Source organism: Rhinolophus ferrumequinum, chromosome 8 (assembly GCF_004115265.2).
Source record: "Rhinolophus ferrumequinum isolate MPI-CBG mRhiFer1 chromosome 8, mRhiFer1_v1.p, whole genome shotgun sequence".
Lineage (NCBI taxonomy): Eukaryota > Metazoa > Chordata > Mammalia > Chiroptera > Rhinolophidae > Rhinolophus > Rhinolophus ferrumequinum.
The window spans coordinates 64,214,454-64,323,523 of record NC_046291.1 but is presented as its reverse complement, the minus strand read 5'-3'; the positions used below and the strand labels follow the sequence as shown (position 1 = coordinate 64,323,523).

Below are 109,070 nucleotides of genomic sequence, written 5' to 3'. Positions count from 1 at the left end.
TTAAGGTCAGATGACATCTTCTGGTTATTTCTTTCCCAATTCCCACACTACTATCTTACCACCTACTTATTTATATAGGTATCTATAAATACATAAATAAAAGCCTGAATATGTCATGTAAAAGATCATATCTTATTCCTTTGTATCTTTGGCAATTAGTTTTCAATCTTTGTTGAAGATGAGTTTTCTACAAAACATCAATATAGCACTTACTGAGGTTGGCACGGTGATTGATTACACTTGGGTTTACTCTGCAGCTGAGAGCATAAATGGGATGTTTAAAACCTTTTATTAAGCAGAGCTGCTAATGAAGAGAATAAAATCAATTAAATTATTAAGTTAAAAACATCTATTTTTTTTTATTAAAGAGCTACTACATTGATATCAATACCATTGTCATTCAACTTTTCACCCCTTAGATGGCTAGTGACTCGAGAGCTGGGACCACATTCTACTCCAATTATATAATGATAACAGCAGTGAAAACAGTAGACTTACTGAATTGCTAAAGGAGGTAAGAAACAGCTAACCATTGATAGCAATGACAATGCTAATTGAAACTACTTATTTCTGGGTTCAAATCAAACAGGAGGCGAACAGAAGAGAGGGACAGAGAATAACCCAGAACAAAAGAGGAAAAGAGGAAAGGGAAGGATTGGATTGCTGTAAAAAATTATTCTTAGAATTCGTTTTTGCCATTTTTATCTTTTTGAAAGTGAAAAACATAGATGCTCTTATAGGTTGTACAGAACATAATGGACAGCTGAAGATAAATACTACTCAGTAAAAGAGTTGTTCTGTCTCGAGAGCATCTCACGAAAATCATTTTAAAGGCATCCTGCTTTCTTTCAATATGTTCAGAAAGTTTCCTTTCATTCTCTAAATTTGAAATGTTGATAGCTATTTCCTAGATTTACCCAAAGTAAATTTCAGGAAGTCAATAATTGAACAATGTTTCTCTATACTTTTGTGTGAACTTCTTGCGTGTACTCTGTGTGTGTGTGTGTGTGTGTGTGTGTGTGTATACTCTTGTGTGAACCTGTGTAAAATTTCACACTTTTAATGGGCTTTCATGTATATTATTAGCTCATTTCATCCTCACAGCAACCTTTTAGTGTGGGTATGACACTGTATAGATGAAGAAACTGAGTCTCAGGCAGATTTACTATCTTGCAGAATTAATATATAAACACAAGCAGTCTGACGGTCCCCAAGAGGTTCTTTCTATCATATCATACTATGTGAACATTTAAAAAATTATCAGAGAGGCAGTTTTGATTCTTACATGTCTTTAAAAATGCTGGCACTGTATATTTTGCACCCCTGTTTACTGAACAAGAAGTATACATGAGAAACAAAAATATTTTTTCCTGGATTCTGGAAATCCCTTAAGAATCCACATGTCATTTAGGGGATACATTCCCTGATTAATTAGACCTGATCAACATGCAGGCAAATACTTATGTTCAGATAAAACCCCAAACTTTCAACCTTTCAATTAATTCTTTAGCAAGCAATGCAAATTCATATTTTCTGCCAAATCCAGCAGAGGGCAGGATGCTCCCACCAACAGCCAGCTGGCGAGACCCGCCCACCAAACCAGCGCAACTCTCTGGTGGAGAGTGTTCTGACATAAAAGCAATCATCATTTTCTCACCTGGATCTGAAAAGAGGTGTGGGCTTGAGCTGAGGATAAGGTCTATGTGATGTGGCCTGGGAAATGTCAGGAAAAGTTTTGCTTTTGAGGTTACCTACATTTTGTTTGGAATTGATCTTGAAGATATCTGGAAACTAGCCAATTCCAATTATCTTTCTGGAATATCTTGCTGAGGAAGCTACACTGGGGAATGAATTTAAATATAGCATGATGATTTCTGTTTCTGGTTTTAGGCTGTCTCAGGTCACAGCTGGGCTATTACACTCTCATGCCCTCTCCCCGGGTCCCTTCCTATGCCCATCCTGCACCTACTATGTCTCCTTCAAAACTCGTAACAGCTCCCCATTCACCGCCTCTTTGGTCTATAATCACTGCACAGCCCTCACTGATGAGGGTTAACGACCTCCTGCCCACTTATTCAAATCCTCTTCCCTCCCCAAGGCCCATTCAGGGGCCACATCCTCCAGGAAGTTTCTGAAGATTCCAGCCTCGGTGATCATCATTAAGAAACTTTCACCAAGTGAAAGTTTCAACAAGTGAACTACTAGTTGAGGGTTTTGTATCAAGTCTTGGACCTAAAAAGTTGTTATGGCCCATTCCTTCTAGTTCAGGTTGCAGCATGGTAAATGCAAAATGAAAGGGAGAAAGGATAAATGCCACAGTTCACAGTTCACAGAAGAGACTGACCAGTGCTTCTGAAGATGGCAGAAAAATTGTCGCAATCTTTTAGAGTTTTGAAATTATGGACTAGTTTTTCATCGGTACCTCAAAAGCATCCAGAACGGGCTGGCGTCTGGGGCAGGAACGGCTGGTTGATCAGGCTCTGCATCACTTCCTAAACCACTCCCCTCCCCTCAGTTCCCCACAATCAGGTGAGAGCAATTCCATCTTTACCTGTATTACTTATATACACCTCTGGGTACTACGTACAGATTTCCTTTAAAGAAAAGTCGCTTACCAAAATAGGCAAACAATCTACTCATCAATAATCACAACAAAATAAATTTTAAAAACAATTTGAAAATCATTACTCAAAAATCCAAAGGCCTTTCTTTACTGTTGAAGTAATCAAGCCTGGAGAGGAAGAAAGATGTGAGGTAGGTTGCAGGCTAGAAGGTGAGAGAAATGGGACCTGAATCCTTATAGCTAATCTCTAAAGCCCAAGATGCTTTCTACTAAATGATGGGGCTTCCAGTGAGCCTGAAGGAGGAGGATACCATACTATAGATATATTTGGCACTTTGGCTTTTTCACATCAAAGTATATCCTGGATACCTCCACATGTTGGTTTGGAATGGTCTTCCTCATTCTTTTATACAGCTGCATCATGCTCTTTACTGTGTGGGTGTACCATAGATTATTTAACCATTCGCTTGTATATAGACATTTAGGTAGTTTTCCATATTTTGCATTTACAAACAATTATCCAATGACAAACATTGTGTATCCAAGTATTTGTATTACTGGAGGTGTGTCTTCAGAATAACTTCCTAGAAATAGGATTACTGAGTCATAAAGTAAGTGTGTATATATCTTTGTTAGATATTGCTAAATTTTCCTGGGCAGCTTTTAATCCCTATCAATGTCTAAGCCCTACTCCCAGAGGTTCTGAAATAATAGGCTGAAGAGGGAGGACATGCATTGGTATCATTTTTTATACTTCCCATTTCTTTACTGAGGTATAAATTCACACACTCTGAGGGTACAATTCAATAATTTTTTAAAGTAAATTTATAGAGTTGTGCAAACATCACCAGAATTGGTATCTTTTCAAAGTTCCCTAAGTGATTCTAGTAACAATCAAGAGTTTAAGACCACTAACCCGGTCCACTATTGTTGGTCCTTTTTGCTATCACGTGGTGTTGCCACTAAAGGCCCATCTGCCACCTGGAGACACTGGGCTTTTCCTACACTGCAGCGCCCCTGCTGGTTTAGATCCAGTTGAATAAAAGCATGCAGTTCAAAAATCCAGCCCTGATTTTTCAAAGTGGAATCAGAATCACTGGGTTATAAAGGGTGCATCTGAGGGAGTTCCAGCAAAATTACATACTTGTCCAAATCAGTTCTTCTCCGCTAGACCCTTGTGATGAAACCACGTCATTAAACCCGACTTCTTTTGTGACTTCTTTAAGGGTACTCGCTTATTCATGTGAATTAGTCCCTTCTATCCCAGCAACCAGCTGAGCATAACCCCAGACAAAGGAGAAGCCAACATAAATTTTAAATATCCCGCATATGAGATAGTCCTTTGAATGTCTCCCTTAAGAAGCACTCATACTGTTCCATTTATAAGGGGTCTAACTAGCATAGACTCAGTCTGGGAAATGTTGAGAATATCTTCCTTACGCAGGTGATATTTAAACTGAGCTTTAAGTGATACCTACTAATTAACCTGGTGAAACACAGGGAGCTAAAAGAGGGCACAAGGGTAGGACAGGAAGGTGTGCGTGACTGATACATAGAGAGGTGATGGGGGAATATATTGCTAGATAAGACTAGATAAGCAGACCTAAGGACAGATCATCCATGTCCTTTTAGGACTGAAGGGTTTTGCTCCTGATCTTAAAAGCAGTGGAGACACATTGAAAAAAATGTAAGTGCTGAATTAGAGGAAAATAAGGGAGATTGCATAACATGATCATATTTACTGAGAAAAGTTCACTGGTACTGCAGCAAAGAAAACAAACTGGCAAGAGTAGCTACTGGAAAACCAATTAGAAAACTAATGCTTTGAAACAAGGAGAAATGATTTTTGAAAAATCTGGCTGGTGACTGGAGTGGTACTAATACTGAGAAAAGCAATAAATTGACAGGACTTAATGATTGGTTGACTCAGGGGGGCTGAGAGACAGAAAGCTAGCAAGGATGACTCAAATAACAGGCTATACCACCCACTTCTCTTCCTTCTCTGGCCCTCCTCTTATTATTTCTCATCATTGTTTTGGCACTTTTAACTCCTAACTCTCTGTCATTCTCTGTATTCTGCAATAATTTTTGATGATCTCAATATATAAGCAGATCAATCCTTCCATTATCCTGGTTGCTTGGTTGCTTGATTTCCTCTCCTTCAATCATTTTGTATTCTATGTTACCTTTTCCCGTGGACATATACTTGACCTTTCATTACTATTAACTGAAATCCTTCCATAGGGGATTTCTTCTAGGGGATTTTGATCCCCTGATCTTAACCTAATAATCCTTTGACTCTACTAGGCCCTGTATCCCATTGATTCTACCATGATTGCACTGCCCCCCGCCCCCGCCATATGCTCACATTCATTACTAAATAGTTTCAATTCTTTTTCATATACCCTCAACTTGCTTAGGCCCCTCTCAATCTGTAGAATCTCTTGGCCAAGGCACCATTATATAATTAAGTGATGCCCTTTCACGTTGTTTAAAAATAAAGTGTATGCCAAATATCATCTGTTTTCACTTTAAGATACAATTCCTTCCTTCTCCCCACTTTATGCCATGGCAAGTTGACCTCTAAGAACTACATTGACAGAGCTTCCGTGTCCTCTGGTTTTCAGTAGTTCAACAAATGGAGAGCCCTGACACGACACAGAAGGAACCAAGGATCATTGAATTCCAATTATTTATTTCATTGGTTCCATCCCTGAAAATTCATCAAAGCTTGTCTGTGTCCCTTACTGAAGTCAGCTCACTAGCCTGCTGTAGAGGAATCACTCTCCTAAATTTTGGGAATCTCTTTTCACACCCAGGCCTTCCCATCTAGTGATGTTAGTAGCTCCACTTCTAGTAGACCTGGGCTCCTGCGTATCCCTGTAGTCTGACAACACCCATCCACAACTTTTGTTTGACATTTATTATTAAGATATAATTGATGCAGTGAAATGCACATAAGCCAAGCAACTTTGTGAATCTCACATTCCAATTGAGATATAGCACATTTCCATCACATCAGAACGTTTACTCATGACCGTTTCCAGTCAGTATGTTCTCTGTCAAGGCAAGTACTCTGCTATCTATCACCATAGATTACTTTTGTCTCTTTTGAATTTCTATAAATAGAATCATATAGTTTTTATTCTTCTGTGCCTTGCTCTTTGCTCTCAACATCACATCTATAAGATTCATCACGTAATTGTGTCTGTAGTATGTCTCCTTTTATTGTAGATGTCATTCCATTGCAAAAATATACTACAGTTGATCTCTTCTCCTAGTCATGGACATTTGGGTGGTTTCTAGTTATTGGCTTTTATACATAAATATGTTATGAGTATTCTCGTACCTTCTTTTTGTGGGCATATATTTTCATCTTTCTGAGATAATTAAAGTGGAGTAGAATTGATGACTCCTAGGGAAAATCTATGTTTATCTTTGTAAGAAATTTCCAGTTTTTCAAAGTGATTGCATGATTTTCTATTCCATAAACAAGATAACTCCAGTTACTCCATATTTTTGCAACATCTGGAATTGTTACATTGTCTTTGTGTTTTTAGGCATTTCACTGAGTGTATAGTAGTATCTCACTGTGGTTTTAACTTGCACTTTTAATATTGAGTACCTTCTTATGTGCTTATTGACCATTTGTCAGTCTTCTTTTGTGAGGTGTTCCAGCCTTTGCCTAAGTGGGGAGGGAAATATTTATCTTTTTATAATTAAATTATAAAAGTTATTTTTATTTTCTAAATGCAAGGCTTTTGCAGATATATATATATATATTTTTCTTCCATTTAGTGCCTTGCCTTTTCATTTTCTGTGGATTATAGTGTTGTATATGTTCATTTCTTATTTGAAACATTATACAGTGATTATCTAAGAGAATATCCTTGTGTTTAGAGATATATACTGAAGTAGGTAGCGGTAAAGAAGCATCATGTCTCTCTCTCTCTCTCTCTCTCTCTCTCACACACACACACACACGAAAGAGAGAGAAAATGATATAATAAATGTGGTAAAACATTAACATAGGGAATCTGAGTGAAGGATAATTAGGAATTCTTTATACTAGCAACTTTTCTTTAAATCTGAAATTATTTCAACATAAAGTTTTCTAAAAAGAATTTATAGTTTCAAAGAAATCATAGGAAGAGTTTCTTTTAATAATAAGATGGTGTTATAGACCAAATGTTTGTGTCTCCCCAAAAGTCATATGTTGCAGCCCTAACATCCAATGTGATTGTGTTAGGACATAGGGCCTTTGGGAGATAATTGGGGCTAGATGAGGTCATGAGAGTGGAGCCCCCATGATAGGATTAGTGCCCTTATAAGAAGAGGAAGGGAAACCAGAGCTTCCTCACTTCACCATGCGAAGATACAGCAAGAAGGTGGAATGTGCAAAATAGAAAGACGACCTCGCCAGACACTACATTAGCCAGTACCTTTGTCTTGGACTTCCCAGCACCCAGAGCTGTGAAAATACATGTTTATTTTTTAAGCCACTCAGCCTATGGTATTTTGTTATAGCAACAACAAACTAAAACAGAGTCATTTGCAAGTAAGAAGTCAAGTCAAACAAGGACTGAAGTATGTTGAACAGGTATGTAGAAAATAAAATTGTAGATGCCTGAAATATCAGACTAAAGATGATTGATTATTTTCCTGAGGTCAATAAGCATCCATTAACAGTTATTGAACAGTGAAACAACTTGTGCTCTATACTAGTTTAGGAAGATGAAAGATATTTTGGGGGAGACAAGAAACTAGTTAGAGACACCAATTGATAGATCATTGCGACAACTCAGCAAATAAACATTTGAACATCAGTGGTAGTAATGAGCATGAAAAGGAAGAGAAAGAGATGAAAAGCAGTTTGAAAGATATGAAAAGTTATGATGCAGTTTCTCTGGATGGGCTTTAGAAATCTATAATTTTTCAAAAGCTCCCCAGAAAATTCTGATACATAGACAGACATGGAAACTTTGAGACTAGAAGAGGTTACGGGCACCATACAGTGACATTAATAGAGACATGAGCTCTGGACATAGGAATTGATGGTCAAAGGAAACCAGATTGAGGCTAAAGAAAACGGAAGGCTACCATGACAAAAGTATAGGTTAAGTGTTAAAAGACAGAGCACTTAAGCAAAACGAAAATTCAAAATTAGAAACCCAAAGGGAATATAATACAATGGACAACTCTATATTGACTAGAAATGGAGGCAGAGAGTTGAACGGGGGCTGTTCAATATTGTTCAGTACAGAATATTTTATACTTTATTAAATTATAATGCATTTTAAGTTTTATTTTATGTGTTTTGGGGACAGTATGAGTAGATAAAAATATATGTGCTACAAGTTCTATCTATTCCCTTTCTTCATCTCCCTCATCATCCTGAGCTGTAAAAATCGCCCTTGCATATTTCCTAAAGAGTGAATCAAATGCCTGTTCAAAATACCTTCCAGCTACACACTTTATGCTCCTTTGTAATTTCTACCTCTTGAGTTTCCACAGTACAGCATAGAGAAATCCTTCAGTGTCAAACAAAATGGAGTGAAGTCACACTGCTGTAGTCAAAAGAAGAACATAATTACCCTTTTCTCTTTCTCTCGCTCCCTCTCTTTCATTATCTCTCTCTCTCTCTTTCATATTCTCTCTCTCTCACTCTCTCCCTCCCTCCCCCTTTTGATTGGATTTAAACAGTCACTACTAGTGAACATATTTTTAAGAAAACGAAGTTTGGCTAATCCAGAAAGTAAATACACAAGCAGGGGATGGCAGTGAATGAGAGCTACATTAAGCACTTGCTATGTCAAGATGGTTACTAGATGGTAACCTCCCCCACTCAACTCTACTTGAGGAGGGTGAGAGGTAGAAAAAAATTGTCACAATTTTAAAATAAAGTTCATTTGTGTTTTGCTGTTAACCTTAGTTCTCTCCCCAGGCAAGAAATTCATTTCTATTGGTCCCTGTTGGGATATACGGTGTTTTCCAAAAGGGGTGCAGAGAGGTTACAAAGTATTTCGGGAACATTTTTTGCTTATTTTGGGAGGAAAGAAAGAGTAGGCAAAGAACTCTGTGAACAAAATTTTCTCTCCCACTAATTCTATCAATTAGAGATTTCATAGTAGTTAATAAGCTGTTATTTTAAAGTCAAAGGTCTCATAGGGTAAAGTTTAATTTGCATCTGAACATTGTTAAACAAATAATCAATTTTAGCTAAAATTCAAGGCAGAAAAGTTTGTGGTAGGAGAAGGAGATGTAAAGAGCCTTCTTGAGGAGTAAGGGAACAAACGATCAAGGCCTCCTGATAGCTAGAGGTCTTGAGGGCAGGGAGTATCTGAAACTAGGGGAAAAGATGACAGGTAGCAACAGGATTTCAAAAGAGGAAGGGCCAATGGCCAAGTTCAGTGTTGACATTTTGATCAGAGGTCAGAGAGCAATGGATGTGTGCCACTCATATTTTAGCAGGACTTTTCAGATGGCTATATTAAGAAATTCAGGCTAGTAATATGTTCTCTTATTTCCATATAAAAATTATATTCCTTACAACAATTTTGCAACACAGATATTATATCATCATTTCCCAATTAAGGAAACTGGCACACAGATAAATTATATAGCTTGCTCAGGGTCACACCAAAGCTCATAACTATAAGGGCAGAATTTGACCATAATTTTTTTTTTTTTTTTTTACTGCAAAGTCTAAGTCTGCCTGGTTTTTAAGAAAGGCCTCCTACATTTGGCAGGCTACAAAATCTTCCTTTTTCTGGGCTCAGTCCTCTCAGGCTAGGGGTTAATAGGCTTTCTAGCTCAACTATGCCATCTTATAGGAGTGGGGCAAGGACTGGGAAGAACTCAAACTGTGGATTCAGACACTCTGAGATCCACACCTCAGCTCTGCCACTTACATACTATTTGGCTCAGCAGATTTCCTTGTTTGTACAATAGATGAGCATACCTAGCTTACAGTATTTTTGGTGGTTGTTTGAGTTATCTATTGCTGCAGAACAAACCACCTCATAATCTAGTGGCTTAAAAATGTGATATTTATTTTGCTCTTAATTCTGTAATCTGATCAAAGTCTGGTAGGGAAAGCTCATCTTTGCTCCACTCAGTCTCAGCTTGAAGGCTGGGGGCAGAATCACGTCAAGTCTTAGTTACTCAGAAGCCTGACAGTTATTCTGGGTATTGTCTGATACCTTAGCTGGTGCTGTCAGCCAGAATCTACACATAGCCTCTCCCTGTAGCTTGGGCTTCCCCACAACATGGGATTCCAAAGGAAAGCATTCTAACTGAAAGCTGTTAGGCAGAAGCTCTATTTCTTTTTATGTGTTAGCTCAGGAGCCACACAGTATCAATTCTGCAGCATTATATTCTTTCAGGTAGTTACTATGGTCTATCCATGTTTTAGGGGATGAGACATATATTCCGTTAATAGGGGAGTGGCAGCATAAGAGCATTTGAACCAAACGTATTATGGCGGCTGTTCTTGGAACTAAAATCTGCCTTGATCCACTTTCAGACCACACCAACTCATATCTCTTCTACACGCAAAGTATACTAATTTCTTCTCTATTACTCCTCTCCCAGGTTCATCAGGCTTAGGCTTGAGGTCCATGAAATTGTCATCTAAATCAGATAAATTTCTTTGTGTGCAGTTTCTTAGGTTTAACATTTTGAGTGCCACTCTGCTTGATCTGCAGATCTGTTAACGAAAGAAATTTTTCAAATACTCCACACACACCTGAGATAAAAAGATGTGAAAGATGGAGGAAAACCATTAAATGTATTCACATCCAAAAGGGAAAACCAGATAAAACTTAGCAATCACTAATTCATAACAATTCCAAAACACAGCCAGGTACGTATTACCAATTCCTGCATTAAGGCTCAGTCCTACTAGCTAGGAATTCTGTATGGTTCTTTGCTCTTCTTTTGGCCTCTTTCAACTCATTAACTTATCTTTTCTATTCCATAAAATGAAGATCATCTTTGCAATTGAGTGGTTTTCTTAGCCTGCTTCCTACCCATAGACTTTTGGGACTACAGAGAGGCTTCTTTAAATTTTGTACTGTCTCCATCCTTTTCAATATAAAGTGACAAAATTCCTTTAAACACTTTGTGGGTTTCTTATGAATCAATTTATAATCCACCACATTAGACAAATGCAGTATGTCCAAATATCATTGAGATAAGCCTCTTTCTAACTGGAGCCCCCTTTAAGGACACTTACCTTAAGATTCCTAGAAACCTTATTGTTTTATGGAAGGAAACAATCCATAAAGTGAAGCACCGCTTAAGATCATTGGAGGGCCTTTTATCTGTTTGAAATGGTCTGTAAGGCACCATCTTAAGACTTTATCAGGCCTTAACAAAAGGTTTTATATTTAGACCATGTTTTCCTGACAGCACCCTGGATTTGATCTCTGCTCAGAAGCCACATCTTAATTTTAGCATCATTTGCCATCTGGAAAGGCTGGGAATGAGAAACAGTTTTCTTTTCCAACCCAGCAAGTCCTGGAGACTTTATATATAACAGTTCTTTCTTTAGCTCATATCCCTTCTTTACATTTTTACTACAAGCAACTAGAAGCAGACATGAGGCAAAGCCATTTCAATCTTCTTTCTGAAAATCTTCTTCGCTCAGAAGTAGGTATATTTCTTATTTTCCACCTTAGTGCAGGAGACATTGTTGCTAAACTTTCCATCACTGTATAACAAGAGTCCCCTTTCCTCTAGGTTCCAATACCATTTTTGTCTTTCTTTTAAGCCCTCACCAACAGCCTTTTTAAGGGCCATCAGGTTTCTTCTAATAGTCTCCTTGACCCCTTTAAGATTTCACTAATAAAGGTGCTTTTTCCATTTCCACCTGCCTTCTGCTCCTAAAGCTGCTACCACATATATTGAATTTTAGCTGCACTTTACTACCTAAAATCAAAATGTGTTCCAGGTATCTATGGCTGCCTATAAAATCACCCCAAAACTTAATTGCCTAAAAAGATATTTATTTTGCTCAGAAATCTGCAATTTGAGGAAGACTCTATGGGGTTGCTCATCTCTACTCAACTCGGTCTTATCAGGGGCAGCTCAAAGTCTGAAGACTGAATTCACACCACAACATGACGTGTTTTGGACCTCAGCTGGTAGATATAAAGCCTATGGATAACTCTCAGGCTGGAGCCTGGAGTCATCTGAGGGCTTATTAACTCACATGGTTGACACTGGCTGTTGGCTGAGATCGTTACTGGGGCTGTTGGCTGGAACACCTACACGTGATTTCTTCAATTGTCAAGAGATTCCACCATGTGACTGAATTCCGAAAGTGAACATTTTGAGAGAAATAGTGAGCCAGGAAGATATATTGCCTTTCATGACTTAGCCTCAGAAGTCACGTATGTCACTTCTGCTACATTCTTTTCATTGAGACAGTCACACAGGGCCCATAAGCTCAAATGGAGTAGAAATCAGTTTCACAGATGGCAAGTTTTTGAGAGAGCACGTGAGATCAAAAATATATTTTGCCACCATTTTTGGAAAATAAAGTCTACCTCAAAAGAGTAAAACAAAATAATTTACATTTAGAAAAATAAATGCTCAACACATGTCAGTTTCCTGTCTCAAGCAAAATACACATTTCTGTTCTATCCTCATCCAAAATATTGCCTTAACATGAGGAATATTCATGGCCTTTAAAGATACCTTGGATTGAATGTAAAAATCTCATAAGTGTATATGTGTGTGTGTGTGTGTGTATATATATATATTTAATGTGATGAGAACCCATCAAATTCTTAAAGTATCAGTGACCAAGAAAAATGTGATTAAGAACTATTGCTATGGTCTGTATCATAGAGCAGACTATTTTTAAAAAATATTTTTAGAAAAGCGACCTATTTCCTATAACGGTGCAATTTTACAAATGTTTCCTTCAGAGAAATTAGCAGAAGGAAAAAAGAGTATCAATACAAAAAAGTTAAAATTTATGTCTTTTTATAATTCAATCGATATGCATTATATATTCTTAAGCAAACACATATTGTCTCTTTGCTCCATATTGCCATTTAAATAAACTCTCTCAACTGAAACCCAAATCAATTTGCAGTAATTCAGTATTCTTATTTTACTAGAATGGATATCAAAGAAGGTACATTATGATAGTACTGAAAGCATCTGGGGACTATGTCAACCTGCCCTTAGAGTTGTTCTTTTTCAAATTTCAAAAACAGGCTCTGGTTCCATGAATCTATCTTCAAAAGACTTCAAAATAGGTTTTTGTGAGTCATGATTCAGAGGTGACCAAGCAATGAAGCAAACACTTTTCCCCTTCTAAACCAATCTTAACCACTGTAATGCCTGTTATCTACTGTTTCTGTAGTAATAAAGGGTGGGAAATGGAAGAATGTACACAATCAGAAATGCGAAGAATAAAAAGTGATAGTAAAAAAGTGGAGCATTAGTGCCATATTAGGAAGCATGTCAGTCACATGCCACTCCAACCTCCACCATTCCAGAAGAGAAAAAATTGTTAACTGTCACAAATAAGATAGAAGTGTCAAAAGTATATACAATTACCTACATCAATTTAGAATAATAATCAATGGTTTTGTTCTACAGTTCTGTAAAAATTGCAAATTTCATAGAGAACACTAAAGATTGAAGTAATTTAGGTGCCATACAAAATATTATGTTCAAGCTATGCCTACAATGAAACTGAACATTGCAGGGACAATTTTGGAGATGTTTGCACTGCTTACAAGTATTCCATCCCACAAAAGTTTTTATCATTCACCATCTGCCACCATCTGTCTATACCAACCCCTCAATATGAACAAATGATTGTGAAGCTCTTCTGATCTTTTACTCATTCCCTGTTTCCCAGTCATTCTTAATGTTATTAACACATTTCAATGAATTGAACATGTCCAGAATTTTATTTTAGGTACTTATTCTGTTGCACTAGACTTGATTGAGTCTCAAAACACCTGGTCCATAGAATAAGCCAGCTTTTTGATAAATAATTGGGAAAACAAATATAATACATTAAAAAATTTTAAAATAAAAATTGAGACTACTGTTTCCATCCATGACAGACTATCAGTACTATAATTTCCCTATTGCCATAAATAGCTAAAATTCTGAAATAAATGACAGATGTGCAATATAAGAAGTGTGAAATATATATGTGAAATATACATGGAACATTATACATTTGACATTATATATATATCAGACATACAACCATAGGAAGCACAGGATTATAATTCCTAAAACAAGGGAAATACATGAATCAAGCCCACCATTGCTTAGAATATTCCCCTGGAGGTACCTCCTAGAGGATTGTGAGGTGAAAGGTGGAACCAAGTTAAGCATGGAAGTCTTACTGAGTTGAGGAGACAGAGACTGGAGAAGAGACTTGAGAAGGCTAAGATAACTCATATTTACAGAACAGGAGGGAGTTTTGCAATGATATAGCTTCAAAAATCTACATTGAGGTACCCTTGAGTATTTTTCTAAATGCTAAGTAGTGCTACTTAGGTGAATCTTCATGAAACAAGGCAAAGAACAATTATTGAGAAGTGGCAAACTGGACAAATCTCAGAACTTGCACAGGACTGGGGGATGTTTGAATACTGAACGGCAGAGTATAGAAAACTTATTGAAATGTGGGATATTTAGTAGAAGTCCCAGGAAGGTCACACCTTTGTAATATGGTTAAATTAGCCCTAGAGTTAGGGTACTCTAGACCTACCCTAATCAAAGTTAAAAAAACAAGACTTGAGATGATAAAACTATTCTTCAAGCCCCTTAACTACCTTCTAAATGAAACTTCAACTCTCCAGAAAGGATGACAATAAAATCCAGACACTCAATGAGGTAAACTTACAATGTCTAGCATCTAATAAAAAATTTCTAGACTTGTGAAGAAGAATGAAAATATGATCTGTAAATAAAAGGAAAGCAATTAAAAGAAACTGACCCAGAGGAACACACAAGACTTTAAAACAGCTACCATAAATATGCTCAAGGACTAAAAGCACACATGAAAATAATGAGAAAAGAAGTGGTATAAAAAATCCAAATGACACTTCTAGAGAAAAAAAAAGTGGAATAAAAACAAAGAAAACCACACCTAGGCCCATCATAATCAGATTGCTGAAAACCTTTGAAAAGGGAAAATATTAGGAGAGCAAAGAAAGGGTACAATGCAAGCAAAGCCAGATAAAATTACCACTGACCTTAACAGAAACAGTTGAAGCTAGAAGAATATAAAACAACACCTTTAAAGTGTTGACCAAGAAAAACAACAAAACCAGGAGGGGAAAAAACCAAAAACCCATCCAGTGAAAATATTCTTCAAAAAAGAAAGGTATTTTCAGATTAACAAAAGCTGAGAAAAATTCAGTGCTACATAAGACATTAAAAAAAAAAATCTTCTGACTGAAGAAAATAATATCAAATTAAATAAATAAATAAATAACTCAAAAATACACAAAGAAATGAAGAGCACTGTTTATAGTAAAGGTAATGGTAAAACAGTCCTCATTTAAAATGTTTAAATTAATTACTTAAAACATAATTGACAGTCTAAGGCAAAAAATTAAATCAACATATTGTGAAATTATATGCAAAAGTAAATTGTATGACAACAAAAGCACAAAGGACAGGAAAAAGAAATTAAAAATATATTTTGTCAAATTCTTACATCGTATGTAAACTGATGTGACAGTATTTGAAGGTAGATTATTATTATTTAAAGATGCATATTGTAAACCCTAGAACAATCCCTAAAAAAAAGAGATACAGCTAAAATGTTATAGAGAAAATAAATTAGAATACTAAAAATACTATACTAATCCAAAATAAGATTAAGAAGAAAAAAAGCAAAAAGAAAAAAACAGATGAAATAAATAGAAAAAAACAGCAAGGTAATAAATTAAAATCACACCTATCAATGATTACATTAAATATAAATGGTCTCCACACTTTAATTTTTAAAAGTTAGAGGTACTCAAACTGGATAAAAATATAAGACCCAACTATATGTAAATATGCATTCTACAAGAAATCCACTTTAAATACAAAGACTCATATGTTCAAATAAAAGGATGCAAATATATATATATATAACAAGAAATATATATTACAAGAAATATAAATTACAAGAAAACTGCAGTGCCTATATTATATTATACAAAATAGATTTCAGAATAAGATTATCAGACATAAAAAGAGACATCTCATAATAATAAAGGTATCCATTACAAAAAAGATATAAAATCTAAATATGCATGCACCCAAAAGCAGTGTTAAAATACATAAACAAAAACTGACTGAGTGAAAGAAGAAACCAACAAATCCATAATTACCTTCGTCTCAGTAATGATAGAACAGAGAAATAAAATAAAAAGAAAGGACACTATACACAAAAACTGCAGAATACATATTCTTTTTAAGTGAACATAGAATACTCACTCACCAAAATAAACCATATTCTGTGCCATAAAACAAATTTCAATAAATTGAAGATAGAAACCATTTGGAGTATGGACAATTAAGGACAAAACTCAGTTTTTATTGAAAACTAGATTTGGGCTCAGAAGATGATTCCAGTAGCCAGGACAACATGTTATCTGCAAAGAGGAAATACTGCCAACTTCTGGGAAAATGTTCTTTTTTCTGTGGAATTTATTGGTCAAAGTATATAGAATTTGCTCATCCCTATTTGATAAGCAGACAGGAGAATGAGATTTGCTCCCATACCCACACTATTCTTTTATGATTTCAAGCCATTGTACTTGTTATTAAGTACAATTGTTAGTGTTATCTGAAAGGGAGGAAACGAGGAAACATAACAGGAGTGGAACTGAATTAAAGCAGTAGTGGCATACGCAGAGAGGAGAGATAAATATACTGAGGAAGTAGAAACAATACAAGTTGGTTGTTGAGTGGACCAAGAGGGATCATAGGCAAGAGTATAGGTTTATCATGAAGAAAATGAGTTCATTTTGACAAAATCTTTGTATCTAGAATATATAAAGAACTCTCACAATTCAATAATAAGAAAGTAAACAACCAATAGAGAACAGGCAAAATATTTTAACATATCTCTCAGTATATGAGTTGATATTCACAGGGAAAAAAGCTAAATATCATTAGTCATCACAAAAGTGCAATGTTAAAATAACAATGAGATATTACTGCATTCCCACTAGAAAGGCTAAAATGAAAAAGTCTGGAATAACTATTACTCTCATACATTGATAGTGAGAGTGTAGAATGGAACAAATACTTTGGACAATAGTTTCCACTTACCATTTGATGCAGAGATTATACTCCTAAATTATTTACTCAAGAGAAATGAAAACATATATCCACAGACTTATATATGAATATTCATAGCAGATTTATTCATGATAGCTCCAAACCGGAAAAATTTAAATGTTTAACAGGTGAATAGAAAAACAAATTGTGATATGTTAATACAATAGAATTGTACTCAGCAATACAAAAGAACAAACTGCAGACACATCTAACAACATGAATGAATCTCAAAAACATTAGCTAAGCAAAAGAAATCAGACATAAAAAAGCGCATTTTGACATTTGAGTCTGAAGTAACTATGGCATATCCAACTGGATACATCAGAAAGCAACTGGAAATGAGGACTGGATCTTAGAAAATAAATCTCGAACAAATACGTAGATTTGTTAAACACAAAAGAGTAGATGAAATCACTAAGAAGGAAGGTTTAGGATGAAGAGAGTCAAAGCCAGAATACTGAGTAAATATCAGCATTTTAGGGACACACAAATAGAAAGGAAAATAGGTGAAGGACACAGAAAAAGAGAAGAGGGAGGAAGAGGAGTACCAGAAGAAAGTGATAGTTTAGAAAATAAGAACAATAATTCTGGGAGAGGATATTCTATGTCAAAAATCCTAGAGGGACAAGGAAAGAAAAGGGCAAAGTGTTCTTTGCACTAGGCTGTATCATCCGTGAGCGTAGAGAAGGCAGTTTTAGAGGAGCAATGAGAGCAAAAGTCTATTGCAGTGGATCGAGGAACAAATGGGTAGAGAGTAGATGAGGACAGAGAAATGTACCCTAATTCTACAAAAGTTGGTTTCAGAAAGAAAAGAAGAAATAAAGAGCCAACTCTATGTAGGTCTGAAATTCATCTTCCTATCTGCTTATAAATTTGGATGAGGACAGAGAAGTGTACCCTAATTCTATAAAAGTTTGTTTCAGAAAGGAAGGAAGAACTAAAGAGCCAAGTCTGTGTACTTCTGAAATTCATCTTCCTACCTGCTTATAAATTTGGAGTATTTAATAAGTACTTTGCAGCAAATGGATTCTCAGTAAGAAGTTCATGATATCCCCATGTATTTCTGGTAAAGGAAAGGCTGACTTAGAGAAAAGTGAATTTCATGAACGAGTTCATGTATTATGTAAAAGCAAAGATCCAGATTACTGTATATTTGCAGAATTGAAATGTGTTTTGCAAAGTCTTGCTTTTGCTTTGTGCAGAAAACTAAGCTATATTTCTCTGTTCTTGTGCACTTGTATCTCATGCGATTGTGTCACCTTGTGTTTCTCCATTTAAAAAGAAAAGGCAAACTCAGCAGTTCCTTTTTCTTAAAATGCTTCAGTAACCAGCAGTTGCCACATTAAAAGCTTTAGCTGGAAGATTGTAAAAATAATCTAATGCTTCTTAGCAAGTAACTACTTTTGAACCAATTCTCCTTTCAGAAATGCAGTGAGGTCAAATCAAATGGCCAACGAAGGACAGGCCGAGAGAAAAGTAAAAGCCAGTTGACATTCAAAGGGCAAAAGTACATTGTGTTTGGAATGTTTTGTGTAAATGTTAAACAGCGCCCACATTTAACCACCTGCTTCTTGTTTAGAAGAGTTCAAATGAACAATTTCAAGCACAACTGAGTAACACTCAAAAGAAAATCAAGTGTAATTTCCTAAGTTGCTGAAGCAAGAGTTCTTTTATGAAATCACCATTAGTATTTCTAAACTGAATTTGATTATATTTGAAATTTATTGGACACAGTTGAGTGTCACCTGGAAATTTCTTCATGTGGAGATGAAATTACAAGGTAGACCTTTATTAAATGATTTTTTTCTCTGTGCATGTGTGTGTTTTAAAAATCCCTGGGTCATATCTTTAATAATCTTTGACTTATTTTTTTCTCTTTCTTGTGAATATATTTTGCTTTGCTTTTGAGAAGCATGAAAAAGGGAGAAAAGCACCATATAAAGACACCGAATCACGCCAATTGTATAGCTCATCCTGAAATTCTTCACCTGTCTGCTATCTCTAAATGTTCACCAATTAGGGAAGAAAGGGAATGGTGGAATCTTCAGGTGTCTTTGATAAATCGCCTAAGAAAGTTACTCTTTTACTGCCTTTATTAAATACCAAATTCACATTATCATTGCTGCTTTAAAATCTTCAGTCTCCCTCAAAGGCAGATTAAAATTACATGTTGTAATCTGGATCTCATAAAAAAAAAACCCTTCCATTCTAGCTCTGTAGGTTACTCACTGCCAAGAGCATTCCTGCTTTGTTACAGACCTTTTTCCTACCATGGGCTGCGTCTCTGTCTATAACATTTATACAAATCTTTCCCCTTCTACAGCATCAACTCATTGATTTTCTTGAATTTTCCAACAACTCATACCCCATTTCTATGTCTTTGTTATCACTTAATATCTATACTCCTACTCAGCCTTAATAATTTTTCCTTACGACATGTCTTGCTTCTAAGTTTAGACAGCTATTCCTGTGCATGTTGTCTTCCTACACAGATTATCCTCTTAAATAAATGCAGGAGGCTACTGTTTTCTTAGCACTTGCAATGACTGCTACACAATGCACTCAGCAACAATGTTTGATAAAGATTTGTTGGCTAATATTTAAGGGGAAAGATTTTTTTAAACCTATTTTAATTATAGAAGTGATTGTAATTACATTTTTGGTAAATATAGCATTAACCGAGAAAAAAACCAAAAACCTCTCTATAGAAAATGTTTCTCATTAAATAGATTTAAGAAAGCATTCAATGTTTTAATAACTATCCTTAACCATACATGTGTATATTTCCTCTAAAGGTCAATCAACATTTCTCAAAATTTTCACTTTAGAACATTCCATAAAGCAGCCTGAATTTTGTAATTTCCCCCAATCTCTAGGAGTCTATCCTAAGGGGGGAAAAAGCGATTATTCAATTTCAAGTTCACTCATTAGATAAATTGTGTGATAAATGGGGATGTTCACTAACTTTTGCACACATTAGTGTTAAAAAATCAAAATGCTGAAAAGTTATTACAAAATTACAACTGGAAAAAAAACAACACTACTACTAGTGTTGCCGAAACTACAGCATTTATTTCATGCATAGTTTTTACAATCTAGATTGACATGAAATAAGTATTTTGCCTTTTTCTATAACTCCAAGAAGCAGCTGTCGTGTGTGGTGGGGAGTCATGCAGGAGACCCTGCTCGCTGCGCCATTTGTCATGCAGGGTGTCAGGCGGGGTCTCAGCTCCCACTCCCCACACAAGAACGCAGGACATGGTGAGGCCAAAAAGGAACACCCACGGAGCCATAGGTAGGGGAGTCACACCACTATACTCTCTCGCTGGCGGCTGGGCTGGAGAAACAGGAAACAGGAGCCACACTGTTCGCAACCCTCACTGCGCCACTTGCAGGCTCAGCCACCATCTTCTTGCTAGCCCCCATTTTGCTGCTAGCCTAGCCACGGCAATTATATTAGTGGCCAATGGCTCACTGGTTACAGCTGACGGCCAACTAGCCACAGCTGATGGCCATCCAGTCATACTTGATGGCCATTTACTACCTGAGCCAGCACCTTTCTATGTGAGGCCGAGAGCCTGGAAACTGCACTCCTGGCTCTGTCCCCACAAAGCTAATGACGAAGCCAGATGAGAACCTGACTTCATGATTGTTGGGCAAGAATACTTGGCTTGTGAACCTGATTAGTACCCACTTGATGCAAGGTAATGAGAACACACTAACAAAACTGTCCCCCAAATCGAAAAAAAAAAAAAAGAAAAAGCGAAAGATATTAACCCATACCAAAAGTACAACTCACACAGTGTTCAGCTTTGTTATGCTAAGTCCTAGAAAAAAAACCATCATTGTAGGGTTTGAAATATAAGTGACACAACCTATTTTTCTCCTAATGTCATTGTGGAACAGCCACTATGAATTTGGCTAAACTAGTCTTGATTGGCTTTACAACTATACCTTAAGGTTTACTACCTTTTAGAGCGGAGGGTGGAGGGTATGAGTTCCACAGAGTATTTTTCATTGTGTCACTCCTAATGTTTTAAAAGAATGTGTCACTCCTAATGTTTTAAAACTATATCTTCAAATTTAAGTAAAATTATCACTAACTCTAGTGCTCAAGGATTTGGTCACTGTGATACTGTGTACTATACGATATATGACATAATGCCAGTTAATCAGAATTCTATAAAGAAAAATAAAACAGGCTAAATGGATAGTACATGACAAAGGGTGCTGCTCTAGAAAGGGTGGCAAGAAGGTCCATTTGGCGTTATGGTATTCTATCAAAGACCTAAACCATATAAATACCCAAAGGAAGAACATTCCAGGAATAGAGCAAATGTTTGGCAAAGTCAATGCCAGCAAGAAGCAGGAGTCTGAAGAACAATTGGAGCTGGAGGTGGGGGATAACGGAAATGAAGGCAGAGAGGTCATCAGGTTCCATATGCCAAGGGTGCTTGTAGACCACATTAGTGGTTAGGAATTTAAGTGTGAAAGAAGCTAGTTTAGGCTTGAGAGCAAGCCAACCTGGTGGTCTTTTTGAATAAATGCTTAAATAAGTGCAAAGGACGGTTACTCTGCAGGAAAAAAAATCAAAGACTCCTGTCCTACGTGTTGTGTAGGGAAATGGCTGAAGAAACAAATGTCTCTTTCAGGAAGGAGAGAAGCAAAATTCCAGTACCCAGTGAAGCCAGCACTTAAATTTCCAAAACCCCTTCCATATAGTGCATACAAATATAAATTTTAAAATAACAGAATATAATTGTATAGAAACCAAAATATAACACATTTTCTTTTTATTTAAAATAGAACTCTATATGCATCACAGAAACGAGTGCAAGGAGTGCTTAATTTATTATCTTTGCCACTTTACAAAACAATACATTTTCAGAAAATGCATACATAAAAATATAACATTTAGGCAGATAAGTATTTACATCTGGAGGCAGCTGAAAGTTATCCTATATTATAAAAGCTTTAAAATAAATACTTTTATAACTTGCTCTTGGTAAAGTTAAACATTTTGGTATGAAGGCTATCACTGAGTTCTTACTAACTTTAAAATACTATCATTTCTAAACAAAATATATATATATATACATATATATATATAATTCATATTTCCACAGACTAGAAATTAATGAAATATCTGAATCTGAATATCATTCATTTCTTTTTGGAATTCGGAATCCTCTTCAGCTTCAACAATTAAATTGCAACTACTAAAATTGCCATCTTCATATTTTTTATACAATTTATTGCCCGATTCTCATTTTAAAACATAATTTATTTCTTTATATTCCTTATATACATTCATTTGGGCCTGTCTGTTGAAATGTAACTCCTTTTTATATACTTAAGAATATCAGCTAGCTTACAATAAGTCTTTACTATAGTGATTCTTTCACAGTAGTTCAAGAGTTCAAGGCATGTTTTGCAATGTCAAAATGCAATGGTTTTGACATTTGTAATATGTTCTTAGGTATAAGAAAAGTAACACTACCAAAAGAAAAGTATAATTAGTATTAGTACTTTGAAAGTCAATCCAAAATTCCTTTTTTGAGATCTGAATCTAATTTCTGTTTTTAGGACATTTTAAAATCTGAAACACAGATTAAATTTGAATAATTTGCTCCAGTCTAGGATCAGAAGAATATAAGAGCTTGACACTAGTCATTGTGGAAATGAACTAGACTTTAATATTTTGGCTCAATACCCTTACTTAAAGAGAGAAAAAGAGTTGGATTTTTAAAAATAGTTAATTACTTGCATTTAGCCAATTTGAGGAAATGGAGACATTGGAAATCTTCTTCTATATGTGCATTAGTTAGAACTTAAGTATGTACTTGCCTCTTTATAGGCAAAGTCAACGAATATGTTTGCACATGGAATGAAACCTCAATGGAGATATCAAAATTAGGGTCCATGTATCTTGGCTAAGATGAAAAGCTAATGTATTTGTTTTTCTAAGTTGTCTATTCAATTTACAGATGTCAAGAAACATTTTGAAATTTTAATTCTCATTTTTTGAAGACATACAGGCAGGGCCCTTTTCTGAAGATATGTAAGCACATAAGGTGCTTTTCTGTAAAATATAAAAGTATTTCTGAGTTGAGAAGCCAATTGCAGGTTGGATTTCAGCCCCCACCGGCCCCTCAGCCGAGAGTATTTGTGCAGAACACACATGCCCAGCTGGATCTGATGACACTCAGTTTAAGACTAATTTCGTAACACATTCAGACTCTTAATGGCTATGTTAACATCCAGGTTCATGTAGCCCAGGGTAAATATCTCACAGTTAAATTTGTTAGATCTGAAGAGAAAAACTTCTTGTAGTATAACATTTACCAATAATAAGGAAATGTAGTCATATCTGAAAATATTAAAATCTAGGATAAGATAGAGCCCATAGTCTCCTACATTTACTAAATCTGCAACTGAATTAAGAAGGATCCTGGCAGTTTTTAATAGAGGGGTATTAAAATGTGGATTATTACCGAATTTCAACATAATATTATATTCAAAGCATATGGCAAAATGGCTTAATTTTAAAAGATGGCCACAGAAAAACAAAGCAATAGTATGAAACATAGAAGAAATAAATGTAGTAATCACATTATGGGACATATGCTTCACATTCTTTGTACAAGTCACCATCTCTTAAGCAGAATTTGGCATTAAGGTAAACGTACACATTCCTCATGTTAGCTAGAAGCTAGAATACTATAACTAGACTGTTAGTCTTTTTAAAATTTAAAAGAAAGTCTTCTTTGCTATTAACAAATACCCTCATCATTGTGTCAAATGAAAAATTACTGGAAAGGGCATAAGATGAAACCTCTCATATACGGGCCTGGCAAATTAAAATCTTATTAAGTTCAGTGTGTGGCAATCTGACAGGGGCCAGAACACAAGAAGAAGAGGAATTACAAGTGATTACAATTGATGAAATCCAGAAAAGATTTATTTTAGTGTACTAAAAAAAAATGAATGCCAAAGATAAACTAAAAAGAAGCTAAGAAAAGAAAGAAGTAAGACACCAGGTATGGTCCCAGAGTCAACTACCATTTCATCTTTCACTCCCATTCCAATGCATAAAAAGAAAAAACAATCCTTACACAAAGGAAGGAAAAAGAGTTATGAAGCATCTCTTAGCATTATTTGCACTAAGAAATTCAATGTTCTCACAATTTCTAGTTTTATTCAGCACTCCAGTGGTTGCCCATCTAGCTATTTAAAGCTCTTCCTTAGCCTATTTTAGTTTTTTTCTCACTGACCTCACCATGAGTGAGCAAATGACTATAGCAGAAATAAAAAGAGTGGGATTTGAACATCATCATTAAATGGCACATTATGTAGTGTACATTCAAGGTAGGTTTAGATGCATGCTAATTGTTTTTTAATTAGTAAATGTTGGATATGGTAGGGCACCATGGTGGGTGTCCCCATTGGGTTCTCATATCCGTTCTGGTAATAACTACCTAACATTTAATCTCTGATCCTTGGTTTCTTTATCTATAAAGTATGAGAATTGAATTACAAAATCTCTTACATCCTTTACAATTCCCAAATTCTGGTTTTGGTTTTTGTTTGTGACACATCTGAAATAATTTAGACTACCAAGGGATGCCCTTTCATTAGAAGGCTAGGTACTAGAATAGTTAAGTTAAACAATTGCGAGTTGTTGTTTTTTGGGTTTCGGTTTTTTATAATTAGGGACAAAAGATAATTTTGGAAGACAGTGAGGGAAAAGGAAGTGAGAAAAATAATGAAAACTAAAAGAAAAGTTAGAGGGAAAAAGAATGTCAAATATCTGCAAATTTGTATTGAAATGTTTTAAAAAACTGCCTGTATTATAGAAATTCTACTTAATATTAACACTTTTAAAAAATTTTTTATAATCCAACTAACATTTTTTTCTATTTAGAGGAAACCCTCAGGAGCCAAAGAATTACTGTCTTCATTAAATGGTGTATAAAGTCTATGTAGATATTAGTTTATGGAGGGAGCTAATTAATACAAAGCATTGTCAAACATAGAAGTAATATGTTTCACAAAAGAAAAGATATTTAGAATATCTTTAGAAAACACCAATGACACCATTTTAACATACTAGATCTCAAACATTTCCAAGTAACTTAAAATGCTGTATTTGTAAATTTATTTAAAGGAAAGATTATTGAAGACATCAACTGCCATCAGCTGCACTGATTTGCTACTGCTACTTTCTTAATTTCTTAATGGGAAATAAAATGTCCATATTTTAAATAAATGTATTTAAACTAAATACATTTCCATATTTATTTTAAATAATTAATCAAAAACTATTCCCTGCCACACAATTTTGCTTTGAACTTTGTAAAATGGCAAACCTGGGCTCCCTGCGTTCAGATGATCTGCTAGTAGGCGCCCTGGTCCTTTTGCGTAAACTCTAAGATAGCCCCGAGATTTCTCTGCCCAATAAGTCACATGGTGGCAACATTCCAGCATAGTAGAAGTAGTTCACTTTTGTTTTGTTTAATAATTCTACTAAAGTAGAAGTATTAAAAATAATAAATTATTATGGAACTTGTAACCTAATGAATCTATTGTAGATTTTCATTTTCAAATAAAAGCTGATTTTGACATCTTCAGCCAATGCAGTCAAGTTACTATTTTCATACAATCATGGAAATTTAAAATGCAAAGTTAATTGAAAGTGTAAAGATGAAAGCAAGTGCTACGCCTAAAATAGTGCACAACACAGTCATGTTTCACTTAACTTTCAAGTCAGAACATAAATTAAGAACTCTAGATGTAACATGGCAAATATTTTAGGCACAGGAGAAAGCACACAACAGAATCTACCAATTACACATTTAAACACATAGCTTACAAGGCAACAGTTCATGCTGAAATATTGACAACAGATAATGTTTCCCTTATTTTAAGGAAGTAAGCTGAATATACGTGTTCCATCACTACTTTATACAGTACTGATATTTCTTAAATAGCATTTTCCCAAGCTTTATATTATATCCAAAGCCAAAGTATTTGAGAGAAGCAAAGAACACTGACACTTTGAGCCTAAGAAGAGTATTTCTTGTTTTCAACACAATTCAAAAGAAATATTACACAAGACTCCATCAAAAACAAATAATCTGAAGTTTAACAGCATAGGTATATACAGTAAATTTGCCTTAATGCTCTAAACATTATCCTATTTTTGTAAGTGAGCATTTACTTTTTATGATCATGTTGATTGTTAAGGAAAAATTAGATCTTTTAACTTTTTGTAATCGTTTTTGTTAATCTACTCTCTTTCTTAAAAAATGTACTTGGTAATTGAAATATAAGACTATTCAGTTAGGAATTATAGTTAACCAACACAAAACAAGAAAAATATCTCCAAATGTACAGATTTCTCTAGAGTGAAAATTGAACCAATAAAAGTATAAAATTATATTTGGTCATGTTCTAAATTATAAAACATAATGACAAGAAAAATGATGTTAAAACATTCGCTCTTAAAAATTAAATAAATATATTCACCCACAATAAGTGAATAAAACAGGAAATATTATTCTTGTTTATTTGAAACTATATATAGTACAACCATAGTAAATAAATAATTTCATTCTCATAAATACAGAAACAATCTTTGAGAAATCAAGGTAATAAGCACAAGCAAGATTAGCTCCTTCATAAACTCTTTTTAAAATCCTTCCCATACGCATTTTTTTAAAACTGACTATATAATTTAATTATCTGGAATAGCCAAATAAAAATACTTTCTAAATGTGTTGCAAATTGAAAGTAAATTTTGAAACTCACTGTCATATAGACCGCAAAAATCCTACTTTGCATTATTTGTCAATTTACTCTTTTCCCCCACACACCCACATCCCTGTTCTTATTCCCAAATTAGACCTTAAAATCCCTGAGGACAGAGCCTATCCATCTTTTAATTTCCCTATTGGGCCCAATATTGTGGCAAGGAATATATGGGATGACCCATATTATTTAATGAATGGATAACTTCATGAATGAGACTAAAATTTATATACAAACCACAGTTGTCATACTTTTGCCTTTGATATCTCATTCTAGTCAAAGGAAAATGGGTTCAGTAACATAATTTCACAGCAAAAATGAAGGATAAGCACTAATTGAGCTCTACATGAAAATATATAGGTATACACTTCAGAACACTGTTACCTAAGTTTCATATTGCAGAACCTAAAATGTGGGATAGTAAAAGGTTTCCCCTCTTCTTAATAAAAGGGTTTCATGGTCAAATAATTTGGGAAATTCAACCTAAAGAAATTCATGTAACATTTTTTGGGGGACGGGGGAAGAAATTTATTTAAAACTTCAATGCATATGCCAAGTTGTGCTGTAATGCACTAAAATTGCTTCAGTATAATGTTTGTGGTCCATCCATATCTAATCTATACATATGAAATGTGACATTATTATAAAGTTCATGTAACATTTCTTTACTGCTAGACTCCTCAAAGAACATGACACATTAATGTGCAGTATCACCTTCTCAGAATCTATCAAAGAACACTATGGGTCTTGGACCATCTCAGAAGAGTGGTCTAAGGGACAGAGTTTAGGAAACAGTATTTTAGAGCAATAAAAGACACCATGTTAAACTCCTTCATCAAAGCAGAATTATAGATTTGAAGGAAATATTTTATGTTCCATGTATTATTCAGAATTCATCATTTCTGTCTCCACGGGAAGTAGAATAAAGACAAAATTATCATGAGCCTTCTTCTTCCGCGCCCACTTGCTCGTTTTGGAAGGGTAGGGAAATATCTGATTACAATTACTAATACCCTGTGTAGAATTTGGTTGTTATACTTCATTTAAGTGTTTTCTTAATTTTTTAAAAACGTATCTCCTAATTTCCTCTTCCTTTTCTGTTCTTTTCTTTCTAAAAGTGTATATAGAAAAGTAGCAGGGACCTCTAAAATGCATCTTTAAGACTACTTCTTACAAGAGATCTTTATGCTTGATTAATCTCTGAAAGTAGTCAGAAATCATTAGTACATATCTAAATAAGGTAAATATGAAGGTTCTGTAAGAAAAACATCAATGAATATTGTCCTAAGCTTTCATGCAGATCCATTATGATTCTGCAGAAATAACTCAATTTGTCTTCTGTTTTACTAAACCACAAATATCATCATAAGAGATATTATTTCTACACAGGGAGAAAAGTACTATAGAAATTAAATGGCAGTAGGAAGCCTGCTAACCCCACAGTATGGATCGTCACAAGACGTGGACACAGAGGCAGCTCTACCACTAGCAGTGTGACTTTGGGACACTTCTCAGTGACTCAAGATATCAAGTATCCCATTTGTAAATGAGAGGAAGTAATAATTTTAGTGGCTTTCAAATTGTTGGCCTCATATGCTGCAATGGTGATGGATTATGAAGAGCAGGGGAGAGTGGCGGGGGACCAAGTAAGTGGGACTCTCACTTCAATCTTTCAACAGAGCAGCTCTACTTTCACCTGTCTTATATACTAAAGTTTGGAGCAATATTTAATTTTTTAAAAGGTCCTGTCTAATTAAAAAATAGAGCATACCATAGAGTGCATCATCTAAAGGTGTGTTTAGCTATAACACACTCTAGTTCACATTTTTTAATGAATATGTTTTCATCTCACCTTTCAACACACTTTTCCCCATTCATTCATGTGCTCTTGATTCAAGTAAAATAAAACTTTAATGACTCTTTAAATTTTTATATAGCTTATTTTACACTTTTGCAACATCTTTTTTATTAAATAGATGAGTTGATGTGTTGCCTTTCAAAATAAAATCAAAGACAGCATGAAAATTGGATGAAGCCAACTCCCGCCGATGCTTAATTTTAGAGTTATTTTTTCATGCTGCCTTTGGGCACTTAAATACTGTACTGCATTATTTTTGAGGTAGAACAACAACAACAAAAAAAGGCAAAAACATTCACATAAAGAGGGAAAATGAGAAACAAAGCTGTGAGAGATTTCTTTTTAACATGATTATCATCATCAGGCTTTGCAGTCTTCTTTGACACAAAGTTGAGAAATAGTCTTCTTAATACGAAGGGCGGTTAGGCGGGCAGCCCCATTTGCATACCAACACTCCCGCATTATTCTCCCCATGACCCGGAGTGCCTTTAAGAGAGAAGAATATCAAAGTCTTTACTCACACAAAACACAGTACAAGAGAAGCAAAACCACAAAGCAGGGAATTGATGGTAAGTTCTGATGAAGAAATAGTGAATTTACAACAATATGAGAAAGAGATTAGCGCCAAATCCCTTCAAAAATCCTGGCAAAATACACACATCTACCTACAGAGTCTAACTTTTAATTGAAAGTTCAATCCATTGATTTCTGGGAACATGGTAGAATGGCTATCATTTGAAATATTCTAAGAAGGGACATGAAAGACAAAAAGGGAAATGGGATGGGTTGGAATTTCACCATATGTTGATCTGGATGCTAAGTACATATATGTATACATTTTTTTTTAATTCATCAAATTGTATATACCAAGATTTGTGCATTTTACCATATATAAGTTACGTCACAATAAAATAATGATGTAAATATAAATATCAAAAATTCTGAATTAAAAAATAAGTATAAAGTAAATATTCAAAGGGGAAGACAATGAGAATGCATGAATCCAGAAAGACATAAGAAATCACTAAAGCAAGTGGCTGCTCTGGTGGCATCTGCTGATCTCACAATCCAGAATATCAGAAGTGATGGACCACATGTGAAAGACAGGAAGCACAGCCTGAAGCACACAAAAGGTGTCAGATCAAGATGTTTGCAAAGTTCTAAGTGTAAGGATGAATCAGCCTTAGAAGAAATTTTGCAAAGAATATTGTCTCAATCTTAGCTCTTGATAAAAAGAGAGAGAGAGGGAGAGAGAGAGAGAGAGAGAGAGAGAGAGAGAGAGAGAGAGAGAGAGAGAGAGAATCAAGCCCAAGTCTTAAAAGCCTGAGCTCATAATGAAAATTCACAAGCACATAAGGATATTGAGTCAATTGAAACAACAAACAGTAAAATCAGACCCTTCAAAACATGAGACGCTAAAACTAAATGATATAAAATAGAAAATAAATATATAAAGTACATTTTTAAAAAGCAAAGAGGAAATTCAAACTATAAGTAAAAAACAAAAGTATATTTTGAAAAAGTATCAATAAAACTTCTTGACATAAAAAATACGATCATTAAAATAAAAAACTAAATGGATAAGTTAAATGGCAGATTTGCTACATCTGAAGACATAATTAATCAACTGGAAGATAAGTGTGAAAGATGCCACATAAAAACACAAATATGGAAAATAGGGGAGAATAAGAAACAAGCAAAGTAAAATGAAAGGTCTAACAGGCAGCCAATTAGTTCTCTAAAAATGGGCAATAGGAAAAATGAGAGGATAAGTTATTTGAAGAGATATGGTCAGAATTTTCCAGAATTGAGAAAATTCACAAATCCTTAGAATTGGAGAGTCCAAAAATTCCAAGCAAGATTAATCAAGAGACATGTATATCAAATGCATCACAGAGAAACTACAGAATACTAAAGATAGAGAAGTTTTTAAAATAGGAAGAAAATATAAATAAAATTTTTAGTAGTTACAAAAAGATCAATTAACTTTTTAGTAGAAACAAAAATAAGTTGACTTCTCAATAGCAATGATAGAAGCCAGAAGACAGTGGAATAATGCCTTTAATAACTGTGAACCTCAATTTCTATGCCTAGATAAGCTGTTTGTTCAAGATCAAGGGCAAAATAAAGACATTTTCAGACACCCAAACACTGAAAGGACTTACAAGCACTAAATGCTCACTAAAAAAAACTATTTAAGTAAAATACAGTTAAAGGATGCACATCATGAAGTCAGAAAATGATCTTAGAAGGAAGCTCTGAGAGCTAAGAATGACGGTTGAACAAAGAAAATATCAATATATTCATACGAAGTGTGATCAACAATACAGTGAATGTTTAAGTAAAAAAAATATTACAGTAAAAGACACATTGCCATTATCCCCCTCAAAATTCTCTCCCTCGCTTCGAACATATTTCTCTCAACATTCTTGCCACTTTCTGAAGCAGTGCTTGAAGTCCTCTTTCGTGAGTGTCTACTTGTACTGTCGTGACTGCCTCGATGTCCTGAATCATTTTGACTTTGGGGAAGAGCCAGAAGTCGCATGGTGCAGATCCGGTGAAAAAGGTGGATAAGGACACACCATAATGTTTTTATTTGACAGAAATTGCCGTATACCAGAAGTGATGTGTGACACAGAGCATTGTCATAATGGGGGATAATTTATGGCATACTTTAAAACACAGCTTCTCTCAACTGTAGTTCACACCCAGCTAACTGCACCGAACAAGTTGAAACTTGTCACACACTGTTACTAAGGTTCCATGTACCATTTCCCGTATTGAAGATCCCTGCATTTCCATTGGATGGCACTTGGCAGCAACATTTACCATATTTTGTAATCACAATGGAAAGGTTCCATGTCATACATCGCTTCTGGTATGACAATTTCTGTCAAATAAAAACATTACGGTGTGTCCTCATCCACTTTATTCACTGGATCTAACACCATGCAACTTCTGGCTCTTATCCAGGGTCAAAATGACCATGAAAGGTAAACGTTTTGAGTCCTTTCAGGACATGGAAGCAGCCACAACAGAGCAACTAAAGACACTCATGAGAGAGGACTTCCAGGACTGCTTCAGAAAGTGGCAAGAATGATCGGATAAGTGTGTTCAAAGCAAGGGGGAGTATTTTGAGGGGGATTAATGGAAATATGTCTTTTACTATAATAAATGTTTTAAATTTAAACATTCATCATATTTTGTATATATATATATGTATATATATATATACACATAGCAGCATTATTTTAAAAAATTAAAAATAACAGATATGACAATAAACAGTACAGTGGAAATAGAAAGTGTGCTATGTCCATACAATGGAATACTACACAGGTATGAAAATGAACAGATTATAGGTATACACATATAAGACAAAATAAAAAAAATTAAGAATGTCTACAGTGAGTGTCGATGTAAGTTTTACAAATACACAAAAGTAAGCAATATATATTTCAATATGTATGGAAAAATTCTAAAGAAAAGCATGACAATAATAAATAATTGTAACAGTAACATCTGAGAGGGGAAAGGAATATTCAAAGCACTGGAAATGTTTCATTTTTTAAACTTGGTAGTGAATTCACTGTTTTTCATTTTATTATTGCACTTTAAACTTTTCATATGTCATTTATTCCTTCGCATGCATGAAATTATTAATATCAGAAAAAAATAATTTAATTTCAATTTGGTTGTAAATGCCTCAAACTCTGCTTTTAAATTAAGTACAGGAAACCCCCATATAACATGGCATCCTAGAACATGGTTTCACTCTAACACAGTTTGAGAATTAGAGAAATCCCCAAACAACATGAAGTGTAACAAGAGCATTTAATAACAAAAGATATATCTCATTTGAAATTAGGAAAATCCCCGAATAACACGGAACGTAATAAAAGCTTTTAAGAGCAAAAGATATGTCATTTGAAATTTTTCATTCGAGCATGGATGTCATATCAGATTTGACTGCAGAATTTTAAAATTTATTAGACTTTTAAATTCATTTTGTTCATGGAGTATTAAGTTCAGAGGATAAAGATATCTTGTCAAAAAGAAAACGCCCTCTGTTAATGGTGCTTAGTAGTGATGAGGAAGAAAACATTATTTAATACATATTAATATGTTATAGTTTTGGTGAAAATTGCTTCAATAAAGATGTTTCTCTTAATTATAAAAATATAATAGTATGTTTTTTTAATTTTTGGAAACTACCCCTTTTTTGGTACTAGTTCTTTGTTTTGTATAACACAGATTCATATAACACGGCATTTTTTAGGAACCTAATTTCTGTGTTATATGGGGGTTACCTGTATTTAGATACACAAAATAGAAATACTAAGATATAAATCTTGTCTTAAATAGGAAAAGAGTTGAGTGAAACATGAAGGAGGAGAAAAGGTGAGAGGGAAAAAAAGCAACTGTATAAAATAATCTCTAGGACAAACACAAAACTTAAAAAACACTGCAAGAATTACATTCAAATATGGCAGAAGATACACAGTAATAACTAGGATGGTGGAGATTAAAGCGTTAAAATAGTTCTGTAATTCGTTAGATGGTTTACAGTCTTCCCTCCACCTTGTCTCCTTTCTTCCTGTGGGTGCTAAAAAGTCTCCATCTTCATGTAAGGCAGAACAAGCATTGCTAACCATCTATTGTGTGTCTAGTATATGATGGTTATTACATGTGTTGTTGGGGTGAGGACATAAACAACAAAGGTCCCTGCCAGAAAAGGAAGCTTTTCTGATGAGAGAGAATAAGCTCAAACTTTAGCAGTTTGGGATTAGGAATAATTTATAGAATAGAAGGATGGCTGAAATTGTAATACTCTGTGTGGCATAGATATTGAATACGCTCCGATATGCCTCTTCTCCCCACAGTTCCCAGCCCTGGAGTTAGATGAGACCACGTGACTTGTTCTGGTCTATGAACGACGAGTGAAAACAATATGATTCATTTCAAGCCAAAGCATTAAAGAGCCAAAGCATTAAAGAGCCTACAGTTCCTCTCTTCTCCTCACATAGACACCTAAAAACTATGTGTTGAGATAGCAGCACATAGTCCCCACCTTTAGGGGGCTTTGTATTGCAAGAAATAAAATCGTACTGTGTAAAGTCACTGGGATGTTAGGGTTTGTTACTGCCACATAACTCAGCATTATGTATACATACAGCTAAAGGGAATAAAATCAAAGACATACACCTACGTATATGGAATGAATTGGATGCCTAGATTAAAAGAGAAGAATGATACGGTCTCTGAAAATCCTCCCTGACAGGAAAATACACATAAGAACATAGGCTTACTTCACAGCTTTGCCACTGGTTTGGGATACTTGGTCGAAACTTCTGGTCACAAACAACTTTTCTCATTTCCTCTATCGAGGGATCTGAAGGCACCATGTCATAATAAGGCAACTGATACTCCTCAACAATTCCTATAAGAAATTTGCATTATAAATTTCCCAATGCAAATAATGAAGATGCATATTTCAAAATAACACCAATTAGGCACAAGTGGAACCATGGAAAACTGTAAAGTCACATTTATTAAAATTATGTATCACTATAAAACCAAGGATATACATCTAAAGCATTCAGTTGAATAGTTATAAGTTTATAAAATTTTATATTACGAAAGCTTATATAATATTGATAATTACATAAATGTTACATAAAACAAAATTATATCTAATTATTTTATATAACATATTATATGATTATGTATTACATATAATTTACATATAAATAATTACATAAACTATAACTTATATTATGAAAATTATATAAATTTTGATTTACATAAAATGCCATTGTGAAATTCAAAAGTAAGGCCGAACTGCAAAATTTACTGCTCTGTGAATGAAGTACATTTCTCCATTAAATAACCTTTAAAAACAAAATTGCTTTCTCTTTTTGCAAATTGTTAGCTAATCTTTCAAAAGCTGAGATTCTTATGTTTGTATTTTATACCTACTGTACCTGAAAATGTTCCGAAGAAGCCGCCAAAGTATTTGAAAATGGATGGTTCAACATGAAGATTAATATTTTAAAGAGTCTCAAATACATAGACAAAGAATTGACCTTATTTATCAGAATATTACTTAAATTCAATAATTTTCTGATAAAATCATTTGAATTAACTACAGTCCTTTTAATTCACAATATTTAAGATGTTCCATAATATTAGAAAATTAACTTTCAATCATGTTAACTAAATTACTATTTCAACATTTGCAGAAAATTTGACAAAATCCCAAAAGCAAATCTAGACAAATATCTATATAAAAATTTAAAGATAATAAAAATATGTTTGAATCTTACTATTTACCAAGAACTGTCCTAGGCCCTTTACATGTTTTCGCTAATCATTCCTCAAAACCACTGACTAAAAAAGGTAGCATATTACCCTTATTTTACAAAATGAGGAAACTGAGACACAAAAAAATTGTTGTGAATTTGCTCACGGTCACACAGCTAGTAGGGGTCAGATCTGGAACTCAATCCCAGGCTCAGGGATTCCAGTGCCCATGTTCCATACCACTATAATTCTACTGCTTTTATGAAGAGTTTTATCTTCCAGAATGCTTTGTTATCTCATCTATGACTAAAAGGGGAAAAGTCTGTTTTCTCATTCAAATGTAAGTTTAACCTTGTAAGTTTTTCATTTAAACAAATGAGATTGATGTAAGCAAAACGACATCAACACAAAACATAAAAACTGACAGTGGTTTAATAATGACAGCTCTCTCACTGAATATTTACCATGAGCATGCTGCACTAAAAACTTCACATGAATTCATTGAGTTAATCCATTAACACCTCAAAAACAAAGGGGTCAGTTTTATTATTTCTTCATTTTACAGATGAGGAAAGTGAGACCAAGTAACTTGCCTCAACAGAGTTTCAGGAAGTCGCTATACCAAGGCTTAGCACTAGGTCCGTCTCACTTGAAAGAGAAAACTTTAAAGCATTTTCCCCCAGTGTTTAACTTTTCTCCACTGATGCAACAGTTCCACCAGACTGTTATGTGTAGGGTTTCATCCTCTCAAAATCTTCCTGTCACTTAATCTCTAAACTGCTGTGAGCAGTAGAGGCAGGAACTTAAGTCTTTGCTCAATGTCCGCTGCCCACTTTGTCCCCCACTCATTCCTCACCACAGGAAAGAAAACACGAAAAGCCTGAGAACCAGAAAATTTCAGTTCCAGTCCTGTGGCCTTGGCAAATCATTTAAATTCTTTGGGTTTCATTTCTGGTATAAAGTTGAGATACGGTTAACTGCATACAAACTCAAATAAAATTTTCAAGTGCTTTGCAAAGTATCATTATGGAAATCAGAATTACCAGGAGAACTGTCACTCCCACCTAAGCAGTAATCTTAATATAAAATCTCCATTATATGCAGGACGCTCCATTTTTGCCATTGAAAAGATATGACCAAAAGGTATTCTTTTAAATATTAAGAAATGATTCAATATAATGCTTGGGGAAAAAAGATAGAATATCATATCTTATATTTAGAGCATCAAGGAAAGGCAGGCACAAAAAATATGTCAAAAATCTTACCTCCAACTGAACACCTTCGGGCTATTTCCCAGTACACCAGACCAACAGAATAGATGTCAGCGCGTTTGAAGGACTCAAAAATATTCACATTCATTGTATCATCAAGCATTTCAGGGGCCATGTACCTTCAAAAACATGCACATTTCAGATTCTGCGTTATAACTTTATAGTACTCCAGTAAAACACAATCTTAATAAATCCTGATATAAAATATAAGTAAAGATAGCTTACATCAACTTTACAGGTACATCTAAGCCACTGGAATAGAATCAAATTAAATAATACAGTTATGACTCCTCCATAATTTTAAAAACATTTTAAATAGAACTAGAGGTCATCCTCCTCGGTGTTAAAGCTTGTGTGCCAGGAGCCCAATACTTGAAAAGTACAGCCGGAGGGGATTCAGGAAGCAAAACACTCGATAGGAGAGCTGGAACTCAATTTCCACCAGTAGTTCATTGCCAAGGAAAGCTCTTTGAGGGCAAAGAGTATGTTTTATTCATCAAGGTGGGCCCAGTCCTCCAGCACATTACTCAGTAGCATTCCACAAATACCTGCTCTGAATGAACAACTTTATTATGCCTTGGTTCCAAGAAAATCACAGCTTTGTTTGAAGAGGACTAAATCAAAGAATTCTACAGTCCATGGGCCCTAACTGAGCCTAGTTGGCATAGGGAGATTTTGAGGATTTCCTCAGAATACTGAGGTGAGGATGCAGCACGCTACCAAACTCTTTTAAAAGTTTTAGATCCTCTAAAGGAATCTGGCATCCAAGGCTTCCCTGACGGTCCTAAGGTGGGGATAGTCAGACGGGCAAGTTAAAGCTTGCTTTTTATAGGGAAAAGAAAAGAGGTCCCTTAGGGCTGCCCAGTCTGAATAAACTGTCCTGGGTATTTCTCGGGCCTCATTAAAGTCTCCCAGGGAACCAAGTGAAGGACTCGGAGGGACTGGCCTGGACTCTCAAATATGGCTTGGAGGCCAACTATCCCAACTTAGAAATTCTTTACTCTCAAGGATCTTTAACAACTCCAGGAAATGACTTGGTTGGTTCTCATTTTAAAGTCAAAAAATGTGGAATGATGCCAAAGTGGCACAGAGCCTGAAATCAGATAAAAGGAAACGGAAATATGCTGCTCCTATGGCCACGGACTGGCCACAACAGGAAAACACCAGAAACCCCATTAGTAATGGGCCTGTCCTGACACATGTGTGGTATGCTCTGTTTATATCATGCTTCTTCTTAACTTTCAGAGATTCTGTTCCTTAAAAGTGGGAATTATGTCCAAACTCAGTGTCTTAATTCACATCAATTTGGGAGACTTAAGGATACAAAGCTAAAGGTAAAAACATAGATTGTTGCATAATATTCTTAAATATTAAGAGAATGCAATACACATATATGTATGTATTATCTAGAGTCCCTCACCTATCTCGTCCACTGTCTTGATTCTGTATCTGTTGTTTAGAAGCTGAACATACAGAACTAGTCCTGAGTTTCAGTTTATTTACAAGGTATAAAGGCTTTGAGGAGCGACATACTTCTGACATCCCCCCCTACCCACACCCTGTAGCAAAATGTATTCTCAGAATGTGGCGCACTAAAAAGAATATATCACCGTCTCTTCCACCACTACGCTCCACTGGCCTCCCCACCCAAATGGCTATTTCCTATATGACCAAAATGCCAATTCTCCTTGCTCTATAACCATCGTGCCACTGATTTCTCAGTGACCCAGAGAAGACTTTTTGCTTTCTTGGGCCTAATGATTTCCCTTTTGGACCTGCTGCCCGCCGCCCCACACCCACATTGCAGGCATGTTTGTGGGGCAGTTATAAGTCTTAGTATGCTACCAAAGTAAGTCACCTTACCTTTTGGTTCCCACTTTAGGATTCTGAGGTATGTCAATAGTGTTCAGTATTGAATCATGTTTCACAGCTAATCCTAAGTCAGCTATGGCACAAGTTTCACATTTTTTCACTAAGATATTCTTTGATTTTATATCTCGATGAGCAATAGCAGGTTTACCTATGAAGTACAAGAAGAGCATATTCACTTTTGCATTACTGAAGTTTGAATCTCTCTAAAAGGAATCAAATGTCACCCCCTAAGAGAGGTCTTCCCTGACTACCCGTTCCACACCCCAAGTCATTCTCCATTAGAGTGTCCCATGTTGCCTTCTTCATAGGTCTTATCAATATTTAATGTATCTTGTTTATTTCTATGCATGTTTAATTATATCTCTCTCCCCACTAAACTGTGAACTGCATTAGGGCAGAGACTGTGTCTTAGTCATCACCATGCCTCCAATACTTAGATCACTAGGTAACATTTAGTAGTGATTTTGCTGAATGAATAGGGAAAGAATTAGCATTGTTGTGTACACTTAAAAACATAGCAAACATTCTCTTACAAAACAACTTTCAAACTTCTACTACCCTAGACCAGCAGTTCTCAAATATGGCCTAAAGATCCCTGACTCCTTGAGATTGTTTCCCAACTACAAATCTGTGTGATGTCACCTTTTCTTAACATACTTCGACCAAAACAACACATTGGAACAGATTGAATGAAGAGCAGTGTAAAAATCAAGACATTAAGCCAGACATTAAAGAGATTTGCAAAAGTATAAAACAAAACCATTATTTTTACTAGATTGGTTGGTATTATAAAATATTATGTATTTTTTTAAAAGAAAAATGTTATTTATGTTAATATTTAATTAGTTAATTGTTATTTTAAGTAAATTAATAAGTATTTTTAAATTTCTCAATTTTAGTTTCTAACATAGTAAATAGACATAACTCACATACACAAAAACTTTTGGGGGGGTCCTAATAATTTTAAGAGTTTAAAGAAATCATGAATCCCAACTTGAGATCCACTGCCCTGAGTAGACTAATGACTTCCTACAGCAAGTTCTCTATTAACTCAATAAGTAGAAAAGACAGTCAGGTGTCTCTGGGATTGGCCACAGGCAGGGACGAGGTCGCTAAATCAATTTATGGAAAATAATCCCAACATGGGTATGATCAGTGGCCTACCTGGGTCAGAATTCCCCAGAAAGCTTACTAAGATACAAACCCTCGGGCCACGGGAGATCCTGACACGGGAGTGTCAGGGTGGGCCCAGAAATCTGAATTGTTAACATTGCCCCCCACCAAGAAATCCTTCACCCACAGGGAAAAAGACAGGTCCACAAGTTGTTGTAGGAAAGGCGGACCCAGACACCTCACAGCGCATGAGCAGGAAGTGGATCCATGGCTTTCATCAAGTTCTCAAAACCACCGAAAAGATGGCACTACTAGGCACTACTTTAGGGTTTTGGTGAAAAGCAAGGTAAGAAAAGATATTCCGTACCACAGCCTAGCCTGAGCTTCCCAGTAAAGCATAGCGATATGACATGGGTGAAAGGATTGCGGGATTCCAAAGGAATGAAACATTTATTTGACTTCAAGATAGGTTTTGAGATCAGGAGAGAAAATGAAGAAGCTTCTTCAAAGCAGAAGAAAATGACACTTTGCATCCATTCATTGTTCCTTTAGAGGGGAATGCTGTCCATGGTTCTATTTTACAAAAAAGACTAAAAATGTTTAGAAAATCAATGTGGAAATCCCCAGATATAGCAAAGTTTATAGATCATCATAACCACTCTATAGAGATAGAACCCAGAGAACTCCAACCTGGAAGAACCTGTCAACATTAGACTTTCCTGAGCACCAGAAGATTCGTTCAGGAGAGGAAACTCATCCATGCCCTGGCTGTGGGAGAAACTTCCTTTGTTCATGTCTTTATAGACACCAGTGCCTCCACACAGGGGAGAGACCCTGTAAATGCACTACATTTTATGGAAAGCAATTTGACAGTGTGTTTTAAGAATCTTAAAATGTTTCTCCTCTGGGATCAAGCAGTTCCACCTCTGAGACACTATTCTGAGGGGGAAAACCAAAGCAAAACAAAATAGCTACATAATAAAAGTTTTTACACACACACACACACACACACACACACACACAACCAACCTCCAAAGGTTCTCCACTGCCCTGATAATAAAGCACAAATTCCTCAACAAGGCTGTAAAGATCTTCATGATGCAGACCTCGAACTGTGGCAGCAAGGACTGCAATTGACTCCTGCCCCACCCCAGTTGAGAATCACTTTCTCCTGGGCCTCCAGGTGCTTTGTTTAGACCTCATTTTTAGCATTTAACACAGCTCACCTTAGTTAGGAGGGTTAGTTGCAATCATACTACAACATGTACCTTCCTCTGCCCTTCCAATACACATACATCAACATCACACACATGACTGGAGTTTTACAGGGTAGAGAACATCTGTTATTCATATCTTCATCCCTGAAAGTGCCCTGTACATACTAAACGTTAATAAGTGTTTGTAGCATTGAATCAAGAAAGATGTAAAATAGCTCGGAAACTAAGAACATAGAACATTGCAATGGATATGCCCAGTTATACCTCTGAGTATTTTGAAAAGTGCAAAAATCAGTGCCTCCCTCATAAGTATTATCAGGTATAAGTGAAATATATTTTAATGTACGCTCTGTACAATATCAGTTTCAATAAATATATATTTTTTTAAAAGACAGTGAGTATTATTTGGCCTTGAAGTACATGGCGTATAAATACTTTTTCAAGATCACATCACCCTTTCCAATTATTTTAATTATCAAATGTAAATATTTAAATTATTTGTATTCTCTGAATACAGAGCATTTGCCACCAATGCAAGATCTCCCAGGTATATATGCTAAGTGGCCAAGATGGAGCCACCAGGAATAAAAATACTACTATGAATAATATAAACAATGACAAATATGTAGATGAAAGTTGACAGTATGGTGACAAAATCTTCAGCTTTATAAAGTACCTTTAGTGTTTCTTTACATTTGAGAATTGTAATAAACTAGAATACAACTAAATAGTAACATACAACTTAGTTTTCTATCCTCATGTTTAAGTAGGAAAAAATCAAGGAGAAAATACATACCTTGTGTACCCACAATCTCCATATGAAGATGAGCCAGACCACTAGCTATTGAAAGTGCCAATTTGATCATTCCAGCCACTGTCACTATGTTTCTATTCAAATAGTCATATAAGGAGCCCTGCTCATGATATTCCGAGACAAGCCAAAGTTGAGTCCAAGTTCCATTATCTAACAGGAAAAAATGTTATTGCTGTAAATATATGATGGGAAAGAAGCCCAAAGCTTTTAACAAATGTCAGGACTTAAAGTAAATCTGTATTGTTAACAAAGCAAAGTTAATTCCTGCAGTGATCATGCTGACAGTCCAAGTTAGTAAAGTAAAAATTGCCAGTGAATTCCTGAAGATGTTGATATACTACCTAGGACCTGTTATATGTACTCACCATGACTAAAAGAAGCTGTGAGGCAGTGATTCTAACTGAACAACTCCTTTGTTATTCCCTCTATATCGATACCTGCTGGTAATAGCAACCACATTGTAGGAGAAACCACTGAAAGATGCATTTAGGCTCAGTGTTGTGTTATAAACTACTCTTGAGCTTTTAAGAAAGACTGTATCAATAAAAAACAGAAATATAACAAATTTATACAAAGTATTCTTATTATTACAAAAGCCCTAACATTCTAAGAATGTTCATGTTAGTCACTTTTCAAAATATGAAGCTGATGATTCTGCCCAAAAGCTTATATTAAGAGCCAAAGACAATTACTAGATATTTTCAAATAATTTCCCTCATTTAACCAAAAGCTAATCAAGCTGATAAAAGATTTTTAGCAGAAGAGATATTAGCTTAAAACTTCTCTAGGTACGAATCCCTAGAGTTAGCTTTTGTTTTTCGAATAAAGTGTCCATAATAGTTCTGGGCACTCCTGACTAGTTCTGATGCTCAGAGAAAGGGAACTATAATGAACATTTGGTAAGGACTCTTACTACCTAGTATTTTATGTACAAGAGCTCCTTGTTATTCAAATATTTAATTTCCAAATCTGGGTAGTGATAAAAATTTCTTAGAAATGCAAAATTCAACATAACATGATAAAATTCACTAATAAACTGACCAAATATAAAACTAACCCTTATTCACACCTCTCTCCTCGCTTAATACCAGTGGTTATCTTTGGCCTCTCACATCAATGTCTTTGTCAGACAACTAATTAAAAAGTGAAACTGTAAGTGATGCAAAAGTTACAGAAATGTATGACGATGAAAGTGATGTTAGAGACCATTTGGAATCAGGCACAAAGCCACTGATAAGCCATTAACACAGGTAGACCAGTTAACTGAAGAAGAGAAACTCAAGATGCTCTTTCTTGTCAAATTAGCCCCATCGAGATGATCCATGTAACTACAGTCATAACTGCTTTCACAACATTGCTAATGAGTCTAACCAGTAGGTAGTTTAGTTCAACATTAGGAAGGAAAAAAAGTAGTTCTTAACAGCTTAATGAGAAATGTTTCATTTTCAATAGGCTGGATATATTTTCAAAAAATATGTAGTTGAGAATTTGGAAGAATCTTTTTTTTTTTAAGCTCATCTTGGCTATGCTCAGTTTCTCCCTAGCAAATGAGATAAGATAAATCATTAGCAAATGTACTTATGGCCAAAATGTACAATAACACTAAGCTTCTCTTTTGCCATCTAATTAATAATGAATACTTTCTTGATCGAGATTATATTAGATAAACATAATCATAGATTTTTAACTTTCATAGGTAATGGTGGGTGCCTGATATCTACAGGTCATTTGTTTTTTATTAGGTTGATGCAAAAGTAATTGGAGTTTAAAAGGTTAAAAATAATTGCAAAAACTACAATTACTTTTGCACCAACCTAATACCTAGAGGTTACAATCTCTACGATTCCAAATTTCTTCGTGAGTATTACTAATTCAAATTAAAAACAAAAATTGACTGGAGTTTTGCTCACCTTTGTTCCCTGTTTCCCTGTAAGGGAACTAATGCACAGTTAATTGGTAAAAGCCATGCAAAAAGAGAAAAGAGAGCATAGGTAATCCACAAACTTTATATCCAGTCCTTGATTACTCAGGGATATATACAATATTTTATGAATATTAATTTAAATATCAGAAAGTTGATGCTCTCGTGTTCCACAAAACACAAAAAGTAGTGTTCTTTAGGGCTGTTAAACCTCAAGATACAAATCATACTCAAAGTACATTAATAGAAAATGTCACCAAAATTGTCTTACTTGCTGCCATTCCAGTAATGTTTACAGAAAATGTGAGTCCTGGAATCGAAGCTTGTTGTACAGATGAAAAGTATAGTACTACCAAAGGGGAATATTCAGCTAGCATTCATTGGTATGCTTGTACCAGTTATTAAACTATGGAAAGAATTCTTTCTTGATTAGTTCACAGCTGCTATTGAAAACTCGCAGTGACACTACTTTGCCCTACACACCCAAAGCAACACACCCATCAAGATAACCCCAGACCTCTTCATGACCCGGCAACTAAAGAGATAAAACCCAGCCTGCAGGATCCTCCAAGGACTCTGTTCAAGTTGAAGTTTTTGTTCTAATTGGGTGGTTCCTGCGCCATACCAGTCACCAGATATCTTAAATATCTACCTGGCTATAGCGTCATCATGATTTCATATCACTCATTTTCTTTGCTTTATTGTACAGTTATGAATATTTGTCTGTGGAAAAGAGGAAAGCATTTTCTTTCCTCAATAAAGAAATTACACTTTTATGTAGATTTTATTATTAATAAAAGAAAGAGATGATTTATTCTCATCTGATAACAGACATAACATTTTATTTGCTGAAACCAATTAGAATGAAAATACCTTTGTTGTCAGCAGCAATGAAACCAAGGATGTTTTCATGTCTCAGCATAACTGTCTGATAAATTTCTGCCTCACGAAACCAAGATCTTTCATCTCTGGAGGAGAATATTTTCACAGCCACATCTTCCCCACACCATCTTCCATGCCAGACCTCACCAAATCGACCTTTTCCTACTATCTCCTGAAGTACAATCGTCCTGGCAATTGTTCTTTGAACCAATAGAGGTAGACCTAACCAAAGAAAAGATGGAATGGATGATTAAAAAAAAGTAAGTGCCAGAAAAGACCTGTCAGAATGACCATTAATTTAACAATAAAAAGCAAACATTTAAGCACTTTAATAATTTTACTGATTTTAAAGAAATAAGCACTTTTATATCAAAGTTGAATTTAATGTCAAAGCATACTAAAAAAATATTCTAAATTCTTAATATGAATTTCTTTTCTCATATTCACAAATACAACATTCATATGATCAAATTTAGTGAACATAGCCTGATGCTATAGATATTTGATTTTCCAGAACTGCTGCAAATCTTTCTGATTTGTGCAGTAAAGCTAGTCAGGTTACTAAATATAAAAATGTTTATAAAAATATGATGTTAGCCTCTAACATAAAATATGTGGTCCCTAGTACAATTGGGGAAGCAGAAGAATTCTTAAAGAATTTTTAAAAAAAATTAAAATTGGAAAGTGAAGATTCAAATTCAACAATTAAGTGAGGTAAAATTCAACAATTAAGTGAAGTAATCATGTTACACTAAAAGCAAGGTACAGTCATAGATAATATCCAATGGATAATTTCTGTGGAATGCAAAAATCAATGAAAATATATTCTGAGTATATAGAAAATGTTTAGATTCTTTGAACCAATAACTCACCTCTAGGATTCTACACTAAAGATTTAATGTAAAATGCAAAAAAAAGTCAAAATGTTTAAGATATTATCATTATTTATAGGAAAAATAAGGAAAATGATAATAGAAAAATTGTTAAATATAGTGCAGAGATTAAAAGCACAGATAAGAAAGACCTCAGTTCACATTTCAGCTGTGCAACGTGGAAACCATAGGCAAATTAATGAATCTCTCTGAGCTTCGGCTTCCTTGTCTGAAAAACAGTGTGTAATATTACTTATCTCATAGGGATCCTGTGAGAATTAATAAACATGTTAAGAACTTAGCACAGTATCTGCATATTACCTGCTCAATTATGGTTAATCCTTAATATTGTGTCTTAGGACAAATTAGTAAATAATACTGATACTGCTTATGAAGAGATATATATGTCTTAATGACATGAGAAAATACTTTTGCCATAATGTTAAATGGAAATAGCACAATAAATTCTATCCATCTAAATAAGTGTACCTAGTTATTGAAAACATGCACAGGAAAAAGACTGAAAAGGAAACATGCTAAATGCTATGATGGTTATTTCTACTGAGTGGAATCGAAATGACCTGTGATATGCTTCTTTATAACTTCGTACATTTTCTTAATTTCCATGATGAGTATTTATTACTCTTACAATTAGAGGGAAATGGTTAAAAAGATTACAGTATGATTTATGCTGCAAAGTCGTGTTTAGTTGCTGTCATTGTACTCAGATGGCTGAGAAACCCTCATAGCAACAACTATTAGCTCTTGCAGGATTCAGCCTCTGCTCTGAAATGAGCCATGGTTTATTCAGATGTTCTCATCATCATGAGAACCACCCACTATGACTAAATAAGCACAGGCTATAAGTTTGCTATTATGGGTCTCAACAATTAGTCACAAAGCCCCACAGCCAGAAAGTTCTTCTGAGATCATGTGGTTCAACTTTATCATTTTCGGGAAGAGAAAATTGGGGCCCCGCAGTAATCAAAGACTTAACCCGGGAATAGGCTGCTTGTGGGAGGCAGACCTACAACTAAATCACTGGTGTTCAGTCCAAACTCTTGTTCTCTCACCATTTAGTGGCTATGACTGCAGATCTCCCCCACTGGGAAGCTTCCTAGCAGCCAACTACCATGTTTCCCTGAAAATAAGACCTAACTGGAAAATAAGCCCTAACATGATTTTTCAGGATGTCACTCCCTTAACATAAGCCCTAATGCATCTTTTGGAGCAAAAACTAATATAAGACCCAGTCTTATTTTTAGGCTATTTTTATAGGCTACAGTCAATTTTACTAGTTGACCACTCATAATAAAAGTTGTACTAACAATTATTAGTGGGCCAAATCGCAATCTCAATCTGTCTCCTCCCTCTCCGTCTTGCAAGCACACACTCACAAAAACATCACTATCAACAGCTACCACCAACAAAAATGCAACAATATTTAGCTAGGGAACTGGATAAGCCAATGTTTTCAAACTGAAAATTGATCAAGCACACGATCAATGCCACAGACCAGGGCAAAGTAAGACAACATTATCTAAGGTACTCAATACAGCAATTAAGTCGAGACAGTAAAACTCAATAGAAGTTGCTTCAGTATCTTTCAAAGCAACCACCCAAATTAATCTCATTCTTGTGTATACAATTAGAGATTTCATTCGAAGATACACGGACTTTGCTTCTCCCTGTAGGCTCATTGGATTCGTTGTTTACTGGTGTTGTTGAAGCTCTTGCCTGTCTGATGGAAAGGCACCTTTCAGTAATGTCAGAAGTGCCATCTCATGAGAGGAAAGCAGCATGCTACACAGTCTCTAAGAAGCCACCTGAGACATAATCCGCTCTCAAAGACAGCCCAGTAAAATATCTGTCCATTTTCCTCTCTTTCAGGAATTATATCTCTTTGAAATTTGTCCCTGACCAGGTCAAGGATAAGCTTCACAATTTTTGTTTCTCAGCAGCTGACAAAGTTGTCTCTCCTCTAAGGTCACTGGCCAATTAAGAGAAGCAGAGGGGAGGCAGAATGGCCCGATTCCCTCCCCCTGGGTGAGCTTTGCGGCAGCAGCCTTGCTGCAGACAGACCCATCTCTGATTATCAAAGGCAGTGCCGCCGTCACTGACTTGTAGCCAGTGATCCCTGCGGAGCATATGCAGCTGACTTAGGGGAAAAGTGTCTAAAACTCCTTCAACTTGCTCATTAAAAAAAATCACCTGTCCTTGGGCACATTGCAGCTTTCTTTTTAAGAGAAATATTAGCATAATCTAAAGAGAATAGCATCCAGCAGTCAATAAATCCAGATTTGGGTTTAAAGATGCAAAAATACACCAAAACCTTAACATTAACTTTTTTATTTATTTTGTGCCCTGGTTCATGACTACTTTCTTAAACTAAATATACGGTCTCCGGTTATAAAAATCTCTATTATGTTTATTTAAAAGGAAAATCTTTGGTCATATTAAATATATTCAAGGAGTTGCTCCAAAATATACATTGCTACCTAACATCTTCAGGTGAAATGTTTTGGTGGTAATTAAATAGGCATTTAATCACTTGAACCTCATAAAAAGGTTATAAATTTTTCAAGGAAGTCGGCACAAATCAGCACATATTCTGTGCCTAGAATGTTGCCAGTGCTCAAGAAATTAGGGCAGAGTGGGCCCCAAAATGTAATGCTCAGGAAAGGAAAGAGCATTGAATCTGTACACGTTTTACTTCGAAAGAAAGAATACTAGCCTTCTATAGTTTAATTTGGATTTCAGTTTTATAGACTTTGCAGTTTGGAGACATTTTTCCAGTATCCCTCCGTTGAAAACATGGTACCTAATTTGTGCAGTGCTGGTGTAAACATGGAGATTTTGGTCAGTGAGAGAGAGAGAGCAGGTTATCTTGACTCCGGAAGCAGCAAACCATTATATATTATCTGAGCTCTCTGGATGACGTGATTGTGCCTCTCTTTTCTGGATTCTTTGCTGAGTCCACAGCTGCATCGTGTTAAATATGAAAGCTCATATAGATGCGAATGCCCCTTTGTCGTCTGCCCGTTAACTGTGCCTGCCTGGATGCTCCTAACGGCCATGAGCTGGGGAGTTCCTTAAAATCTGTTCGGGGTAACCATCATCCTTAGTGATCCTTATAAAGCAAGAGGGGACATAGGGGCTTCTGAAGTGGCTCACCTCGGTTTGTCCTAGTTCCTATTTCTGCACCACCGCATGTTGACAAGATTTCTGGAAGTAAGCATGACAGCAGGGAGCCTGCTGCCATTTCAGGAAGGTTGCTATTACAGGGGAAACTGCTCTTTCACCAGAAACCCAGAAAGCTCGGATGCTGCGTGCTATGAGAAAGGCTCATTTAGGCTGTAATGCAGCCTGGTATTTTGAGTCGCTTCACCAGGGGTTCTTGAGTTCCAGTAAAAAGGGAGAGTTATCAGACAAGCGTAGCAGCCAAAGCCAGCACAGGAATGCTGGGCTGCTCCCTTTCATTATCTGTTTCTATGCTCTGAGAAAACATAGTCTTGATTTGAATTTCAGGTCAGCTCCCTGGTAACTTCACTCACACATCCTAGGGAGAGTGTACAGATTCTAAGGACCTTCAACAGTCACAAGCAAAGGTGCTCTAAAAACACTATTTTGCATAACTATGTAGTATCCCCAGAACTCAACTCCTTAAATACAGTAAGCCCTTTGTGCCCATGAAGTATTACCAAGAGACCAACAATGATTATTACTAATCATCATGAAAGAGAGGGGAGAGAAGAGAAACTCTTCCTTGCTTCAGAAATAAATTCTGAAGGAATGTCAAAGTGAGAATCAGAATACCTAAAGGCACAAAAGGCAACTGAGAAGACTTTTTCAGCCATGACAGTGTTTTCTCTTCATCAACTCTTAAAACAAGTTTCTATACCAGAACTTACCATGTACCATACAAAGCATTTTAAATAAGGGAATTCATAATATTTGGGGCTCCTTTTTGTTAAAAATTGTTTCTATTTAGTTTTAAATAAGAGTTTTCTTACTGAAAAATGGACCACGGGCTCTTACCAGATCCAGATCCAGAGGCAGTCACATCGTAAATCAGATCTTTTAGAGTTTTTCCAGCATTTACTAGGTTGCATTCAGAGAGAGGCTCCTCCACATTCTGTCTCTTTTTCTTCCTGTATGTGCACTGTCGACCTTGGCATGCCCATACTGTCAGCACTGCAGCTATGGACAGGAGGCAAACTGGCACGGTGATAACAATGATCAGCTCCATGGGTCCGAGTTTGGGGGTATTTGGTGAAGCTTCAGGTTAAAAAAAGAAAGAAAGAAAGAACGTGACCATAAATCAAACCATTTAAAATATTTTAGAAATTGGAAATGCCATCACCCAAATTTCAGATCTAGAATGTGCAGCCACACAGTGTACCCTATGTCAGTTGGCAAAGACTCCCTGTTTAGTAATCAAAGATGGGGAAAGTGACCTGAGGTTAGACAGCAGCCAGGAACAGTTACCCCAGGTGACAATGGAAGACAGGAGTAGGACCATGGAAAGCACTAGCACAGACTAAGCATTTGACATTTTTCTAGTATTTTTTAGCAGTATATACTTAGAGCACATTCATTTATGCATTCATGCCACAAATAATTACTGAGCTCTTGCAATATGTTGCCACCATTCCAGGTGTGGAGATAACAGTGTTGAGTGAAAGAGGCCCAATCCTTGCTCTTGTGGAGCTTATGTTTTCATGCACCTACTAAATAGATGGATATGTAATGCAAAAGCAGAAGGTGGTAAGTGCTATGAAGAACAATGAATTAGAGGAAAGAGACTGGACTGATAGCAGGAAGGTACTTTAGATAGCGTGGTCACTGAAGGCCACTCTGGGAGGTGTCAGGGAGCAACAATGGAAGGTATCTCAGGGAACCATGTGTCTGGCTGAGGGACAGCAAGGGTAAGGGGCCCTGAGATAGAGACCTCCTTGGCATGTTCAGAAACAACTTGTTCCAAGAGTGCAGTAAATGAGGAGACAGATAGAAGGAAATGAGGTCAGGGAGATAAAAAAAAAGAGAAAGATCATATGGGGTCTTGTAAGCTAAAAGAAGGACTGTGAATTTTATTCTAAGTAGAAGCTGCTACAGGGTTTTGAGCAGGCAAAAGATGTAATTTAACTTTTTTTTTTTTTTAATAATTTAATGTCTATTTAGTGTGTGACTGCTGTGTGAAGACACTAGGGGTGCAAGAGTAAAAGCAAAGAGACCAATTAGAAACCAAATGTAATAATCCTGGCAGGAAATGATGTTCTTGGCTGACAATACTATCTAACATAGTCCTTCTTTCTCATTCCCCATTCACTCTCTGTACCCTTTTCCTGTTTTATTTTAATTCCTGGATCTTATCACCACCTGGCACATCATATATTCATTTATCTATTATCTGAGTCCCTCCAAAGAACATACGCTTCATGAGGGGAAGAATTTTACCTGCTTTGTTTCCAACTACATCCTAGTGTTTACAATGGGAGATGGTCAATAAACAGCACGTGAATAGCAGAATTACTAAAAGATTTACTCATTTTGTCCTTAATAAGTAAAGGAGAAGATTTTTAGTTATAGAAAAATATGATAATTGAAACCAAATAACATAAAGCTATAATTAAATTTGTCACTAATTTTAAAACAGATATAGCCCAAAATTTTAAAGTTCATCCTGCATTTAAGAACTCTTTTTAATTTAGGAAAATAAAGACAGTGATGTGTGAAAAATCTATGATAACAGATACTTCCTGTGTACTTCAAAGTAGTTGTTCTGTCACTTGTAATGTTCATTTTCTTTTCATTCACTATAGACAGACTCAGCATCAATTTAACTTTATCCCCAAGTCCTACCATTGGGGATGTTGACTTTTTTGTTTTTAATAAAACTTGGAGTGTATCTGATAGAATATGGGAACAGAATTCTGAAGTCAGGCTCTCAAATATCAATAAGAAGTAGGAAAATGAAGGCTTTGGAGAGAGAAGAGAGTTACAGGTGGCTATTAGGCCTTGGGCAAACTTCACCCTCCCCCACCCCACCCCAGCTGACTGCTTAGGGTTCGAAACAATGCATAGAAAGCAATAGAATAACACCTTCACCTTAGAGTCTAGACAAATTACAGTGATAATGAACCTTGTGAATTACACTATTCCTCAGACTTCCCTCTTTGCAATGACAATCATAATTTATTATATTAAACGTACTTACATTTTACCTACAATGTTTCAACCAAAATATATGAACATAATTTGAAAACAAATATTATTTAATTCTAGTAGAAGAAGGATCAAATTCCTCAAAACTGTGTTCATAGAAGTTTCACAATAATCCTAAAAATAGTAGTCTATCTACAACCAATGAGTAAAAATATTTAAAACTGTTAAGTGAACTCTGGAAACAAACATAATCCATGACCTTCCACCTTGCCTAGTGAGTTTTGGCAGCTCACCAACGTGCCTTCTGAGTGTTGCAGGATTCCTCTGAAGTCATTAGAAGTTGTACAGGTGCGTGAGCAGAGCTTGGCCTTGAGTATTCTTGTAAGGTGCTAACAGAGTTCTCTAACTTGACTTTGCTTTACAATCATTAACCACGGTACTTACAACTTCTAAAGCTTACTTATAAAAGTTTTATTATCCATTTCACAATAACCTTTCAAATCTACAGTTCAAATTATGTATACATTTTTAGGTCTTCACAAATGTATTCCAAGAAAGCCACAGAGTATACTCAATCACTTGCAATTTGTATAAACATTTATTTAGAACATGTTTTAAAAATAAAATTCCACTATTGGATACATTTATATGGCTAAATTTTATTTTGATATATGCTATTAGGAAGTATCAATATAAACATTACACTTAAAAAGCTTATTGATTGTCTTCATTTTAGTAAAGCTCTCATAAGCAGAGCTCAGATCATCACTATGGCAACCAATAAGGAAACAAAAGGTCAGCAACCCTGAAAATAATCTCTATTAAAGTGCACTGCTCTAGTGATGACTACGGCTCTCAGGGATATTTACTACAGATGTGCAATGTTTCTTCTTTTGTGAACAAATTTACTGATACGGATTAGTAAGAAAAAAAGATTACTCAGCTAGAAAAAAGCTAGGAACAGCATCCAGAAAGAGCTCCTTAAACACTGAGCAATTTTTAAAGCAAACATTTATTAAACTATCTTCTAAACCAAATGCTGATTGTAATCTCTACAGGAGATAAATAAAGAAAAACTGTAGACTACACCGCATGAGTCACGGTAAAAGAAGAGAGTAGTGCAGTTAAGAAAACATTTTAATAAGATATCTCTGATGAACACATGAATTTTTCTAAGAGGTGTTTTGTTTTTGATCATAGGAGAACTTTTATTATTTAATAATTTCCAATTTTTGAGATAGCCTGTTTCAACCACAATGTATTCTCCATGGAATAAGTAGGTTCACGGCGGGGAGGATATGTTAATCCCCAAAGTGAGGTCTGGGTAGAGCTGCATTGCTACTTCAAGTTATGTCACTCCCCAGTAAATAGAAGAGAATGGGGTAAAAAAGAGAGAAGCGCTAGCCCAGATGTGTGAAAGCCTAGCTCACAAATATCTCCCCTATGCAAGTTCCACAATACAGAAACCATGACAACACAGGGGAAGGAAGTACTAACAAGGCAGGGCGAACGGAATGTGAATCTGAATGGGGTGGAAGCTTGTGTACAACTGGAGAGAGTCATGTGAAAGGCAAAACAATGCAAGAAGGTAAGATGAGGCATGAGGTGGGGGTCGGGGGGGTGAAGAAAACAGAGAAAAAGAAGGAAGGAGGGAAGAAGGGAAGGAGGAATTTTTTTAAAGTTGTCTTTGTCAATTTTGCAACTTTCCTTAGAGACCTGAGTGGAACTGGTGAGGATGAAAGTCAGTGGTAATTGCCAGTGCCCAAATAAAATCTGGAATGAGTTTAAATGCCTCCCTTCTCCCTGGCTAGTCCATTGCTCCCATTACCGCCTTGCCACGTCTTATTTCTGGCTTTAGGGAGATAAACTCCTCAAGACAAAAAGAGAAAGATGAAAAGTGAACGTGATCTCCAGGTTTCCTTCCCTGCTGACCTCTTTTTCTTTATGAAAAGTATGAAAAATAATTAATATTGATGAAATTTACATGACCTTCTAATTACTTGTTTACAATTCCTTAGTATATGCCATTAGGAGGAGATGCCTTAGTACTAAGTGAAGATATGGACTTGATTAATGACTTCAAATAACTTATATTGACCATAGGCACAAAAACTTCATAGTATAATATCTATATTCAACTTAAGGACACATTTCTTCACTATATTTGAATGGCATTCAACGGACTAGAAACTGAGGACATAACAATGGAGTGAGGAATAGAAACTCATTGAGGACAGAGTACCTGAAGAGACATGTACAGGCTGGACATCTGTTTAAAAACATATTCAGGTAAAGAAAACAGAGGTCTTCATCCAAACAAAGTGCATTTTTGTAAAACATTCCAAGGTTAATGCTTCCTTCCCAAAAGTTGCTGTGGCAAGTAGTTACAGAAATGTTACAGGGTACAAAACACCCCTAAAGAAACCACAGACAAATTTAGCATTAAAAACCACTCCTCTTCCTTTTATTTTTTTTTCTCAAGTAAAAAAACAATGTTTTTCGACGTTGACTCTATGAATGTATAACTATCAAATCTTCAACTGCTTCCCCACACCTCCAAAGAAGGGAAGCATTTCTTTCTCCAACTGTGGCTTTGAAATGTTCTCAGTTAATAAATCAACCAAAAAGACAATGTTGTCTGAGATGTTTTCGGATGGGTCTTTTTCTGTCCTGGCACCTGGAAGACATGCCACCAGGGTCAGCTGAATGACCTAGTAATGTTCTGTCCATCCACCTCTTATAAACCTTCTATGACACAGCCTTGTGGTTTCAATTAAAGAGCATCTGTTTAGTTCACAAGTTTCTGAGGGGAAATGTGGAAATGATATGTGCAGGTAAAACAGAAGAGAAAGAAAATACATTATCTCGAAGACATTCAAAGCTACCTCATTCAGTAGCTCAACAGGAATAATTCCTTTTGTCAAAATCAGAGTGACAAGCTAAGCAAAGAGAAATCTCCCAAATCTTTATGGTGAACTTCCTTTAACCTGCCATTTCGAAGCATCCTTAAATGGGGGTACCGTCATTTCAAACATTAGCTTGGTGGGGATAAAAATACATTTCTAAAGAGTTTCTTGTTGCTTTACTAATTGGTAACAAAGAATGGTCCAGATTGATTGGTTTGTATAATGTTACACTAAGAACAACTCTCTAGGAGGGAGGCCTGAGAAGTGAGGCACGCTCTGCATCTTTGGGGAATTTATAAAATTTACTAAGGACTACACGACCTGTCTAGGGTACAATTCCAAAGCAACTTCGTAAGTAAAAATATGCAGAAAAGTTTTATGTAAGAGCAAGGGGGTGGGAGATAAGAAAAAGGTCATCATGAAGAGTTCCAATCATGATGAATTAGTCCAATATAAAAGAATAAGTAACAATATTTACATGTGTGAAGTACACATACGTAAACCAAAACAAGCCCAAGGAACTAAGTCACAGACAGGTTTTATTTGTCTAACACTCCCATGTAATTCTGTACTCACTGATGGCAGGCAGCTCATCCCCACCCGGAGCTTGTCCCTAGCCTCCTACTACTTCACAGTGACACTTATAAATGTCATCAGGAATAATCCAGTTAGAAGTTAATTCGGTTACATCCCTCCAGCATTCTCCACTGTAGGGAGCAGCAAATGGTCTCCCTTTTTCATAGATCAAGAATAATCATGTTAAACAGGTTTTTTTTTGATCAACATGAACCTCAAGAACTGAACAATGGCAGAATATTTATTCTAATCTAGAGATTCAACTGAGCCGTGAGTGACAGAAATAGCATGTGAATTATTTCTGCCTTTTAAATGAATCAGATGTGCTACCAAGGGGCCACTCCACTGTTCAGTGTTCAATCTATAAATGGTTATTTGCATACACTGTCTTCTTCTGGTCTGATTTCATGAGTGTATAGCAGGCAGGGAGCACCGCACATAAAAAGATTTCCTGAACTGTTCTCTTTGTGTTGCTGGGTTTCTGGGAGGATGTGGGGAACACTGAGAAGCTGCAAATCTTCTTTTGTCCACTAGCATTTGAATTTAAGAATAATAATATTTTTATATCTTAAGGAAATAGAATGTTTGATTGAATAATCTTTGGCATAAGGGGTACGAAGAACTTTGATTCATGCAGCAGTGAGATTAATAAAACGTAGGAAGAAGTTAAATTGGCTCTACCATTTTTCTTAATTTCAGGGCATGCATCCAGAAATCAGCTTCTTAATCTGTCACCAAAACACATATCCTCAAATGATACATATCTGTAAAGAACTGAGATAGTAATTACTCAAGGAATATTTTTTTTCCTTAAGCCAACTTTTATATGAGAAAAATGAAACTTCCTTTGAAGCAGCACCTGTACCTCATATCTCGACTTCCCCAGCTCACAACAGAGAGTCTTGCTCAGAGAAGGCACTAAAAATACTGATGACGAAGGAATAGTTACACTTCTCTGTCCTAATATAATTTCTCCCACAGTTAACACGTTCACACAGAGCAGATTGTCCACTTGGAAGAAATTGATGTGAGATAATCCTAGTTTGACCCAGTTCAATGTCCTGTACATGATAATCATCCCCCAAAATGTTTGAATACACAGGTAATATTATTTACGTGAGTGGATGATTAGAGGCTTACATAATGTAAAATCCACAATTTAGAATCGGTTATAAATTTTACTTTCTATTTCCCATTATGTCCCTGTGAACAAAATTTCATAATTGAAATCACTCTACTTGAGATAAGAAATGCTTCCTATCTTCCTATATTAAACTTTTAAAGCAGAAGTTTGACTTCTTTGTATGCTTATGTTTCATAGCACTCTCCAAAATATAAAAATCTTAGCACCTTTCAATTTATAGGGGGGTAGGGGAAACCCAGCTGGCACACCTGCCAGGAGTGCACTGACTCCTCAGAGAATGAGCTATAAATGGATTTGTTCATGTGATAGCAGAACAATTCCACAAGGGTTCCCATGAGCATTTCTCAGCACGTAGATGTCACCTTACACTGACTAGATCAATGAATGTATGTTTAAAATAGAAAACCATAAAAGTTAAGAAACAACCATATTTTGTTTTAAGAAATAAAAACAACAAGACTTTTAAACTCCCAAAAGAATAATACTATGAGTCTGAAATTTTTATAATTATAGCATGCTATAAAATTATTAATTTTTGATAAATTCAATTCTAAAGTTTTAGCAGTTTATCTTCCATCAGGTGTAATCCTTCAGTTTGGTTTATACTGAAGTCTAATTTAGACATGTGTCTACTCAATATGTATTGTTCACCTACCTTGATACAGATAATCATTTTTCTTTTTCTCTTTCCACAACTGAGAACAGAACAGGAAGGTAGAAATTGTACTGAGGTTAATGAAGCACATTTAAATATTGTACATGTATTTTCTTTATTGAAACTAATTATTTGAATTAGTCAAAAATATAATGGCATTATTAAAATAGCGTTTTGAAATCCGAAAGGAAAAATAAAAAACTCTTACTACATTTACCCTTTCAAGCATTGTATGTTTTGGTAGCAAAATGGGAATAAAGTTGCTTAAACTTGAATGTTTTTGTTGAACAATCTATTTCCATATGAAGGGTGGTAATTAGTGTAAGCATGAACTAAATAAAAATGCCTATCAAAATTAACCCTATGAATAACTGGCTTCACTAGCCCAGGTCTCCAGATCTTACCCTGGATGAATTTTCACAAACAATTTTAGATGCTATTTGACATCACTGCTATTTCCCTGAGCATGTCTCTGATGTCACCTAGAGTCATCAGAAATCCTTTCTGTTACAAACCAAAATGTGATCTAGCCATGAAAGAATCAAACAACAAAATGTGATTCCTTCACATAGGAAAAGGTATATGTTTTAAAAATAAGGAAGAGAAGATATAGAATTGTATTAGACAAAATAACTCAACTATACTTAAATAGAAAATGTACTAAACAATTATAGTGGAAACTCTAGGCCAGTGGATAAAAGCTCAATTCCTATCGAATGAATGAATGAAGAGGGAAAACCTATGCCCGATAAGGAAGAGTCAGTTAATTGATAACAAAAGGGAGACCTCAGGGATGCCTAATTTTCTGGTTTTTCAAGATAAACTAGACATCTGGATTTTCAGATTAAGACTCTTAATTTTTAACATAAATAAATTTACTTTTCTTTGCCAGAAACTATGTAGATCACACAAACCTGTCTGTGGGCCGGCTGAAATAAGCAGGTAGAACTCTGGATGATTTGTTTTGCTGTTTCTATGTTCATTCGAATTGGGTTTAGCTACAAATAACAGGAAACCAATTTTTTTCTCTTTCACATAAAAGGAATGTGAAGATGGGTAGTCCAATGTTAGTAACCTGGCCCCATGAAGTATTCAGTAGAGTTCCTTGCATCTCCCTTGTTGCTACCCTTACGGTGTGACCACTATCCTCATGGTCCAAGACAGCTGCTACAACTCCATCCTTTACTTCCAGGTAATGTGATAAAGGATAGCATAATAATGTGCCAGTGCTATTTTAATGAGTGTTCTCCAAAGTTCACCAAAACATTGCCACTTGATCTCATCAGCCTGAATTCAGTCACATGGCCACACTTATCTGTAAGAGTAGCTGAACATATTGTCTGTTAGGTGAACAGCCATACAAAAACCTGAAAGTCTAGGTTATGCTACTAAATGGGTATTGGAGGAAAGTAGATGTTTTTGAAACACTTATTCATAGTCATCGTAAGCTCTGATCCATTAGATTTTATTATAAAAAGAACTTGTGCAACAAAATAAGTCCGACAGTACAAGAATTTATAAGAAAAGGGTTAAATGTCCTTAGCCTGTTAGCTCTCCAACACCAACTACAGATGTTAATAGAATGTGTAACTTCCATAAATTTAGTAAAAGATTTCTTTGAAACAATGTTTTTTTCTTCTTTTATTGTGAAATACAATGAATATACAGGAAAGTACATACAATATATAGGATGACTATAGAAATAATTACAGACTTCCATGTGTCACCACTCCCCTCACCCCCTTTCTACTTTCCTCCCAATATGAGATACCCTCACATGAGCATAACCTTATCCTGCCCCCCTAGGATAACCATTATCCTGATTTGGAAAATAAGCATTTCCTCACCCTTGTCCTGTGGTTCCCAAAACCCCTTTTCCTACATGGTTCCAGGTTGAAGTTGGGATATTTACATACATATTCATGAATGAGGATGGCCTGTAATTTTTTTTTCATACTATCTTTGTTGGGTTTTGATATCAAAGTTATACATAAAATGAGCTAAGGAATGGTTCCTCTTTGTCTATGTTTTGGAAGTGTTTGTGTAAGAATTATGTGTTCCTGGAAGTTTAGCAGAATTTTCTCATAGAGCCTCTTGGCTTTAATTTTTTCTTTATGGGAATCATTTTTATTACCTTTTTAAAAACTACTGATTCAAGTTCTTTAATGTCATAAGAATATTCAGAGTTGGTAAATTATTATTTTCTAAAAATTAGATTGCTCCTAAATCATATTGTTTCAACCTTAGATACCCTTAGTAATTTTTTAAAAATTTATTTGTATTAATTACCAACACACTGGTATATTAAAATCTGCTTTTGAGATTGTAGACTTCTCTATTTCTCTCTATAGATCTGTAAATATTTTCTTTATTTTTGAGACCATATTCTTAAGCACACAGAAATTCAAATTTGTTAAAGTCCCTGGTAAACTGAAACTTTAATCACTATAAAGTGACTCTTCTTTTATTCTTTTTTTAGCATTAAAGTTAATTTTGTCTATTAATATGGTTAAATCAACATTTTTGTCTGTTTAATATATGCATGGTATATCTTTTATATCACAATTATTTCAACATTTCTATAAACTTGTAGTTTAGATATTTTTTAAAAAAAAACATTAAATTGGATTTTTCTTCCATATAATAATCTTTGTTTTTTTTAACTAGTCTATACATTAAATTATTTACATTTAAGTATTAGTGACATATTTGGATAATTTATTTATATTACATTTGTATGTAATTCCTTTTTCTCTCTCTCGCTCTCTGTCTCTCTGTCTCTCTTTCTCTCTTTCTTTTCAGTTCTTTTGGATGTTTTTTTTTTTTTTTTTCATTTTTACTTACTGTGGATTAGAGGGAACATAGAGTCTTTTCTTTCAGAATTAACTTAGAAATGACAATGGGCATACCAAAAGCATAAAGCTGAACAATATCTTTATCCTCCTCCTAGACAAAACAAGGCAACTAGAAAATTTTAACACATTTGACCCTGTCCTAACATATACAATATGCTATTTTTATATTTAATGATCACTTTATCATTGTTTAAAACCCCACAAGACTGCTGTTTTAACAGATTAATGTTCCTTATAATTATTCACATACTATCATTTTCTTTATTTTTCATTCCTCTGTGCATGCCAGAACTTTGATATTAGTTTCTTTGTTAATAGAATGTTAATAGAATGTACTTCTTCCTGAAGTACATCCTTTAGAATATCCTTTATCGAGGAGTCTGATAATGTCAAACTCACCTATTTCTGTTACTTTGAAATGTCTTTTCTCTTACCTCATTTTTTTATAATAATTTTTTTAATTTTTCAATTACAATTGACACACAATATTGTATTAACTTTAGGTGTACAACATAATGATTAGACATTTATGCAACTTAGGAAGTGATCACCCTAATAAATCTAGTACCCATCTGACACCATACATAGTTATTACAATATTATTGACTATGTTCCTTATGTTATACTTTACACCCCCATGACTATTTTGTAACTACCAACTTCTACTTCTTTATCCCTTCGGCTTTTTCACCCATCCCACAACCCCCCTCCCATCTGGCAACTCTCAAAATGTTCTCTGTATCTATGAGTTTGTTTCTGTTTTGTTGTTTGTTTATTTTGTTCTTTAGATTCCACATATAAGTGAAATCATATGGCATTTGTCATACTCTGCCTGACTTGCTCCACTCAATACAATACCCTCTATTTGCAGATGGCAAAATTTCATTCTTTTTTATGGCTGAGTAAAATTCTATTGTATATATGTACCACCTCTTCTTTGTCCATTCATCTACTGATGGACACCCAGGGTGCATTTATATCTTGGCTATTGTCAATAATGCTGCAATGAACATATGTATGCACATGTCCCTTCAAAATAGTGTTTTCGGTTCCTTTGGATAAATACTCAGAAGTAGGATTACTGAGTCCTTCTTTGTCTCTTCTTATAGGCTTTGCTTTAAAGTCTATTTTGTCTGGTGTAACTATTCCTATCCCAGGTTTTTTGTTTTCGATTTTGTTTTCCATTTTCATAAATTATCTTTTTCCATCCCTTTACTTTCAGTCTGTGTGTATGTGTTTTGATCTGAGGTGAGGCTCTTGAAGGCAGCATATGTAAGGGTCTTGTTTTCTTATCCATTCAGGTACTGATGTCTTTTGATGGGAAAAATTAATCCACTTACATTGAAAGTAATTCTTGATAGATATGTATTTATTGCCATTTTATTATTCACATGTTTGATCCTTTTTTCTTCTTCTTAAAGAAGTACCATTTCTTGTTAATACTGGTTTGGTGATGATGAACTCCTTTAGCTTTTTCTTGTCTGGGAAGTCCTTTATCTGTCCTTTAATTCTAAATGATAGCCTTGCTGGGTAATCTTGGTTTTCATTACTTTGAATATTTCATGCCAATCCCTTCTGGCATGCAAAGTTTCTGTTGAGAAATCAGCTGACAGTCTTATGGGAGCTCCCTTTTAGGTAACAAACCGCTTTTCTCTTGCTGCTTTTAACATTCTCTTTGTCTTTAACCTTTGGCATTTTAATTGTGATGTGTCTTGGTGTGAGCCTCTTTGGGTTCATTTTGCTTGGGACTCTCTGAGCTTCCCAGGTTTCTATATCTATTTCCTTCACCAGGTTAGGGAAGATTTTCATCATTGTTTCTTCCAATAGGTTTTCAATTCCTGCTCTCTCTCTTCTTCTTCTGGTACCCCTGTGATGCAAATGTTGGTATGTGTGATATTGTCCCAAAGACCCCTTAAACTACCCTCATTTTATGGATTTTTTTTTCTTTTTGCTGTTCTGATTGAGTATTTTTTGCTACCTTGTCTTCCAAATCACTGATTCAATCCTCTGCTTCATCTCACCTACCTTTGATTCTCTCTTATATATTCTTCACTTAAGTTATTGCATTATTCATTTCTGACTGGCTCTTTTTTATGTTTTCTATCTCCATTTTTATGTGTCCTATGTATTTGTTGTAGTTCTCCCTGAGATCAATGAGCATCCATTCCCTATAACCAATGTTTAGAACTCTGCAGCTGGTAGATTGCTTGTCTCCATTTTGTTTAGGGTTTTTTTTCCCCCCTGGAGCTTTGTTCTGTTCTTTTATTTGGGACATGTTTCTTTATCTCCTCATTTTAGCTGCCTCCCTGTGTTTGTTTCTATGTATTAGGTAAAGCTGCTATGTCTCTCCGTATTAGTAGAGTGGCTTTATGTAGTAGATGCCCTGTGGGGCCCAATGGCAGTTTCCCTGGTCATCTGAGCCAGGTGCTCCAGGTGTGTCCCTTGTGTGGGTTGTATGTGTCTTTCTGCGGTAGTTGAGCCTTGTTTGCTGTTGGCACACTGTTGGGTGTGACTGACCCTCAGGCTGATTGATTGTGAAGATTGACCATGATTACAGTGGAGGAGTGGTTGTGCAGGGGCTGACCCTACAAAGCAGAATTCACTTTAGCAAGGCTCTGGTGCCTGTGGAATATACCTTTTGGGTGTGTTGTTTGTGGAGGTGGTTGGGGGGTGCTCTGGTGTTGTCTGAAGCTGAGCACTGGATGTGTTGGTTCTTGGGACTCTCAGGAGGGCTCTAATGCAGATCAAGGTCAGCCACTGCCTGTGCCCTGCCCAGGGCCACTTGGTATGAGCTACAATGTGATCTGCAGGTGGTTGCCACTTGAGCTGGGCTTGGAGGTATCTGTGAGGAGCTAGGCTACAAACCGAGGCCAGCTACTGCTAGTTCTGGGCTTGGGCCTGCTTATCAAGTGGTACTGGGCAATCCAAGGCCAGGTGCCATGTGGTTGGAACTTGTGAACCTTTGAGAGATTTTAGGAAAGTCTGCAGCATGAGCCAGTGGAAAAGCCACTGGAAGCTGATTGGGTGGGCCCACAAATTGGGTGGGGAAAAGTCTCAGGGAATCCCCAGCATGGATTGAATGCTATTGGCTAGGTTGGCAAAGACTCAGATATGGCAGGTTGAGTGAGGGAGGGCTCAACAAAGGAACAATGGCTTCTGCCAGCACTTCTGTCTGGGAGAAAACTGCCCCTCCAGTCCTCCTCTGAAGCCAGACAATTCAGTTCCTTCCTGTATGTCCTGGCACCTTTCAAGCTGCTGCCCTAGTGATGGAGCTCAGAGTGAGTGAGACCATCAGTAAGTAAGTCCACAATGGGCCTTTTAAGAGAAAGCCAGGGACTCCAGCAGCCCTCATTCTAACTCAGCAATAATCTCCACTGTTTTTCACAGCCAAAAGTTATGGGAACTTCTCTTCCCAGTACTGGAACCCTGGGCTGAGGAGCCTGGTGTGGGGCTGGGACCCCTCACTCCTCAAGGAGGATGGACCTCTCTGCAGCTGAGATATCCCTCCTGAGTTTTAACCTCCACATGTAGGTCTGGGACCAGCCCATTCTGCATCTCTGCTCCTTCTACCAGTCTTGATGTGACTTCTTCTGTATATCCTTAGTTATAAAACTTCTGTTCAGCAAGTCTTCAGGTGGTTCTCATTGATGACTGTTGCATAGTTTAGTTGTAATTTTTATGTGGTTATGGGAGGTCACAAGCACAACATTTCCCTACTCCACCATCTTCACCAGCTGAGCTCTTTACTTCATTCTTCAAGATATTTTTGTTGGGTACAGAATTCTGGGTGACCAGTTATTTTATTTTATAATATTGAAAATATAATTCCACTTTTTCTCTTTTTACATTTTGCTATTAAAACAATTCTTCTGTAACTCCTTTGAATTTCATTTACCTTTTTGTTCATCAACATTTAGCATTTGCCTCTGTACTTGGTGATTTGTAGTTTTACTATGCTATGTCAAGGTTTTGATTTTTTATTCCTCCTCTTCATATTCACCGAATTTCTTGGATTTGTAGATTTGTATCTTCAATTCTGGAAAATTCTGAGCTTTTTCTCTCGAGATACTACTTTTGCCCAATTCTTCTTTTCCTCTTATGGACCACTATGTAAAAGAACATGTTAAACCTTCTTATGCTTTCCTCTCTTTGTCATCCTCTCTTCCATATTGTCCATTATGTGTTCTCTATGTACTGCACAAAAAACAATTTCTTCTGACCTGTATTTAAGATCCCTAATTCTCTCTTCAGTTATTGTTACATCAGTTGTTGTTAAAACTATCTATTAAGTTTTTAATTTTTCTTATTTTATTTATAATTTTAAATAGTTTTGTTCTGTTAGTCAAATATGCTAGGTTACTTTTTTTACAATTTCTTATTTTCTAAAAATATTTCCCAACTTGCCTTGCGTTTTTTATAATTGGAAGATTAATTGTTCTATAACTATAATCTGATAATTATAACATATGGAAACTTTGTGATCTGTTTCTGCTATGTGATCTTTTCTTCTGGTTAATGTTCATGGTGTCTTGCAACCCTGTGTGCTTGGGGTACTTATTCTTCACTATGTACTGTTCATATCCTGGCAAAAGTGTTTTTTGTGTCTTTTTGAGGCACAATATTAAAGCGCTTTCCTCTAGAGAGTTTGTAATTTCTTCAGGAAATCATCTGAGGGAACTAATAGTCTGCGACTACCTTAAACAATTTTTTTCCTCTGGAGAGTCCCCATATCACTCAGGCAATCAGAATTCAAGCTTAAAATCTGTGTGATGGTCAGGCTATATTTCCAGCTCCTCAGGAACAAGTTTTTTTTGTTGTTGTTTGTTTGTTTGTTGATGGTGTTATTGATTTTCTTTCTTTTTCTCCTGCTCTGCCTAGCAATAAGCCCAAGCTTCCTCCATGGGGTTATAAGGAGAAGAGCTTACATCTGGTTTAAACTTCTAATAAGGAAAGAGACCTCTTATATCTCTACTAAACATGGGGGGTTTTATTGGAGAACCCTACTTGAACAAAGCATATTTGTTAATTTTTTGTCTCCCTTGAACCTTGAGATCCCTAATAACAAAACCCAACATTTTTCTTATTAGAAAAAGAAGACACACATGAAAAAAAAAAAGAATTAAATAAAAGTATCAACAAATTAATACTAATGTCTTAAACAATAAAGAGGTTCACTGATTCACATAACAAGAAAACTGGAAGTAGCCTGCTGACTTTATTGAGTCTCTTTGTTAACAAATCATAGAACCAACCTTATAAATAGTTACCATTTTTTCAGTCATATATGCTACAAATATTTCTGTCTCATATTTAATTAGTATTTAGTTTTATTTGTGTTATATTTTATTATTCATTTTTATTTTAGTTTGCATACAGTCAATTATATTTGTCTTTTCCTTTTGTAGCAGTTGGATTTCCTGTCTTATTTAAGAACAGCTTCCATACTATGAAGTTAAGATTTGTTTTTCTAAATTTTCCTCTGACATTTAAATTGTTTATATTTCACAAATGGATATTTAATCAAGCTGTAATTTATTTTTGTATATGGTATGATGACAGTGCCCTATAGCTCTATTTTCTCTCAGATGGATAGATAATTATGCCAGCATCATTTCAAAAATAAACTGTCCTGGAATTTCCATTTATGCCAAGTTACACTTAGATGTCCACGGACACCCTTCTTGGTATAGCACAAATAAAACTGCCAAACAAAATACAAATAAAAAACTTTCTTTCTATTACATGATTAAGGTGGTGGGAAAACAAAAGAATTATTCAGCAGCCAAAACCAAACTGCAAATCGAGAGAGGAACTTGAGCACTAGGACTGCCATTTATCCTGGAGGCATCGGCCAGTTCTTAGTGGTTAAGTGCTTAGTTTACCACATTGTATTACAAGATCAAGACATAAAAATTGGTTCCAGAAATAGTGAAAGGTTATATTAGAGACTATTGTAAAAATAAGACAACTATGAATGACATTACATTGAAAGTAAAATAAAACAGAAAGTGTTCTGCACAGAGAGACTATGTATATTCATCTATTTGTCTGTCTCAACCTCAATTTGGGGTGGAACAGAAAAAAAATTTCTTCAAGAGTTTCTTAACCACAAGTATATACCTTCACAGGCTGACTTAGCACCACAATTCATACTATATGTTGGGGAAAAAAAATCAAAACATCAACCCCAGGCACCTAAGAGAAGCTAATATAACTTTCTTTGGAGAAACACATTTTAAATACAGGCTTCAAAATTTTCCTGTAGATAGCGTATTTCCCCCAAAATAAGACCTAACTGGAAAATAAGCCCTAGCATGATTTTTCAGGATGCTCATAATATAAACCCTACCCCAAAAATATGCCCCAGTTAAGATATTCAGCCAGACGGATGCATTTAGTATGCCCTTTGCAACACACGACAGACATATTTAATTATAAAATAATATGAATATATAATTAAATATAAATAAATAGTATTATTGACATTAATACTTAAAATAAATGATAATATAAACTATAATTAAGTATTTGTAAATACCCAAGCGGGTGCCTTTGGACAAGAGGTAAATGCCTATGTAAACAGATGAACTCGAGACTTACTGCTGAATGACTAATCGGAGTATAGACGCAGCGCACAAATAACTTGTGCACTTGACAACGAACAGACGTGGTTGTGTCTAATATGAATCTTCATAATTCAATATGTTGTGTGCTGTAACGGACATACTTAATGCACTTGTGTAAAATAAAGAAAAGTTTTCTGAATTTTGGTGCCTACAATTTTTCGTCACTTTTGTGTGGACCATCATTCTTAACTGTCATCATTTTTGTTGCCATCCTGTCTCGTAAGTCTTCAATTAACACTTGATTAAATGGTAGATTTAAAGGGAATAATATTTTGACCCCCAGACAAGATGGGTGCAAAAAGAAAGAGCTATTCCGTCGAGTACAAAAAAGGAATCGTGGAGGACTTCCAGGGCAAGAATCTTATGGCTTTCTGCAAAGAGAAGAAGTTGGATCTCCAAATGGTCCAAAAATGGCAAGCAGAGTACAATAACCTCAGTGGACAAGGGAAATGCTAAGAAGCACAAGTGTGGATCTGGTCAGCAACCATTATTTCCTGAGCTGGAAGACATCATCTGTGAATGGATTGCTGACAGGAGAGCAAAGGCTTTGGTTGTGCACAGGGCTAATATTCAAGCATGTGCCCTTGCAATGGCACCGCAGTGAGAAATAGCTCCAGAAGAATTCAAAGCATCACAACACTGGCTCGATGGCTTCCTTCAGCGATATGAACTATCTCTAAGATCAACAACACTATTCAAGCTGGAAGCTATTGAAGTTATTAAACGTGCACTTGCATTCAAGTCCTTTGTTGATGGCATCAACTTTTCTAAATACCAACTCTCCAACAAGATTGCTATGGATGCAACTGCAGTGTTTATGGGCCAAAGATCTCAAATGACAATTGATCAGAGAGGTGCCTTGTCAATCTACATTCCCTCCACTGGTTACAAAAGTGCACGTGTTACCTGTATTTTGGCAATTCATCTGGATGGAAAGAAAGCCCCACCTGTAATCATCACTAAGGGTAAGAAAGATAAGGTTGAACATATTTCAGGCATCTATGTTCTTGAAAAAGCCTGGTGCACACAAGCAGTTATAAGGAAGTGGGTTGATTTAATGCTGCCACTTGTTTTGCGAGGTGGCCAAAGAGGTCTGCCAGTCAGATTCAGCCAGTACTCACTGCGCTAAAGACATGAAGAACTTCCTTGCAGAGAAAAGAATAGATCAAATAATGATCCCTGCAGGAATGACTGTCTGTCTCCAGACTTTTGATATTGCAATAAATAAGCCATTGAAGGACCATTTACGCATGGAAATCAATGATTACATTGAAAATAGAATGGAGAGAAATCAGCATGGAAACTTTGTAAAGCCTAACCTTCAAAAGGTCGTGACTTGGGTGAAGAATTCATGGGATAAAATGACTGACAGCTGTGTTGCCAGTGTACTACGAGCAGGATACCTGGACAAGAAGTGCTCATTTAAAGAGAGCTCTATTGCTGGACATGAGAGACTGGGGTCAATGGTTCTACAAGAAATGGAGTCACAAGAAATTCAAGCCAGAAATCGGGGCTTGATTTCTGGCTCCAATCCCCTCACCCTCCCCCCCACTCCCCACCCCTCCCGCCCATCTAGCAACCCTCAGTTTTTCCTCTTTGTCTCCAAAACTGTTTCTGATTAGTTCATTTAACTGATTTTAATAGTCTGTATTTAATTTTTAAATATTCAGTACTGCATTTGTTTTGTGAAAATAATAACATTTGCTATTAGTAGAGACATGAACTAAAGCACTAGTCAAATAAATGGCTGTTTTTGGAAATTGTCTTTCAAGTTTTATGTAGAAAAAAAAAAACACCTCTAAATATTTGTGATAATAGTTGATTTTGGAAGGTCACTCCAGTTACATCAAAGATATCTATTTCAATATGTTTCAGGGAAGGGAGCAAGTTTTCTATATATTTCTACCAAACTATAAAATTACCTCTATCAAAAAAATTTAACTCCTGATTAGTCAAGATGGTGGAGTAGGTAAACGCTGTGCTCACCTCCTTTCAGGACCACATCAGTTATAACTAAACTACAGAACAACCATCATTGAGAGTTGCCTGAAGTCTAGCTGAACAAAAGCCCTACAACTACAGACATATAGAAGAAGCCATGCTGAGACTGGTAGGAGGGGCAGAGACATGAAATGAGCTGGTCCCACATCTATATGTGACCATTAAAAATCAGGAGGGCTATCTCAGATGCAGAGATCACCCCCTCCCCGGAGGAGTGAGGGGCCCCAACCCCACACCAGTCTCCACAGACCAAGCTTCCAGTGCCAGAGAGAGAAGTCCCCATAACTTCTGGCTGTGAAAACCAGCAGAGATTGTGGCTGAGTGAGATGGAGGGCAGCTGCAGTCCTATGTACTCCTCTTAAAGTGTCCACACACACTTTTTGCTGATGGACTCACTTGCTCTGAGCACCAGCACTGGAGCAACAGCTTGAAAGACCCCAGGTACATATGGGGAGGAAATTAATTGTCTGGCTTCAGGGTGAGGATTGTAGGGGCAGCTTTCCCCCAGAGGGAGGAGGTGGTGAAAGCCATTGTTTCTTTGTTGAGCCCTCTCCCTTCCTGAGTGCAGAGGAAGGCAGTTGCCATATCAGAGTCTCCATCAAACTGGCTATCACCTTTCATCTGTCCCACCTTAGTGATTCCCTGAAACCCTGTCCCACCCAAATTTCAGGCACACCTAAGCCACCTGCAGTGGCTTTTCCATGCAAACAATCTGTCTTAGCTCATGCTGTGGACTTTAACAAACTCTCTCAACTTTTCACAAAATGGAAAAAACAGCACCTAGCTTCAGCATGTCCCGTATCTCTGGCTAAGCAGCTCTAAGCCCGATACTAGTGACAGCCGGCCTCAGTTTGCAGATTGGCCTCTTGAGGAACTTCCAAGCACAGTGCAGGCAGTGGTCAGCTGCAGATTGCTATGTGGCTCATACCAGGTGGTCCTGGACAGGGCACAGGCTTTGGCTAAACTTGACCTGCAGTGGGTCCCCTCAAAGGAGGCCCTAGGACTGGCACATTGGTGGCCAGCTTCAGATCAAGCCACCTCCAAGGACGACACACCCAAAGAGCACACTGGACAGGCACCAGAGCCCTGCTAAAGTGAACAATGCTCTGTAGGGTCAGCTCTTGCATCATTGCTTCTCCACTGTAGTCACAGCCAGTCTTCATAACCAATTAGCCTGAGGGTCAATCCCTCATATTGATGTGCAAACAACAACCCAGGCTCAACTACAACAGGAGGATACACACAACTCACAAAAGGGATACACCTGGAGCACTAGCCAGGTGACCATGAAGACTGCACCACTGGGTCCCACAGGACACCTATTATAAAAGGCCAATCTACTAAGACCAGAAGGCATAACAGCCCTACCTAATACATAGAAACAAACACAGGGAGACAGCCAAAATGGGAGACTAAGAAATGTCCCAAATGAAAGAACAGAACAGAGCTCCAGAAAAAGAACTAAACATAATGGAGACAAGCAATCTACTAGACACTGAGTTCCAAACACTGGTTATAAGGATGCTCAATGATTTCAGGGAGATTTTCAACAAAGAGATAGGAAACATAAAAATGGAGACCAAATAAAACATAAAAAGGAACCAGTCAGAAATAAAGAATACAATAAATGAAACGAAGAATACATTAGTGGGAATCAACAGATTAGATGAAGCAGAGGACTGACTCAGTGATTTAGAAGACAAGGTAGTAGAAAACACCCAATCAGAACAGCAAAAAGAAACACTCCAAAAAATGAGGATAGTTTACCAATATACACATCATAGGGGTACCAGAAGAAGAAGGGAGAGAGCAAGGAATTGAAAACCTATTGGAAGAAATAATGACAGAAAATTTCCCTAACCTGGTGAAGGAAACAGACATAAAAGCCCAGGAAGTGCAGACAGTCCCAAACAAGATGAAACCAAAGAGGCCCACACCAAGACACATTATAATAAAAACACCAAAATTTAAAGACAGAGAGAATCTTAAAAGCAGCAAGAGAAAAGCAGTTAGTTACCTGCAAGGGAGCTCCCTTAAGACTGTCAGCTGATTTCTCAACAGAAACTTTGCAGGCAAGAAGGGATTGGCACGAAGTATTTAAAGTGATTACAACCAAGATTACGCTACCCAGCGAAGCTATCATTTAGAATCAAAGGACAGATAAAGAGCATCCCAGAAAAGAAAAAGCTAAAGAACTTCATCACCCCCATACACTGTCGGTGGGAATGCAGACTGGTGCAGCTGCTATGGAAGGCACTGTGGAGGTTCCTCAAAAAATGACGAATAGAATTACCATATGACCCAGCAATCCCTCTCCTGGGTATCTATCCAAAAAATCTGAAAACATTTATCCATTAAGGTATATGTGCTCCGATGTTAATTGCAGCTTTATTTATGGTGGCCAAAACATGGAAACAACCAAAGTGTACTTTGATAGATGATTAGATAAAGAAGTTGTGGTATATATACACAATGGAATACTATTCTGCCATAAGAAAAGATGAAATAGTACCATTTGCAACAACATGTATGGATCTTGAGATTATTATGCTAAGCAAAATAAGTCAGACAGAAAAAGTCGAGAACCATACCACATATCAGTGAAATGTGGTATGTAAAACTGAAAACAACAAAAGAACAAGATAAGCAAATAAAGAAACAAAAACTCATAGATACAGACAATAGTTTAGTGGTTACCAGAGGATAAGGGGGGAGGGTGGTGGTAGATGAGGGTAAAGGGGATCAAATATGTGGTGATGGAAAGAGAACTGACTCTGGGTGGTGAACACACAGTGTGATATATAGAGAAGGTATTACAGAATTGTACACCTGAAATCTATATAACTTTACTAACAATTGTCACCCCAATAAACTTTAATTAAAAAAAAAAGAAGAAGTTCATCACCACCAAATCAGTGTTACAAGAAATGTTAGAGGGGCTTCTTTAAAAAGAAGAAAACAAAAAAGATCAAAAATATGAATCATAAAATGGCAATAACTACATATCTATCAAGAATCACTTTCAATGTAAATGGATTAAATGATCCAATGGAAAGATAGGGTGGCTGTATGCATAAGAAAACAAGACACTTACATATGCTGCCTACAGGAGACTCACCTCAAATCGAAAGACAAACAGAGACTAAAAGAAAAAGGATGGGAAAAACATTTACCATGAAAATAGGAACAACAAAAAGCTGAGGTAGCAATAGTTATACCAGACAAAACAGATTTTAAAACAAAGACTATAACAAGAGACAAAGAAGGACCCAGTGATCCTAATTCTGGATATTTATCCAAATAAACCCAAAATGCTACTTTGAGGGGACATGTGCACCCGTGTGTTCGTTGCAGCATTGTTTGCAATGGTCAAGATGTGGAGGCAGCCTAGGTGTCCGATGACGGATGAATGGACAAGGAGTAGGCGGTTCATACATACAATGTAATATTGCTCGGCCATGAATGGGAATGAGTTCTTGCCATCTGAGGTAGCATGGATGGACCTGGAGGGTATTGTGCTGAGTGGAGTATGTCAGACAGAGAAAGACAGATGCAATGTGATTTCGCTTATATGTGGCATCTAAAGAACAAAATAAACAAACACAACAGAAACAAACTCATAGATGCAGAGAACATTTTGATGGTTGCCAGATGGGAAGGGGATTAGGGTGAGTGAAAAAGGGGAAGGGATTAAGAAGTACAAACTGGTTGTTACACAGTAGTCATAGGGACTTAGGGTATAGCATAAGGAATATACGTAGTCAATAATATTGTAATGACTATGTATGGTGTCAGATGGGTAGTAGATGTATTGGAATGATAGATGGGAGGGGGTTGAGCAGGGTGGAAAAAGTAAAGGAATTAAAAAGTACAAATTAGTAGTTACAAAAGAGTCATGGGGATGTGAAGTACAGCATAGGGAATATAGTCAAATAATATGGTAATCACTATGCATAGTGCCTAGTGGGTACTAGACTAATCACTTCTTAAATTATATAAATGTCTAACCACTATGCTGTACACCTGAAATTAATATAAAATATTATTGAATGTTAAAATAAATAAAGTGTAAAAAGAAAAAAATTAACTCCTAAAAATTAAACCCACATGCAATGTCAAAAAAGAATGTACTTTTTTACGGGCAAGTGACTAAATTTAATAGAATCTAAATCAAATATTGCTTACAAAGATCTGAATTAATTAAACTTAAACCTAATATAATTTAGTATTAAAAGTGGATACATAAGAAGGTTTTTTTAAAGGCCATTTGAAAGAAAAATAACTTTTCAAATTAAAATAGTAATCAGATTCTTAAAAGATTTTTTATTGAATTAAAATAATAAATGTCCTTGAGCCATTTAAAATCACCACATTTTAAATATCAATTAAAATGGTGCTTCTGAAACTATGAACACAACCTATTAGTGTGGTCTGACCAACATTTTTACTTAATCAAAGAGCATAGAATACCTTACACATTTTAAGGGTAAGAATATTTTTAAAATTCTTCTTTCAGTTGTGTGTGAATGCAGGTTGGGAGAAATTATATAAAATTTATGTCTTTCTGAGTGTCACAATGGAAACATGTATAAAAACCACTAGTCTAAGGCTTTAGGGATTACAAACATGTAAGAGGCTTTTTAAGAAAGCATGAGTAACTACCTATAGTTCTGCAATTGCCAAGTTACTAGGGAACCAGCAGGGAAGAAATGGGGGATAAAAAATGTCACAAACTGTATTCAAGGTATGAACTTTGTCACAAAGAAATGAAGCGAGAGCCCAATCATTATGCACAGGATGTAAGGATACAAGAGGGCCAGCTGAAATATGACAAGAGTTACCACACTTACATCAAGACAACCATCCAAAAATGGCCCCACAGTCTGAGGTGATGAATGAATGAGCCAAAAAGCAAAGATCCACTTGGCTTTCAGCTGGAACCTCAAAGGGAATTTTCAGATTTTCTCCAAACTCTTCTGGTAACCTCCTAACTTTTCCTTCTTTTGCTCATGAAAGTGGTGCAGAGTATTAAGTATTACAGAAATGTCACACTATCTACTTTTCAGAGTGCTCTTATATATTTCATATATATGTAATCACATTTAGAATCGATAAATCCCTACTAGGCAGAGCAGAGGGTATCAATCACACGCACTGATGACACGGGAATAGCGGAGTTCTTGGCACTGGCTGGTCAGTGCTCAGCCTGGAGATTCCCAGCTCCTCTCCAAACAACCGGTATTCCAAATACAGCTAATACCATTTAGTGCTGCCTCACAGAGAGAACAGCCTGCCACAAGATGACTGCACATGCACTCCTATTCAGTTTAATGTCAATTTACCATACAATGTCATTAACAGAAACACATTCTTCGTTTAAGTAAAAAAAAATTTGATTTCCATTAAATATCATATAGGATTTTTTGTAGGCATATTAATTACTGGCTAGAAAATACATATCTTCCCTGTTATAAGTAAATATTTGAAAATCAATGTAATCCATCCTATCAATAGACCAAAAAAGAAAAATCATGTGATATCTCAAATTCATGAAATTTAATATTTATTCACAATAAAAACTGTCCCCTCAACTAGGAATAAAAGTGAATTTCCTCCACTGATAGCAGACATCTACAAAAAACCTACAGTTAACATCATATTTAATGGTAAAAGAGTGAATGCATTCCTCCTACAACCAGGAAAAAGGCAAAGAACTTCACTCTCATCCCTCCTAGGCGTCATAGTGGCAGTGCTACACAGTGAATAAAGGCAAGAAAAAGAAATGAAATGCATACAGATCAGAATGGACAATGTTAAATTGTCTGTATTCACAGATAAGATGATTGTCTATGTAAAAATGCCCCAAAAAATCAAATAAAAAAAGCTGCTACTAGAACAAACATAAGTTATTTTGGCAAGCTTGCAGGAAATAAGGTGGCTCTAAAAGATTAATTTTCATACATTAGCAATTAACATTTAGAAACTGAGACATTAAGTATACCATTCACAATAGCATACAAAAAGAGGCAATACTTAAGAGACAAATTCAATGAAATATGTATAAGACCTGTTCTCTGATAACTACAAATGCCACTAAGAGTAATTAAAGAAAAAACAAGTAAATGGAAAAACATAGTATGTTCATAGATCAAAAGATTTATTGTTGTTAACATAACTATTCTCTCCAAATTAATCTATATATTCAACTCAATCTAATCAAAATCTCAGCATGTGTTCCATAAAAATTGTCAAGCTGATTCTAAAATTTAAATGGGAATGCAAAGGACTTAAAATAGGCAAATCAATTTTGAGAAAGAACAAAGTTGCAGGGGTCACAAGACCTGATTGTAACACTTACTATAAAGCTACGATAATCACCGTATTTGGTAGCGGTGTACAGAATAAAGAATAAAGAACAGAATAAAGAAGCTAGAAATATACCCACATATATATGGTCACTTTATTTTCAAAATGCCAAGGTGATTGCAAGGATAAATTTTTCAATAAATGATAATGGAATAATTCATATCCATTTGGAAAAAAATAAAATTCCTCCTTAACCTTACACAAAAACAAAAGTTAAGTTGAACTGAACATAGACCTACATGTAAAAATTGAAATGTTAAAACTTATAAAGAAAATATTTATGGCTTTTGGAAAAAAATTTCTTAATTAGGACATGAAATAGTGAACCATGATAATAATAAAAAAAGATAAATTGTATTTATCCTTTTTTATTAAAAAAATTAAATTCCATCAAATTTTAATCTCCTGCTCTGCAAAAGACATCTTCAAAAAAAAACAAAATAGCAATTCACAGAATAGGAGAAAATAGTCATAATACACACATCTGATAAAGGACCTGTATTGAGCATATATAACGAATTCTTCAATTCAACCACAGGAAGATAACACAATTTTTTAACATGTGCAAAAGATTTAAGAAAGGAAGATACACAAATATCCAATATGTACATGTAAATATAGTTGACCATAATTAGTTATCAGGGAAATGCAAATTAAAACCACAATGAAATGCCACTATACAAGCACTTGCAATGGCTAATGTATTTTTTTAAACTGATTACACCAAGTGTTGGCAAGAATAAGGACTAACTAGAGCTATCACACTTTTCTCCTGGGGATCTAAAATAGTATAAGCAGTTTAAAATCTATTTGGGAGATTATAATTACATATAATCCAGAAATTCCACTCTTAGGTTAGAAATATGAAAACATGCATCTAAAGACATGCACATGAATGTTCACAACAGCTTATTATTAATTAGAGTCCCAAAATGTAAACAATCTGACTGCCCAGCAATGGGCAAACGGATAAAAAAATAAATAAAAACCAATGGAAGTGTAGTCATACAATGGGATATTACCCAGAGATTCAAAAAAGGAACAAGCTACTGATACCCCCAGCATGAATAAATCTCAAAAACATGCTGAGTGAAAGAAACCAAATGCAAAATAATATCTTTCATAGGACTCCTTTTATGTGAAACTCTAGGAAAAATAAATCTAATGCACAGTGACGGAAAAATAAATTAGTCATCTAACTGCAATGAAAGTGGGGATTGAGAGATCATTTTGAGGTAATGGAAATGTGGTAGTGGTTACATGAGTGTATGTAAGTGTCAAAATCCATCAAACTGTCTACTTAAAATGTGTGTGTTTCATTATATCTAAATCATATCTCAATAAAATTGTGTTTTAAAAAGGAAAGACTGGTCCTTGACTAGACTTGAGAGTAGAATATTGTCTCCTCAGTAGTTAGGCTGAGTTTGTAGGAGTTGGGCTGGAAATGGGGAGGCCCTACATTCCAGCTGCATTAAGTACCTTTAATTTGCCCACATGCATATCAACCATTTAATTTGTCCTCCAAGCCCTTTTGTTGCAGTCAAAGTACTGTCTTGTACCTCAGAATGTGGTACGAGACTGGCAGAATGTGGTCTTGTGGATAGTTCATTATTGAGAAGACACATTCAAGGAACCACTGCCATGGACTCATGAGACTTCCCTTCCCCTCCTTAATCTTTTAGATCTTGGCCATGGGTAAGACAATCATCAAATATAGGGAGACACCCTTCACTTTAGGGTGTCTCCAGTCCACAGATAACCAGGGAAGAAAATGTAAAGAAAGTGTCGAGAATAGATGCCAGGTCACTACCAAACCAAGGAATCTATGGAATCTGAGACAGAGCGAATAATTGTTGTCCAATAAGCAAGACTGTAGGTAGCTTCGAGGGATGAAATATGCCAAGTATAACTTCTCAGGTTGCAATATATAGGTCAGAACAGTGTTTCCCAAAGAACTGGACAAGTACCAGTGGTGGCATGATTTTAAGGATTCTTGAGATGAATTGGAATAGTAAACCAAATATGATATTAAATAACATTGAACCTCATGATGATTTCTTCTCTAGTTCTCCTAGTTTTTTATTATGTGTCAAAAAGCCTCATTTTGTGCTAGTATGTATTTAACACCTCTTTCCTCTCTCTTAAAAACAAAAACACTGGAACGCAATAGCAATGTTTGTCTGTTTACATAGTTATCTTCTATTTATGGCAAGTAAACTGGTTTTTCATTTGTGGTAGTGATTCCAAGGTTCTGCATAAAATAAATGTTCTTCAGTAAAAAAGGGAAGCAACTAATTTATTTTTAAAATAGGTTAAAAATACTATAGTTGAATATTGATATGATGATATATGAATACCTGAGATTGGATAACAGTACTTTGTGTATAGATATTAACATATCAGTAAGCATTGAATTATTATGACATGAATAAATTTTGAAAAAGATTCACTAACATAATATTTTCATGCCATAAGTTAGTTTTTAATTTGAATTACTTGCCCTGTGTTTATTTCTCAAATTTTCCAATTCCAGATTACTGATAAAAAGTGAGATTAAGACTTTCAGTATCATGTAAATAGGGATAAATGCCATGATATTGGGGGAATGGTAGGAATATTTCGGACCAATAATTCCATTCTGCCTCTTTCTGCTAATGAGTGCTCTCACATGAGTGCTGGCAAAGAAGCTATGCAGAGGTAACCATAAAAAAAAAAAAAAAAAAAAAAAGATTCTGTCTCCATAAAAGTTAGGAATCTATTAGCTTTAGTTTTGCTGTATTTTTCTTTTCCCCCTTATTGCACATTTCAATATCTTTCCTTTAAAAGAATCCATAAAAATCTACATTTATTTTAGGTCCACTAATCAGTTCCAAAAATATAATTCACGGGGACAAATTTCTTCAAAATTGTAATGCTGTTGTCAATATTTTGAGTCTTGCACAATTTAAAAAAAAAAAATCAACCTCTGTTAGGCTCTAGAGAATTTTACAGAACAGTAAAACTGGTTTTCTTATTTAAAGAAACATAAAACAATGTTGGTTTCTACTGTGTTTATGATTTCCCAAGAGTAAAATTAAATTTGGAATGAACAAAGGTAAACCCCTTACCTGTTGGAAGGTGCAGTGTTATGTTGTTGCAGAAATCTGTGAAGCAGCATTCGGTTTTGGTGACATTGTTGGAACTATGACAGAAGACTTGAGCATTTAATTCTGGGAGAGAGACACAGGACTTGGTCACCTGCTCTTTTCCATTGGTTAGCATAACTGAAGCCCAACATGCTCCTTCTGTTTGGCAGGTGAAGTTTGAAGAGTCGCACAAAAGACATACACACTTCAGTCCTGCAAAGTGAAAGGTAAAAAACGCTTTAAGATACAAAAGACATCATACAAATCTGTTTCATAATACTTGAGTGTAAAATTCAATCTTAATGAAAATTGAGGGAGGGTTTAAATAAACAGCACTAGATAAACCCATGCTACTGCTGTTACTCCTTCTCAGCCGTGTGTTTTCTTAAACAGGCTTGACCAATCATCATTTACTTTGCTTGTATTTTTATGAATTTATCCAGTTGCTGTTATGTTTTGAAACGATCTTCTCATCCAATGTCTAAATCCCTCCTTCTTTACCTCAGTCAGCTCATTCCTAAATCAATAGCTTCTATGAATCGCTAGGATACAGTAACACAGCAACCAAGGGGTACTGTCTGGCATCACTTACAGAATATTAAACTGTGGTTACAACAGCTGTGTAACCAAACAATCCAGTGTATTCTGTTCATTTACTCTTTCTCCTTCTAAACTTTCAAGTGAATGTGCTAAACACAAACCTAAACATAGATATCTACAGCTCTAAAAAAATAGTGTGATTCTTTACATGTTGTATATTATGTAATATTTTAACATTATTGTTATTGTCATCGTACCTTTAAGGCATTGATGAGCCATTAAACTTCCCCCTCTTCACTAAACAATACATCTTAGAATGAAAGTTATTTGAACATAGACCATGGCCTTCAGGCAATTTTCTTTAATGAACACATCTATTCAAAAAAGCAAAACACGTCAATTGTAGAATCTCATATACCGACAGCAATAAAACTTTCAGAAATTAGGCTTTACTGAACTTAATCTGTTCCCTACATAAGTTTTCTCTACATTCCCCATTTACCATACACACACATACTCCCCACATTAACTCACACTTTCCTTGCGCAGTATGTCTGTTCTGATGTAAAATATCTGTCAGCATGAAAAGTCCAGTGGTTGTGAGCAATTTATTTAAATTTGCTTAATCATATTGTTTTTACATAGTACAATACTGAATAAGCCTTTTGCATCACTTTAATGAACTTTTTCTTAAATCACAACTGCCCACCACAATTATCTAAATGTCTAATTTTCCATACAATCACTTTTATTCAAATTAAAGTCCTTAAATTACTAATTAGTCAAATTGGAGTTGATTTTATACCTGTAAAATATTTGATACATAAATGGAAATTTTTATACTCAACTTCAAATACCAGTATAAGAGCAAATATGGATAATATTCCAATATAACTAGATAAGTAAGAAAGAACAAATTACATATCAATAGAAATTATCTCTTCTTTTGATAATTTTTTCTGACCAGCAAAATATCACCCTTTTAAACATTTTTATTCCTATGTGTTAAGAGAAATTCAATCGTAAAATAAAATGCTATTTTGTTATCAACATTGGACCAAGCATAATAACTCACTCTTTTATTTATTCCAATGGTGATCAATATAAATAAATATTTTTTGATGTTGATATTTATGTACTAGACTGGCATCTTATAATCTAGATTGATTGGGACCCACTAGAACTAGATATATAAAATCTAGATACTGTGAATTTTAAGTCACTTTCCTTGCAAAAAAAGACAACTCATATAATAAGAATCCATCCACCCAGGTGTCTTCTAAAAGTGAAATCTCTCTCTCCAGCATCTTCCAATTACAACCTGACAAAGGACTTCAAATCATGGTTATACCAGCTTTGTAATGTTGGGTATTACTTGGTCCCTCTATGCCTCCATTTCCTCATATGAAAGATAAGAAGAATAGACCTCCTCATAATGTTGTTGTAAAGAATAAATTAGTTAGTATACGCATGTGTAAAGTCCTTGGAACAATGCCTGGTATTTAGGAAGTACTATGTAAATATTCGTGACTGTGTCTTCACCTACTGGAGGAGATCAAGCTAGTTAACCACGCAAATAATCGAAATATATTTGTAATATGTAAAGGAATGGCTGAATGAACTAGACCATTTAAAAGGCATAACAAGAAATACATTTCTTTCTGCTCCGCCAAGGAAGTTCAATGTTCTCAAAACCATTATTTTAATGGTTCACGCTAAAACCTAGACAGTCACACAGCAGAGTGGTGTCTGGTGATAGTCAGGTAAAGTTCAGGAGAAGATGAAAGTCTCAGTCCTAGCTCAGTCACTCACTTGCTGATTGACTGTAGAGAAGATATTTAACCTTACAGGGTCTCAGTGCCTTCCTCTGAAAATGGGAAATAAACTGAGAGATGGGTAGTGGACCCGGAAATCTTGAAGTCTCATATGGTGCCAACATTTTATGACTCTATGAATTTATAATTTATGGATTTGCACAATTTAAAAATATGGAAAATTCTTTGACATCAAGAAACTGACTCCACTATGGTTATTCTTCAATCTCATATTTTAACGGGCTGAAGTAATGAAGGCTAATTCTCCTGACACACAATCTCAAACCATGTGTTATTAGAATCTCCTTGAATTTTCAGAATCTCATCAAAATCTCCTTGAATTTTCTATTTCCAAAAGAAGTCTAGCCTAGAAACCAAAGCAACTAAGAAATATGGACCCACTCAGTAAAGACAACTATAAAGTACTCAACAACTAAACACATGTTAGTCTCTTGTGTGTTTATCATTGTGTATAATTCCCAGTGCCACTGTGGGAGTTACTTGTCTACATTTTATTGATAATGAAATAAGGCTCAAAAATATCAAGTGACTGAATTAACGTGGTCATAAGTCTACTCAAGCAATGTTGTTTCTATCCTACCAAAACTGATTTTTTTAAAAAAAAAGGGGGACCAGAAACCATTCTCCCACTTTCCAGTTTCTAACAACTGTGAACAAAATATAATTATAAGACAGCAGGAAGATATTAATAGTTAAGTAACAACTGAGATTTTTATCTGTATTGTCCTAATTACCCTTTAAAATAGCTGATATTTTTTAAACAGATTCTACCTGCCTATTTTTTGAGGAGACAGGTGGTCCAAGTAAAGTCAGTAGCTTGTGCCTTGTATCAATAATAATCAATCATAAATAATCTGACCGTTCAGGTTGTCTGAGTTTTGTATGAAGTGCAAGCTTCTAAGTCCCTAACCTGATACGTTCTCTCTGCTAGGGCTTTATAAAAACGATTACATAATAGTTCTCATCAAGGAATCATATGAATACTCACTGACTGTTTAACAGGCTATAAAAATTTCTTTCACTTCAAAGTAAAGGGTATCAAACAGAAGGACAATATAGATCTAGGCAATATAGTTAAGATATAGTAAATGACACTTTACTTTAAATGTTGCACAATGGAAAACAGTGAGAAAATTGAGAATTTGTTGATGATAATGGCTTCAAACATCTGCTAAGTGTTCTCATTTATTCCAGGTCAATTGGCAGCACTATAGCACTAACAGGAAACAAAGAGCAAACTAAAAGAGCCTAAGATGTAGCTCTCTAACATCCAGCACATTTAGTCTTCCATTTTCTCATTTCCCTCCAATCCACTATATGGCCACATTTGATATATAATTAAACTATATTTATGTCAACCATCCTCAACATAAACCCTGGTGCTGCCAATTAAAACATAAGTTGCCATTAGTGATTAGACTTATGCTTTCATATTTTGTTTCTTTAAGAACTGCTGTTCAATGAGTCAATTACACTAGACTACTCCATGACAGGATAAATCTGGTTGTTAGCAGACAGTAGTCCAGCCTTATGTTTCTTTATTTTATACTTTCCCATTATACTGTACTTGAGTCATATGGAAAGAGATAGCAAATGAAGTTGAAGAAGGAGGTAATTACCCGTAATAAGGAGGTCTATTAGATTTTTCCCCACAAGGAAGATTGCGCTTTCCCTGTGTCTCCTCCCACCCCTTTAATTATCTCCTTTCCCCCATTTTGCCAATTAGTCTCTAAAAGCCAAGACATCTGTTACCCACAAGACATCTGTTACCCACATGAAACCAAAGGATGTGCACATTCCTAATCAACCAGAAAATAAATTTTCATCCATATTTACATGTGATAGCAAGCACACCCTGGTTCCAGAAATGTGAAAATTATCGGACTACAAAAAAAAAGAACCAAATTTATCAATTTGTATTTACATGCTATTTTTATTAAAAAGTCAAATATTTGCTTGGGAAATACTAATTATTTTGCATTAGGTATGATTTTTCAATAAGTTGGTTATATATTTCCCAGGTTTCCTATATTTTGGGTCTATATGATAAAATATCGATGGACCAGTGTGTTACATAAATTTCTGACACATGTGCTTTCCTTTTTTCCAGACATTAGTTGATTCTATTTCCCTAATTTTAGAGCAGGCTATTAAACACAAAATTGTTTTTTAATTTCAGAAAACTCTTAAATTTGACCTACTGAATATGTAATCTTTTCATCATTTGTAGGGTTCTGAGTTAACAATAGGAACAATTCAAACTCATCAGTGTGCTGAACATGAAAAGTATGGCAAGAGGAAAGAAGCCAGGACACTAATACTAGTATACGTGAGACAAAGCCAGACAGGTGCAAAGGAAATCAGTAAAGATCTGTTTTCCTTTTCTATTCCTTTTCAAACTTTATTTTCTTGTCATGTGGTTATTCAAAAGCATTTTCCTTTCTTAACAGTAAGGAAAAACAGAATAGAGGGAGAAACCAGCATTATAAAATATGGGCAATATAAATGCAAACTTTTCGGCCAAATGAACTTTCAATAGAGATTCAACTTTTATAAATCCTATTTATTTGGCTGTACCCAAGGAAATTCAGAACTTCTAAAATATGGGAAGATACCCAGCATAAAGGAAAATCATCCCTTTGTGCAAAGCAGCAATTAGTTTCCCTGTTCAAGAGGACCTTACCCTTCTGGCTGAGAAGTGATGGAACCACCCTCACTGGAGGGATTCTGTCCAGAACAGCTTTCACTTCCAGCTGCAGGGCTCAATTTAGTAAGAGTCCAGAATATTTTGAATTATAGTACTAGCCATTCTGAAGGTCCTCCGTCCAAAAGCAGAATTAAATAAAACCTGAGGTTTCAGCCCACCACCTCTACCATAAATCACCTAACTTCAGACAAATGTCTCAACCTCCCCAGATCTTAAATTCTTCACCTGAAATATCATAAGATCAGAAAGTAGATTAGAAGATTTCTAAAGACCCTTCCAATTTTATAGCCCTCGGCTGCTCTGAGCTCACATCCCAATTCTCAATACAAGTAACTTTAGGGTTATCTTATCTATGATACCATAGATAAAAAGAGAGAGCTGGTGTTAGAAATAGGAGCACTCAAAGAAGGTCAGGTTTGTATCCCAAATTCATTCACTGATATTTCAGTGGGTGAGAGGATGCTACTGGTTTATAATCCAACGAAACTTCTTCAGTTGACATTAAAGATGATTTATCTTGTCCTGTATCATATGGGAATTTAATATTGTTTCCAATATCAGCACAATATGGGAAAAATTGAAGGAAAGTTCACAGCATTTCTTAGTTGGGCTAGACATCCAGACTTGCCTAATCCCTCAGTCACAGTGTATAAACAATCACAACTTTAGACTTTGACTGTAGCCATGTAAGGTAGAAAACGACCCCATGCAGGGTCTCCCACCTCAAAGCATCATGTCAAAGAACACCGTGTCTCTAAACATAGGACACATTTCTTCTGCTGCCCTTGCATGAAATTCTTACTGAATTTGAGAAGTTATTTTCTTATGTTGGCCCCTGAAGTAGTGCCTCATCAAACTGTTCCCTCAATCCTGAGGTATTTCATTGTCTTTTATTTAGGAAAAGAGTGATACTCAATGGATCCCACTTACATTAGAATAAAACAAAATCCACAATCATTATTATATCCTAATAGGCTAGCAGGTCTGGGTTCTTCCCACTTCTTGAACCTCATTTCTTATAACTGAATGCCCCAGACACACTGGTCTCCTTTTAATACCTCTAAATAACAAGCTCTTTCCCAGCTCACAGCCCTTGATGTGGTTATTCTCTTTGCCCATCATGCTCTTCTTTTCTATTAGGTTGGTGCAAAAGTAATTGCGGTTTCTGCAATTTATAAACCGCCATTACTTTTGCACCAACCTAATATCTAATTCCGCAGGTCTCAGCTCGAATGTCACCAACACAGACACTGGATTGTGGAGGCTGACAATTCCAAAGTCTGAAGTTTAGGCCAGTAGGCTGGAGACCCAGGGAAGAGCTGATGTTGCAGCTCAAGTCTGAAGACAGTGTAGAGGCAGAATTCCCTCTTCTTCAAGGGAGCTCAGTTTGTTTTCCTCTTAAGGCCTTCAACTGATTTGATGAGACCCCCTGCGCCCCCCGCCATTATGAAGCATAATCTGCCTTACTCAAAGACTACTGACTTAAATGTTAATCTCATACTAAAAAAAAAGTTCACAGCAACATCCAGATTGGCGTTTGACCAAATATCTGGCTACTATGGCCAAGTCAACACATAAAATTAACCATTACAAGTATTTACTACATGTCAAACACTACGGTAAGAGTTAAGAAAGGGAGGTAGGGAGGAAAGCCAAAAGAGCGTTCCCTAAAGGTGTAGAATTAAAGGATTTACGATAGTGTGACAAACCAAGTCAGGGATGTGTGCACATGGTGCATCAGGACGCAGAGACTGAGCACTGGTTAATCCAGCTGGGGTTGAGGGCAAGGGTAGGTAGGGAAGGCATCTTCGAGGTGAATCTTGAGGAGCACAATTGTTCTTCGCCATCCCCAGACCCGTCCCCTCCCCCATTCATTGTACCAGCCTCACCTCACCCTCTCAGCAGGCCTCAAAGACCATCCAGTCAGTCCCCACCAGCCTGGGGAAACCACAGCAGTCCTCACCCATCTGACAGTGGAGAAATACCTCCTTTGGTGAAGCTGAAATGTATGGGCACTAACCTGCTCCCAATTTGCAAATGGGTTCTGGTCACATCCATTCCCCAGATGGAATTCCATTCCATGTCCCCACAGGAATCTCCATATCCAGGGCACTGCCCTGGCAGGGCCCCTGGACTCTGCGGCTGGCTGGGAAGTTTCAGCCACCTTCCCTGGAGTTGCAGGCTGGGACTGAGAGCCCTCGCCTTATGCAGGGCCCAGGGGCTTCAACCTCTTCTTCGTCTGATCAGGTTGTAGGCCCTCCCTGGGGTCCTTGGGACCCCCAGGCTTTCAGCAGCATATTGGCATGAGTGAATTCCATCCACCATCAGCTCCTGGCTGACTTCGCACCCTGTCCGCCCAAAAGAGACTTACTCCTTGGACGCTTTCCAGTTGCACCCAGGTACCATCTAGCCACAACAGAGAGAGGGCTAGGCTATTTTTCACAAAATGACCTCAACTCTAGAGGAGTATTTCTCAAACATTTTTAAAACCCATGTCTCCTTAAAATAAACATTAAAATTTCATACCCTTAGTGTTCTTTTATTTGAGATTTTGAAATAAAATGTATAGCTTGTCTAGAAACAAATCAACCCAGTGGTGACTTGAATGTGCTTTGTCATTGGAAAAGAGGCACTCTGCTCTCCAATCCCTTTGAATATCACAGCTCTAGCCTGGGGGAATGGCTTTGAAAGCCACTGCCTGATAGATCAGAATTTATTAACAGGAATCTCTTGCTTGATCCGAAAGATTCCAACTGTCCTAATACAGTTAATGAAGTCTTTCCAAATTATAAGAAAAACTAAGCCCTTAATACTTATTACAGTTTGCCTATGAATTTAGGTCCTATTGGTCATATAGCTGTTATGTTGATCCACACATGCAATCATACCTGATAGCAGTGGTTACCAGATCTGCGGATTTCACCCACCAGCTCAATTTCAAAAACAATTTTGGAACTCAACCAGAATGTTTGCTTTCTCTAGGAAGAACATTGAAGAGAAAAAAATAAATAAAAAGCGCTTTCTATTGCCATCACTTCAAAAAAAAAAAAAGAGGTGGGGAGGTCATTATAATATCCAAGTGAGGAAGAGCATAGATCTCAGAAGTGAGGACTGATTTTTTACCAAGATCAAGGTTATATTTTTTAAATTTCATATGTAGAAAAACAATTGCATTTTATAATGTTACGTTGATTTTGTCTTTATATGACACAAATTGTTAATCTGGGGGCTGCGTGTGCATCAAAAAGTGGAACTTGAGTGTTCAACCGGTGCCTGTGCTTTGTTTTGTTCACAATCAATGGCCACAATCCACATAGAAATGCTCTCTAAAATGAAAAAGGCAATCTTCCATTGTGCTGTTTTTACTCAATATGGAATATTCTGGAAAACTGAAAAAAGCCAAATAATAATAGTCATCCACTCCAAGCTATCAAGAATGCTAACAGTGGCAGATCGGGTATCTGGCTACCAAGGGACTTCCTTGCTTAGGGAATGGGCTGCTGGGCCTTCTGGGCTCAACTCAATGAGCTCACACTAGGCAAACATTCACCTGCCAGAAATTCACTCTGTAATGCCTCCACCAGTACTGGGGCACAGAGCTTAACACTGTATTTGATCAACCTGCACATTTAGGTGTATTATTACAGGACTTCGAGGATGAGATACAACTTTTAGATTACTATAGGCCTGAGTACAACGTATTGTTTGTCAAACCTATGATTTACTTGATTAATTCTTGATCAGGATCCTACCATATTATTTTAATATTGTTTCCATGGGAAAAAATAATCAATTATAACCAACTTCTGGAGGACACAATTTCCAGAAACATCATGTAGCGATAAGCAGAGATTGCTACTCTGTTGTGTGGAGAAATGAATCTGAGTGAAGAAAAGAAATGTATAGTTCTGATCCAGTCTAGTGCATTTAAGGTCCACGTTCAGAGACCTGGGGTTCTAAGCCTAGTTCTATGAATGTGACCTTTGAGGCTTCTGTGTCCTCAATTGCTCTGCCCAAGAAAGAATTTAAAGGTGATCTTTAACTATTCTAAAGTTCTGTGACCCTAAAGAGATGAATGCACCAATAACCACCATGCAGTAATAGAAAGAGCAAGCTGAGGAATTACATACCCAGAGAACAAAGAAGTTGCTATCTAGAGTCAAAGTTCACAACGAAAACTGTTCAGGACAATACTGTATCAGTCTGATACAGACTGAGTGAATAATCTGAGTTCATGCTTTGCAGGTCCATGAAATCATAGAAGCCTAATTTTATATTTTTAATCACCATCAAGTAGAGAAGAGAAACCAAATGCGAGAGGATCACAAAGAATTTGGTAATAAAAGGAGAGCAGCAGCATGTGACATAATCTATTTCAGAAAGAAGGAAAAAATTACAAAAAAAAACTTAATGGAAAAATATAAGGTTTTAAAAGCTAAGGAAACTCAGACTTGTTTAAAGGAGGCAATTAAAAATAATCGGTAAAGGAAAAAGTAAATAATCAATAATTAATTGTTGAACAACCAAGCTAAGAATATATGCAGATAGAAAGAGACAAAACTGTCTCAAGTTTAGAATGAAAGTAGCAAAGAAAATTGAAAAGTTAAAATCCTCAAGAGTTCTCAGGGGCTCACTTGTCAGAAATTTCTATCACAATCCACAGCTATTCATTTATATGATAAGATATGGTGAGGAATAGATAATTATTAATCTAGAAATAAAAAAGGAAACTATACAAAGTAAGGAACTGATCTAACTAAAAATAGATTAGCAAGTGAAGAGTTGAAAGGCAAAAAGGAGGGCAAGTGATATAGGGTAAGTTTTTAAGGTTGATTCCAACTGGGCCTCTTTCCAACACTGACCCCAAGACTCAAAGGTTCAGCTTAGATACTCTGAAGAACTCGCACTGTGCAAACATAAAAAAGGGCAGCATCATCTGCTCCTCTGTTCAAAGAAGATGAGTGGGAGTGGGAGCTGAAAAGCAGGAGAGAAATTGTTGAAATCCATATTATTAAAAATATATATAATTCTCAGACTTCCAGGATTATCATAGCTGCTTTAGAAGGTGGGTTACATGGCTTTTCCTGGAATTATATTTTCCTTTTGTTTATAAAAACATTATTGAACAAAATAACAGTGAAGAAATATAAAAAGAAATTGGAGAAGTCTGAAAGAATTCATATTAGCCAGAACAAAAGACAAGTCTAAGGTAGGTTATCCTGTCTGAGTTTTGCTACTTGTCTTGTGATAAGCCAGTATAAGACAATACAGAACACAAAACAATAGCAAAGAGACAAACAACAACCTTATCTTTGTAGCTCTTTTCACTGAGTTTAACATTGTTGGAATTCAGCGAGGTGTGATGCAAAGATTCTGTGCTTTGGACGACTCCACATCTGTAGTTGAAACCCTGAGCTCTGCAAATCAGTTGCATGGCCTGGAAAGTGACTCCACCTCCCTCAATGTGACTACACACTGGTGAAGAACAGATAATAATTCCCATTTCACAGAGTTTTTATGTGATTAAAAGATATTCTTAAAAAATCTTTTGACACACAGCAGACATTAAAAAAATTAAAACTTGGGGCCGGCCCGGTGGCTCAGGCGGTTAGAGCTCCGTGCTCCTGACTCCAAAGGCTGCCAGTTCGATTCCCACATGGGCCAGTGGGCTCTCAACCACAAGGTTGTCAGTTGAATTGCTCAAGTCCTGCAAGGGATGGTGGGCTCCGCCCCCTGCAACTAAGATTGAACAGGTATCTTGAGCTGAGCTGCTATTGAGCTCCCAGATGGCTCAGTTGGTTGGAGCACGTCGCAAGGGATGGTGGGCTGCGCCCACTGCAACTAGCAACAGCAACTGGACCTGGAGCTGAGCTGCGCCCTCCACAACTAAGATTGAAAGGACAACAACTTGACTTGGAAAAAAAAAGTCCTGGAGTTTACACACTGTTCCCTAATAAAGTCCTGTTCCCCTTCCCCAATAAAATCTTTGAAAAAAATTAAAAAATTAAAAATTAAAACTTAAGCTCCTGCTATTATAAGTCATGAGCTGCTGAGAGCTCAACATTCAAGGCCTAAACCACACTCCTTAAAAATAATTTTTTTCCGTGTTTCTGACAATCCTTTCGGGCTTTAATGAACCTTTTCTTTCGTAGTGACACTGCCACACTAAGGTGATAAAATCAGGAGCTCCAAACACAAAACAGACATTTTTGTTAAAAAAAAAAAAAAAATTTAGAAAACACAAATAAAACTTCAGCATCTGAGCATGATCAAAGAGAAGGAATATCTAGAATATGAGCTCTCCCAATGGTTACTACACTAATTCTTTTCATTTCTCAATCATTTCTTGAGTTTGACAAATATCTGTCAATAAAAAAATGGACAAAGTAGATGAACAAAAAGAAAACTAAAAAAGGATTTATCTCACTAATACTAAATGGAAAGTTAATACAATTTTCATTTGCCAAATTGGAAATTATTTTGTAAATTATAGCACCCAGAAATGGCAAGAAGGGAGCAATTAAATTTCTACTTTACAACATGACATATTTGTCTCAAGGGTCCTAAAAAATGTATGATCTTTGAGTTGTATTTCCACTTCCTATATATGAAACAATCAAAAAACAAAATTTTACTTAAAATTCCCACTGCACTTAAAATTCCCACTGCAGAGGTATTATTCACAAAAGTAAAAAGTGGAAATAACTTAAAAGTCTCCAAATCAACACATTTAAATAAATTTTGATAATACGTAAAATGGCATAATATTCTGCTTTTAATATTTAGTAAGAGTGGATATTTCTCATTATGAATATGAAATAAAAAGTAGAATCATAAAACATACAGGATATAATCTTAATTTACATAATATACATAGAAATAAAAACTAGAAGAAGAAACATTAAAATATTAACAGCAGTTATCTCTGAGGTTATCGAACTAAAGATGATTTTTATAATTTTCAATATTTCCCCCTAATTTCCCATAATGAACACATGAAAATAATCAGAAACTAACACTAACATTATTTTGTTAAAGTCACTTCTTGCTCTTTCAAAGTATTTAGTTAACAGGTTGTCATTGAGAATATCACAGGGATATGTTCAGTCAACTCTTCTGCATAGACCTTTAACATAATACTGATAGTGGAGTCTGGTGAACACCCACATGCTGGCTGCCATGTTATCCCACAACTTACAGCAACTCTACTTTCAGGAACAAAAACTGGAATTCATAGTCTAAAAACAGGCTAGTATATTTGAACATAGGGCTGTCCCTGAAAATTCAGACACACGAGTATCACATAATGACTCCCACTCTACACTGGAAACAGCTGATCTCTGGGACATAAACCAACAGACTAGCTTAGCCTGATGATCTTTCTGTAACTTTTCATCTCATCTTTTAATTTGTCTTGGAAGAGAGTCAAAACCCGCAGAGTGACTTTCCCTGACTGTGTAGAAGACAATCAAGAAAACGCTGACTGCCCATTGTGTGCATTTCACTATACTGAAGAAGGGGGTACCTCTAATATGACTCAGCAAAATGAGGTTGGTTAATGCATTAATGAGGCTGTGTATAGACTGCAGACGTAAGCACAATTCTCCATAAGCAAGCTTAATGCTATAGTAAACCAACTAAAAGAGCCCAAACAGCCCATAAGTGCTCCACTTGTAGGTGATAAATGACCTTTCAAGTTGAACCAAATGCTTTCACCTAAAAGAGCAGGTGAGTCATGTTGCATTTACAAAGGGCTTTATCTATGTGTGGATAATGTTCCTCAGCTGTAATTTAGTTTGCTAAGAGAAGAAATTACTACTCCATGTTAATGAACCTAACAGAGCTAGCTTATCATATTTTGATTGAATGTCTATCTACTTTATGCCATTTCACAGACTGGAGATAATACATACAAGCCACATTTTAACATATACAGAAATTCCTTACTTACATAGAAGTTATATAACAAAGGTAAATCAATTATTTGTAAGATTAAAATATTTTTATTTGTTTAATCAACGTTATAAATGCACACAGTAAGAAAAAAATAGTATAGGAAGAATGAAAATGAAAAGCATCTGTCTAGTGATGCACACCTACCTAAGTCTCACTTCCCAGCAGCACCCACTTTTAACTGTTTTTTTTCATTGTTCTTTAAGACATTCTGTTAGTACATTAACTCTAAAAATATACTGCTATTCTTTTTTTTTTTAATTTTTTTTTAATTTATTGGGGTGACAATTGTTAGCAAAATTACATAGATTTCAGGTGTACAATTCTGTATCACATCATCTATAAATTACATTGTGTGTTCACCACCCGGAGTCATACACTGCTATTCTTGATTAACCAATTTGAAACATCATCTGCTGAATTCCTGATTTATAAAAGACTTCTTAGTTCACACACATGCCTTCCCATTTGGGGAGGAGTGTTAAGTTTATTGAGATGTAATTTACATATGGTAACATTCGTCCTTTTTAGGTAGACAGTCTTACGAGATTTGATAAGTGCAGTTCAATCACTCTTCCTCCCAAATTTCCTCCTACACCCTTTTAGACAACCCCTACCTCTACCACAGCCCACCGCAAGCAATGTTTTCTGTTCCTACCCATTTGCCTTCTCTAGAATGATAAATGAGTGCAGCCTGTTGATTCTGGCCTCAGTCATTTGCCTGAAGACATCTGAGATTCATTCATGTTGTTGTATACATCGATAGTTCATTGAACGAATGTACAACAGTTTATTGGTCCGTTCACTAGTTAAAAGATTATTTTTCCTCCAGTTTTTGCTGATTAGGAATAAGCTAGTAATATATATTAATATACAAATTTTTATGTAAGTTTTATATCTCTTTGCTAAATATCCAGGAGTGAGATTACTGTTTTATAGAAAGTACATGTTTAACTTTATATAAAATTACTCAAGTGTTTTCCAAAGTGACTGTACCATTTTAAATGTCACCAGTAATGTATGAGAGTTCCAGTTACTCAGCATTCCTGCCATCCCTTGGTATTGTCATCTTTGTTTGTTGTCTTGGGTTTTTATTTTTCTTCTTTTTTTTATCCAAATAGGTATTCAGTGGCATGTAACTGTGGTTTTAATAAGCATTTCCTCAATGACTAATAACACTGAGCATTTCTGTTCTGATTTTTTTCCATTCAAATACCTTCTTTTTATCTGTTCAAAACTTTTGCTAACTTCTTATTGGGTTCTTTGTTTCCTTATAATTGAGTTCTGAGACTTCATTGTATGTTCTGATTCAAATGCTTTATCAAGTTTGTGTCCTGCATATATTATCTCCCAGCAAAAAGTTTGTCCTGTCTTTTCATTCACTTAACAGCATTTTTCAAGTAATTAGGAGATTTTAATTTTGATGAATTCCAATTCATAAATATTTTCTTTTATGGATTGTCTTTCGGTGCTGTCATCTAAGAAATGTCTAACCCAAGATCAAAAACATTTTTCTTCTAAGTTTTTTAATAATTGTTTTTATTCTTCAGTTACAGTTGGCATGCAATATTATATTAGATCTGGGTGAACAACATAGTAATTAGACATGTATATAATTTACAAAGTGATTGCCCCGATAAATGTAGTACCCGTCTGACACCAAACATGATTATTACAATATTACTGACTATCTTCCTCATGCTGTACTTTACATCCCCATGACTATTTTGTAACTATCAATTGCTACTTCTTAATCCCTTCTCCTTTTTTCACCCATGCCCCCAAATCCCCTATCTGGCCACCATCAAAATGCTCTCTGTATCTAAGAATTTATTTCTGTTATGTTTGTTCATTTGTTTTGTAGATTCCTCATATAAGTGAAATCATATGGTATGTCTTTATCTGTCTGACTTATTTCACTTGCCATAATACCCTCTAGGGTCCATCTATTTTGTTGCAGATGGCCAGATTCCTTTTTATGACTAATATTCCATTGTATATGTGAACCACCTCTTCTTTATCCATTCATATATTGATGGACACTTAGGTTGCTTCTGTATCTGAGCTATTGTAAATAATGCTGCAATGAACATATGGATACATGTGTCTTTTCAACTTAGTGTTTTGGGTTTCTTCAGATAAATACCGGAAAGTGGAATCACTGGGTCCTTCTTTGTCTCTTGTTATAGCCTTTGTAATAAAGTCTACTTTGTCTGGTATAAGTATTGCTACCCAAGACGTTTTTTAATGTTTCCATTTTCATAAAATATTTTTTTCCATCCCTTCACTTTCAGTATTTTGATGTGAAGTGTGTCTCTTGTAGGCAGCATATGTAAGGAGTTTGTTTTCTTATCCATTCAGCCACCTTATGTCTTTTCATTGGAGCATTTAATCCATTTACATTGGAAGTAATTCTTGAGAGATATGTAGTTGTTGCCATTTTATTATTCATATTTTGATACTTTTTTCTTCTTCTTCTTAAAAAGTCCCTTAAACATTTCTTGTAAAACTGATTTGGTGGCGATGAACAACTCCTTTAGCTTTTTTCTTTTTGGGGAGGCTCTTTATCTGTCCTTTAATTCTACGTCATAGCTTTGTTGGGTACAGTAATCTTGGTTGGAGGTTCTGGCTTTTTTTTATCACTTTGAATATTTTGTACCAATTGCTTCTGGCCTGCAAAGTTTCTGTTGCCAAATCAGCTGAGAGTCTCATGGGAGCTCCCTTGTAGGTAACTAACTGCTTTTTCTTGTTGCTTTTAATATCATTCTGTCTTTAACCTTTGCCATTTTAATTGTGATGTATTTGGTATGGGCTTCTTTGGGTTCATCTTGTGTAGAACTCTCTGAGCTTTCATGGCTTCTATGTCTGTTTCTTTCACCGGGTTAGGAAAACTTTCGGTCATTATTCCTTCAAATGGGTTTTCCATTACTTGCTCTCTCTCTTCTCCTTCTGGTAATCCTATTATGTGAATGTTTGTACACATGATATTGTCCCAGAGGTCCCTTAAACTAACCACATTTTTTCGATTGTTTTCTTTTTGCTGTTCTGATTGGATGTTTTCTGTTACCTTTTCTTCTTCATCACTGATTCAATTCTCTGCTTCATCTAATCTATTGTTGATTCCCTCTAATGTATTCTTCATTTCAGTTACATATTCTTTATGTTTTCTATCTCCATTTTTATGTTTCCTATCTCTTTGTTGAAGTTCTCACTGAGATCATTGAGCATCTTTATAACCAGTGTTTTGAACTCTGCATCTGGTAGATTGCTTGCCTTCATTTTGTTTAGTTCTTTTCCTGGAGCTTTGTTCTGTTCTTTCATTTAGGACTTGTTTGTTTCCTTACTCTGGCTGCTTCCCTGTGTTTTGTTCTATGTATTAGGTAGAGCTGGTATGTCTCTCTATCTTAGTAGAATAGTTATGTAGTAGGGGGGCCCAGTGACACAGTTCCCCTGGTCAACTGCACCGGGCACTCCAGGTGTGTCCTTTACATGGGTTGTGTGTGCCCTCCTATTATAGTTGAGCCTAGATTGCTCTTGGCACATTGTTGGATGTGAACAACCCTCAGGCTGATTGGTTGTAAGGACTGGCTGTGACTACAGTGGAAAACCTGTTGTGCAGGGACTGACCCTATAGAACAGGATTCACTGTAGCAGGACTCTGGTGCTTGTGGAATGTATACCCTATGGGTGTGCCATTTGTGCAGGTGACTGAGTGGTAGTCTGGTATGATCTGAAGCTGGGCACTGGATGTGTTGGTTCTTGGGCCTCTTGGGAGGGTCTGTACTGCAGGCCAAGGTCATCCGCTGCCTGTGCCCTGCCCAGGACCACTTGATATGAGCTACAAAGTAATCTGCAGATGGTTGCCACTTGTACTGGACTTAGACGTCTCTGTAAGAGGCTAACCTGCAAACTGAGGCCAGTTTCTGCTAGTTCTGAGCTTGGGGCTGCTTATCAAGAGGTATGGGGCAAGCCAAGGCCAGGTGCTGCTTGTTTGGGGTTTGTGAACCTTTGAGAGATTTTAGGAAAGTCTGCAGCATGAGCCAAGATAGGCCATTTGTATGGAAAAGCCACTGGAAGCTGCTTGGGTTGGTCCACAAGTTGGGTGGTGCAGAATCTCAAGGAAACACCAGGGCAGGCAAGTGGCATTGGCCAGTTTGATGGAGACACAGATATGTCACATACCTGCTTGTGCAGCTTGAGTGAGGGAAGGGCTCAACAAAGGAAAAGACTTCTGTCTGGGGGAAAGTTGCCCCTCCAGCCCTCAGTCTGAAGCCAGACAATTCAGTTCATCCTGTATGTCCCTGGAAGCTTTTGAGCTGCTGCCCCAGCACTGAAGCTCAGAGTGAGTGAGTCCATCAGCAAGTAACTCAATGCATGGGCCCTTTTAGAAAAATGCCTGGGACTCCAGCAGCACTCACTCTCACTCACCTACAATCTCCCAATATTTTTCACAGCCAGAAATTATGGAAACTTCTCTTCCCAGCACTGGAACCTGAGCTGAGGAGCCTGGGGTGGGGCCAGAACCCTCCACTCCTCAGGGGGGACCTCCACAATTGAGATATCCCTCCCAATTTTTAACCACCACACGAGGGTGTGGGACCAACACATTCTGCACCTCTGCCCCTCCTATCAGGCTTGATGTGACTTCTTCTGTATATCCTTAGTTATAGGACTTCTGTTCAGCTATACTTCAGGCAATTCTCAATGGTGTTTGCTCTGTAATGTAGTTGTAATTTTGATATAGTCATGGGGGTGGCAAGCATGGCACTTACCTACTTCTTTATTTTTACCAGAAGCCTCTTGTATGGTTTTTATTAGAAGTTTTTATAGTTTTAGATCTTATTTTTACATCTATGATCCATTTTAAGTTAACAGTTATAGACATGAAAGGCATGTTTGTAGGTTCTTTTTGTTTATTTTCCTATTCCAGCATCATTTGTTGAAAACACTACCCTTTCTCTATTGAATTGCCTTTACACCTTTGTTAATAAATGGACCAATTCATCATATTCACTTTAGCAGGACTCTATTATTATATATGAGTCTATTTCTGGTGTCTCTATTCTATCCCATTAATCAATGTACCTCCATTTTTGCTAATAAAACACTGTCTTCATTACTATATATTTATAACTCTTGAATGGCACTGTGAAATTGCAACTTTGTTCTTTTTTAAAATTGATTGTGTTATTCTAGTGTATTTGCCTTCCCATATAAATTTTAAAACAGCTTGGTGAATTCTGCAAAATTCCTGCTGTAATTGACTGGGATTACAATGAATCTGTAGACCAATTTGGACGTAACTGACATATTAACAACACCAAGACTGATTCTCTAAAAATAGCATATCATTCCATTTACTTAGATCTTTAAATTCTTTCAACTCTGTTTTATAGATTCTAACATATAGATTTTCCATGTATTTAATTAGACTTCTACCTCAGTATTTTGTGGATTTTTAGGTGCTATTGTAAATGGCCCCTTTTTTTTCAATTTCTAATTTTTCATTTTTACTATATAAAAATACAATTGATTTTTAAAATATTAATCACATATTCTACAACCTTGAACTTGAACTAGAATATATTAGTTCAAATACCTTTTTTTCGAGATTCTTTAGTATTTTCTATATATAAAATCAAATAATCTGTGAATAAAGAAGTTGTGTTTATCCCTGTCCAACCATATGCCTTTTACACATTTTTCTTATGTTACTGCATCGAGTAAGACTTTCAATGCAGTATTGCTTAGAAGTAGTAAGCGCAGACATCCTTGCCTTGTTCCCACTCTCAGTGAGATGCTCTAGTCTTTCACAGGTAAGTATGATGTTAGCCTCAAGATTTCTGAAGAATCTCTTTGTCACGTTAAGGAAGTTCACTTCTATTCCTAGTTTGGTGAGAATTTTTATCATAGATGTTTAGTGTTGGGATTTGGTTTTTATGTATCTATTGATATTGTCATATGGTTTTTCTTCTTTAGTCTACTGAAATGGTGAATTGTAATATTAGATTACAATTGTAATTAGATTCAATATTGAATGTTGAACCAGCCCTGCATTCCCCAACCCCACTTGATCATGACGTTATTATATTTTGGGGTTCAATTTGATAAATTTTGCTGAGGATTTTTGCATTTCTTTGATAGATACTGGTCTATAGTTTCTTTCATTTGAGGTGTCTTTATCTAGTTTTAGTCTCAGTGCAATGCTGATCTTATAAAAAGTGAGCTGAAGTGTTCCCTCCACTTCTACATACTGAAATAGTTTGTTTAGAGTATATACTATTTCTCCCTAAAATTTGGGGTTGGAGTCTTCATAGACGTTTTCAAGCTTTAAGTTATGAAATGAATTTCATAATGAATTCATAAGTCTTGATTTAGATATCATCTGTGAATGTGTGTGTGTGTGTGTGTGTGTGTGTGTGAGAGAGAGAGAGAGAGAGAGAGAGAGAGAGAGAGAGAGAGAGAATTCGGGTTAGCTATTACTTCTTGAGTGTTCGTTGGTAGTTTGTACTTTTCAATTAATTTGTTCATTTAAGCTAAATTTCCTAATTATAGGCAGAAAGATATTTGAAATATTCCCTTATTTTTATTTTCATGTAGGGTGTGTAGTGATGCCCGCTTTTTCACTTCTGACAGTGGTAATTTGTATATTCCCTCTTTTCCTTGTGAATCTAGCTAGTGGTGGATCAATTTTATTGATCTTTAAAAAAAACAAAATAGTTTTTGTTGCCTTGATTTTCTTTAATGTTTTTATGTTTGCAACCTCATTGTTCACTCTTCTGACCTTTATTATTTCCTTTCTTCTGTTTGCTTTATTTGCTGCTCCTATAAATTTCACTCTAGGACTACTTTAGGTGTATCCCACAATTTTTGATATGTTGTATTTTCATTTTCTTCAATTAAAAATATTATCTAATTCTTCTTTTGATTTTGATCCATGAGTATTTAGAACTTTGTTGCTTAATTTCCAAACATTTGGGGATCTCTCAGATAAGCTACTATTGTTGACTTCTAGTTTATTTCCATTATGTTCAGAGAAAATACTCTGTATATTTTACATTCTTTTAAATTTATTAGGTTTGTTCTATGGCCCACAATATAGTCTCTCTTTATTAACATTCTATGTGCACTGTAAAATAATATATATCCTGTTGGTGGTTGGAATGTTACATTAAGTGTCAAGTTGGTTAAAAGCATTTTTCAGATCTTATATATCCTTACTAATTTTTTATCTACTTATTCTATCAGTTATGAGAGAGAAGTGTTGAAGACTCAAACTATAATTATGGATATGTCTGCCCCTCCTTTCAGTTCGATCAATTGCATTTTCATACACTTTTAAGCTCTGTGGTTGGGTGCAAAGACATTTAAGATTACTATATCTTCTTGGTTAAGTGATCCCTTTATCATTATGGAATATCCTTTGCAACCTTCCATTTTCTGAAGGCTACTTTGTCTGTTACTAAAATGGCCACTCCAGCTTTCTTATGATTAGTGTTTGCATAGTATAACTTTTCCTATATTTTTACTTATAATTTATTATATCTTTACAGTTAAAGTGCATTTCTTATATTGAAAGTGAGTTTCCTGTAGCCAGCATATAGTTAGTTCTTGCTTTTTAACCCCATATGACAATCTGTTTTTTAATTGCTATGTTTAAACTACTTACATTTAATGTAATTATTGAGATGGTTGAAATAAAATCCTCTTCTTCCTAGTTGCTTTCTATTTGCTTGATCTATGTTTGGTGCCTTTGCCATTTTATCATCATGTTTTTGTATTAGTTGAATATTTTTATTTCATTTTATGTACATTACTGGCTTCTTACTTATGCTTAATATTTAATATATATTTTAATATTTAGGGATTGCCCTTGGCTGTACAATATATATCTTTAATTAATCACAGTATAACTTCAAATAATACTATAATCCTTCACATATAAGAAACTTAACAACTGTATACTCTGAATTCCTCCTTCCCATTCTTTGTGCTAAGGCTGTCATACATTGTATCTATACATATGCTACAAAGTCGCAAAGCATTGCTATTATTTTTGCTTTGGAGAGTCAATGATCTTTCAGAATGATTAAAGTTAAGGAAAAATATATTTTATATTTATCTTCATTTTAGCTATTTCTAAATATCTATTTCTCAGTGTGGATCCAAGTCTCTGAATCTGTATTCATTCTGTCTGAAAAAGTTCCTTTAATATTTCTTGCAGTGCAAACATAGGGGTAATGAATTCTCTGTTTTTATTCATCTAAAAATGTCTTTGTTTCTCCTTCATTTTCAAAGATAACTTTACGTGGTATGGAATACTGGCTTGATAGTTTTATACCTGCTGTACTATAAAGTTGACATTTCATTGTTTTCTGATTTGCATAGTTTCTGACGAGAAGTCTACTGTAATTCTTAACTTTGTTCCTATGTATGTAATACAGCTATTTTATTTGGGCTGCCTTCAAGAACTTGTCTTTACCTTTGAATCTCATCAATTTGTAGATGATACATCTATGCTGTGGGGGTTGGGAGGAGAGGTATTTATCATGCTTCTCTGAGACTCTGTGATTAATGACTTCATGTCTTTCACTATATTTGGAAAATTATTAATCAGTATCTGTTCAAATAGTTCCTCTATCCCTTTCTCTCTCTTTTCACATCTAGAATTCCATTTACACGTTATACCACTTGATATTGTCTCATACGTCTTGCGTGCTCTGTTTTGGTTCTTTTCATTCTTCCCTCTTTACCTCCTAACACCACCCACGTTAGTGTAATGACTTTATAACAGTATAATTATGCAATTATAATGTACTATGTATCGGTCCATCCTCAAGTTGAAAACAACATAGCCTCACTTATGGATGAACTGAAGCAGTTACCAAGAAAGAAATTTAGAACTTTAAATACTTATATTAGCGAAGAAGAAAGGTCTTCAATGAATGATTTGAAAAAGGGTCAGCAAACCACAGCCCACTGGCTGGCCCGTTTGTAAAAAAATAAAAAATAAAAAATTTATTGAAACATAGCAACACCTATTTATGTATTGCTTTTACATTACAATAGCAGAATTAAGTAGTTGCAATAGAGACTGCATGGCCCAAAGACTAAAATATGTACTATCTGACCCTTTTAGAAAAAGTTTGCCAACTCTTAATCTAAGGTACCAACTTAAGAAGCTAGAATAAAAATAGATAAATTAATTAAATTCAAAGTAAGTAGAAGAACAAACTAATGAAGATAAGAGCAGGAAACAACTGGACAAAAAAGAACAAAGAAAATCAATAAAGCCAAAAGTTATTTATTTGAAAGAAATCAATAAAACTGATAAACCTCCAACTAAATAAATCAAGGTAAACAGAGAAAATTCAAATTCACAATGTCTGGAATATAAGAGGAGACAGCATCACAAATACTACAGATATTAAAAAGATAAGAAATATTATGAAAAACTTTATGATGGCAATAACCAAAGCAGAGTTCAGAAAAAGCAATCTTAAAAAGGCATCTTCATCTTGATTTGGCACAATAAGTCAATACTTTTAAAGGGGTCTGGTTGTTTTAACAAAATCAACTTTCTTCTCCATGCAAAAAAGCAATGCCTTTTAATATAATGTAACTAATACATCACAGCTAGAGAACAGCTACAGGAAAGAAAGCAAAAAAAAAAAAAAAAAAAAAAGGAAGAGAGGTACACTCAATTACACATTTTATTATTCTGTAAAGAATCTAAACATAATTGTCCTATATTCAGTGTTTCATACAGTGTATTGTCTCTTTCCTGGAAATACACACTACAGATGTAAATGGAAGTTGAGTGAGAATGCTGTCACAGTATGGTTATTAGAACAGGCAAATGTTCACAGAGTAGATCTTTACTCTTGCACAGTAATAAGAGGGATGGAGAAAAGAAAAAAAAAAAACACTTCTAGGGGAGCAGGCCAGGAAAATGTCAACAGATAAAATTTGAGATGTGATGAGTTAATACTCTTTAATATATTTCGGCTCTGTTTTAAAACAATCTGGTTCCTTAAAGCTGTGTTAATCTGGATTACCACTCTCTTGACTCTCTGAGTCAACATCTCTTGGGTAAGCATGCATTTATGAAACTAAACATTTCGCATTAAAATGATCACTGTCCAATCCTGACGGATTAGGTTGTTTTCTAATCCTGTTTTTAACCAGAGTATTTATTTCAGTCAATCATGGCTTTGAACAAAAATTTCTAAGAAACTTAATCAACGTACAGAAATGTGGCATCTATCCCTGTCATTTTACCTTGTCATGAAATAAGGATGCTAAAATAGATCAGAAGAAAATGTATGTGTTTCACTTTCAAAATTAGAGCAACCTAATCATTTTCTTGATGTGAAAAGTTTAATAAAAAAGTAGACTGATCTAATTTGGGATGCTTAAGTCACTGGCAAATTTAAATTGTTTTTTTTAAAAAATAATAAGCCAAGCTCTTGAGTCATTCTGAATGATTCACCCATGAATTCTTGAGGGGATTAATTTAAAACAGTTCCAATGAAACAGTATCTTCACATACCTACTCTAAAAAAAAACAGAAGAGAACAACAGAAAAGGAGAATTATTCTAGAGGAGAAAAAGAGAAGAATCGGGACAGAGCACAACTTTGTTAGCCTGGTTTGCCAATCAGAGCAGATGAATTTAAGAGCCACCTGATAAGGCAAGAGAGCGTCCCCTGAGCAATAGCCAAGTGTTGGCTTCTATGGAAATAAAGTCTTTCGTGTCCATTTCACACTCCTACTCACCTTCTCCCTCCCTTTTACTTTTTGCTGGATCCCCACGTGAGAGGCTTGGTGATTCAAATTGTTCAGATTCCAGGGAACCAAGAGGCCCACATACTTTAGGGATCCAGCATTCAGAGATGCATATGGGGATGGCTGCAGAGCTAGAACAGAAGTTTTAAGAGACAAGGACTAGAAAATCAGTCTATGATTCTCTGTCTAATACAAGAGCTGGGAATACCTGTATCAGAAGCTGGTCATCTCACCACAATATTTCTTTAATGTGGGGTTGCCAGATAAAAGTACACAGTATGTGCAGTTAAAGTGGAATTAAACAGCAATTAATTTTTAATATATGTATGTCCCTTGTCATGTTTAAAACATACTTACACTCAAAAATTGTTTGTTGTTTACCTGAAATTCAACTTAATTGGGTGTTCTATGATTGCTAAATCAAAATGATCTGTAAGTGCCCTTGGCTCTAGATTTTTTTCTTCAGGCCAGTCTTATCCCCTAAACTCCAGACTCATAAAACCAACTGCTTACTTAACATTTCCATTTTAGTGTCTAATAGGCATTTTAAACTCAGCATATTCCAAACTGGGCTCCAGCTATCTGACATTGTCCCCTTCTCCTCCCCAGACCTGCTCCTGCTGTCGTTGGGCTCACCCCACTTAAGGATCTATTCTTCCATTGCTTGGGTCAAAAATTTGGTCCATCCTTTGCTCTTCTCTTTCTCTCACATCTTAAATCTTTTATTTTCATATCATTATAGTGAATCAGAGGAACTCTCTATTCTATACTTTGTCAGTTTGAGGCTAGAAAATGGGCTGAGGCAGTATAGACAATGAAGAAATACGCCCTCAAGGGCTTCTGCACAGAGTTTCGCCTGGGCTGGAGAAATTTCTTCCTTGGAACCAGGGAGCTGCTTGCCACATTTGTGTCAATCAACCAATAAATGATTGTGCTTAAAGGAGGGCAAAGGTGACACCTTTTGCCTTTGTAAACTCAGTCAGCACAAGGCTTTCACTTTCACTTCCAGAACAGCTTAAATTGTATAGTGGGAAGTGCTAACTGTTGTTAGGAGAAGGAAAAAAAAAAAATCTCACTATCTGAAACCTTCATGTCCACCCTGGTTATCAAATGAAACTGTCATCTTTCCTCTTTTAGAGTAATAACATCTAGCTTTCCAGACTTAGTAATTCTTTCCCAACCAGAAGACAAGGAGTTTCATAAACTTAGTAGAGTAACTCTACATAATATTCAAATCACAGGCTTCATACTTCAGATATTTTCTGCCAAGTCTTCATTTAGTACACATGATAACTGTGGTGAGGTCATGTCAGATCTTTCTTATCAAACATCAAGGAACCCAGAGACTAGATCATTAGAGCAACTCAGAGCAGCCTAATATTTTAGCCAGTCTAGACCAAAAAATATTTTCTCCAAGTTTCCGCCAGTGGTTATCCGCTGAGATTTTCATCAAGGAGCAATTGTTTCTATTCTGCTGCCATGTTTCTCCGAAAATAAGACCTAGCAGGACCATCAACTTTAATGCGTCTTTTGGAGCAAAAATTAATTTAAGACCCAGTATATTATATTATATTATATTATATTTTACTATATTATATTAAGGACCCAACCTTATATTATAGCAAAATAAGACCGGATCTTATATTAATTTTTGTTCCAAAAGACGGATTAGAGCTGATGGTCCAGCGAGGTCTTATTTTCGGGGAAACACGGTGTTAACACATGACACATCTAAGGTGACAGAGATGCTAGAAAAAAACAGCCCAAGCAAAAAGCCTTTATTTTGGCTTATCAATGTCTCCCGATATTTAAGGTCCTAGGCCTGGTCCTCAGCAGAGCCAAATTGGAAGGTGGTGTTTTCTGTCATGCAGTTTTGATATATCATCATGTCAAAAGCAACTTCTCATATAACACATTGACAATGGAGTGTACATTTTCAAAAATGGCATATGATTAATATTGTAATTTGCAAAAGTGACCAGGTCAAAAATAACGTAGGTAATCACATGAGAAAAACAATTTAAAAGATGAAATAAATAAATAAACAAATAAACTACCTTGCATCCCTCTACCAAATAATCAAAGATGTGTACAAAAATTGAGAATCAAAAATGTGCAGAGCAATAGATATTTTTTCTGTGGGATACAAAGAGTGGTAAAGTTTCTTAAAGATTCTTTTGCATTTCATATACAAAGGTTCATTGTAAATCTTTGATTTTTATAAGTACTTCTCTACTATAGTGAAACATTATCTCCATATCAGGCAATTTTCTTAGCCTTCAATTTTTGAAGAAACAATCAAATTTGAATGGAAAATCTATTTTTTTTTTTTTTGCAGATTTCAACGTTGAAAAGTTCCCATGCCTTTTTAAGAACATAGTATAGTAGGGCATGTTTTGCTATGTTGCTATGCCCAGGGTCTCTGAAATTTTCTAAAAGATTCTGTCATATAACAAACAATACTTTTCAAGCTAGATAAAAGATAATTGAGTCTATTTTTTTAAATGTCTGCAGTAAGTTACTAATTCCCCAAAATTAACAGAGCTGTATGGACAGCCCACAGAGGCAATTTCACAGGTGCCCAGTCAATATATCTAAAAGACTTTTTTTGGGTAAATTTTATTAATAAAGGGCACTTTGAGTATTCCAAATTACCAGAGTTTCCACCCATTTCTTAGAACGACTCACATAGTCAGTTTCCTTCCCATTAATGCATTTATAACTCTGAATGTAAATATTTCACTTTATCTCATCATCTTCCTCACAGTCTCTGCTTTCCTAATTAATCCCTTCCAATAATCAAAATTTCAGTTATATCTTTTTAGTGATTCACCCAGTCCATCTGAAACACTGAAATCTGTAAATGACAGCAATCATACTACTCAAAACATTCCCCTGCACAGTCACTAAGAGGAAATCTACCCGCAGTCGAGTATAGCTATTAATGTCAAACAGATTGTCATCTGGGAAAACAAAAATGCATCAAAATCAGCTTCGGACAAAGCACAGCTCTACGGAAAAACACCAGCTTTTTATTTGCAAGTGTTTTAAACGTCTGATTGAAATGTTTTGAAAATGAGTTAGCAAGGAACCTGCTCCTGGTCTCCATATCCCAGGACAACGTAATAATGAAAAATAGTTTCATAGTCAAAGAGTTTTTCGTCAGAGCATACTATGATTTTACCAAAGATGCATTTGCCCCAGTTTCTAGTAAACATGATAAAGAAACGTTTAGTTTCTAGCTTGGGCAAGGGTTCTATTTAGCCTATCAAGGAACAGACCTGTTATAAACGCTGGGACTCTTGCCAGATTTTTTTTCCCCTGCAACTCAGTAAAGATCATACCTCGAAAGCAATGTGCGTTGCAAACCACGCAGATTTAAGCTCCCACTCCCGCCTACAAAGCTTGGCACCAGCGGCTTCGGAGGTATCCTTCGCCTCCTCAAACTCAGACTGAATCGCCGCGTCCCCTCCCCACCCTCCCACCACCATGCCATCCTCCTTGCTCAGCTCTCCGGAGCTCAGCACAGAGCGTCCCGAACTCAGGGTGAACTCATGGTGCCAACGAGCTCCCATACCTCAGCACACCCACAAACACACTCTCCCTCCGCTGCAAACTGACCCAAATTTGTCCCCACCTCACAACTCCTACAACACACACTCCTATGTCCCTGTCTCTTTTCCCTCCTCCTGGTGGCTTCGACACACCTGCCTATCCCTACAGCTGCCAGACATCAGGTGCCCACGCCGCGCCCCATCCCACGCCCCCTCAGTCCAACTGGCGCTTCCCACTCCTCACTGTGGAAGGTCAATTTGCTCTGAGCAACTTCTTCCTCCACCCGTGTGCCTCCCCACCCCCGCAGACCGCTCCCGACTCCCACTCTCCTAGGAGCGTGGGAAGGGGCGCCCGACGTACCTGCCGAGAGGGCGGCGGCCGCGGCGAGCAGCAGGAGAACCTGGCAGAGTGCTCGGGTCATGGCCACCCAGCGGCCGCGCTGGCGCTGCGAGGCCCCGGAGCCGAGCTAGGCTCCGGGACAGCGCCAGCTGCTTTGAAGTTCCCGGGGCGCTGGAGGGAAGCGCAGCCCCACAGCCTTTAGTAGTGTGCGGTTGGCTCTAATCCGAGCGGACGCCCCCTCTTCTGCCTCCCACATCCCACGCCCCTCGTGGCTGGCAGTGCGCGGCACTCCTGCCACTGGCCCCAGCAGCCCGGCTGGGAGGGGGGCGGAGGGGTGACAGAGCCCGCCCCTGCCGCGCCTCCGCCCCCTGCGCCCTCTCTCAGTTGCCTGGGACTTGGTGCTGCCCGACAGGGGGGAAAGGCGGCCCAATGACGAGGCAGTGAGATCTCCCAGAGCTGGGTGGAAGGAAGAAGGTGGGTGGCGTGGAGCCCACAAAACTGGAGGTGGGAGTCCGGACGGGAGGGGAAGTCCTACTAAGACTAGGAAAATATAAACCCTGTTGCAATTGCTTCCTGGCGGTCCGCTCTGTAGTCTTCTACAGAAGATCCACCGGTCCAGGTTTCTTAACATTCATTTATAGTCCAGTGCCCTGAAGGTATTTCTAACTAGACTGAGCCATTAGACACACCCGGGTATTCATGCCCAGCTCGTTCCACAACCGCATCTTGGCTGTGCGCGCGTCTGTGGAAGGGCGCCCTCTCTGTCCAGCCTTGGAAATAACCAGTTGTTTGACTGCATTGACTACCCGTACCTTTGGTTTAAAAACTTCATCTCTTATCTGATGTCTTCTTGTGACCCTCTTCTCCATGGATGACGACCAAAGCTAGGCCACCTGCGTCAGGTGATGTGGTCATCTGCATTTTGTAATCTAGATTTGGAGCTTGAGAACCCATCCTATGGAAGATAATCAGCTACAGTTTCAGCAATTGAAAAATAGTGGGGCTGGGGGAAGATCATACACATACAGATTAAGGGGAGGTGAAGAATGATTTAAAGTAATATAGTAGAAACTTATGTGAGTAGTGTTTAAATCCCTGAAGCTTATCACCTAACAGGTGCTCCTCCTATGTGGATTGTGGTTGAAAATACAAGGGAAATGTTACCAATTCATAGAAATTAGCCTAAATTCAATCCATGTATGGAACCTATACATACATTAAAGTGAATGGTATTATTTTAACCTAAAGAACACAAAAAGCCAAGAATCCAATACTAGTATTATTGCTACTGTTACGGTGCACCTTGAAAAGTGGTTGTCATATAAATTAATTGCTTTAGAGTAAGAAATACTACTTGCTTCTTCACCTAGCTCAGCTTTTAATAATGCAAGTGTTCTTTCCGAAAAGGTCTATGAAAGACCTATGGTGGAATGAGGTATACAAATGACTTTACCGACAGAGGACCGCAGTACTGGGGGTGGGATGCTTCTTGGACTTCGAGGCATAAGGATCTCACACACCCCCCCACCACTACCACCACCTTGGGTGAATCTAAACATTCCTAAGCATAAAAATACTTTGTTCTCATTTTATTCTGGATCCAAGTAAACAACAAAAAAAAATGGAGATTTGGGACAAGCCTGAGCCCTTCCAGACACCCACAAAACAGATGCTTTTTTTTTTTTTAAGGCAACAAATTGCAAGGACACATTATATTTTGGCTGCGTTGGTTTGCTCATTATTTGGTAACTGTACCCTACATTGTGATTTATGTTGAATCATGAGATTTAGAACTGAAAGAGCAAGATTTAGCGTCCTCTATGGGCCTGATTCCTCAAAAGGAAATGGAACTTTCACCCCTATTTCTTATACCTATCACTGGAGTTAAAAAGGGTAGTGAATGTGAACACACTGTCAAGCCATAAGGCATTATATTAATGTCAGGTATTTACTCCCCACTTGTTTATTTTTTCTCTTGAATATGGTAAGTAAAATCCCCATGGGTTGGAAAGCTCTCATCTAAGAAAGCAAGGTCACCAGTCAGAGCGGCCGTCATCAATAAATCAATAACCAACAAGTGCTGGTGAGGATGTGGAGAAAAGGGAACCCTCATGCACTGTTGGTGGGATTGCAGATTGGTGCAGCCACTGTGGAAATCAGTATGGAGGTAGCCAAAAAAACTGGAAATGGAACAACCTTATGACCCAGCAATTCCACTCCTAGGTATCTATCCAGAGAAATCCAAAACACTGATTCGAAAGAAATTATACACCCCTATGTTTACTGCAGCACTATACACAATAGCCAAGACATGGAAACAACCAAAATGCCCATCGGTAGATGACTGGATTAAGAAACTGTGGTACATTTATACAATGGAGTATTATGCAGCCATAAAGAAGAATGAAATTTTACCACTTGCAACGATATGGATGGACCTAGAGAACATTATGCTAAGTGAAATAAGCCAGATGGAGAAAGACAAATACCATATGATCTCACTTATATGTGGAATCTAAAGAATAGAATAAATGAAAAAACTAATCAGAAACAGTCTCAAAGATATAGAGGAAAAACTGAGGGTTGCTAGATGGAAGGGGCGTGGGGATGAGGGAGAAGGTGAGGGGATTAGAAAGCACAGTCGGTAACCACAAGATGGCCACGGGGATACGAAAGACAGTTTGGGGAATATAATCAATAATGTTGTAAAGATTTTGTAGGGTATCCGATGGACACTTGTCTTATTAGGGAAACCACTTCAGGGATGGTGTAGATGCCTTATCATTGTGCTGTACACCTGAAGCTGAAGCTGAATAATAATGAATGTCAACTATAATTACATATATTTATATATATATATATATATATATATATATATATATATATGTCACAGGATGTGGAGTATAGCATAAGGAATAGAGTCAGTGGAACTGTAACAGCTATATACAATGTCAGAGGGGTAGTAGATTGGGGGAGAGGGGTTATCACTTTGTGAGGGGTATGTATGTCTAACTATTACATTGTTTTGTACATCTGAAACTAAGAAAAATAAATAAATAAATAAATGCAAGGTTATTATCCTGAGAAGTCTGATATTGAATATTCTGATATTGAAACTTCAATATTCTGACAAACTCAATGCTTTCCTCTCAGTCTAATGTTGCTTTGCCCACTATGGTATCCACAGTCCACATGGTGTGGTACTCGTAGTCATGTGTGGATAGTAAGTCTTAGAAATGTGTTAGTCCAAACTGACACATGCTGTGAGTATAAAATACATGCTGGAATTTAAAAACTTCATATAAAATAAGAAGTTAAAATATATCATTAATAATTTCTTATATTGCTTACATGTTGAATGATAATATTTTGGACATATTGCGTTAAATAAAATATATTACTAAAATTAATTTCACCTATTTCTTTTTACTTTTTAATATGGCTATTAGAAAATTTTAAATTATTTTTGTGGCTCAAATGACATCTGTATTGGACAGTGCTAGTCTAATGTATCCTCATCAGATGGCAAAGACCTTTGTCTTCAGCACAGTACACAAAACCAAAAGAGTTGTTAGGTGACTTGCCAGTCAACCTACAGCCAGCCAATGAAGGAATCAGGATTTTTTTAATTCTTGGCACAAAGTTCCGTAGCACAACAGAAACATATTAACACCACGTTAACAAGGTTAACATGTCAAATATCTAAGTTCTTAATTTATAGGAGTATTTTAAACTGGGTCTTCAAATACCATTTCCTCTGTCCTCTTATGCATGTTCTTCTTCCAATATCAATATTACAGAAACTCTGAAGTATGAAGTTAACTGCTCTCAATATATTCAACCTCAGTAGCTGACAAAATATATTTGTCAAAGTATATTTGTGGGCATTTATAAATATTTCTATGTGCTTGACTCTTTAAGGCCACCTTTAAGGCAACCAAGAAATGACCTTCATCCTTATAACATGTCCCAATTTTTACTTAAAAATTATAGTTTATTTACACATACATGCATACATAAGTACTTGGAAATTAATCCAATCTTTATCCAATATCGTTTTAAATGAAATAGTATTAAGGAAACACTCTTTGGAGCATATTGACTGACTCCTGTT

At 36.1% G+C, this 109,070-nt stretch overlaps 1 protein-coding gene across 1 annotated transcript; it reads right to left on the bottom strand.

Annotated features, from left to right (window-relative positions):
- Positions 1-26,471: 26,471 nt before the first annotated feature.
- On the bottom strand, positions 26,472-105,242 carry ACVR1C (activin A receptor type 1C). The gene is made up of 9 exons (XM_033111318.1): positions 104,978-105,242; positions 77,223-77,453; positions 48,860-49,099; positions 43,941-44,171; positions 41,129-41,296; positions 37,994-38,150; positions 36,125-36,249; positions 33,866-33,996; positions 26,472-29,042 (listed from the first exon to the last, which is right to left on the bottom strand). Exons 1-9 carry the CDS (start codon positions 105,036-105,038, stop codon positions 28,917-28,919), a joined length of 1,470 nt encoding a protein of 489 aa, XP_032967209.1. The 5' UTR covers positions 105,039-105,242; the 3' UTR covers positions 26,472-28,916.
- Between the last annotated feature and the right edge of the window lie 3,828 nt (positions 105,243-109,070).

Bases quoted from the DNA above. Each gene is read 5' to 3' on its own strand.
- ACVR1C (XM_033111318.1), bottom strand. From the start codon at position 105,038: ATGACCCGAGCACTCTGCCAGGTTCTCCTGCTGCTCGCCGCGGCCGCC. The intron at 77,454-104,977 runs GTACGTCGGGCG...TTCACTTTGCAG, and splicing joins GGCCGCCGCCCTCTCGGCAG to GACTGAAGTGTGTATGTCTT. The intron at 41,297-43,940 runs GTATTTTCATTC...TTTTCCTGTTAG, and splicing joins CATTGCTGCTGACAACAAAG to ATAATGGAACTTGGACTCAA.